At 36.0% G+C, this 110,367-nt stretch overlaps 2 protein-coding genes across 4 annotated transcripts; both read left to right on the top strand.

Moving 5' to 3' along the window:
* Positions 1–17,567: 17,567 nt before the first annotated feature.
* On the top strand, positions 17,568–100,461 carry LOC126754446 (probable nuclear hormone receptor HR3). 3 transcript variants are annotated; one of them, XR_007666295.1, is made up of 10 exons: positions 17,568–21,298; positions 90,439–90,666; positions 90,772–90,937; positions 91,013–91,179; positions 91,993–92,096; positions 92,232–92,378; positions 93,796–94,039; positions 94,116–94,266; positions 94,331–98,446; positions 98,641–100,461. XR_007666295.1 is itself a non-coding variant. In XM_050466410.1 (9 exons), exons 1-9 carry the CDS (start codon positions 19,819–19,821, stop codon positions 94,449–94,451), a joined length of 2,808 nt encoding a protein of 935 aa, XP_050322367.1. In that variant the 5' UTR covers positions 17,568–19,818; the 3' UTR covers positions 94,452–100,461. The 3 variants fall into 3 exon arrangements, 2 of the variants coding, with proteins under 2 accessions (XP_050322367.1, XP_050322368.1); XM_050466410.1 differs by having other exon boundaries at positions 94,331–100,461; XM_050466411.1 differs by lacking the exon at positions 17,568–21,298 and adding an exon at positions 56,004–56,874 and having other exon boundaries at positions 94,331–100,461.
* On the top strand, positions 39,043–54,050 carry LOC126754447 (myb-like protein M). The gene is made up of 2 exons (XM_050466413.1): positions 39,043–39,177; positions 53,157–54,050. The coding sequence occupies exon 2, from the start codon at positions 53,421–53,423 to the stop codon at positions 54,036–54,038; it is 618 nt and encodes a 205-aa protein (XP_050322370.1). The 5' UTR covers positions 39,043–39,177; positions 53,157–53,420; the 3' UTR covers positions 54,039–54,050.
* Positions 100,462–110,367: the final 9,906 nt, after the last annotated feature.

Raw genomic sequence — 110,367 nt, 5'->3', positions numbered from 1 at the left:
TTGGGAATAATTTACATGATACGCGAGTGGCAACGCCAATCACGCCCTCCGCTTTCCCTATATCTATATGTACATAAATATACGTGTGTGTGTGTGCACAAGCTTATCAACATATTTAAGCGATTTATTAGCCGCTTGTTGAGCTTCGGCGCATTGAAGTGAAATTCTGAAATTCTCTCTTACGCGCGCTCTCTTGCATTGGCTATTCTTTCACCGCAAGCCAGCGCAACAACAATGCAGACCACGTGAGGGCTTTTGTGTATTTTCTCTTTGTAATCTTCTGCGTACTTTTTGTTCTTCGTTGCTGCTTTCTTCGCCACACTCTTAGGACAACAAGCAACAGCTATCGCCGCAGCACGAAATAGGCTTGTGAGTATGTGTGTGGCTTGTGGTGTGCGTGTGTGTTTGGGGCTATTTATGAGATTGTTGGGTAATATGTAAACTGAAGCAACCTACCTACCTACAATCGTTGTTCGGCATTCGCTTGTCCGCTGCTTCGTTGCTGACTCTCTGCTTCGCTCGTGCACATTTTTCGCTTTTCGTTATTGTTTTGATTACATTATTCTTAACTGCGGCGAAGTAAGAACGTTCGATGACCTTTTGCTGGAGGAACGTCGCTGTTTGCTCTTTTTTCATACCGTGCCGTTGTTGTTGTTGCTGCTTTTTTCTTGTCGTTAATGCCGTTTGTTTGTTTTGTATGGCTTTGTTGTTCTTATTGTTATTGCCGTTGCTGGTGTGGCTAGCTGCTGGCTGTTGGCCATTGTTGCTGGTTCGGTTTCTCGACTAGCGGTACTTCTTAACTTGTTTTTCGACTTGGTAACGGCCGCTGGTATATTTATCCACATACATGTGTATATGTGTGTGTGTGTGCGTATGTAGATATGAATGCAGATATGTTTGCATTTTATTATTTCCCGCTTGCGCGTTGCCGTCGCCGGCGCGTTTGCGCTGCTGCTTTTTCTTGCCGGCATGGATCGGCAACAGGGAGGCAGCAGCAGCTGTTGCTGTTGGGAATTGATCGTGGCCGCTGCTGCCGTTGCTGCCGCCGTCGCTGCTGGCGTGTATTACGAAATCAATTTCCATATACACACACACACACATATGTACATCACATGCACACATCCGCTCGTTCATTTGATGAAGCTGTGGGAAATAAAGAATCGATTTTAATGTTTCCTCAATGCAATTTGTTTTCAGATTTTTAGCACATTTTTTTTCGAACATATTCCTTTAATTTCGTGAAGCACTTTTTGCTTGGATGGCACTTACATATAATCGCATTTGAATAATCTGCATTAAATAATCGCATTAGCACAAATTAACGGACGAAGAAATGCAAATTACCGTTAAGAAATTTTAAAGAAGTTGATACGGAGCTGACGAAATTAATTTTGCCAATATATGTAACTATATATTTTTCACTGTACTGTGCCAATTTGTACATGAAAATATTGATTGAGTGGAGTCCACTGTGTTCCAATCGGTTCAATACCTCGAGAAACTCAAGAAATATTATTGTGTACTCGGAACCACCATGCAAAAGCGATACTTTGGATCCTTAGCTGTCTTTCCGATAAATAGTTTAACCTTCGGATTATCATCACGTGATCCTATATTTTTTTGTGGAGAAAACTGCAATTTAGACACAGAAAATCAAAGCTAATGAATGAACGCCTTAAAGGTGGAGATTACCGAGCTTGAAAGCTTGCCTTAAGCTCTAAGACGTAATAAACTGAATTTATGCTTATTTTTTTCTAACTCTCACATTACCAAAGCTTTTTGCGCTTTGCTCATCACGGATCCATAACCTTTCTTACTGAGCAAGCTCTCGGCAAAGCAACAAATTCAGACTGTTTTTTACGGATATCTAAACAGGATTTCAGAGAAAAATAGTTACATACATACATGGTCGGTTAGTCAAACTATTATCTTAGATGGATGCTTCCACCAAATGCAACCGATGAAATAAGCAGGAATAAATTCGGTATCTTATGGCAGCCCTATTTTGAGAATACTATAGAAAACGGAGCCAACAATCTGATACGAGGTATTTTTCTTATTTTTTTATAGTAGGGAGAAATATCGAAATCTGGGGTTCGGAACTTTAATCTGCTAAACCTAATATACTCCCAACTCAAGACTCTCCCACGGAACCACCGGTTAAGAATTACTTCGTGGTCGCGCTACAGAATCCATGGTAGGTAGGTAAGGTGGATGTCTGACGACATATTTAAGCTTTTGGGAAGCCCATTGGAAAATATAGCTTATATAGCTTGTAGTTTATATACAGAAAATCCAATATTTTTTTAACTTATTCGCAAGATCTAAATGCCTGTATCGGTGCAGAGAGAAATGTTCCGCAGTTTGAAAATTTTCAGCAATGTTCATCGAAATATTTCTCCAACACACCAATTTTTTTTGAAACCCACATTTTTTTTATATAAAATAGAGCTTCCATACTTTAATTCATATTAATCGCCTTCTAGAATAGATCTAATAAAAACCTATACATACTTATATCAAAATTATAGTTCGTTTTGGAATAACTCAATACATTAAAGAATCTTTACTAACTTGAGGGAGCTGCAATTTGAACCACCTTTTTATATGTTTCAAGTTAATATTTTCGGTATCGGCAATCACATATACATAACTGGGGCAAAAAAAAATGATTTTGAAATACATTGTTTTACTCTCTTAGCAGCACAAAACCACTTGAAAGGTGTTACAGCTGACTATTAGAAGTGCTAATGGCTAAAGCAAGAACACCAGCCACAACCTCACAGCCAACTGCCTTAGCGCGCTGCTGCTGACTTTACTTTGCTGCTGCTAAAGCTGCTGCATGTCAGAATCTCGACTGCAACCAAGCCCGTGTCAGCTTGTTTTGGTTTTTCCTGTGCAACGGCGATCATGTGAACGGGCGAGCAGGAGTTTGGCCTTTCGGCAAATGCGAGCAACACGATCACCGCTGCGAAGATGCGCGAAGACAACGATGGTGTAACGCCGCGACGTTGCGACAAAGAAAGAAAGGCGCTCTACCAATGCGGCTATCGTTTTGATGCCAGTTCGCCTGTACAACTACCAATAAGTTGGCGCTTGTTGTTGTGCTCTTCCATGGCAGTCCCGTCCAGCGCGGCGTAGTGCTGTGCAGTGTGATCGCTTCGTCATATATTCGCGTCAAACAGTTGGAAAGTACCTTTTTAGTGTACAATTGATTGTCCAACAAAGCATCCGTGCACAAAATTTGCGCGAAAAAATCCAAATGATCGAGGGTTAAGTGACGCCCACTCGGTGGAAACAAGTTAGCGCAGGTTGTAGACAAAGTCAGGTGCGAAATATGAGAAAATTTTGTTGCGCATGCGTATTTGACTAATTAGTGAAACACTCGAACAAGCACCAAATCCACCTGTGCGTCAATGTGTTAGTGTGTGCAGTGTGTTTTCATACATATACGCAGCGTGTGTGAGTGTGTGTGTCATGCTATACTTCATATATGTATGTATATGTATGTATGTATATGTGGTGTCAGTTGAAAGAAAAAAGTGATTTGGAAATGAAAACTTAACTGTTGTGAATTTAACTACAAATTTTCTTCATTTTGCACTCTCACCATTGCTTTACGATCTTGTTGCTTGCTTATCATTCGTCATCACGTACAATCGATAAAATAAAATACTGTTATATGTTTAATGTGATGCAACGCTGCGATTTTATATTTTCATACACACACGTATACAGACACATAAATTACATTAAATGCAATTACATAAGCACAAGAAAGTGTCACATAAAATGCACGAAGTTGCACGATCAAATGACCACGATCATAATAGTTATACAAACGGACATTATTTGGAGTGAAAGAAGTGATCACAAATCAAACGACTATAATGCCCAGCACAATCAGAGGTGAGTGGTGTTCATATGTTCATATGTACATATGTACTACATGTGTTGCCTACATAAATAGCATATACATACATATGTATGCATATAAATATTTATAAAATCTAAAAAGAAAAATTTATGATTTTATTTATGTAAAGTAAAAAAATGCGGGGTTGATATATGTATGTATATTTCAAAAACTTTTATCCATTATTAGACTGAAAAATTTTTAAGGAAAACCAATATAACGAAAAGTCTACAAATACAATACGGAATCTGCGAACTTGAAGATCACAGATTGATTGAACGAAACTAATTCTTATATATATTCTCCCCAGTGTCGATTACTCCACATGTAAGTCAGAAAAAGCATTTATTTTTGTTGAAAACGCATTTTATTTAATAAATAAACTAAAAATATACTACCAAAGTACCTCAAAGTAATCCCCCTTGATCTTAATACACTTGTGTCAACGGTTTTTTCCAATCCTCGAAATAGTTGTTACAATCAATTTCCGGAATAGCCTTCAATGCTCATAGCGATTCACGTTTAATGTCTTCAAATGGCTCAAAACGATTTCCCCGGAGAGGTCGTTTAAGCTTTCTGAAAAAAGTTACACGGAGCTGTTGGTTGAAAATTTGGAGAAAAGCTCACGAAGAATCAATGCAGTATGCTGTGATGCGTTGTCGTGGTACAAAAACGAAGAGTTGTCGGCCAATAGTACCGGACTCTTGTTACGAATGGCTTCGCGCAAACGACACATAACACTCAAATAGTATTCCTTGTTTACTGATTGGCAGATCGGAAGGAATTTAGAGTGCACTCGATAATCGAAGAAAACTTTCAACATAACCTTGATTTTTGACCTGCTTTGAGGTGGTTTTTTCGGCTTCGGCTCACCTTTGCTACGTTATTCCGCCGATTGATTGTCTGTTTCCAGCATAGATCCAAAACCCATCGCCAGCAATAATTTATTTCAGGACATCCTAGTAGTCGGAAAGCGTTATTTCACAGACGTTAAGCGATGGTGCTTTCACTTTTCTTAGGCTCAAGTGATTTTTCAAAATGGTTTTCACTAATCCTTCCGAAATTTCAACGTCGCCAGTAAGATCTATCAATGTTTTTCGTTCATTCTCAAGCACAAATTCCTTTAGTTTATTAATATGTCGATCATCCGTTGATCTTGATAGCCGCCTTGGGGGTGATATGTTGTCAACGCGCTCTTCTTTAAATAATTTTACCAAAGAAAAACACTTGCTCGCGCCAAACAATTATCATCGAAGGCCAACATTCCAACATTCTGAACGTTTGGGCACCAGAAACTATATTCCGCAAACAAAATTGAATGGAACTTATTGGTTGAATAATTTCACTCGTCGTAAAAATCATTGAATACACTTCAGAAAGACAATGGAGAACCAAACACCAATGATTATTTTCATGTGCCATTTGACAGTCATACAAATCTAGAAAAAAATAGTTTGACGAAAAAGTTTTCTTGTGAAACTTAAATTAAATAGTTTTACTATAATTTTTTCGCATAATAGTACATTCACCAAATTTCATTACCAATCGCCGACCCATTGACAAATATATCTAAGAAGGTTGCGTGAAAATTTCAAGCTGTCGGTCCAGTTATTTCGGAGAAATATTGCTAACAGACTCTAAAAACCGCGTGTCTATTAAAACACATTTAAAGTTTTGGGAACTTATGGTTCTTTTTAGCCAAGTTGGCTGAGACAAGCAACATTCAAGTCCAATTAAGGTTACTTAATAACGAAAAACGATCTGTTATGAAAACCTTTAGCTTGACCTTGATCGGTCAGTTTGGATATCAGCTATACGCTATAGTGAACCGATCTGAATAGTAAGTTTCGAGAATAAAGTGTTGCTTTGGTAACACCGGTTAACAAAATTTTAACATTTTTAGTCACAAGAAAACGCATGTCAAATTTTGAATGGTACTAGGACCGCTAAATAATACAACAAATTCTTGTTTCATCAAAACATACGTAAACTTTCTTAAAAGAAAAAACATCAGCTATACATATGTATACTTTCACGGACATATTATACTACAAAGCTTTGTATGGCATTATAAGTTTCGCTGATCATATATTAAGCTTTTGGAAATTGCGACTTATGGTTTCAAAATATTTCACTAAATATTTCCAGGTTTTTCCTGAACAATCAATTTTTTCTTCAAAGCTGTCATCCTTCAACTGTTTCACGTATTTGTCGTAGTTATTTTGAACTTGACGGTTCATAACGTGGGTCACTGTCTTCAGTCACTTCATCGTGCTGACTTAGAATAAGTTCTGTAGTAAAATCTTGATTTTACGATCGGTTTGGAGAATTTGGTAAAGGCAGTTCGGCACTTTGTATGATGAGTCTGTTGGTCGAAGACAAGTTTAGAAACTGTGTAGTGTTTGGACTTCACTGTAATGCCTTTTGTATGAGTCAAAAAAACTAACAATCACTTAGATGATCTTTTTGTTCGGTCCAAATTATTGATATAGCAAATAGAACATGGTTGTAGCTTTATTTAGCCCAACTTAATAGAGTGCACCAAAATCATCACAAAGTTCATGTGACAAAAACAGTGTTTACCAGTGTATTTAGTCAATTAATTCTTTTTCACACAAAGACTTGATTTTAATAGATTATTTTGTGCGGCAAGTATATCTTTTAGGGGTCGGATATTGACGGTTCCGTCAAATGAGCAGCTTCTTGGTGAGAAAAGGACGGAGCAAATTTTCAGATCGATATCTCACAAACTGTGAACTAATCTCATAGATGTAAACAGACAGACGAACGACAGAGGGACAAGACTTAATCGACTCTGGTCTTTTTTTTTGTATACATATTTACTGACATAAATATAAGAATAAGAGCAGTCCATCGTCCAAGATATATAGTGATTTTATGGTCATGCCTCTGCCTCTGTTTGAAAAGCGCAATGATTGTTAGTCGAATCCATTAAAGAAGTACGTTCAGGGTAAAAGTAGAACAGAGCTTTCGATCGCGTTGCTTTTTTAATGATGAACTACCATTACATTATAGAACATTTAAATCAAATATATCATTTATTGAACGAGAATGGGAACAGAAGCCTGTCTAAGGGTCCAAAAAATGTAAGGGTATGAATTAAGCCTCTAAAACTCTAAAAAGTATTCATGAAAGATCCTGTGTTTCTATGCCAAAAAATTAAAAATTTACATACATACATAGTAATATTAAAATTCGTATTCGTAAATGCTTGTTCATACATATAAGTATGTATGTATATACACATACGAACATGCAAATTAATTTCCATTAAATATTCCACACGCGTAATGCGTTGAAAATCGTTGTTTACCGTTAATGTATGTTATTAAATTACGAAATTTCCAAACAAGAAGCAATTCAAGAAAAGACAGCAAAAGAAAGCGCGATAAGAACTCACATACCTGACGCCGCGAATTTACAGCTAACGGTTACATATGTATGTATGTACACAGCGCAGCTGCCATTTTAAGTAAGTAAGGTGGGGCCGAACGGGCGAGCTGGCGAGCTGGCGACCAGAGTTGACCCGCTGTCAAATGTTTTCATCATCATTAACACGAATAAGGTTAAAGAGAGAAATGCTGCTACTCTAATCCATCAGCCATTGATGGGGCAACTGCAATTGCAGAAGAATCACGGACGATGCGAAAAAAGCACGAAAGAGGAAGACATAGCAAAAAAATAACAAAAATGGGTAATAAGAAATCTGGAATCTGGAATCTGGCAAAGCAAGGCAAGGCGAGGCTCAACTAAAGGCTAACGAGAAGCAAACAACATTGTGGAGAAAAAGTTCAATTCATATAAGACTCGTTAAGGTGTAGCCACATGCAAGCCTACACGGAGTTAAGTGCATCATCGTTGCAGTTATGTATGCGCTGCCACCGCTGCCGTGTCATCAATCAAATGCATATTGAGTAATGCTGCGCCCAAGTTTTGCTGAAGAATTGGGAATCGCCAAAGAAGCAAAAGCGTACAGAAGAAAAGAAGATTTCGACGATAATAACCGATAGGCGGTGAAGACACGCTCCTCCGGTCAGTACGCAATGCAGCTGCTGCTCGACGCCCAAAGCACGCGTGTGTGTGTGCATTTCCCGTCATATATGTGTGTATGTGTGTGTGTGTGTGTGTGTCGGTATGCAGTTGCCCGAGGTGTATCCCATTTTCGACGCAGAAGAAGACTTACTCGTTTCTGCCATGACAACACAGCCAACAGGAATTTATTCAGCTTTGTTATTGCTAGCGTTGTTGTTATTATTGTTGTTGTTTCATGTACACAGTTGTAATTGAACCGGTCGTTACTAATCTTGCAACACAGTTGCGCAACACAAAAACTCAGAATCAACGGTACTGCGCGCCATGACTCCACTAACGAATAACTGGTTATTTATGGTTGTTGTTATTGCTGCTTAACTGGAGTTGTTAGCTGGTTAGTCGGTTGGTTGGCTGTTGCTTGCTGGATGTGTGGAAAAAAACTGGGGCTTTATTACGGGACTTTTACTACGTTTGAGTGAACAGGTTTGGCGACTACTCGCTGCTGATGACGAAGTCGGAGAAATGCCTGCTGAACATGAAGAACGAAGACTGCGACTATGTATAGTCAGCGCACAGCAGCGGCAGTAAGGCCGATGGCGACATCCGAAGATGGTGAGCAGCAAATGCAGCACAAAAACTCGCCTTTCTATATAGAAGTGTAAGAACGAGCGTTTGGCCAAAGTTGTGCTCGCGCAGAATTTGTCGCTGGCACTTGGGATGTCAGAATGCCATTGAGCAGCAGTTTCGGTGTTGGCAACATCAACAACAGCAGCAACAACAACTAAGTGTGTATGCGCATATTTACAAGCGCTAGAGTGCAAGATGCGGAATGTGCGCCGCGCATGCGTGCAACTGTCTATTCCAATTTGCACGCGACCGCTGTCGATGTGCACTTGTGCGCCACAGACATACATAGATACATTCATTGTTTTTCCGGCAATATTGCAGCTACCTGCGCTTGCAGAGTCACTTATCACTACGGCGCGCATGCATTTTGCGATCTTCTTACCTCGGCTTCGCGCTTGCGCTGTCGTCCTCTGCGCTTAATGGCACATTCTTTGGCAATAACAATATCAATTGAAATCGCAACCCGAGAAACAGCTGGGGATGGCTTTCTAAATGCCTGCAATGATAGCGTTTTAATTTGAGCGGCGGAAATTCCTGTCACAGACAGTTTTCCACATTCATGCACATAATCTGCATTGTTTGTACATACATACATACTTATGTACATATGTATGTTCATGCATGCATATGTGTGTTTTATATTGCGCTGAGAGGGCGTGCATTCTATAGAACATCTTTTATCTTGGAATACAATGCGGTTTCTACTTCAAGTATTGCATAATAAACCCCTGGTTTAGATTCACCAGGTGTGCACCATTGGAATATTTCTTTTATATGAACTGCGGGACACCACAACAGGAGAACGCCGATTAATGACGTCGTTTCAATTATTTAGTTTTTGATTTTACTCAGTTCTAATAGAAATTTCAGCCTTCTTGCGGTTCTTCGCAGCAATAAAAAACCACATAGGTTGTGTTTTGAAATTTTCGAAATGAATGCAAAATATGCCAATTGTAAGATAATCAGGATTTTCTCTAAATTTCAATAATAAATCTGACACATTGAACAATATTTTCTGTCAAAAGTCAACTATAGATACTGGGCTCCCGATATTTTACAAAAGTAGAACGATAGGGATAAAAAACGACGCTATATTTTTTCCTGTTCTTTTCACACTTCTCTTCAATAAGATTTGTTATTTCATCACGGAAAGATATACGAGCCAACATCGAATCGAAATTATTCAAATTTACTATCGGAATTTGGAATCAGTTGCCTCAACTTTAAGAGCGCTACTTCCAATTTATAGTCACCATAATCGTCCTGTCAGATCAACAATTGGGCGTTTAGTGCACAATTTGAATCCGCTGGCACAGTACAAAATGTTCTCGTGCCACTGAGACAAAGAAGTGCCTGTAGTGTCCAGAATGTTGCTGCTGCCGCTAGCGTATCAATTGAGGAGAACCCAAATCAGTCTCTCACACGTCGTTCTCAAGCGTTGGGCAGCTCTGTGTGTGTGTCGTTGTGGTGAAATTTGAGAAAAGATCTTGGCCATCAGAATCGTCGCATTTTCGTGAATTGGGCTGAGCAACAACTCGAAAATGATCCGGATTTTCATCGAAAAATCATCTTCAGTGATGAGGCTCATTTCTGGCTGAATGGTTCCTCAATAAGCAAAATATGCGTTACTGGTCAGCAGCAATCCACACATACTCCATGAGTCACCATTGCATTCCGAAAAAATTACGGTTTGATGCGTTTTATGGGCCGGCGGCGTCAATGGGCCGTACTTCTTCCGCGAAGATCAAGAATGGCACGTTACTGTGAATGGGAATCACTACCGATCAATGATAACCGAATATTTTTGACCCGAATTGGATGGACAATATATGGTTTCAACAGAACGGCGCCACAAGCCACACAGTGAATGTCACAATCGATTTTTTGAAAACCGAGTTTGATGAACTTGTTATCTCACGAAATGGTCCAGTGAGTTGGCCTCCTCGGACCTCGGTCGCCGTCAGACTATTTCTTCTGAGGCTATGGTCTATGCCAACAATCCAGCGACGATTGATGAACTTCGTACGAATACCGAAAGTAAAATTGCAGCAGTTGCGCCAGGAATAAAGAATTTTATTGATATCCCAAACAGTTTTTATTTTATTTATCTCTTATTGAAAAACCCTATACAACCGTTAGGTGAACTAAATATAATACTCTGTGGCGACATATTGCATGAGTACAAAAAGGTATTGAGCCACGTGTACTAAAAAGAAAGAACTATTTTAATATTTTAACTAAAATGGGTATTTACCCATCACGGGGCCTTAATCCCCCCCGAACTACGCCTTTTTAAATTTTCGTGTATTAACATGGTGCGGTCAATGCATAGATAAATAAACATTGAAGAAACACTAACAAAATGTAGTTGGTAAACAATTTCTCATAAGCTCTCAGTGCGACGCACCTAAATTTAAGGGTTGAAAACTCACCATTCAACAATATTATCAACAGCTAGTAGCAACAACGCCGAAACCACCATTACCACCACCACTACGACTGATAGGATTTCCAACTTTTCCTTGCTCGCTGCACTTGGCATTATGCCTACTAACCCTATTTTCCAGCAGCGAGTCCTATTTTCTACACATGGAATTTAGTTCAACATGCTGGCGCTCGTGCCCACCACAATCTTGCTCTCCACAATTTTCCAGGAAACACACGCACACACACAAACATTCATAGATATAACAGTAAAGTGCATACTCGTGCGAGTAAACGAAAACGAAGCAAAATGATAGTCGTATCCGACGAGTAAGGACGAAAGCTCGCTGTATATGTAGGTAACACACATGCACTCGTACATATAACTGTAAATATGTTTCTTGGTTGGTAGGTTAACTTTTTGCCATTCGAGCGAGCGGCAATGCGAGGATGAGGAACTTTGCTGTGAAAATCACAATAAATGCCACCGGAAATTTAATATGAAATTATGAATGAAGAGTAAAACGGAAAACGGTGATTTAGTTAAATTTCAAGAATCGAGTTATAACGGGTTGAAATTAAAAGGGTATAAAAGAACAATGAAAGTTAAAGTAGTTCGCTAGAATTAAATTAAATAAATTGATACAAGAAATAGAATAAATAATTAAAAAAAAATTTATTACAAAGTAACATAAATTTACTTAAATTGAAAAAAAAAAATTAAAATAGTTTATCAACCAAACAAAAAAAAACAAAATAAATCAAAATTGAAATTAGTATTAAAGGGAAAATAAAAACTAAATTAAAAGTAAAATTACAGTTATCAATAAAATTAAAATCATCATAAAGTTAACATGAAAATGGGTTTACTACAGAAATAATAAAATTATATTAAACAATATGAAATGTTATAAAATCACATAAAATTAGTTCAATTAAAAATAATTAATTTAAAAAAAACAAAATTTTAATTAAAATTAAGTTAAAATCCATATTAAAATTAAAATTCAATTTAAAATTATAATTAAAAAATAATAAAACTAACATTACAATTAAAATACAAATAATTCACGAAAAAAACTAAATTTAAATTCAAACAAAAAATTTAAATAAACATAGATAATATAATTAAAAATATATTTAATATTAAATTCAAATCATACACGGTAAAAATAATAAATTACAAAAATAAAAAAAATTAATATATAAAATTTTGTCAAAATAAAAAATATTATAAAATTAAAAATAAATTACAATCAAAATTAAATTAAAATTACAATAAAAATGCAAATAAAAGTTAAAATTAAAATCAATTTTAAATTTAACTTAAAATGAAATTAACAGTAAAATTTAAACTAATATTACAATTAAAATACAAATAATTAAAAAAATTAAGTCAAATTAAAAAATTTAAATTAAACTGTAAATAAAGGCTGAAATTATAATTAATATTAAAACTAATATTAAAATAAAATTATACACATTAAAAAATAATAAATTAGTAAAGTAAAAAAAGATTAAAATATAAAATTATGTCAAAAAAAAACATAAAAAGTTTTGTGTTTTTATTATTATTTTTTATCAAATTATTATTTTTCATGTTATAATAATTAAGATTAATTAATCATTAAAAAAATATATATATTTTATGAAATATTATCTAATGTAAATTAAAGAAAAATACTTAAAATCTACGAAAAAATAGTTTCTCAAACGAAAATTTTTATAAAAATCATAAATTGACAAAGTTTTCACGAAATAAATTTTAAAGTAAAAATGAAACTTGAACTATATTCGGATTGCATCTTTTTCTATCACTTTAAATACATATTGTGTCCTCTCATTAAAGTAACTACAACAGAAAATTACTGAAAACTTAAAAGCACACTTCCAGGCGCACTGGAAGCGCTTTTGTGTGTACAACACAACCGTCCAGTGGCTAAGGGGTGGCGCAGCAAGACACCGCCACTCATATGTGCGCGTGTGTTTGTGCGTCCTTGCTTGCGCGCTGCACTGTGCCACAAGCGAGTATTTTCCTTTTGCTGCAACGCGGCACAACGTTCGTTCGGTCGTGCGCTCGCTGGCCCGCAAAACAGCTGCTGTCCATCGAACGCTTGCAATCACATACATACATGTGTAGTTTCGGGAAGTCGCAAACGAGTTTACAGTTATAATTTGATTTATTAAAAGGCGACTTTAAGTGCTTTATTTTTGCTGTGAATTGTGATATATGTATTATAGTTAATGTGAACTCGCAAAAACCAACTTTTCATTCGCGAAATCTCCACGGCGTAGCGCAGTCAGGAGCGCATTTGCGCACAGCTGTGATTTTTGCTGCCACCGCAACGTACCCTTCCATGGGAACGGCAGGCAGAGCGCAATAAAACCACAAAGAACAACAAAGTGAAGTGCAAATGTTAGCGCGCTAGTGTGTGAGTGTGTGTGTGCGGGCGCGCTTGTGTGACAGTGAACTAAAAATCGATTATCAATACGAATGATGCACCCATTGTTGTTGGAGCGCACTTCGTTCACACCAACGAATACGACGACGGCGACGTCATTGTGCATGGTGAATTGCAGTTGTTGTTGCCATCGCCGCAATTGGCGCCTGCACAGTCCCAACCGCTCGGCCGCCATCCTCCGACGGCGCACTATTGCATACAGCAAGGCGCACAGCAGATGCTTTGCATATCCAACGTCTTGGAGGCTACAATTCCACCAATTCCAATTATTTTGACATATCGGCCCATACCATAGATTGCGAACGCCTCGTGTTTGTGCGTGTGTGTTGCTACTATAATTTACTTAGTTGCTTCGTTTGCGGTACAGAGCGCGCGCATCGTATTGCAATCGCTGGCAGCGCACATTGTTGTTGCAACATTATGTATGCACTGCACCGCCACCCGATGCGTTACCATTCCAGCTGCCGAGCGCTGCGTACAACGGCGAATGCGAACGCGCATATCCTTGTGCAATAGCGAAAATCCAAAGGAAGTGTCGCAGCGACCAGCAGCAATGGCAGCAGTGCAAAAATTCTCGATTGCAATGCAGCAACAGCAACAGTAGCAGCAGCAGCAGCAATAGAAAAGCTCAGTGTGTGAATTGTGAGCAATATTGCTGGGAAAATTCAATGAAAATTGGAAGATTGCAACAGCAGCAGCGGGCGCGGAAGCAGGAGCGGGCGTTGTGCAAATTGGTGCGTGCAAAATATTTATTAAAGACAATGCAAGTGCTTAACACACACACACATGGACATAAATGTGAAGTGAAGTGAATGTTGCAACGCAATTAAAAGGAAAAGTTTGTGTGTAGGTGTGCTGTGAAAATTTAAGGAAGCAAAAGAACAAAAAAGCCAAGCAGAATTGAGTTGTTAGTGTAATTTCGCAAAACTCACGGACTGCAGTCGCATTTTATGTATGAACACTCCCACACACACACGCATAAAGGCAAGCGAAATATTGCCAGCAATTTTCATTAAGCAATTTACTTATAAACTTATTTTAAAATTACTCTAAAAATGCAAAAAAAAATATAGATAAAAAAAAACTAACTACAACAGTGGTCGTCGTAAACTATCGGTAACGGTGCATCGGTGGATTTCGGTGAATCGCTTGCTGCTTCGAGTCGTTGTCGTGGTCGGTGCAGCGTCGTTGTTCTTAAGTGCACTTAAAAGGCTGATTTTTTCTTATTTTGATGTTGTGCTTCTACACTCGTATAGACTCGTTTAAAACAACAAAAAGTAAAAATAAAAACCAATCAAAACAGTAATAAAAAATTAGAAAAACAAAGACAAAAACAGCAAACAAGCAAATGAACAATCGAAAAGAATTCTATCAAGTGACTTTAAATAAAAAAGGAATAAACATTACTGAGAAATCTAAGACTTTTACGACTGACTGACTGACGAGTATTTCAAATCTATACTAAATAAGTTCATAAAACCCGCACGAAATTCACCACGAAAATAATGCATCAAAAATAATGCATGAAAACTAAAACCTTTATTTTAACGGCAAAACTTGAGCACTCAAAAAAACTTTTAAGGAGGATTTTGTGACCGAATTTGAGGTTGATTTAAATTAAATGACAATGTGATGTGGTGTAGTAGAGATTCAAAGTGTTTTTGTGACGACAACATTCATTTAAGGCAAGTTGAAAACGCATTACCTACTCGTTGGCTTTTAGTTAATTTGAAAAATCCAGTAAACTAGCATTTTTATGAGCAAGTGATAAAAGTCATAGAGAAAATTTGCGGAAAAAATAAATTTTTGTTATACAATTTTTTTTAATTTTTTCTGAATTTTTATTTTCATGAGTTAAATATTTCAACTCTGTAATTGAATCTTAATTCCAGTTTCTAACTGTGAGTGCGAGTGTTGTTTTTGAGTACAGGGTGACACGCCTTTTATGACGGTACGCTGTAAAAACTTTATATGGCAAAATAAGCCCTCAGATATTCATATTTATCGACCTCGCGCTTTATTTGAGAAAATAACATCAATTAAAAAGCAAAGATTTTAGACCAAACATTCTTTTTGTTACACTAAAGCATTTCATGAAACATAAACGGGTTTTCCGTTTTTGAAATACCACAAATTGGCTCATTAAATCCATCAAACAGTGTGAGCGCCACCGTGACCATCATCAAACCACATTCACTGTAAATCTCCGTCTTTATTGGCGTAGATACCGGTTACACAGTTATAGCCACTATTTTTCCGATTTGTTCCAGTGTTCGACCATTCGTGGCCAAATGCTACTGAAAGCAGATTGTCAAAATTTGTGTTTAACCAATTCAATTGGATAGCATATAAATGTTAACAGCTATTCAAAACATACATATACATAACATGAGAGCACACTCTGTATATTCGAGTCAAGTCGTACATTCATAGCAGTAACTAGGAAAGCTGAGTTGTTAGTTCTGATTAGATATATGTATGTAAACCGTTTGTAAAAAAAGAAATAATTAAAAAATAATTAAATTATTAATTAATTAATTAAATTTTTAGTTTTGATTAATTTTTAAATTAAATTTTAAATTTTAATTAAATTCCTAATTTTTTATTAAATTATGCCAGGTTGTCAAAATTTTTGTCTAACCAATTTAATTGGACAGCATATACCTAAATGTTAACCGCTATACAAAGTTTGCACCCTGTGTATTTCAGCCAATTCGCACATTCAAGGCAGTAACTGGGAAAACAGAGTTGTTCGTTCTGTTTAGATACAAACCGCTTGTATAGAGGTAGAAAAACAAAAGAAGAAATAATTAAAAAATAATTAAATTTTTAATTAATTAAATTTGTAATTTTTTAAAATTAATTTTTTTTAATTTTTTTAAATTAAATTTTTAATTTTGTTTAATTTCTTAATTTTTTTGATTAAATTTTTAATTTCTTTTAATTTAAATTATTAATTTTAATTATTACTTAATTTTTTTTATTAAATTTTTTTTTTGTTTCAAGAAAGTATGATTAAATTTGTTTTTAGTTTTGTTTTACTTTTCTAAGAGAATTATTAACTTTTTTAATTATTGCTATTATATTTTTTTAATATTATATATTTAATTTAATTTTAATTAAAATATTAATTTTTTTTTATTTTATTGTTTCTAGAAAGCATACTTGAACTTTTTTTTTTAACTTTCTGACTGAATTTTATTTTCGATTTTTTTGTTTGAGATTAAAAAAATTTACATAAATATTCACAATTATATAATTTAAATAGCAGTGGCGCGAGAAATTTCAATGCAAAATAAGTAACGAAACTATAAAACTAAATTCATGTTAATTTATGCCAAAACAGTGAAAAAATTCAATTCGCAATCAACAGCTGTTAATGAAACAGTGTTAAGAGAAGAAAAAAATAATTGTGCAAAATCAAATTTCACTAGTAAAATAAAAGTTTTGAAAAGCAGTAAGTTAAACTGAACATTATTTCATTAAAGCATAATATAACAAACACACCAAAATAAAATATGAATAAATAATAATAAATTAACGAAATAATATTGAAGTAAATAGCAAATACACAAAAATATAACCTAAAAACAAAAATTCAAAACCCCAACTACTCGCAGCTTAAAATTCAAAATCACCATATTTTACGTCAAAATCTCCATATTATACTACAAAAAATCCATATTAATCTTAAAAATCTCTCAGTGTTGCATTGTTACCCAAACTGCCAGCAAAATGAGTGTATAAAACGTGAAATGGAAAAAGTAAAACAAAAATCATTAAAAATAAGCATGTAAATTATACAATTAATTATAGTGGTAAAAAAATAAAAAGCCAATATTTTCATTGGCATTTCAAATAAATATAAGCACATACATATGTATATATAAAAGTTCTTTAAAATAAACAATACACCAAATAAGTATGAAATACACTCTCGTATATACAACTATATATATAAATACATATATACTTACCAGTATACGTATATAATATATACATATAAATATATAAATAAATATTTAAAATTGTGCATATTTCATTCAACTTGTACTGGCATGCAAATGAAAAGACTATACGGCAATTAAAAAATATATTTACATTTAAAATATACATATTAACGCGCTAAAATATACGCATACATACTTACATACAAGTATGTAAGAATCCAAGCAGAAAAATTAAAACTGTAATTTAATGGAAGTTCATAAATAATTACTAACAAAGTGCATATAAACATCCACATACATACATACATACGTTTAAGGTAAAAATACATAATGTGCCCGCAAATAACTGTTCTTATCACCCGCTAATGGAAAAAACAGCATAAAATCCTTGTGCAACATATTAATCAAAAAATGTACCTTTATGCACGCACATGAATACACACATACATATAAAAATTTATATTCACCACAAAAAGTTGCAGTTAAATGGTAAATGAAATATTTAAGTGAAACAAAAACAAAAACAAAAGCGAATATATCAAACTAAAACAGCGCCATTAACAACTGTGTTTTTTATCACATACAAGCACACACACACACATGCATAAAAAATGAAATCCGTGTATAATGTGTACAGATGTGCATAAGTGCTTTCGTGAATGCGTGAACTTCAGTTGTATGCGTTTATCACAAATGTAAAGTCGCATTAGTGGGCATATACACACATACGCATATACTTATGCAGTGTAAAGCTTCTTGTATAATGAATGTAAACAAAAAACTGCAAGGCATGCAGTGAGTGACACAGCCCGTACACTTTGCGCTGACACTTGCACTTGCGCACTCTTGCAGAGATACGCACATGCATACACAAACATGTACGAATAAGTGGAAGTGCGTGAAAAAGTGAGTGAAGACAAAAGAAAATATTTACAATTTTTAAGTTTTTGTGATTTTCGTTACCTAATACGAACTTCTACGGTTTTGAGTGAATTTTCACGTGACATGAAGTGTGCATATGTCAACAAAATATGGAATGCAGCCATTTTTCCACACTCAATAAAACGAATTTATGCATTTAGTACTTAAATTGCGCTGAAAATAAATTGAACTCGTTATATTTAACAGATCTGAGTTAACAGAGGCGCTCACGCAACGCGTAGATTCATTAATGTAATGGTTTTACTCAAAAAAAATCAACAACAATAAATTTACCATTTGAATTATTGCCACCTGAGACTAAAAGAAGTGAAATACGAAGCGTCAGTGAATCGTATATGACAACACGAATCACTCAAGTAGTGCAGGATTTGCAGTTGAGACACTAAATGGAACAGGATGAGAAACATATTTGAATAAAAAGTTCGAAAATTTTTAAAAATTTGAAATTAAATTTTTTTAAATTTAATATTTGAATAACATTTGCTGACTTTTAATTCAGTCAGGTTATAATAAAGAAGTTTAAAATCGCGGAAATCGACGTTAAAATAACTTTGTAATAATATACTTATGTGTATATTGTCAGCAGATACAAATACAATATCAAAATATTAATATATACATACATATGTATGTATATGTGTGCACTCACGATCATTCATGCAAGCGCAGTAGGCATACAAATACAGGGTGCCAACCCTCCCATTGCTAAAAATATACATATGCACATAACAAATACAAATGCAAGAAATAATCATGCGAACATTATGGACCAACAGTAAGAAGAACTTTGTGAATACTGCAAGTTTCATGGCTCACGAAGGACTCACGAGGACTGTGTAAAACGCAGAAAGAAGAAAAATTCCTCGCTAACCCAATTTGCACACTCAATTTAATAGAAAATTTTCATATGAATATCAAAAAACGTTACACTAAATAATACTCACGAAGTAAACGTGAAACAAGCGCTTAGATTAGTCGGAACACCACAAATTGACTGAAAAAAAACGAAATTAACGCACATAAATGCACATAAAATCAATTTCACGCATTGTAATGCAGCATTTTTATGAGAATAGTGAAAAAAGTTGACCCTTGAAATACTCCCGAATTTTAAAGAGCACGAAAAGTCACTCACTGAACAATAAATATACATACATATATACGTAGTAGATTAAAAAAGTAAAGAAAAAAAGAACACCAACTAACGCATTTTAACAAAACGCACAAAACACGGAGGGAATATGCTGCATGCAACCCTGCGCTTAAAGTGGAAGGAAACAAACCACAAAACTAACTAAAATTTAGAATAAAATCAAAGCAATAGCAGCACCACAACAACAGTATACAAGCAACACCAAAAAGACTTTTTAATCGCGAAGTTCAAACCGCGCGCGTCAGTTGAAACCTTCATCCACATACAAAAACCAACCAACAACGCATTTAAATGTTGCCCATCGACTCGACACTCGCAGCCAGCTCTGCCAAAGTGTCGCATAGCTCACCGCCCTATACGCTGCGCTGCCGACCGTCACGCAATGCCAGCAACGTCGTGTTGATCACGCAACAACAGCCGGACAACAACAAGTGTGGCGCCGGACGCACGTCGGACGATGCCGCCAATGTCAGCACCACTTCGGTGCATGTGCACAGTGGCAATGGCAACAATAACCTCCGTGCAACAGGTGTCACGACATTGAGCAATGACAATCCGGGCGGCGGCGGCGGCAATGCCAATAACAGCAGCAGCAGCAGCGTACATTCAGCAACGAGTTTTCGCAACAAAATGCCATCGATCTCAATTATACCGTTGCCGGTTAGCGGCGCAGCGGCCACCATCGCCAGCTGTAGCGGCACAACGACGAGTACGAGTGTGGTGCGCACCGTGACCACCTCGAATAAGGCCACGTCGCCGCCGCCGCTTTTCAATTCACCGCCAAGAAGCAATAACAGCGGCAGCAGTGGCTTGCAGCCGCAACGTCCACTGTTGCAGCACCAGTATCAGCAGACGGACAAGTGCACCATATTGAAATTCGATGTGGTGCGTAAGCCAACTGTCGCTGCGACAGCGGTCGAGCAATTATCGCGTAACGTAATTGCAACGGCGCCGAAAGCGCAAACGACCGCCACTTCAACGGTGACGAGTGGCATGGCGTTTTCGGCCACGAGTGTTGCAAGTCGCCAACAACAGTTGCAGGCATTGCAGCAATCCATTTTCGATCATGAGATGTCCGATGACGCCGAAGCGGATGCGGAAATTGCTGCGCTGCATCAACAGGTGCTGAGTGGCAACACAGCAAGCACTCTGGCTACGGGCAGTCAGCCCATTATCGTAAAGATTGAGCCAGCGCAGTCATTTCACATCGTCGATGAATCGGATACGCGTGTGCTGAGCTTGCCACTCTCGGATGCGGATAAGGTTGGTGCGAGTTGGATTGATCTGAAGGATATTGCCGGCTTGCAGACCACTTCGGCCACACTGGTGGACGTGTGTTTCGATTCACCGCCCGGATTGCTGCCGGTCAGCACGAATACGTCCACTACCACAGCCGAAGCAGTGGTGCAGACGGTCGTTGAGTCGGGCGGCATTAGTCATATACAAGGCGCTAAGAAGCGTCAGTTGGTTGTTAAGCAAATATCGGTGGAGCAACCGGCAACAGCGGCAACTATTATTGAGACTGTAATCACACCTGCTACGGTTGTAACGGCCACGGCTACGGCTACGACATCGACAGCATCCGGAACGTCTACGGTGTCGCGTTTCAATGCGAATGAACGTGCACAACAGCAGCAACAATCACAGCAGCAATCGCAACAACAGCAATTGCAGCAGCAGCAGCAACTTCAGAATAAAGGTACCACGGCAGCGGGTACTGCATTAACACCGTCCTCATCAACTGGACTGAATGTCGGTGGAGCCATGACAGGTTGGTGCTACACAATTATAGTGGATATTTACTAAAATATAATAACTGATGATAATCATATTCATATTTGTTTGAAGTATATCTAAGACTTTGCCTTTAATTCCACCAAAGACACCGCGTTGATATTAAAAAATTTTACTTAACAAAAGTTATTGTGTGGATATGTGGTCGCTTAATGCCGATGCCACTGCCGGTTTTATTTGCTGTTTCAAAGTATCCTTGCCGTCAGCTGATTTCACGGCATTGAAATTCTGTTAGCTTCCCTCTCACTTTGTCCTTGTTTGCTAATCTACAGATTAATATGTAAACTAACTTTCGGAATCGCAAAACCCTGTAACGCCGATGAGCCTGCTGGAAAATTCACTCTTGTTCCAATGTAATCAGATGGAAACAAGTAAAAAATCTGCTGTATTTTGGCTTTCTAGCTCTACATAGCATAATTTCCCTTGAGCTTCGTGATCGATGATCAAAAACTGCCTCTTATGCGGCTGAGTGACTTTTTCCTGGTCGGACCCGTAGAATGTCTAATGCAATATTTCCTCTTAGTGAGGTCCATCTTGATATTCCTGAGTTCTGAGGATTTTAACCGATCACTGTGCATGAGGTCGAAAATTTGACGCCAATTGCCAAGGCTTTAGTAGAAACACATGAACATTTTTTGAAAAGCTCGTGTAATTACTTCGATAAACTGTACGAATTCGCTGGGATCAAAATTTACTGCCTCAACTAATTTGTGATAGGCTCCAAACGTTTTGTTGATATTTGAAGGCAGCGAACGAGAGAGGGGAGATGGAGCAGTTTGTTCTTACCTAGAGTTTTCAGGGAGCTCCAGTGCTCTGCAACAATTTTGTTGCAGATTATTCTCTCAGAGTTCATTACAATCATCCCTACGACCCTGTCTGAGGGTATATTTATCCTTAACCAGGCATCACAAATGATGTCAAATCTCACCTAACTCACTTTGGTTATAACAAACTATTAACTACTGTAACGTAAAATAACATATTGGGTAGTCGAAAAAGTCTTTTCGTATTTCAAATCAAATTTCAACTAATTTTTTTATATTTATAGTGATGTACCATTTTGGTCGACCTCTTTTTGCTGTTTTTCCGCCTGATACATTATTTCATCAGTGTAAAAGTTTTTTAGAAATGTAGAATCAATCGTTCGACCAGGCTGGAGCAGCTCATAGTGGATGATTTCTTTCCAATCGAGGCATCAATTCTGCCTTTGCGACCATTTGTTGAGCTTCACCACGTTTGGACCATGATGTTTTTAGCATATTATTGTCGTATTCGATCCACTTTTCGTCTCCTGTTACCATTCGCTTCAGAAATGGTTCGATTTCATTTCGTTTCAGCAAAAAATAGCAGATATTAATTCGGTCCATTAAATTTTTCACAGACAATTCATGTGGTATCCAAACATCGAGCTTCATTTTGAAGACCGCCGTTTTTAAATGGTTCAAAACCGTTTGATGATGAATGTTAAGTTCCTTAGCGATGTCATGACTGCTTATGTGACGATCCTTGTCAGTATTCTCCTTAATATCATCGACTTTTTCAACGATAGTCGACAGAGCGAATTGCATCTTTCACATCGAAATTATCAGAGCGGAAGCGAGCGAACCATTGTTGTGCTGCAAACTTCACAAATTTCATTGGGGGCTTGCGTGGCATTCTTCCCTTTTTAATTTCACAATATAGCGAATTTCTTCATTATTTTCACTCATTTTTGAACAGCTGTAACTTTTTTCAACTTCTCCGAATTTAATGTTTTTCTGGTTAATGGAAGCTTTCCATAATATAATATGGTATGACGCAATGTGATTGGTAGCAGTGGAGATATAACTGCAACGACATCTATTGACAAAACACGAAAAGTATACCCAATATTTTTCCGTACTTTTGAATATTTACATATGTATACTTGTATAGTAAGTCTCTCTCTTTGCTATTAGAAAAAATTGCAATTTGAGAAGAAAAAGGTTTGGGTCAGATATGGAAGAATTCTTATAAAGTCCCAGAGCACAGTTCAGGCTTATAAGTATTCACACGGTAAATTAAAATTTCGGAGATGGTGTAGACTAGATCGGCCAATCAATTAATAGCTGACGATTGTCGAATGGTAGCTATTTTCGAGTCGCCATTTCTCTGCTCGATATCTTTGCGCGCTGGTTTCTTGTCTAAAAAATTGCATGCAAAAGCAACAACAAAATCATCGAGTTGAATTCGTTGAAGAAAATATGCGAATACTTCGGTGATATAACCGTTATCTTCAATGCTACAAACTTGCATATTTTAGATCAGCTTTCCATTGTAAAGGACTCAAATGGGAAATGAAAATACAAATTTCTTTTCTTCTCTGATTTCAAAAACTTAACACATAAAATCAATTTTAGTAAAATAGTAATTTATCTAGGAAAGAAATCCAAGCGGTTACTAAGATTCTTTGGCGCGGAAAAACTAATTTCTACACACAGAAAGAGTGTGCTGCCCACAAGTTTGAACAACGTATACTTAGTTTGCTCAATTCGCCAATCTGCAACGATTTACAAGTAGATATAGCAAAGAAACAAACCTTAACCAACTCTGTGGTTGTTCAGCCTTGGAACAAATCAGGTGTTAAGGGTCACTTAGTGTGTTTTTGTTACAAAGCGTTGAAGAAAACTCTTATCCTTCTTTAGAATATGTATGTAGATTGATTGCTGTCACAAAACTCATCTACAATATTATTACCAATAACTGTCTAATAACATCTAAACACTACCTATAATCACCTTAAATGTCTAGCTGTAAATATCTAGAACTAGTGGCGAAATTATTTAGTTATTAAAATTGATTCGTGTGGAAAATCGTCTTACCCGTTCGCAAAACCGTACTAACTGTTTAGCGCATTGCGCGAAATATTAGTTTAACGATCACCGAAAAATCAACATAATTAACTTATAAATTGAAACTGTTCTTTTGTTGTTACTTATGTGCGCGTGTTTTTGTAATTGTTGTAATTTAATTGCAAAATCATCATCAGCAGCAACATTAACATGCCATTGGCTGATACACACCCCGCGGCCGCTTGCTCTACAACAACTGCAGGCGAACTGCTGAGCAACGTAACAGTAAGTAATGCCAAGCAATTAACTAGAAAACAACAAAACACACACACAAAAGCGAAATTAAGAAAAAAATAAATAAAAAGAAAAAAACAATAACAAATGAGCGGCAAAATTAGCAAACAGCAGAACGGAGTTTATATGTATGTATATGTGTATGTGTGCGTGATGGAGAAAAAATTAAGAACTGCAATTTCAACCTGTAAAATAACACACGTAATCGCAAAATCCCCAAGAAGATTTCTCCATGTTCTTACACTCACAACACACACGCACACACACAGGTATTGGCTTGCTCGCCTGTATGAAATGTACCGTTGTGCATGTGTGTGTGTGTGTGTTTTGGTATGAGTGCAAACATTTATTGGCTATTCACCTTTGCGTGGTGCGCTTTCAAGTGTCCCACTTTCCACATTGATCCAACTAATACGCGAAGAACCGCAAGCAACAACAGCAATGTGCCAGCAAGCCAGCGACGAGAATGAACGCAGAAAAGAAAACAAATAAAGAACTGCCAGTCAGCCACAGAACCAACACGTTCTGACACACACACCCACACATGCATACATACATAAGAATACGGAAAACATAACTGCGCCAAGAAGCCGCTTCTTCGGCTTCGAGCTGCCACTTCAACTTAGATATAACTTTGGCTTCGTCTTCAGCTTGGTTTTGGTGTTGCGGTTGTTGTGATTGTTGTTGCTGCCGTTTGCAGAGTTCGATTACTGTTTGGACTTGGTGCTGCTGCCGGCAGCTTTGGCTCTGACTGCGGCTCATTGTTGAGGTTCTACAATTTCGCGATGCTCATTCTTACACAATACTCGCCAAGCCGGCCTGCTTTGCCACACTTGGTTGACTTCTCAACATTTTAACCGCAATGCTCGGTGCGCGCTGCTCGCTGTTAACCTGCTTGTGGGCCGCCAGAACATTTGCGCTGCCAGCAGACGAAATGACGAAGCGCGCGCTTAAGCTGAAATTGTAGTCGAAGCCAGCACCGAAGTTGGTCAGAACCAGAATCGCAGACCGCACGAGCAACACCGAGCCACATTACGGTACACCAACACTAACGCATTCATGCATACTGTGTGTGTGTGGCGGTGTACGTGATGGCTGCATGCGCTCGCACAGCGGCAGTTAGCGCTAATAATTTTACCGTAGCACGAACCTTAGCGGTAAAATTTTCTACTACAAACTATACAGTTAGCTCAAAGACAGTGGAATTGCCAATAGACACGTAAAAGCAGACACGAAGAACGCGGCGCAAGACATGCATGGACAGAACGGGAAACAGGCGCAACATAGATATACATATATACATACATACTTGTATATGTTTGTATATGTATGTATAGCTATGCTAAATGTGTGTGTGTGTGTGTAAAAAGAAGACGTTGGCTTAAAAGGCCTGCAGAATTAGGTACGTGTCTACGTTAATAACAGTACATTTGTATATACAAACAGACATAACAACTTACATATATGATGGTGCTCATAGTAAAATGAAGTGGAAAAGTCAGTTCCATATGTTGTTGTCGTGCAAGCCCATTGACTGTCTACCTCACCAGCCCAACTAAGTAACCAATTGGCTGTCTGCCGCTTTAACTACCAACTCGGCTGACACTGTCTTGGTTGCCAAAGAGGCTCGAGATTTTTGTTTTTCGCCTATACTTTGGTCGCACAGTCGGCTGGGCGGGAAGGGCGCGCCGCTAAGGTGGCTTTGTGGCATTGTTATTCGTACGAAGTTTTCGCGTCGCATGAATGGAACTAACTGACAGTTACATGGCTAATCACAGTTACCTAAATGCATATAAACATGCAGGTTCTTTAAAGCTTTTTCTGTGTTATTGCTCACACACACACACACATACACATATGCATGTTTTTGAACATAAATATTAGCATTTGTGCATTACACTTTGTATGCTTCTTGTGCCGAGCTTATTGTCTGTGCGTGTCTAGGTCTTCTTAACTATTGTGTAACTGTGCGTTGCGCATGCGCAACAAAACAGCGCCTTACGGCAATGCAATTAAACAAATACACGCGTATATAAATCCGTACAAATTACTGTAGCTTTTGTATTTGTAAATTTTGAAATAATTGAATGCGAAATTGCAAGTAACGGTATTGCACACGCATTTTAACTAAATGTGAAAATATTTACAATTTACAAGACTGTAGAGGCATTTAAAATATAAATTATTATACTTGGTCTTGAAGTCTTAAATCATTTGAACCACGACCAGGCTCAAGTGTGAGTAGATGCTTAGACCTGGCTTCATCTGTAGCTTAAAATGATTATAATTTGTATTCTCTTCTTTTTATTATCTTCTCCTTTTTATTTATGGCGTAGACACCCCTTAAGTGGTTATAGCCGAGTTTATCACACCTCGCCAGTCGTTCTTTCTTTGCTATTTGGCGCCAATTGGAGATTCCAAATGTAGCCAGGTCCTTTTCCACCTGATTTTTCCAACTGAGTGGAGGTCTTCCTCTACCCACAGTGACGTGGGAGATAAATCGCGAGTCTTTGTTTGCTGACAGGTGATATTTCGTCTTGGAGAAAGAACTATATGTCATCTTACTATTTATAAAACGGATCAGCTTTTATCCGAGTGATGTTTTCAATCTCCTTTATAACTTTACTACAAAAATTTATAAAACTTAATTATTATATTTCCACATAAACCCAGAAACTTGCATAGCCCCAATCTGGCTTTTGCTGTTTATTGAAACCTTATCCCTCTAAGAGTAATGTTTGCTTGGAGCGACAGGTCCGAATCCAATCAACTGTTCGGCCAATTGTTCGCTTCTCTATCCGTATCAGTATTTGTAACTAGAACGGAATACAATTCCAAGTATCCAACTAAACGAACATAAGTGTATAGAACGGCATATCGTAACCACGTGCAGGTCACAAAATTATAGCCAGGAAGGAACCAGCTAATGAACTCGCCCGCTCCGCAACAGCCACCAATATGGTAGGACCCAAAGCTTTCATTGCGGTTGGTTCCCACACCATAAAGGAGCTGCTCCGCTAGGATGAAAGAGTGGATAAGGAAGGGTATATGCAACAACTCCAAGGCATGCGCCATGCCAAGTTGCTAATGGTTGGTTGCAACCTTAAAAAGGTTTAAATATATAATCAACCACCCAAGGGACAAACTCAGGCAACTTGTCGCTTTCTACACCGGCGATTGTAATCTCAAGAAGCACTTCCATATAGTATAACATGGGCCTAGCTTCTTGTGCAATTTGTAGCTTTTGCGACTTGTATTTTGAAACACCAGAACACATGCTAATTGACTGAAGAGCAGTATGTAGGCGCTGAATAAAAGCCCTTGCATCTAAGTTTTCAAATAGGGATCACATCGCCTCAATGTATTCTGAGAAGGAGAGGGCACAATAGACCTTAGGTCGCGGTGCAGTCCTCATTTATTTGTCTAATATAAGCGAACAATCTTTGTGCTTTTGTGATTAGATTACATCTAATATATTCACTGATCTAGACAGTGACTGCCTTTGGTGATTAACAAAACAGCTGTTTTTGACAATAAGAAGTTCATATCGCTTAATATTTGTTAAAAAAAAATTGTCGTGTGGTATTTTGTTATAAAACTCGTCTTTTATTTAACATATTGCATTTAATGGAAATAACGGACGACTGTCGACTGTATCAACTGTCGCAAGCATTAGCTTTCGCAGCCAAAATGTTGCTAAGAGCTTACCAGAGATCGGTGTAAAAATTTGACAATGAGCGTGGCACCGCTTACCTTCTTATTATCTCACACTGTGAATATGGGAAAAATCCGACCACAACCACGGCTACTTGCCATAAAATGTATATAGTAAATCAAGCACCAGTAACCTTATAGGAATAAAACTTAGTAAAAATACTACCCTAAGATTCGCCATTTCACGTCTTAAATTTTTTGATATCAGTACATAACTGTTCAAGTCCTTTACCGAAAATATCGTACAATCTGAGAAAGATATTATTAAAAGTCAAAGCGCACTTGTATGTCTCTTCGCCTTATAGGCGTAGGACAAAGAAGCTGATGCAAGCTCTTTATCAATTCTTCATCGCCGTATTTGAAAAGCTCGGCTGTCAATCCATCAGTCACCGCCGTTTTATTATACTTTGAACTTCTTCATGATCGGGAAATGAAACGTCTACATACTCTATCGTCATCGATTAGGTTATCGAGTTCATTGTCCTCTGAAGTTATGCTTTCACTACCATTCAACAGTCTGGAGAAGTGTATCCTCCTCTTGGGATAAAAATTGGTAAAATCGGGTCGATATTAGTTCTACGAACTTCCGGAAGACTTTATACCGTATGTAGCAGATAATGTCTCTTTTTAATAGCCGTGTGTCCTTATGTCTAAACTAAATAAAATCGGGAGAGTACCTCCGTTCGTTTTTCTAGCAGACTTTATTCCGAATATGTTATACTCGATACAGCGATTTTAAATTTTCCGCCTTATACACATCCACCTGCAGACATCGCAGATCCAAAACAATCTGTTCAAACTAAAGTGAGTATATGAACTACGACATAGTTTAATAAGGTACTATACATACATATGTACATATGTATGTCTGTAGTTCATTCACTGTTGCTATATTTTTATACAATATCTGAAGAAACTTATAGAAAAATGTTTTCTTGGAGAATGTTGCCACCTATTCATACATTTACATAATTCAATTAAACTTAAATTAAATTAATTACCATATGAGTTACAAACATAATAGGCTTAAGAGATCTTACACTTAAAAAATTATTTTGAGTTGGGTAGCCACCTGTCAAAAATTTTTCCTTCAAATAGGTTTCTATACAAAATAAAGGTATAGAATTTAAACTGGTTTTAAAAATAATTATTTTGATCATATGTATGAATATTTTTGAGTTGGGTTGCCACCTGTTAAAAAATTTCATTCTATTATATTTTTACGTTCTGTTTACAAAATAAACGAAATATTAACTGAAACACTTAACTAAGCTGATTTTAAAAATAATTATTTTCAAAATACTTTCGATAAGGGTTGCCAGATGTTTCAAAATTTTTTAATAATTATAGAAGAAAAAACCACAAATTAAGCATATCGCAGCCACTGCACCACTGCACTTTGAATTGTTAACACAGCGCTGGGCGCCTGCGCATACGCCGAAAAGCCAGCAAAGCAACAACAACGAGCCACCAACGAACCAACGCGAATTGGCGCACACAAGCATTTCATAGCCATAATTAGTTGCTGCTACTAAAGTGCAATTGTACCATACGGCGCACGCGTGCTACAGCACTGCACAGCACAGCTTACACACAACCATACACACACACACACAAACAAGCTTATGAATATTTTCATTATTATTCGAACTTTGCAAAATTTCACGATTTTTTGATCGTTTTGCGACCACAAGCGGAGGATTTTCGATTCCATTCGGTTTGATTAGTTCGCTGTAAGGCTAGCAATACACTTGCCAACACACGTACGTGTGTGTGTGTACGCTTATCTGTTGGCTTTTTGCTGGGATTTACAATTCACCTTTGGCCATATTAGCGTTAGAGGTGGCTATTAGCTGCTAGCTGCTGGCTGCTGCTCGCTGCGTTGTGTTGTTGTGCTGCCATTGTGTTGTGTTGTGGCTGTAGCCAATGCTGCTGCTAGTTGTGGCCCTGAACATGGTCGTTGGACTTGGTTTTGGCTTTTAGTCTTTGAACGCAACAGTGTTGCACAATTTCCAAGCGATTACAAAAGTATCTGCACACTATCACTTTTTAGCGTGTTTGCTTTTCGGTGCTGGTTGGTGGTTGTTGTCTATTGTAAATCAGTTATTTTCCTATGCATATATTTGAACGCCGCACATAAGTATATATATTTATTATATGTAATATATGCAGCTATCATGTGATATATGTGTATGTGTGTGTGTTTGTCTTTATTTATTTGTATATGCAAGTCGATTATTATTAATATTATTATATTGGCCGCTCGAAGCGCTTCGAAAGCTACTGACGCTCGCTTCAGCCCAGCAAAGCTGAGCCAATAAACGAAAACGAGCCATCTAAGCGCGCCAAATTGTTGTAATCGCCTGCTGGCTAATTTTGCAAAGGTGTGCGCACAAACACTCACACAGCCGTGTGCATATACATAAGCGCTGTGTGATTGTCCGTGCGCGACGCTTTCGTAATATTTTATATGCAAAATTTATTCAAAAGCTTTTTCAATCTTTCAAATTGTTAGTTAGCTAGTTATTTGTTTATTATTGGCGGTGATTTTTCCAATACGTACATATGTATGTGTACATATTTCAGCAGCATATTAATTTTATTTTCTTGTTTTAGTTTTCAAACTCAACTTTTAGCCACAATTATTTAAATTTTTTAACTTATTTGGCGGACATATTAGTTGTGTTTCATGCATTTCATTTTGCTGTTTCGTCGTTGTTTAACATAATTGTTTCAACTAAAGTGTAGAAAAAAGCATGAAATGGAAACAGCGCCAGCATTGCACAACGTTGCAAAATTAATGCTTGCAAATTTTGCAAAAATGCAGATTACTATATATTTTGCACAAATTCCAAACTGACTTATATACACACACATTTGCACATTTGACCAGAAAATTGATTACTCAATCCATTTTAGCCCGTTCGAACAGGTCTTTAATTGGTTTGTCCGCAAAAAAAATGTTAATTTCAAGGGCAGACGCCTCTCAGATTGCACACATCTTTCCATACATACATACATACATATATATCCTAAAACATTGTTGTAATCGGAGAGATTATTGGGATTGATATTTATGTGACAACACGCCAATACAAAGCGATTTAATTATCTCGCAAGTCAATAGTATGATGTTTTTTATTGCGCTATTTAGTGAAGTTGGCAACATCTTTATCTGATTTATTGATGAACAGTTATTTAAAAAAATTTTATGCGCAAAATTACAACTCCCTTTTCTTAAATTACCATAAAAAATGTTTATTTGGGCAATAATCATATGAGCAATCTGTTAACTGCGCCATATGTCTACGCTCTGTCTGTCGATGAGATCTATCGTTAACTATGAAAAAAAGACAAATTAAAAAATTACTTTCGGCTGTACCGGAGCTAAAGCTAAATAAAAATGTTTCCATTTAAGAACTTCATCGATCACTTTGTATGGCAGCTATTTGCTATAATAATCTGACCTGCGCAATTTCTTCGGAGATTGCAACATTTCTTTGGATAATAACTCATGGCGAATTTCGTGAAGATATCCCTTCAAATGAAAAAGTTGCCCATACTATCACTTAATTCCGCTCTTTCAGTCTGTATGGCAGCTATATGTTATAGTGATCCGATATCGGCGGTTCCGGCAAATGAGCAACTTCTTGGAAAAAAAGAAGCACTTGCGACATTTCAGATCCATATCTTAAAATAAATAAAAATAAAATACAGATAAACTGAAGAGCAGATCGATATTGCTAAATCCTCTCAGCTCGTCACGGCTATCATTTATATACATACAAGTACGTATCTTCTATTGGCAAAAAATAGCAAGACTTTTTAATTTAAATTTCGCGCGAAAACCCATTCGTCGAAATATTTTTTCTAGGTTGGTATAACCATAAGTGACATCTGCGTCAAATATCACATCAAAATGATCATTAGTGTTTACTGTGTGCTTGTCTTCCCGAAGTCGATTTTTACGACGAGGGAAGTTATTCAACCAATAAGTTCCCTTAAATTTTGTGTGCGGAATCAAATTTCTGGCACAGAAAAGTTCTGAAGGTTGAAAAGGCCTCGGTGGTAATTGTTTGTCCCGAACAAGTGTTTATGATTGGTACAATTTATTCAAATGAAAAAAAGGGTCGAGAAAGCGAAACGACTAACCACGTCCAGGACGGCCATCAAAATAAGCTGAACACGTAAATAAAATAAAGGAATTGGTGCTTAAGATTCAACATTTAGTTAATAGTCAGAAATCTTACTGACATCGTTGGAATATCGGAAGAATCAGTGAAAACTATTTTCAAAGATCATTTGAGCCTAAGAAAAGTGAAAGCTGTGAAACAATGCTTTCCGACTACTAGGATGTCATGAAACATATTATTATTGACGATGAGTCTTGGATCTGTGCTTACGATCCAGAAGCAGACGATCGAACGGTTGAATATCGTGTCAAAGGTGAGCGGAGGACGAAAAACCACTCAAAGCAAGACGAAACTCTGACAGTTTTCTTCGATCATCGAGATATGATGCACTCAGAATTCCTTCCAGCCGGCCAAATTGTCAACAAGGAATACTTTTAGAGTGTTATGCGTGGTTTGCGCGAAGCTATTCGTAAAAAGAAGCCGGAATTATGGACCGAAAACTCTCGGTTTTTGCACCACGATAATGCACCAAGAAGAATAAATTGAGAATTTTAAAATTATGAACAAAGTTTTAGTATTTTTTGCGCATTTTTGGGACAACCCAAAACTTTTCATGGCTGAAAACATGTCATAAGTCAGCAAAGGTGTTGAATGTTGGTGCTGTCCCCTTATAGGATATGGGCGAGAAAGATGTAATCATAAGGCTGAAGTGTATAAAGTTTGCATTGACCGACCGCGACTCAGATGATGGTAGTCAGGACTGAAAAAAAATTGTGAAAGCATCTCTGCATTCTTTTCAATCAAAACTCCTTAGAAGTGCTTAGGAACATTATTAATTGCGTCAAATTGCTTCTGAGTAAGAAATATCATCTGGGATCAAATTGAAGATGTTAATTTTCGAAGTTGTCTGGAAGAAGGCAGGGTAGAATTATCGAAGAAATTTCTTGAGGACTGCACATGTTTCGCAAAGCTTAGGTTGAACAATCTCAAATCTCATACCTTAAGATATTCTGTTATAATGAACTCAGGTTGTTTTTTCATTTTGAAGTAATCCGTGTTTAGCAATTGTTGTACCAAAAAGTCGAAATAAGATTTTCATCGCGGAAACCATCATAATTCCTAACATAATATGGAATGGAGTAAAAGAGTAAAATCAATATATTAATATTCTCCTACTTTTTACTGCCAGAATTTTGATGTAATCCATTTGTTTATTTAGTATGTGTCTATAATGATGAAACCTAAAACAATGATCTAAGCCTGAAAACAAAAATAAAAATTTGCTGAATTTTCTCGTTTCTGAATGCTACCCGAAACTTTGATGAGTTTTGGAAGGATAGATGATTGTATGGAAAATAGGAGAAGGAAATGTGATAGAGATCGCACATATATCTACGATAAACCATTTAAGCATATTCGAAAAATGCTATTTTGAGAAAAAATGCTCTTAAAAATACACACAAACGATGGTTTTTGGAGGTGTAGATAATTTTTTCATTTAAGATAGAGCAAATTATCTATGTCTTTTTGGTTACCCAGAGCAATATCAATCCTTCAATTAATAAATGCCGGTGACCTAATCAAATCAAAACCAATCGTAATCCAGGTCGTGTGATAATTACTATAGAGAAATGTTGCAACTCTTTCGATGGAATTTTTACTTGTACATACACACATATGCCGTTGTATATATATGAGTGCACTTGAATAAAAACTTATGAAACAAAATCGAATACAATAAATCATTTTCGTGCTAAAGGTTATCATTAACGATTTTGTACTCACCGAATAGTAACTTCAAATGACATTGTGTATGGTAAATCCCCGAAATATATGTATGTACATATATACATATACATATGTACATATGTATAAAATGCAATCGCTGACAACAGGTTGACAATTCTTCAAAATTTTGCCTTTTGGCCATCTATTGCGGTAGCAAAGGAATAAGCGAAGTAAAGAAGCAGTAAAAACAACAAAACAAATTCGAAATGTGCGAAATGACATGCCATTAAAGTGTGTAAAACATACTTACAAATACATATATACATGTAAATACGCAAGCTAAAGTCCACACAAATGCATTTGCATGCCTCATGTATGTATGTACAAATTTATAGGTATGTATGTATGTACATATGTAAAGGTATGTACATATATATGTACATACAACTAAGTACATAAAGGCAACCACATAAATGCAACTTTGTGTTCGCATGCGTTCGCGTTTGCATCGCATTGTGTCATAAAACTTCTCAAACATACGAACATACATATGTGAATGTATGTGAGTGTGTGTAGGTACGCACACAATGTGCATGCAATTTTTTAACGACTCTATGGCAGCTTAAGCTCAGAGTTATTTGCGAAAGTAAGTATGTGCATTTGTATGTTTGTGTGTCCTCAGTGCACAATTCGCACATTCATAGATTTATGCATATACATATGTACATACATGCATATGCATATGTATATTTTATGCTTTGGCATGCACAAACACAAAGCCATATTTAAAGGTATGTGTGTGTGTGTCTGCGCTTGTGCATGCTTAACGACTTGTCCGCAAATGTAGGGCAATAGGATGGGTCAGTGCAGATGCGTTCGCTGCCAAACGTTTGCGATGGCAATCTATTAAAATTGGTGCAAATCGCATGGCAGGCGCAGTGAGTGCGGCGTAAGAAGCTAAGGCAGATGAAGACAAAATCGCTAAATTCACTTTCAAACGCAGCGCATAGCGAAATAAAAATGGAACAATTTCGGCCGACGTCAACTTGAAGTTTTGAAGGGGCAAGCTGGCGAGCAGGCCTTGCAGATACAAATGCACTCACAAAAATACATATTTATTTATATACATATATGTATATATCAGCATATGTGCGTATATGCTAACCATTGCGCGTAAAGAAGTCACATGTCAAAATGAACTTGGTTAGCATTCTTTGAAGTTTTATACTTATTGTTCATATACAATATACATATGTATGAGTGTTCCATTTATGTTTTCATATGCGTGTATTGATTTTTGTATATGTATGCAGATTTGCCCATAAATTTGTCAATATTTATGACTAGGCATTGAAAGTCTAGAGCCAGAACTTCAATCCACTAAACCTAACCTAATCTTAAATCATATTAGGTACCGGACTACGTGCTTCAGGGGAATGACAAATAATTTACATTCCCTCTATGATTCGATCTGACTAATGGCTAATCTGTTGAAAAATCCCGGTTATGTTATAATTCAGCCTGAAGTTTCGTATAGCTTCACATTTATCAAAGAATGTCACATGAGTATCGTCGAAATTTCGTCCGTCAAATCATCAAGAGTAGTTTTGTTTTTTGGGAAGGGTGAAATTGGGAGCATTGAAAACTACTATGTCCAAGTCTTCTAGATACTTTGTAGAAGTTATAGAGTAAGTACTAACAGCGTAATGGACTCTGCAGAGGTTCCTTCTAAAACAGCTGCATTTGGATGAGTTGGAAATTCAGATTTCCATGTTGACTTTTTTAAGTAGGGTGAAGCATTGAAAGTCGGAGTGCGGAAGTTTAATTCGCTAAACGTATTCATAATTCAAGACTATCCCACGGCTCCAATAGTTTAAGTATTACTCCGTGAGAGAGATTAGACATTATATAAATCTCCTCTATGTTCCGAACTGACGAGCTCCATGCATGACTTCGCACCACGTTCCATAATGTGTGTATAGGGACGACCTGTCAACGGGGTTGTAGCATTGGCACGACATGTGCCCCAGGTGGAAACACCTAACGTAAAGGCAAATAGGAGAGTATTCCCCAGTATAGACCACCCGAACTTAACTTTGCCTACCCCAAGCGCAGCTTTGGCTTCTTGAGCTCGCAGGAATAAGAGAGCTATTTGAGTGCCGCTCTCTTACTTTTACTTATTTCCCCAGATTTTGTATATTCTCAAGTTCCTTATATGTATTTACTATCCAGGTAGTTAAAGATGTGGGTAGTTTCACTACTTTTTGGTTCTTTAGAGAGTTTGCCACCACTGATTGTATGGTTAGCATTTTCGCATTTTTTTGTATTGATCCAGCAGCAGTGGATATCCCATTTTTGCCATTCTTACGTTTTAGAGAGAAAATAGTTGGAAACTCCAGAAAATTAGTATGTTCGTTGAGTGCCCTTAAAACACCTTGCTTATATTTTCGGTAGTTGGGAATACAAAAAAGATACACAAAACAGGATAACGGATTATTTAGATTGCCGTTTCAGCAAAAATTATCTTGAAATATATGCAAGTAAGTGCAAAAAAAATTATTTAAAAATACAAATTATACTTATATTTTCTTAGAGATTAAGCATTCGTTTGGCTAGCTTCGGTTTCCGAAAGACATTAGGAATAAAACAAATTTATTAGGTGTGGAAAATGAGAAGATGTTAAAAATACCCCTAGATATTATATAATCCACATGTTGTCTATGTATCTATGTATGGATGTCCGGCATTAGACTGTGGGTCCACTGTCCTTTGAAAGTAGTTTGCCAACGTTGTGACCTTTTTTGTCACAATTGTTTCTATCTTCTATTTTTTGCAACATATGGGCTTATGAGGGACATAGTCGTGCAACTTCGTCTATCTAGACTTCAGTTATAACCGCGTAGGCGATGTCTACGCCAATAAAGAAAAGATAACAGCCGCATCGCTTTATATGCTTTGGAAAGAGCTTATTAGAGGAAGATACAGGCAGATGTATACAGGCATCTTACTCCCACTACCTCTAAGTCGGTTCGTTTCGGAACGTTTTGACTCTATAGTCTGCTTGGTCTTTCAATTCTATTAGCATGTCTTCTTTTATGAGTTTTGTTAACGTAGTTCATGATCGAACCCAGTTCTTCTAAACCATATTATCACTTTTTATGTAAGTATAACACATATAGTAAGTACATCATCAGTACCAGTATCGGAATACGAGACACCATGTTTTTAATAATAAAATAGCGTCTGATTTCTGATTTTCTTGTGCTTGACCGGCCTCCTCATTCCTACCACGTCCATCCATTTACTACTTGCACTAAAATTCAACTTCACCTATTTAAATTATGTACATACATACATACTTATGTGAGCACTCTAACAAATCGGTGAAACAAAATTTGGTATTCGTGCTTAAGACTAAAGGAATGTTAATCTTGCAGTCAGCCAACTTGCAACCCTGAATATGTACAAGTATACTTTCATGTCTATAGACTCATTACTGTTTGATTCCCCAACTTATATTGGTAGGTATTATACCTTTTTATGCATTATAATCAGCAAAATATATTCGTACATACTTATTTTTTTTTCGTCAAGACTAAATACATAGATACATACATATGTATACATTCATACATACATAAGTATCTATGTATACCCGATGTCATCTAATTATGTTTGGGTTAAATCCATAACTTTTTCAACATATGAATCAAATTCCCTATGTACAAATGTATGTATGTATGTATGTCGTAGACAAACTTACTTATAGGACTACATGCTTCCGCCACCACAGCTTATCGTTCACATACATACATAAATGCATTTATGTACATATGCCTTCCATCAGCATTAAAAGCGCACTTTGCAAACAGCTGTTCCGAAACGCTTTACAGCTTGCATGCTCTTGCGACAGCAAACAAAGAGAGCCATGTAATGAAAGAGCGCACAGTCATGAATGAATGAGAGTAGTAAGCATTACACTAACACCAGCGCACAAGTGCGCTCCGCAAGCTCTCAGCCAACGCGGCAGCGCGCTGCTCCACCACCAACAATACCAACACAACTATTCAAGCAGCGGCCAAGCAACGAATGATCGGCGAAAGCAAAGAGGCAAACATAGCGGCACAGAGACACAAATATCCACTCAACGCAGGCGAACAGGCGAAACTATCAGCAATCGCAATGTTGTGGCGCTGCTCTTGGCTGTGTAGTCACTTGTAAATATTGCCTTTGCTACGTATTTCGGCTGCACAAGCTCTTTTATGTAAATGTACATATGTATGTACATGTATGTGTGCGAGTGTGTATGTAGTTGTTTGTCTGTATGAGTGCGCCCCACCACGTCACCGCATAGCGCAAAGTCGGCAGCGCTATCCCGGTATGCCCGTTGCTTCTCGCGCTTTTCCCGATTGCTGCCGTCGCCAACGTCTGCGCCGCACCACCACTCGTGCACTGTTACTGCTCACTTGTGTGTGTGTGTGGTTGGCATATGCTTATATAGCTTTAGTACCGTTCATTTGCTCAGCAACTACAGCATTGGCTACCGCCTGCCGCCAGCACGCCGCCCCGCGCTCGCTATGCCAACCAAACTATCCAGAGCATTGCGTAGCCAAATGAATTTCGGTGAGTATGTGTGGCTGTGTGTGTGGGTTTGTAGCTCTTCCCGGTTGCTACTTTGGCTGCTTTGGCTCTTCTTTTGCTGCGCTTTTGTTGGCAGCGCAGCCAACACTAGTTGTTGTAAATTAGTTACGTACATTTCGTACATATGAGTATGTGTGTGTGTGTGTATGTTTGTGTTTGTATGTTTGGGCGCTGCGCAGTTGCCGCTACTGCCACTGCCACAACGTTGGCAGCGACTTCATTCGCCGCTCTGTTGTTGGTGGGTCTTTTGCTCGTTGGCGCTTGTTGTTGTAAAGTCCGCGCGCGCGGCAATGTGGAGCGTTGACGATGATGGAATACAACGAACTCGATAACATTTTGAGGCAGTCTTTGGCTACACTTCGCATTGAACGTATCGCGGATATGTTGCGTTGCCTCGCGTTGCGTACAACATCAACAACATCATAATCATCAAAATCTCCACTTGATGTACTCCATTCGATAATTCTACACATTCGACTTTAAAAGAATTTTTTACAATAATTTTCGTTACAATTTCACGTACATGGATACTCTAGGTATTGCAAGCAGAGAAAACAAAAACAAGAATTCACAAAAAATTATTTAATTGCATAGTTTTTAATAAGAAAGTAAATAAAAGTGCAAAGTGTTGTGTTTTCTAGTGACGCTCGGACAGTGTGTGTCCTGTGTGCAACTGCAACTAATAACCGTTATTGCTCTTACACCTCTGTTACGGCATATAATTTAAAAAAAAAAAATCGCCCACGGACTTCGGTACGGATACGCGCTGAACGCCATACACATTAAAGTAACTCTGTGCGCTAACGCGGATGCGTTTTGCAATTGAAAACTTACAAAATCTGTAAATTGTCTTAAAGCGGCAAGCGAACGGTTAGTTGAACGCCTACGGTCGGTCGTTTGGTCGGTCAGTCGGTCGCAGGGTCGTTGGACGGTCGTTGGCTTACAGACGTGGCTCGTCGTTGGTGCCTGCATCCTTGCGTCTACAGCGCCACCCCAACTCTCTCCCTCCCCGCTCCGCACAACCCGCGCTGTTTATGCCGCATACCGCTTGCGCAATGCGCCACCTTGCCGGCTGGTGCATTTAGGCCGGTCGCTCGATGCAGGAGCCTGCAAAGCAGCACTTGCTGTCAGCCAAGCGCCCAGCCGCCCACCGCAACCCAACCAGCGACCAGCTGCCCGGCTTTCCTGCTGCGTCGCGCCTGCAAACAACGCGCACGAAGTCGCCGTCGTTGTTGTCGTAGTCGTAGTCGTGTCGGCACACATCGTTCGCAACGCACCAACACACAGATGCACACGTCAACACACACACACGCGCGCGCGCAGACAAACACTCGTGCAATGCATTCGGACTGCACAAGCTGCATTGCAGCAGTTAGCAGCAGCGGTGGCAACAACAACAACGCAACGTTAGAATAGAAACAGAAACGCTGCAGTGACGGAAGTGACGTAATTTCCGAAACAGGAAGCAGCAACATAGCGCTGCAGTGAGCGAGTGAACGAACAAACGCACAGACAATTTCAATGGCCAACAACAGCAGTGTCGTGCTGCTGCTGCTGGCGAACGTTCAGCAAAAAACTAGGAGGAGGCGAAAAACTGTGAATGGCAAAAATTGAAGAAAAAATGTGCAGATTTTTTAAATAAAAATATGAGTTCAAAACGAAAATGAAAAAATATGCAAAGAAAAATATGAAAAATAATCTAAAATCAAGTAAATAGCCACGCGTGTGCGTCTCCAAAACAAAAAAAAAATAATAATAATTCTGTGCATAAAATATGATTTTTGAAAAAAAAAAATGGAAAGCATATCAGTAAAAACCTACATATTTCTTCTTCTGCGTAAATATTGAAATAAGCAAACACCCATTGAAACCAAAATATTTACATGTGTGCCGAAATCCAAGCGAAAACAAAACAGCATGCAAAGTGCAGTGCTTATCTCAGTGCAAAATTGTGTGAATTTAATCATTAAGAAGACAGTTGAAAAGCCAGCCAGATATTTCGATCCAATGAAGCGCCGCAAAGCCGCTAATGAAGCGCGCTAGTCGAGTACGTTGCATGGCGATGGATATGCGTTTGAGTATTACAGCTGTGTGGTGGTAGTAGTTGGGCGTTGAGCGGAGCAAGCCTATGCATACAACATAAACACACACATACATATGTATGTGTGGCTAGAAAAAAGTTATATAAATAAAAAAGCGAAGCAAAATAAATTTCCCGGGGAGTGAATTATGAAAGAGGTGCCTACTTACCCCCAACCTTCCCACACCCCAGTGCTACCCCTCGTACATGCAAATCGTAATCCAAATTGTCGCAAAATTGCAAACGCGTAGCGAAGGCGAAATTTTCTGGAAAAGACAAAATTTTATTAACAAAAATGCAATGTTTGGCAAAATAGCGAAATTTGGAACAATTTGGACAGCTAACTGTTTATATAAAATATGAAAAACTAGTATTTCTTTTCGGACACAAAATTATATTTTTAGCCGAAATATTGATAAGCTAAAATTCCCCACAAATATTTGTTTTGCGTTACAAAATCTATTGTTTGAGGAAAAATCCTAAAACTGCTTTGGAAAAAATTAAATAATAAGCAAATTTGTTGAAAAAAAATATTTTTTTTCGAAATTGTCTAATTGCAATATTGATATGCGATTGCATATGTAATTTATCTGAGTTTGTCAAAGATGTTGTTGAATTGTCTGTTGGCTGCGTTGTTTCCTAAATCTGTGCCTATGTACATATCGTCACTTAAAATGCAAAATAACGTGAAATCACTTTTCATAAGTTTATATCCGCAGGAAAAGCGATGTAATAGAAACCACCCATATTAAAGTAAAATTTGAGTTTTGGTTATAAAATGGTTATATATTGGTTATATATCGATTATATCTGACAGCGGGAGCTGAATATTTTGTGCTATATATACATAAATATGTATGTAATATGATGTAGTGAATCGTAAGCAATGAAAAACTGAATTTCGATGTTTTTGATGATGCGTTGTTTGCATTTTAGGTGACGATATGTAGATATGCACTTTGTACTAACAAGCTATTAACAAGCTACCATATAAAGACGTGGTTATGAGAAGTAATTTATTTTTGCGTTATTCACATGTAAAGTTTTCATAGTGATTTGTATATTTTCATTTACGCTTAAACATGAAGTTTGTTAGAAATTTTCAATTTATAGAATTCACTTATATTCGCTACAACTCTTTAAGTAGTCAGAAAAAATGCATAGAACAAAAAAAAAACAATAAAATATTTGTAGCACTTCCTTAGTAGTCTATGATAACCATTTGATCAAGTTTTGAATAATAATATTAAATATTATTTTATCAAGTTTTGCATAAAAGTCAATAATAATATTAAATTCAAATCAGCTGCAACTTTAGAAATATTTTTTAGTCACTCATATCTGCTTTCCAAATGTTCGTCAGACATATACATACATATTTTCTTAAAAGCAAAAGTTTTATTTATTTTATTCTAATAACAGAAACTAAATTGAGGTGTCGTCTAAGTCTTGACTATAAGTCTGAATAAGGCTAGAAATTAGCTTGTTATCATAAATCTCCCTAATAAATCAAGTTCTATATTAATTTTCCGAACGCCTTCTGTATATTATTTTAATAGTGTTTTATTCCCTTCTCTTTATTTCTTCAATTATTTAAATATAAATATTTGATTAACAATTGTTCATCCTAAAGGTTTTTATCCGTAGGAATGTTTGGATGTGTCCTAAATTTCTAGAGTTATAAAATGATAAAACAGATATGACGAGAAAAAAGTCTTCAAAACCTTTTAAATTTTAATTGTTTTCAATATTAATTTTTTATTTGATAAAATTAAGAAAACTAAAAAACTAAATTGTTTTGTTGAAAAGATAGACGCAGCAGCGCATGAGCATAGAAGACCACAGTTAGGCCATCATTAGGCACATTGTGTTCCTGGAATAGCCAAATTAAGCCTTATTCAGCGACTCAGTAGATTTGGCAAAATACTTAATTTTTTCCACCCAAGCTGTCCAATGTCTCTTAAGTTAGTGCATTGAGAGCCATGGAATATATCCCGTCTCATCCGGTTCCGTGAACACTACGGTTTTCACTTTTCCAATTTTTTAAAGATGTTTAAAAGTAAAAAAAAATTAGTTGAAAGTCATAAGGGGTTACATAAGTTTCCTCGGGTAAAAAACAGCCTTCTTTCAACAATCTTTTTCTCATATAAAAATGAAATATTTTATTAGAGTTTTTTATTGTTACAAACATAGACTATTAACAAAGGAATTCTGAAATTTTTGAAAAAAAAAAAATATTTTAACCTCGGCCATTGCGACGCCATTTCCGGTGACCCCTCGGAAAAAAGATGCCCCCGCTTTGGCAGGATAATTTTTTACAGGATCAACTAAAGTGAAAAAATACGTGTTTAACTTAATAAAACCTGAACTTAGAATATGGACGAAGTAAAAAAACTAAAAATTTGATTTTTGGCAGAGCTTTTTACAAAAAAATTTAAATTTAAGTGAAAATTACGCTACGTTTGTTTTTCGAATAGTTGTAATCGAAAAAAATCTTTTGTCCAAGCCTTTAAGATTTGTATCTCACAGACCTGTGTAAAATTTCGCGAAGATCTGTTGAGTAGTTCTCAAGAAATCTTGCTAACCGACTTCAAAAACACAGTTTCGAGAAAAACGTTTTTAAAGACGGCTCTTAGCCCAGCTAGCCTCGAGCGCACAAGTTCTCAAGGCTATATCTCCGAAACCATTACTCGGATCACTTCAACTTTGGGATAGTATTCTAGAGGTGTTGTAGACTTTAATAAGACAATAAAAAGTTCGATTTTTTGATATCCGTAAACCTATGTAACCCCTTAAGTTAGAGCATTGAGAGCCGTGGATTAGGATATTCTGTCTCCGTCTGGGCACATTACGCCGAAACCACTTTTCCAATTTTTGAAAGGTGGTTAAGCATAATAAAAAAATTTAATGGGCCGTTGTAGTGTAAAAAAATTAAAAATGTATTTAATAGTAAAAAAATATATCATTTGTTTTCACGATATTAAGATATTCAGTAAAAAATTACAAACATACAGCGATTAAAAGTAGGAATGCTTTTATATACTTTTTTAACATTCTCAATAGTACTTTCTTTGACTGTGACTTTTTTGGTCAATAGCGTTAAGTTTTCCAAGCTTCGCCAAATTCCTTCTTAATCTGAATAGCTCATACAATCTTTAAAAAGTCACAACCATTGTCCTAACATAAATCATATTAAAAAAAAGTAATAAACTCCCTTTTCAAATATATTGTCTTCAATGAAAATAAAATTTTTTTATTTAGTAAGTATTTTTTTCGAAGTTGCATTACTTTATGAATTTCCAACGTAACATAAAATATTCAAATAATCTCTATGACGAGATCTAAAGTATAAACGTAGCAATAATCAATTTTATTAATCGACATCACACAGTTAAGCCGCAATTATTAATTTTTTTCAAAACGAAAATTGTAAAAAGCCACCACCGAATTACATGACCTCTGCAAATGCCTACAAACTCACATAAATACATACAAACATATACACATAAAAACATTATGATATCATACATATGTATGTACATAAATAAATGAAATCCACAATGCACATAAAACCCAAATTTACTAGCATGTATTAGAATATACTTATGTATATATAAAATACATACAAACATCTAAGTATATAGATATGTATATACATATGTATATACAAACATATACATACATAAGTATACTCGTATGTCAAAATGCATGCAGCAGCTATCATCCCCTCATTTGCGAGTGAGTAACTATTTGGCCTACATTTGCAATGAATTCCTGAACAATTAAAAGCGCATCTTTACTCTGCACTAACACGCAGCCATTCGCAGACAGCATGCAATACAGACGTGTATGTTTGCAATATATGTATATATGTATGTGTGTGTGTTTGTATATGAACAGTGCAACGCTTTGTGCCGCAGCAAAGCAGCCAAGCAGCCAAGCAAGGAAATAGGCAAGCGAGCTGAAATAGCCAATATGCGAAGAAACTTGCATAGGACAAATGATTCTCTGCAGCTTTCTATGATTGAGTGCACACACTCACGCATGCACATGCGAACATACATACAAACACACATGCATGCTTTCTTTTCGAGCGAGCAAAGTCTTCAAAAAGCAAAAATCAGAAAAAAACCGAAAAAGCAAACAATAAAAAGAACAACCACCAGCGGCAGCAGATTACAATGCAACGAAGCAAACTATTAAAAGCGCTCCCCTGTCATGTTGTTGTTGCTGTTTCTATTTTATTTTTTATGGGCTTTTGGCTTTTTGTGAACGCTTGTATGGGCGTGTGCGTGTATATGTACATATATGTAAGTGTATTTTGTCAGCAAACATAACTAATTGTAAGCGCTGATAGCAAGCGAACCCAACCGCGCAGCAATCAGTTCCACGCCAAAAACAACAACAGCGTCGCTGTCCAATTTTCGAAAAAGTCAAAAGTTTGGTAAACGTCTACGAAGACCAACAGACAGATTAAACACTACACACAGGCGATAAATACTATGCCCTCAGTATTGAGAGACCATATGGTGTGAGCGCATAAATTTCGGCAAACGGAATATTAGGCTATTATGGGTTGGTACTAGTCCAGTAGTTTAGCTATGTAGTAATGAGGACCGTATAGACTAGCGAAGAGTTTGAGTACGCAGTTGCTTATGTTTTACTATTTTGAAACCAAAAAGCTTTTTAACACCTTGACTAGCTGCTTAAAGACGGAGCCCTCAAAGTCTATACTTTTAAATCGAATTATTGAATTCTTGTACCCTGAACAGCTATAACCGGGAACCGGTCATTCATTCGTTTTGAGTTATCGTTCTGACATTTTGTACATTTATTTTTTAGCCCAAGAAACTGTTCATTTGTCGGAATCGCCGATATCGGACTACTATAGCATATAGCTGCCCTACAAACTGATCGAATAGAATCAAATCTTTGTATGGAAAACTTTTTTATTTGATGAGCTATCTTCACGAAATTTGGCATGTATAATTATTCAAAGCAACGGCACAATCTCCGAAGAAATGTTTTGGATCGGACAACTTTAGCTTATAGCTGCCCTACAAACTGTTGGAAATTCGTTCGTTGTTCAAAGCAACGGTAAAATTTGCGAAGAAATGTTTTGGATCGGTCCACTATCGCATATACATAAGTACATACATATGTAGCTGCCATATACTTCAAGTAATCAAACTCAAGATAAAATTCTTTTTATACTCTTTTATGCAATGGAAATGCAAGCGTGAAGGATATTTTCATTATGTTCCTGGCTACGATACATTTTTTGACTTAAAAGCTCGAATTCGAAACGGTCGCGCTTTCAAAAAATTAAGTTTTTAAACTAGCACACATTTGAAAACTACTTCATAATTAAAGTAAAAACCCTTCCACTTGCCAAAAAATTATACAAAACTTTAATTTTTGACTCAATGACTTATATTTAATTTTGAACTAGTGTGTCTCTAAAAAATTCCATCATTTTCAATACAAGGGCTGAGCAAACACACTCCAATGCACACTCCGCATAGCGCTGCACATACCAAAACTATCCCCAAACTCATTTCATGCTTACACCGCCGCTCTCTCTGTGTGTTTCGTACTGTTCGTAGAACAAAAGCTGTGTAGCCTACCCAGCAGGCAGAATAAGAAACACTTTAGTGCAAGCAAACACACCTACAAACACATGTACATGTGGCGTGTGTGTGTGTGTGTGTGTTGGTGTGTGCGCTCATAGAATAAGCATTTTTTCACAAAGCACAAGAAGAACAAGAGAAAGAAATGGAGAAATGAAATGTTTGTTGTTGTAATAGTAACAGTATACGAGTACCGTACGAACAAACATACCTCTTCTAGCATAGGTCATTGGTCTTTTTCGGCGTCAACGACACGACGGCTAGCCAAGCAATCTAGTGTTCTGTACGACGCTGTCGTCGTCGTCGCCGTCGTCGCTAACGGCGTAGTAGTTGTAGTCATCGTCGTTGTCGTCGTCATCATCATCATATAGCCATTTTCTGACGTCTCCGTCAAAGTTATTTGTGTTGACTACAAACGCGAACAGCAGCAAACTTAGCACAGAGCGGTGCGAAGTGTTTGGTGGCGGAGGAGAGTGTCATGCTGAGCGAGCTTGCGAGCGAGTCGCGAGGAGGCGGTGGATATGAAAACTGTGAATTGGAATTCGGTGAATGTGTGAATGGTTTGTGGGGTGTTAATGGGGTAGTTGGGTGAGCCGAGCGCGGTGCTTGTGTGGTGAACGCCGGGTTTGGGTCGATTGCTTGTGGGCGAATGTTTGCGATTGTTTGCTCAATCCTAGACTGACTGATTGTCTGCCTCGGTTGCATTAACAGCATTGCTCTGACTATTCACGAACTATCGGCATGCTTATCTGTATGCTGATAAACTATATACATATGTATGTATGTATGTACATATGCAACGCTCAGTCATTAGAAATCAAAATCGGAAGCCATGCAAAAGTTTGTTGATATGAGAAGTGTGGGAAAATTATACAATTATGTATATTGTAATATAGTACAATTGTTTTGTTGTTTATAAACTTTATCTGCATTGCCGAATTATTTACTATGCGAAAATTTAGGCATTTTTCTTAAGGTTAGAATCGCTTGCAGAGTTGAAGTCAGTGGTTTAGATGGTTCCAATAGAAGATTGAAAATACCATAGGCATTATTAAGTGTTGTGTCTCGTGAGAGGAAGCTTGATCAACACCAAGAATTGTAAATATGTTTGTACGTCCGTTAAGTTTTGAACAAAACTCTTGTAGAAAACATTTTTGTGGAAAATATGATATTCAAAATGAAAGCAAAAACAGTATTTCGTCTGCTTTACGGTTATGTTCTCCATCGCTATCGGTTTGCAAAGAATTTATTTAATTTGGTACTAAACCCGTCATAATGAGTTTGGCACGAAGTTTCTAATACCTAAAAAAACCGTCGAAGACCCCATAGATCTGTATAGACGCGAACTAGTCGCTCAAAATTTTAGATATCAATCTGAAATTTCACTAACGTCCTTTTCTCGCCAAGAAGCTGCTAATTTTTCGAAACCGCCCATATTAGATCAATATAGCACATAGCTGCCATACAAACTGAACGATCGGAATCAAAAGCATGAATGGAGAGCTTTTTCTTTTGAAAAGATGTCTTCACGAAATTTGCCAAAGATTTTTGTTTAAAGCAATGCCGCAATCTCTGAAGAAATTGTTCAGATCGGACGCGTATAGCAAGTTGGTGGCATACAAACTGACCGAACAAAATGAAATAAAAGATATTTTTATGCCCTTCTATGTTATTAAAAATGTATGTACGTATGTATGCATTGAAATAATTTTCCAAAACTCTGATGACAATGAGCTATTAATATTTGACTTTGCACCGCCAAATCACCGCCTAATTAAACCAACGTGTGTGGCCCGAAACAAACGCATCCAGAAGCTGCACCACAAAATTTCCACCAAATTGCATACATTTCTACAATACAAGGTGTGCATATGTAACGAGGCATGTCGCATGCAATTTACCGGCGAATAACACTGCGATTGCCGTCGGTCCTGCAGTTTGCTGCGCTCTTTTTTCACCTATTTGGGATGTGCTGTTAGGCTTTTTTGGTACTTGTAGGCCGCTTGCTTGCTGCTGCAGACTGTCGCTGTTGGCGGTTGCATTTGCATAAATAATTTCATTCAATTTTTTATGCTGCTCGCCAGTTTTAAGCCTATCTTTCGCGCACACAAACTTACAGAGACATACTTACACACATCTATGCATACATATGTACACACTGACACTCATGCATATGCACTTTGGTGCATGGTTATATTTTTATATTCCACATTATAATCATTCCATTTGCAGTTAGTCGCGCGACGAAGTCAATTTCTCCGACAATTGCTGTTGGCACAATTTCCGAGCAGCGCTGCTGGCAGCAATTAGCAGCGCAGTCGACTGCACTGTTGGCTTCGTTCGTGTCGCGTTAATGTAATGTTATGATTCGTTGGGTCGATTGTTGTTGTTAGTATTGCAACTGTTGTTACTCTTACTGCTGTTGTTGCCGTTGCTGTTAGTGATGATGTTCTAGCGGCTCGCTGTTGTAACTGTAACTTGCTGACGATGGCGTTGCACACACACACACACATATCTATGTTACTTGCAGACATTTAAAGAAATAACTGTTTAGCTCTGCCTCTATGATTATTCAGTTCAGTTGGCTGCCCTAGAGTCGCTTGAATTGCTGTGCGCCGTTCTCCGTACGCTGGCGGCTCAAATCATGGTGACGTATGTATGTATTCCACCCATTCCACGGCACTCCAGCTCCAGCTGGTGGTAGCGTGCCAATCGCACTTACCAACAAGTATGCGCATACATACATATGTATGTACAAATTTTTCTGTAGTATACACACTTAGGTATGTGTGTGTATATGTAAAGTGCTTGTTAGACAACAGTGTAAACATGTTTATATTCGGTTAGATACCGGTATTCTGGCCGCCTTTGGATACCTCACTATGGTTACATATTCGAAACATTTAGTACATACTGTCGTACATATACACCGTTACGTACATACATACATTCATACATATCTATACTTGCGCTATATATACACATTTTTACATATATACGTTTACATATGTATATACAAACACAGTTATATATAAATGAATATGTATGTATGTATGAAACTCAATATCTAGTATGTAAGTGTGTGTGTTTTTTATATGTTTGTATTTGTGCATTTCTTTTTATGCCTGTATCTGTGCTTATGCCCGCGTTTGGCCTGTTGTTTTGCTCTTCTGTGCGCTGTCACCAACGCCGAATGGAGCTTTAGGTCATAGAACTTTTGGGCCCCTGCTGTTGTGCTATGTGCATTGTTGCTGTTTTCCTGTTCTTTTTCTCTGTATATTTCCATTCACGTTGTTTGTGTGTGAGTGTGTGTGTTGGCTTCCTCGTTTTTTTACTGTTGCCGCTGCTGTTGTTGTGTGTGCTTTTTTTGTTGTATGTTGCAGAGATTCCACATTCACACACTGCAGGCATATCAAGCCATTTTTGTTGGGTCAGCAGTGATTCATTGAATTAAATTATTTTGTATACATTTGTATGTGTGTATGTGTGTCTACTTACAGCAAGCTTTAATATTTAATGAAATATCTTTAAATATCTGTAGGAAATAGCGCTCTTAAATTACCAAAAGCCATCAACACCTCTGCTTTAAATGGAAATGGAAATACGCGTATAAATGTGGCTTTTGCTTATTATTTTAATTATGAGCTGTGAGTTAAATTTATTGCATTTCCAGGGGTATGTAAGCAGTGTATTATAGAAGTTGGATTTCCAAAAATATGCATACTTATGTATGTATGTACACATTTTCTTAAAAAGGAGCTTGCAATTGGTTTCTACGAAGATTATTAGACTATATTCTCTCTCTAAACCCTGAAATCTTTTACAAAGTTTATTGGATTTATTGGTTTATTAGTGGGTTAGACCTTATGAACCCCCTCTCGGTGTAAAAATTTTAAATTTTTTCAAAAATAAAGCATTTAAATGGATCACAGTTTCTGAAAATTTTGTTTATGGGCCGACGTTACCATTCACTTGGTAACGCGTTTTCGACAAAAATTAATTACATTAAACTCGCCTTCACTTGAGCAGTAACCAAAGTTAGGGAATAGTTTTAGATCTTGTTATAAAAATAAATTCAGTTTGTTGAAAAAATAATTAAGTACATATTTTTTTTAAATTTTTTAACATTGAACATTTTTTAAAATTATTTTCTAATTTTTTTTAATGTTTTTTATATACATATATTTTTTGATATTTTTAAAATAGATTTTTTAATTATTATTTTTTCTTTATTTATTAAAAGTTTGTTTTTAATAATTTGTTAAAAATATTTTTGTTTTTCATTTGTTTTTATTTTGTATTTTTTTTATTTATGTATATACATAATTAGTTTTATAATTAAAACAAATTTAAAAGAAAATAATTAGGAGCATATTTTTTAATATCATTTTTTAGCATTGAAATTTTTTTTAAAAATATTGTTTTATTTTTTATATTTCTTTTTATACAAATGTAAATTTTTTTGATGTTTTTAAAATATATTTTGTTATTATTTCTCTTTATTTTTTTTACAATTTTTTCCTTTTTTTAATTTTTTTTAATATATTTTTTATAATATTTTTTTTAATATCTATATCTTTTTAATAATTTTATTTTTAATTTATTTTTATTTTTTCTTAATTTTATTTATATTCATACATATGTATATTTTATAAATTTGTATCAAATATGTTTTTTAATACTTTTTATTTTCTTTTTGTAATATTGAAATATTTTTTTTTTGTTTTTTGTTGTATTTTTTTAAAATACATTTATTATTTTTTATTTAATTTTTTTTTAATTCTCTATTTAGATTTTTTTTATTTTGTCTTTAAAAATTTTTTATTGTTAAGTTATTTTATTGAGTTTTTTTATTTTATTTATATATGTATGTCCACATGTACATATATCTAAATATTTTTTTTTTATAAATTTTTCTAAAATATTTTTTTCTATTATTAATATTTTCTGACTTAATTCCAACTCTTAGTTATTGTAATCAAAATCTATAGCAAAATATATATATCAAACAAAAATTCACGTTTTGTGTATACATATATACATATGTATGTATATATGCATGTATGTACATATGTACTGAAGCAATATGCACGTGATACGCGGAAGCACCCACAATCGTTTATTTATCGATTTTTCGCTGCCAAGCAACCCATACATGCACCAAGCCGCACATAAACATTCATAGAAATTCATATACATATATGTATGTATGTATAAACACAAATAAGTGCCGTGTGGATTTATATATTTCTGTACATGAAAGCGTATGTATATATGCATATAAGGGAGTGCGTGTACTCATTATAAATGCATATGCTAACACACCCACAACAAGCGGCAAATGTTTGTTGGCAGTTTTTGATAGTTGAAGCATATAGTAAGGCGATTTGGCCGACTTGAAGCTTGCATGTATGTATGTATATGTAGGTGGATATTTTTATTTTTTTCATAGCTGTAATGCATTCATTCACATGTTATGCATCCACATACATATATCTATGTATATCTATAGATATTTACTTACTCGTGTGTATATACATATGTATGTAACTTTCGTGTACGCCTTCGCTTATCATGCTTTGTACTCAGAGTAAGCGATAGCAACAACAATGCTGGTTGTGCTGTTGGATATACATGTTTTCATATCTATGACATTAATGTGTGCTAGGAACTCCAACAATAAACAAACCGGCTCCAATATTTGCTCATCAATTGATAAAAAAGCAGCATCCCTCAAGCGCATTGAGGCATATAAACAGTGACTGATAACATTGAACTTGTTCTAGCTGGTTTTAGGAATTGCAAAAAACTTATGAGTTTTGTAAATTTGCTAGTCTAGGCTTAAAATCTAGCAGGCTTCGTTCTCTAGAGGCAATGTTTGAACAGCTGGGATAGTTTTTTTTCGATTTACTAAGGCCGAACGAACGCTCGGGGAAGCCAAAAAATCTAATCATGAGCGCTGGGGACTTTTTTTTAATTATGAGACACATTTTTTGTGGAGAAAGGAAATTTGCTACAAACCAAGTTTTGCAATTGAAAGTTATTTTTTCATTGAGTTATAAATATCATAAGAGAAAAATTTTATTTAAAATATTCAAGCTTCAACCATAAATATATTTTAAGCGGGCAGATTAATGAAAACATAAAGGTAGACCATTTTTGAAAGCGTTGAATTTTTTAAAGTAGTTGGAAGCGAGGTTTGCGTTTTTCTATCTTACAAGTATCTATAATAAGAAAAAATAGGAAAGCTGCAAGTCACAGGACCTTCCTTTACAATTAAGAACGCATATTGGAGCGACTTTTTTAGAAAAAAAACATATTGTGTTTTGTTTATCAACACTAATGTATATAGCAGCCTCTAACATCAGTGCTTTAAGCCTCTTGGCACGAAGTTCAATTTCGGCCTGAATAATTGTGAGGCCCACTATATGTATGAGCTCTCAAATATGGAGGTATGCTGAACTGGTTATCCAGATTATACAAAAATACAAGCATATATGTACGTACATATATATATATACATATATACATATGCATCCATAGCTATTCTCATTTCACATGCGTGAACAATCCTTCTCACACGCGTCCATTTTACCTTCAACACTTGACCAGCCAACAGACAATCGCGTACCGTTAACTTCTAGTCAATTTAGCTAAAATGTAAAATATTGCTTGTTATTTTATAAACGAACAATCCATACCCCTTATACACTTTTCGAATAATCCAACCAACAACACTACTAAACAAAATCGCTTGACAAAACCACAAATAATTTTATTGAAAAATTTCTTCATTAACAAAAAGCGACCTCACCAACAAATTGCGGCGTAAAAGTAAATTTATTAATTAAAAACAACAACAACAACGTTTATATATGAATCTCTGGCAACGCAGAACAAAAACCACAAATTGTGTGCAACAACAACAGCAAAAGTGTAATATTTAAAATAAAAAAACGCAACAATAGTAATAAACAACAAATGCAAAAATAAATAAAAAAACAACAACTACAACAACCATAAAAGTTGAAATGGACTCGTCGCCGCAATTGTATAAAATAAATTCCAAATGTCTTCCGGAATAAATTGTCGTGAAATTTTCGTATTTTTGGAAATCTTAATTTGGAACCAAAGGGATCATCAGAAGAAGAGAAATCATAGTCAACAACAACAACAACAACAGCAGCAGCGACACAGCAACAATAATAATGATAGTGACCAGCAACAAAAGCAACAGCAGCAACAACAGCAAAACAACGCAGTGAAAGTGTTAAAGTGTAATACTAATAATCGTACCAACAACAACAACAATAATAATAATAACATACACAAAACCTATAGCAACAATAGCAGCAATAGCAGTAACAACAGCAACAACAGCGGTGTCGTGAGCGGTAGTCAAAGTAGCAGCAGCAACTGTAACAACAAAAACAGCTGCAGCAACAATAACAAAAGCCAAAAAATCACCAATTACACGCATAGTGCTGGTCATCGTCAGCAACAACAACAGCAACAACAAACGCATTTACAATATTTCCAACAGCAGCAGCTGAACAACGCCAAATGTAATAACATCAGCAACCGTAACAACAAAAACAACAGCAATACACATTCGAACCACTTGAAATTGTTGCAAAATCAAATGAAAATCGCACGCAAAGTCTGCACCAGCAGCGGCCAACAGTAACAGCAGCGCGCTTGAAGGGAAAAGAAATTTCACAAAATCCAAAGAGGAAATAAAATTCAGAAATTTCTACAAAAGAAATTCCGCAAACTGCTGCGCGAGTTGGCACTTAGACGCCAAACACAACCACACACACGCAAGTGTTAAAGTGTATGGGTGTGTGTGTGTGCTGCTGAGAGCGGAGCAATCAAAAAAGAAATTCGAAAAAAACTATTAAACGCTTTGTTGTTGGCTTTGAGACGATGTTCAACACAACAAAAGCGCAAAGCTAAATTTAATGATTTTTGTATAAAAAAAGAAACGATTTTTATAAAAAAAAATTTTGATGATTTAAAAAAATATTAATGATTTTATAATTTAATTTACATGCGCGTATAAGTCGACGGACACAAACAACAACAAAAGCAACTACGTATGAGTAGCGTGCAGCGAGTGTTTTGTTGAATGCATAAACTATTGGGGAAAAGCTGATTACGAAACGATTTGAGTTGGCATTTTTTTACCGTTTGTTGGAAATTGTTTGAAAATTGTTTGTTTCAAACAATTCGCTAATTGTTCGAACAAGTGTCTTAGCATAAAAAGAAATAATAGTTAAATATAAAGTTAATAATCTACACACATATATAAACTATATATACAAATACATGCAAGTACATATATATATATATATATATATATAATATATATACAATATATATAAGTTGAAATTGAAGAACCATTACTTAGTAAATAACCAGCAAATAGTACCTTTTCATAAAAAAAAATAAACATTAACAAATATATATACGAAAAGCAGTAAAAGCAACAGCAACAACAACAGCAAAATTAACAACAACGTTTAACTCATATACAAGCATAAAATAATTAAAAAAATTAAATTCGAGCAAAAATTTATAAAATAGCAGAGCAAATAACGGCATCATTTAAAAAACAACAACAAAACTGTGATACTAATATTTCACATTTACATACATACATATATATACATAGCAGTTGAAAACGAAAAAAGGGATAAAGGTTATTAGCAAACGTGTTGGCGAGAGGAAATAGCAAATTGCGTAACTGCAGCCAACAACAACAACAACTTGAAAATTCGACACTCATAAAAAGTTGAAAAAACAACAACATATTTAGCAACAAATCAATAAATAAGCAGCAAAACAGTTTCAAACTTTAAAATAGTAATAAAAACAAGTACCGTAAATCATTACAAATTTATATACACACCCTTACTTATATATGCACATATAGTACATACATATGTCTTAAGTAATAAAGCATTTTGTACACTTGAAAAATCATAAAAGAAAGCATTTTGTTAAAAAAAAATAAACTTTTTCAAAAATCTTGAAAAAACGCTAAAGTACTTGAAGTAATTACGGAACGCTTAGAAATAATTACATTCAAAACTTAACAAAGTAACTAAAATTAAAAAAAATTAAAATAAAATTAATTTTCAAGAATTAAAGAAATTAATTTTCAAAAATTAAGATAATTTAAAAAAAATTTTCAAAGATTAAGAAAATTAAAAAAAAATAATTTACAAAAATTAAGAAAATTAAAAAAATAATTTTCAATAATTAAAAAATAATTAAAAACAAGTTTTAATTTACAAGCATATAACACACAACTCCGAAGTGCAATGGCCCCCCTGGCAAAAAATTAATATAACAATATTACAAATATATTAAACAAACTTATTCAAAGTATACATACATACATAACATAGCATAGCATAGTCATAGCCGTTAAAGTTTTTGTATAAAAGTAGTTGTAAAACAGACGCTGATAAGTAAATAATATAATGCAGCATTTGAAAAAATTATTAAAACTTAATTATTGTTAAATACTTGCTAGTAAAAGTGAACGAAAATTATAAAAAATTTCGTGAAAAAAAACTTCGAAACAATTTTTTTGCAACAAAAAAGCAAATAATTAAGAAAAACATATTATTTGTGGCAAAAATTAACGGTTTTCCTAATTTAAAAAAATAACAACAAAAACAATTGAACGAAATGTGCGCGACTACAATGCCTGCGGCACGTAGACGAGGACGAAAGCTTTTGAGAAACGCAATTTGTTCGAGTGCGAAAATTTCACACGGCGCAAAATTTTCAAATTAAATAATTAAAAGCCAAGTTAATTAATACAATTCCCACAAACAATAAAGGAAAATTAAAAAAAAAGCGCGACAAAAAACTTGCAAAAAAACGGAAGCGGCAACAAGCAACAACAACAACAGAAGAAAACGTGTACATAAAATAACTGAAAAAAATTAAAATAAACTGCATACAAGCAATAACAACAAAAAACAATAAATAAATAATAACAAAATAAAATATAACACACACACACGCAAACAAGCATAAAAGTTGCTTGCAGTTGCCTGTCTGTCTGTCTGTGTGCGCTGCAGCTGGTTGGCAAAAACATTAAAGCTTCGCGCACATACCAACACACCTGCAACAACAATAATAACAACAACAAACGGTTAGTTAGCTTGCGCCAAGCTATTGAAGCTGAAAGTTTCGTAATAACAAAAACAATAAAGCATATAATAATAACAACAACAACTAAACATTACAAGCAAACACATATATACATACTCACGCATACAAACATACATTTGATAGACAGCAAACAAACATTCAACACAACTAAAACGACGTGCAACATTACCAACAGCAACAACAACAATAACAACAAATTACTATAATGTATACGCAACGTATGTTTGACATGTGGAGCAGTGTTACATGCAAGCTGGAAGCACACGCGAACAATTTAGGGCAAAGCAACGTACAATCGCCGGGACACAACAACTCTAGCGGATCAATAAAAGGTAAAAATAAGCAAAACACAATTTCTCACCCAAAAAACATAATAACTATGTACGTAAGATGGAACACTAAAGTACTCGTATTATGTACATATACATATATATGTACTATATATGTTTACAAGTGCAATAAGAAGTAAGCGAAAAGGATAAGGGAAAACAAGCGAAAATAGGTAAAAAAGTAGCAAAGGTTAGAAGTGGCAGGGGCAAGAAGGGTGAGCGACTGTTTGCTGGGAGTAGCGTGCCAAACTGCAATTGGCAGCAGTCAGCGACATAGACCCATACATGCACATGCACCTGTACACTCATATGTATATGGGTATGTGTGTGTGCAAGTGGGTTATAAAGGCTGACAGACTGAAGGAAGTCCACTGAAGGAATTGGGCAAATGAAAGTTATTCGTAAAAACTATAAAACTATCTATGTACATATATATTATTATATATAAGTAAGGTAGCTCCTTACGGATTGGAACCAAATATTACAACTCTGCTTATCATAATTCGGAACAAATTTTCGATTTGTAATGTTATTGTTTGGCAGAGTTGCCAGATTTTTATCTTTTTTTCACATTGTAATATGAAACCGTACAATGGGATTAACAATTAGTAATAATAAAAATAAAAAAATTATAATTAATTACCTTAAATGTAATTAAAAATAATTAATTAATTAATTAGAAAAAATTAAAAATTACAATACAAAAATCTCACAACAGTAAAAATATAAAACTAAAAATGGGTTGCTGAAAAATAATGAAAATAAATAAAAAAAAAAATGAAAAAATAGCAAAATTATTTAATTAAATTTAAAAATAAATATTAACATAATTAAGTGCTCAGAAGAGTTTTCTAATAAAATAACAGGAATGCGCCATGTTAAGCTAATTCTAGGAGGAAACAACCTTGCAATGGTTTAAAGAAATGATCAACCTCACTAGAGACAAATTCCGCCTCCTTGTCGCGCTCAATACAGGGCACTGCAGGGTTAGGAAGCACTTGTCCAACATAGCATAGGCATAGTATCTTGCGCAAACTTCCAGTTTTGCGACATGGAACAGGAAACTCCAGAACACCTGTTTCTAGATGGCCCAGCAATTTATAGAAGCAGGCTCAGGGCCTTAGGTTCTATCTGCGTAGACAAGGATCACATCAGCTCAGTCGCGCCTAACAAGCTCCTGGAATTGTTTAGAATGCTGGACCTTTGTGACCATATGATATATAGTAGAGTGCACAATTGACCATAGGTCGCAGTGCAAAGCCTCAATTTTCTATCCATCTATCTTAATAGCTTATTTTAAAAAGTTAGATTAATATAAAAAATATTAATATTTATTGCAAAATTAAAAAAAAAAACGTTAAAACTACTGAATAAAAAGATCTTTATCTTAAATTTGATCGGTCAATTTATATGAGAGCTATATGTCAAAGTAGTCCGATCCGAACAATTTGTACCATATATTTTCTAGGGTTTCCGACGTTTCTTTACTGGCGTTACCAACTTCGTGGTTAAAAATTAACTTACACTAAAAAAATTAATATTTATTTTTAAATACTAAAAAATTAAGAAAACTAAAAACAAATTTAATTTAAAAAAAATTCGGAAATTATGCAAAAATGCAAAAGAACTAATTTTCAAATACTAAAAAATTAAAAACAAATTAATTTTCAAAAACTAAGAAAATTATAAACAAAATTAGTTTTCAATACGAAAAATTATTAAAACAATATTTAAATTAGCAAAAAAAAAATTTAAAAATTAAGAAAATTAAAAACATTAATTTTCAAATACAAAAAAAATTAAAAAAAAAGTTAGTTTAAAAAATTAAGAAAATTGAAAACAAATTTATTTTTCGATAATCAAAAAAAGTTTAAATTTACAGGCATGTAACAAACAAACCCGAAGAGCAATGGCCTCTGGCAAAAAATTAATATAACAATATTACATATATGTTAAAAAAAAATTTATGGGGTTTCCGACTTTTCTTTATTCGTGCTACCAAATTCGTGGCAAACTTAATGTAACCTGTTCAGGGTATAAAAATGGCAAACAAAAAATGTTTTAGAAATTGAAAATAATCTTAATAATAATTGAAAAAAAATAATAATATAATAAAAAATATAATAACAATAAAACCAAAAAAGTAAAGAAATATGTTAAATTAAATAATTATGACTAAAACATATGATAACTACATGAATAACAATAAAAAATTAAAACTAAACAAACACAAAAATAATTACAATAAATGAAAGTGAAAAAGAAAATTGCAAAGCAAAGTGAGGATGGATGAGTCCTAACTTCCAATTCCAAGACCATAAATTAAATGTACACTTATTTTTTTGTTGTGTTTTTCTTTAACAAATTTAATAATAGTTTTACACAGTGAGCGGTTATGGTTCACTTTTAACTTTCGAAATTACTTTTCACTCAAACTTTTTTCCCACCTTTTCATTAGCCAAATTAAGTGCGAAAGCAAATGAAAGTAAAAGTATAGTACCAGCACACATAACTGTATGTACACTCACATATGTGTGTGTATATAGGTTTATACTTTAAATTATAATAAACATATGAACACTTAATAAGTCAAAAGCTACAAGCAAGTCATTCAGTCAGTCAGTCAAGCGATGGAAGCAAAAGTCAGCAACGATAGCGAAATAATAATTACATTGTCGATGATGTTGCCAAAAACAAAAAAACAACAACAAAAATAAATAATAAAAAAATACAACAAAAGCATTAAATAATAAAAACACAGTAAAAAAAGCCAAAATAAAACGAAAAGGAAAAGGAAAGAGACACAAAAGTGCGAACAATCAAAACACAAGGAAACCGATTGTAGCCAGCAGACGGTAGTGATACAGATACCCAACGCATTTCAGTCACACAAACACACATATGCTTACGTATTTAGTTGATATAATATAATATATTATGTGTGCTGTGCATTTGCCATAGGAAAGCTCTTGCCGCTTTCATATTAACGCACGAAAAAGCTAGCAAACCTGCATATGAATTGTTGTTGTTTGTATATAAGCATTTGTGTGCGCAGCCAACGCCGCATAATGAGAGTGAAAGTCGTCGCTGCCACCACTGCCGCCGTGGCCCACGAATGCTCGACTGCCGCTGTTGTTGTTATTGTTGCCTGTTTATTTTCAGTTTTCGTTGTTCATCGCCGCTGCTGGCTGTTCGTCTGTTGGCTGCTGTTACTGTCTATGCGCTGCTGTTCGGCTGCTCTTTTGGCTCAGTTGAAGGGAAACCCATGAAATCGTAAATGACATTACGACACAACTTTGCTATCTCCCTCCGCAGCTGCGTCACCACCACCGACCGCTGCATTCAATGGACGCTTTCTACATACGTCCGTCCGTCCGTCCAACCGTCCTTTCTTTGCGCTGCGGCCCGCATTGTGTTTGCGGTCGGTCGTTGGTCGCATTGCATATTGGCGCACACACACTCACACACACACCTAGCAGTCTTCATATATGCTACACGTTTGTTTATACTTCGCTGGCATGAAAGTATGAAAGTACGAATGCAAAAGCATGAAGTAATATCATCAGATGACTAACTAAACAAAATAACTCGCCAACTCGCTGCCGCAATGCTGCTGCACTGGTTCATCGGCTCACTGACTTACTTTCGTGCGTTTGGCTGTTTGTGTGTTTGTAAGTCAGCCAACCAACTGACTGACTGAGTGCCTTACATATCCACATTCAGGCTTCATGCTTGTAAGCTTCGGCTGTTATGTGCAAGTGTGTGTGTGAATACTCTGTAATATTAACCACGCAGGTTGTGCGCATTTGAATGCAAGTCTGCAATGTGTGTGCGTGTGTGTGTGGTGATTTGGCGAGTTGACCAAGTGATTGACTAACTGATAGCCGTGTTGATTTTGTTTGAATGCTTGTTGAGTTTATCAGTTGAATAACTTGTTTATTACTTCATAATTCGTTATGCACACCAGACCATATGTAACCGTGAGATTGAGTTCCATTCAAGAATTTAGCTTTTGAATGGTAATTTGAGATTATGTAAAATAATTACTTTTGTAAATATGTGTTAACAGAAGTATGTAAGTATTTAATCTCTACTAAAATTAGACAAATTCAGCGTGAGAACTATTGGAAAAGTTGAGATAATATGTATTGTGACAAAAAAGTACCCAAAAATTAAAAAAAAAACGCAATATATTTAATTATTCATCAATATTTATTTTGCCGCCTTCAAAGTAATCCCCAACCAGATGTAATACGCTTATGCGCGACGATTTTTCCAGTCCTCGAAGCAATTTTCATAGGCACTTTCAGGGTTGACCTTCAGCTCCTTCAGCGAATTTAGTTTTATCTCTTCGATCGACGGAAAATGGGTTCCACGGAGCGTCAATTTCAGTTTGGGGAACAAGAAAAAATCTCACGGAACCAAATCTGGTGAATACGGTAATTGTTCGATGTCATTCATTGCGTTTTTGGCCTTAAATTCGGTCACAATCGTGGCTCGATGCGTTGAGGAAGTGTTCTTGCAGAATTCCTACCGTTTTGGACGGATGTTCTCACGCAAACGCCTCAATATGGTCAAATAGAACTTCTTATTGAAAGTCTGTCCGTCCGGAACAAGTTTATGATGCACCAATACACGAATATTGAAAAAACAATGAGCATCACCTTGATCTTTGGTTTCGGAATTGGTATTTTCCCAACCATTCCGATGATTGTTGACTTGTTTGCCAGTCAAACTCATGAACCCGCATCTCATCTGCAGTTTTAATTCTTTTCATGAATGTGGGATCGAAATTCGCACAAACAAGCATGTCCAAAGAGACTAGTTTACGGTACTCTTTAAAAAAATTCAGCTTCATCGAAACGAGTCGAGCAAGAACGCATTTCATATCCAAAATATCTAAAAAAAATTATTCGAACGGATTCGTGAGAGATGTCAAGCTCTCTTGCCATCTCTCTAACACTTGTGTGAAGATTTTCAGGCATTATATCCTTCACTTTTTTAATATTTTCATCAGTTGAGAGGTCGAAAGTCGTCCAGAACGAGGTACATATGTCTTCAACGATATCTCGACCGTCTGGCTGTTTGGTTAGCTGCCACATAAACTGACTGGTCAAAATCAATATATTTTAATACACTTTTATCTGTTTATGTAGGTGCAGCCTATGTATTTAACACTGCCAACACACCTGAATATAACTGCTTATGTTGAATATACAAACAACTTATAAATTAAAACTAATACAGGACCGCGAACAAATTTGAATTTTGTTGTTAAATATTTTCCGAAACATCATTAAAATATCATTAAAGCGTAAAAATAGTAATCTTGCCTAATTTGAAATCCGCCATCTTCAAATACGTCAATTATATGTTTATGTATTTGTATTGTGTTGTAAGACATATTTTTTACATTTTTTTATACTTTAATTTAAATGACCATCATTTACGAATAAATACACACGCATCAACACAAATATACGCACATACATTATGTATGTATACTTAAATATATAACAAGACACGCTACATTTAGTTACTGTTTAGTAATTTCGGCTAAAATTACAAAACGCCAATATAACCATTAAAGTGTAGGAAAGTGAAAACAAAGCAGAAAAATGAAAGCGACGAAATGTCAGGATGACGTTGATGCTTTAAATTGCATAAATTTTGCAAAAATAGAAACGCCATTAAAACTGATGGTAAAAAATTACCAAATTTCCGTTGTGCATGAATAGTTGCTGCGGGTTAGCAGTTGGTTGTTTCAGGATTGCCAGATCGCACAAAATTAAAAGAAATTTAGTTTTCAGGATTTATGCGTATATACATAAGATAAGATAAATAGATGAGGATTGCATCTTGACCTAAGATCTATATGTACTATACTATACTATCTATATGTTTAAAATGTTAAATATGTGACAAAGTCTGCTATTGAATCGGTTGTTTCCATCCCTAGCTGAACAAGTTTCAAAATTTGTATATTATTCATACACATCAAGTGTTTTATGCTTGGAATCGTAGCTTGATGTATAATATGATACTGAAAGTTAGTTCCCAATTTTTCGACAATTTGGACTAAGTTTTGTTTCATAAATTCTGGGTATAGCATTTGCTTAATTTATATCATTTTAATAAAACACGAATTTCCAGTACTTACGGCAAACATTCAACTACACACCACGATTGACCCGCTTCCGTGCTTAACTGTCGTACGTATGTTTCATTTCCAGCTACTATTCCTTAAGTTTCCTTCACACAAACGATCGCCTAAATAAAATAAATTTGAACTAAATATATTAATCTTGCTTTCATCTGTGAATGAAAGCATTCATCAACCATCACCATCATGAATACAAGGTGCGTTCCAAACTAAACAGGACATTTAGAATCTAGCGCCCCCTAGTGGCGCCTATATGTCGACAGGTGCGTTAGAATTTGCTATCTTTATCATTTGTCCAGTGAAAATTTCATGACATTTCATCTATTGGAAGTGAAATTATTGCGTTTTAAGTGTCATTTGTTTGTGTTATCGGAGCGAAAATGAGCTTCGAACAAAGAGTCAATATTAAATTTTGTTTTAAAATTGCTAAAACTTTTACCGAAACATTTCAATTGATGAAACAAATTTATGGCGATGATTGTCTATCCTGTAGCAGAGTACGTGAGTGGTTTCAACGTTTTCAAGTGATCGTGAGGACATAAATGACGTTCAACATGTGGGCCAATCCGCGATCACCGGAAATTTCATCGAAACTGTGCGTGAATTCATCAAAAATCAGCCGAAATTATCATTGAAATTCATGAAAATGGAATTGAACATCTCCAAAACATCGATTTATCGCATTTTCACCGAACATTTGGGCTTACGAAAGGTGTGTGCACGGTTTGCTACGCACAAATTGAAACAGATTTCATTAAAGTAATGTTAAATCTAGTAATTAATTGGATAAATAAGCAAAATAAAATTGTTTGGCAAAACTGCGGTTTCAAAAAAAAAACACCGATTTTAGACCAATATTTCGGACTTAAACTCTTTATAAAAAAACATATTAATTACTAAAAATTATATTTAAGAAGCACGTCTTAAAATTTGAGACCAATCGGTTTTCGAGTATTGTTGGTCACCGACTTTGAAAACATCATTTTGAGAAAAACGCGTTTAAAGTTTGGTCTTGTACTTCCAAGCACACAGAAACGCATTTTCAAATTTGTGGATACCTTCGAAAATATTCTCCGGAACCATATGATACGATACGATGTGATATGAACGATATTTCTGTCTATATTCTTAAATATGCATATTAAAAAAAAGTAAAAAAAATCGTTTTTTTGAAAATTCTGACTGTATATAACCCCGAAAAAGTCAAATGAGGCCATCCAAAAAATAATTATCAAGAAATACCTGTAAATAAATAAGTGATATAGAATTACAAGTGTTGTAAAACACAATGTCATATATGAGTATTAATATTTCAAAGAGATGACATCTACTTTTATACTCTTTAAAAAACAAAAAAAGTACTAAGCATTAATTTATACATACATACTTATGCACATATTTATATATATGCAAGTATGTGTTTTTGGACTATTGCTTCTTTTATTGTTTATTGTAGTTGGTATTTTGCAGATAATAACTACTTGACTTTTAAATTCACTTAAAACAGAATGTGACTTGCTAGCTGATAACCTAGAAGCAAGCGCAAGCGTTTAAAGGCGTTAGAGGCGCATTCACACAATTCTCATACAAAACAAAAATGCTATTAAAGACTTCACAAATCATTATTTATAGGATTACTAAATTTTTGGATTTGCTGTTTGGGCACTACAAGCAAAAAAACGAACAAACCTGTTTGGGAATATTTCGGTAACTATTTTTAGCCATTTAACGGTTTGTGTATGCTGTAATATTCATAAATGCGCACACAATCAGACACAATAGGTATTATGTAAAAAACTTGTCTGTTGGTTGCTCATTAAAAGGTTAAGCACTCCTTGGCGCTTTGCTTAGGTCTGTGAAACGGGAAAACGAAAGTACCGCTATAGCAGAGAGTGGGGAGGCGTTGTTACTTTCTTGCTGCTCAGTAGAATGGAGAGAGGAGAAATAAAGAAATGTTAGTAATTAGAAGCAAAGCTAACTGTATTTAGTGGCAATAACCTCAGCGTAATCGACACCAACAACGCACACACGCAGCCGCACACAGAGCAGTAACATCAAAACCAACACAGGCAACAGCCACCTCCACTTCTGCCAGCGCTTTTGTTGCCATTAGCTTGCTTTAACTGTATTGTTTGCATACGGATATACGCGCGTATGGCTCAAACCAAATATATTCATGCCTACACCCATGTTCCAGCCAAAGCAACGAAAATTATAAACGCTGATTCTTTGCCGTATTTTCGGGCGTTATTATTATTGTCGGCGATGCGTTTGTCGGCGACCGCTTGTCAGTCAACGCACGCACTCTGCCGCCGCGCCAACGTCCGCCTCCTAATGCGTCTCCTCGCCTAACGCTTCGCCTCTCTACTTTCGCTCGGTTTCCTTATCGTACTCAAAATCGCCACAGCGTCGAACAACAACAGCCGGAAAAAACCACAACGGTAAAAGCTAACAACGGGAATGCACGTAAGCCCTGCACTCACCAGCTAGAGCTAGCAGTTAACCTCTCGTGACCGCCCCCTCCATACCATTCCAAATTCACTTCGTCACCCCTCATTCCACCACACACCACTCGGCAACAGTGCGCGCTCGCATTTTTACAGTTTTCTATGCGTGTTGTGTTGTATTATTGTACAGTGAATTGGTGAAACGCGCTTGCACGCGCAACCATAATCAACACTCACTCCACCTCCGCTTGCTCGCCGCGGTCGCTCGGCGCATGTATTTGCAAGCGTATGTGGTGGTAAAAAGAAAGCCCAAAAAATGCCCATAAATATAAATTTTTGGGAAGAAATTTCTCCAAAAAGCCGAAACGGCGACGCCACCCGCTGCCGCTGCGCCGCCAGCGTTAGACAAAGAGAAATATGTTGACGACGCTGGGCTGTTGGATTGAATAAAGCGCGTACACAAACACACACACACACGCACGCATATGCAATAACAAATTGTCCAAACAAAACGCCGAAAAATCGAAAAAGTTACTGAGCAAACTTCGAAAAGTGCTAGCAACGGCAACATCAACAGCAACGGCCATTGCGACAGCAACGCACTTTTTGACGGCAGTCCCCCACAACAAACATACATACATACATACGGAATAAGTGCAACTGCGGGAGCGGTTGCTGTTATTTCAGGGGGCGAGCCAGCGTGTGAAAAGAAAATAAAAACAAGTTTAGCGTGAAGTGAAATGAAACGCTCTCACTTGCTGCGTAAGTAGAAAAGTAATTGGTCGGCGATCGTAGGTGGTGAGAGTTAGTGCAAGAGCGCGTGAGAGAAAGAGTTGCGGAGAGGAAATAAATTACAATGTGAAAATTTTTTAAATTTTGTTAAGTAAAAAGTGAAAAAAGCGTTCAAGCTTTTTATTTTTAGAAAAGTTTAAGTGATTTTAAAAGCTTTTTAAAACCAATTAAAGAATTTTTTTTGGAAGTATTCAGAACTTGTGCGGTTATAGCCAAGTTTACAACAGTGCGCCAGCCGTTCTTTCTTTTCAAAAGGGGGTCTCTCATCCGAGGCTGTTTTGTTCTTAACATTGGAGGTGTTTTTTACGTGGCGGATCCCAAACCCAGCGCACTGCCCTGGAGAGGTATGTTTTTTCCTTAGCTCGCCTTCAAACGGCTATTGTTTGGCTACCCAGACGATACTTGTTCTAAGACCCGAAGTCGCGAACTGCTTGAGCCAATGTAAAAGCATCGTTTCTGGCCCTTCCAGGTGAATGGCTCTCAAAGAACTTTCCTCACTAGCATGAACTTTTACACTTGGCTCCATCCTCCCTCAGCGAACTTTCCTCACTTAAATAACTGCATATCTTAAAATTGTGCATAACCAACTTTGTTTGTGTTTTTAATTTGAGGAAACGTTATACTATAGAACTACATGATATAATGGTTTATGTGTACACCGGAAAAGACAATTTTTAAGAATAAAAAAAACGTATGCCTCAATTGGTTTACAGTTTATACTGCGGCAGTGACTCCGTCTTTCATCGTGGATGGAACTTAAAAAAAAATCTCACTAGAAAATGTGAACAACGGTCGAAAAAATTCAAAATTGCAAAACGGAAATTAAAACAAACAAAAGGCTTTCCAAATTTTAATTTTTGAGCAGATCAAAAAATTGGTTGGTCAATATGAAAGAAAATATACAGAAATGCACCAAAAATAGTGATCGGATATTTTTTTCCAGTCATCACCCAAGCAATTTTGAAGAATGTGTTTTTGAGTTTTGAGAAAAAGGCGTTGAAAGATAAGCCGCTAGAACTGATTGAACTAAGCGGCGACACTTTAACTCATTATTATTAAGGTATGAAAATATGATTTTTTTTTAATGTCATATTATGTTTGCCTCTTAACAATAACAAAGTGAACTGAAACTATTTCAAACGAAAACAAAATAATATTTAGCATTTCATTTTAAAATTTATTTCAAAGTAAAAAAAATAGCTTACTTACCCACTGTGCGAGCGGGAATGCGTTGAATGCGTGCTTACGTGAGAGCAAAATAGACCACTGTCATAATAATGCCAAAAGGCATTCTGCAGTGCGTACAGCTATTGTATATAACAAAAAAGCATATGCAAACACAATACTTTTTTCCATACATATGTACATATTATATGTGTACGTATGTGTGTACATGTAGATGATTAAATAAAAAATACGTAACTGTGGGCTGATAAGTGCAAACGCACAAACAAACTGGCAATGGCAGTGCTTTCACGCGAGTGCGTAAATTTCTCGCTCTCACCAGCGCCCTATCAACAGTGCGTGTATTTATATGTATAAATGTGTGTGTGTGTGTACGTAAAAGCAGACACACAGTACAAAGCACAAGAGATACGACAATCGGCGAACCACAAGCAAACGAGCGAACATGCGAACGCTTTTAGGCCCCAGAGCGCGTGGCAGCAGTGAGGGGCCGGTCGCGTGTACGCGCAAGACACCGCAATCGTCGTCAACGTCAACATAGTAAAAGTCTAAAATCGACAAAAATTTAATTTCGGCGGTCATTCACCCGAGTGGCGAGCGCATACAATACACACGTACACACATAGCTGTGTATGTATATATGTATGTGTGTAGCTGTGGGTACGTGTGCTTTTGCTTCAACTGTAGGCGACGACGTTGGCGCTACCCGCGCTCCACGCGGTGCGCGCCTAGGAGTCGGCAGCTAGCCCAGCTGCGCTTCACGCGTCGCTCATATTTTGGCAGCGTTCGACATTTATGTCTACGAAATTCACAGTTATATGGCGTTTGCGCTGACTGCGCGACGCGGCGCAGCGTTTGTTGATCGAACAGCTGAGCAACGCACAGCTTTTTGTTTTCTTTTTGTAATTTCATGCCAAATAAATGTATACGCTGGATGAATAATGATTAGAAGCGCAATGAGAAGAAGAGCGTTTGTCGATTGTGCGCGCGCGTTCGTAGCATTCGATTTGCGGGTGACGCGCCGACAGGCTGACACACCGCCAGGCCACTAACCGATAACTCAAAACAAAAATAAAAATAGCAAGTAGATTTGTACATCATAGGCAGGCATACGAAATGGAAATTCAGCGTCCATTCGATTTTATGGGAGGGTAAATAATAATAACGCCTAATAAGAGCGGTGCAAACATGAATTGCGGCGCTCTTCTACGCTTTCTACATCTTCCTCACTTGGATGCCCACACAGCTCGGCGTGTGACGTATCTTCGAACCTGCCAACACTCACTTTTATTCGATTGGCAACAACGGTACTTTATATACATGACATCTCACACCTCAACGCAAGCCATCACTGCCGCTTGAGCTTGTCATGCCCAGCCGTGGTTGGGTAAGGTTGGCGCAGTTGTGAAATTTCAAGCAGATGACGTTGAGCGCACGGTGTAAATGCCCTCTGGGCCACTAATCAACGGATCACGTATTACATCAGCGCTCTGTGCGGAGCATGAGCACACGCGCGTCCGCCAACCGCCAAGCGTTAAGCGCGGATGATGGCATTGTTCCCACGTTTTGAGCGAGTCTGCTCTCACTCACCTCATCACTCAATCGTCAGCGAATTTCTTCATTTCTTTGTATTTATGGCATTTTAATAAGGTTCTTAGCCCGTTTGTGCGCGCACAGGATGGGGGTTTTCTCAAAATTAGTGGGATTAGGCGTTTAGTGAAATTACGAAATGAATTATGGGGTTCAAAAAACTATTTAACAGCTTTTGATTGTTGGCGATTGAGCGGGCTTATTAAGCTTACGTATACAAAATATTTGATCATCGCTATATACACAGCCATACATGTGTGTATGTATGTAGTATAGCAAACCTATTTGCATATATGCAGAATTGTATTTTTGTGGATACATACATATGTACATACATATGTACATACATAGGTACGCGTATCACATGTTCAAATATTGGAAAAATTTATTTTTACTTCACTTTTGCAGTATGAGTAATTTGCCAAGTTCATTGTACTCGCCCAGCGGTGGAAATAGTTGTACAAATATATTTCATTTTTTCCTGTACATACATATACATATGTATGTACATGAGCTTGCCTGTACACTTCCATTAAGCGCATGTGTGTGTATACGCTAGCGCCTGCCCGCATGTACGGCGTTTAAGAGATTTTTATTGATTTATGGATGATTTATTTGAATGCTGCGCTGTGCTTTTATAAGTACATACTTCACTAATCATGTAAAGATTCGTCATTAAGTGTATGTGTATATACACATGCATTTGCATTGCCTTTATGGCTTATTATGCTAAAAGGTATTGTGGCTTACAAGTTGTAGTTGTAGTTGCTGTTAGTTACAATTTCTACACATTTTTCTATTGTTGCGTGTAGTTGAAGCGTTTACTGCCGGCGGGGTCGGCGTAAAGTTCAAATATTAATCTAATATCGTTGGTCATTGGCCTCTGTGATTTGGGAGTATTTGTGCTTCAGCCCAGAATATTCGTTCATTTCCCCAAAATTAAATTTAAATATTCAATATTCAGGAAGTCTTTGCAATTCTTTGTGTTCTTTATTAACGAAATTTTATATAGACATATTTTGGGTACACGATACTATGGCCTTAACTATAAAATTGATTTAAGGATAATAGAACAGAAGTTTGGTAAGACACCTTCCTCCCTTCGTGTATAAGCCTTGAAACTATTAAATTACCCCCTTTTTTGGGTAAAGCTAACCACAAGTGTCTCTACTCAATCGATCATCATTACTGAAAGCTCTTAAGTTGAAATCCAGATATTTCTTACTGAGATTTGTATTGAAGTTGTCAAATACTTGTTTATTTTGTATCAAGCCGGCGCATTTTAAACATATTTCTGATAATAACTGGGAAAAGTAGCGAGTGGGTTACGGATAATTTTTTGTGCTTTGGTCGATGTGCGTCAGTTTCTTACAAGCTCTTATGTCATGAGTTCATGATCCGTCAAAATAGTTTAGAAAATATGTGACATTCCGCTGGATATGAAGTGATCTTTAGCGACTAGTGTATGCATTTAGTGTCAATAATTCGTCTGAATTTCGAGAAATCGATTTTCCTTTCGTTTCGTATATACATACATATGTACACATTTATATTGCCTGTAAATATATTTGAGAATATTCTGCGAAAACTTTAAGTTGCTCTGGCACATAACTTATGTAAGTAGTTACATGGGTTTCCTTGCGTAAAAAACAGCATTTTTTCAACAATTTTTTCTCATATAAAAAATTAAATATTTTATTAGAATTTTTTATTGTTACAAACAAAGACTATTAACAAAGCAATTCGGAAAATTTTGGGAAACAATATTTTAAGCTCGGCTATTGCGACGCCATTTTCGGTGACAGATGCGCCCGTGTTGGCAAGATAACTCTTTGCAGAATCATCTACAGTGCAAAAAACACTAGTTTTAGTTACAACCTTAACTTAGAACTTGGACGAAGGAAAAAAAACAAAAAATTGCATTTTTGGCAGATATTTTTGCAAAAAATTATAATTTCGCGGCAATTTGTTTTTTCATATAGTTGTAATCGACAAAAATCCTTCTCCAAGTCTTAAAGAATTGTATCTCAAAGACTTTTGTAAAAAACCATGAAGATCGGATGTGAGTAGTTCTCGAGAAATCTTGCCAACCGATTTCAAAAACACAGTTTCGAAAAAAACGTGTTTAAAAATGGCGCATTTAGCCTAGCTAGTCTCGAGCCACAAGTTCTCTAGACTGTATCTCCGAAACTATTACTCGCATCAATTCGAAAATTTAAGACAATATCCCAGAGCTGTTGTAGTATTTAATAAGATTTTTTGCAACCTATTAAAATAATCGGCTCTCAAAATTTTTCTAGAGTCAGTTAGAAAAAGTTTTCAAAATGGCTTGACCGATCGACACAAATTTTTTACACGATCTTCATAGATATAAAGTCAGATAATAGTTGAAATTATAAAATTTTTGATAATAATTTCGACTTTTTAAACCACTCGGAAATTTATTTTTTCATAAAGAACGACTTTGGTACATTTTTATCAAACGCAAAATTTTGAAATTTTTTACGACGTACTATATTATTACCTACATATTCATATATAGTAATAATAATTATTTTTGATTTTTGGATTTAAGTTGATTCTAATCAGAAATATCCTTCCCACCGCCTTATAGCCTTTTTTCGGCGACGCGGCCATAACACGTTTTTGAATTGAAGTGTCGCGTTGCTGTGCTATTATTCATATAATAAACTATTCAATATAGCGGAAATTTTATCTACGAATAAAGGGGAAAACGTTTTTGTCGGTATAAGAATCCAAGGGATTGTACATGAGGTTTAATTTTGAATATGTATGTTCATAGAAATAAATTTCATTGGAAAAAATAACGGATTTAAGGCTGCTTTCTCAATGTCTGGTTACAAGCCTTTCTGTCCAGTTAATACAGTTATCCGCTTAATAGATTGTACTTAATTAACATCAACAATGTGCATGATTAATGGAGATGTCCGCTTAATAGAGCGTCCATTTAATAGAGTTTTCACTGTATTCTTCATTTATGAATTGTTTTTACTATCCTATCTTCTAAGTTGGTTCAAATCGGACACAGTGTGCTAAGTTTTACTAAAATCGGTTCAGTAGTTTAGGAGTCCAACGCGGACAAACAACGTGGCACGTAGTTTTTATATATAAATATTGTTATACTTAGTAAATTTACATTTTTTTATTTATTTGCTAAAACTACTAACTCCTAAAAAATAGAAATGCGTTTCTCGAGCTTGCACATGGGTATAACCTTTAATAATAAATACATAGCCCTAAAATCGGATAAAATCATCACCAACTGCCATTAAATAAAGAAATGCTTTGCAAAATATTTCAAACGTGTTTCCTAATAATTATTTATTAACTGGAATTAGAATTTCCTCTTTACTGCTCTAACAGCTCTGGCTTCAAACACTATGAAAATAGGGTTTAAGCAAATTTTAAAAATGCTATTTTACTTCGAAATATGTATGTAATCAGTTCCTTTTTAAAACGACTATGCAATTTTTTTAGAATAGCAATTCGCTTGCCTTGTTTAACGCTAATGAGTATAATTAAATTACAAGCGCACAAAGCGTTTGAAGTCTTACTATATTGCCACAGCGGTATACATATTTACAAACATGCGCATACGCATATTATGGCTCTATATCAATATATACAAAAGTGTGAACAAGTTAAAAATGGAAAAGTCGCTGCTATTGCAAAACTTCGCACGCAATGCACAAAAGCGCAAAACCAGAATCGCATTAACAAATTGAGTGAGCACAAACAAGCACACACACGCATGTCGGAGCAGCTTGCAATAGGCACAGCGCGCAGCTAACACTTGTAAGAGTAAATATTTGTTCACACACACACAAGCTTTATGCGCACTCTTCCATCTATTTGCCACGCATTTTTACTAGTATTTTATCATTTTTTATTTATTTTATTTTTTTTAATTTTTTATTTTTTTTTTAATTTTTTTTTTTTTTTTTTTTTTTTTTGTATTTATTTCCAATTATCTCGCAAGCTCGCGCTGCCAGAATATCCGCAACCGCCCGCTTCGAATATTTCTGGCAACCATCCATCATCGATCTAACTTTATTCGAAAAACTGCAAGCGCGAGTCGCCTTAATGAAGACAGCAGCGATGAACACGCCGAAAAACGCATCGCAATGCAGTCGCATAAATATTTACTTATATGTACATATGTATTTACATGCATTGAAATGTGCGTGCACGCAAAATAACTCGTTGCGCTTACAAATATTTAAACAAATACACATACATATGTACATGCATGCCTACGCGCAAAGTGCTCATACGCCACGGTGGTCAGTGCGTACGATAAGCGCAGACCACCAGCTAACAAGTGTATTTTGAAAACATTTATGCGCACACATACATGCATATATGCATATATCTATTGTTTTTGTCTAATTAAATACATATTTACATATATGTGCATATTACATGTGCTTTCAAAGCATAATTAAAATGTCTTAGCGTGTTTTCTAAGTTTAATAAGTGAAATAAGTTAAAAGCGGCTGATCTTTTTGTTTTGGTTTTCATTAAATATCATTAATATCCGGCTTACTTCGATTTGAAATCAATATTATTTCGTATTTATTGAGCTATTTAACAAGCTCGGAATCATCAGCGACTCTGTATATAAATGATCAGCGCTTAGTGTGGCGAGCTGAGTCGATTTAGAATGCCGGCAGTTCGTCTCTACGTCTCTATATATGCGAACCCTCAGTTTTTGAAAAATCGATCTGAAATTTTGTAGACCTTTTCTTACCAAGTTTATTTGCTTGAAGTATCGATATTGTGCAACTATAGGATACAACTGGCATACAAAGTGAGCGATCAAAATCAAGTCCTTGTATGGAAAACTTTTTAATTTGGCAAGATTTCTTCACAAAACTTGACATAGATTATTATCCCAGAAATAGCTATAAATCACTAAAGAAATTATACAGATCGGATCACTCTAGCATTTAGCTGCCATACAAATTAATCGATCAAAATCAAGTCTATGTATGGAAAACTTTTTTATTTGATAATTTATCTTCATGAAATTTGATACAGAATATTGTCCAAGAAATCGCTACAACCACAAAAAAATTATTCAGATCGGATCACTATAGCGTATAGCTGCCATACAAATTGATCAATCAAAATCAAGTTATAATACGGAAAACTATTTTAGTTTATGCGATATCTTCGTGAAATTTAATATAGCTTATTCTCCAAGTCAGCAGTAGAGCCCCAGAACAAATTGTTCAGATCGGACGACTATAGCATATATGTATCTGTCATATAAACTTTCCAATTAAAATCAAAATAAAGATCATTTTATACACTTCTATGCTATTAAAACTGCACCTGTGACGCGTATTACAGTTTGGGTACAGCCGAAGTTAACGTTTTTTCTTGTTCTACATTCAAAAGCTCGCTTAAAGATTTGTGGATGCTTTGAAGCGACTTAAAACATGTAGCTGGCCGTATACATATATTGTTAAATATATAACAAAGTTTGAAGATGAATGTAAACACATTTTTAAATTGTCTTGCGTTCACAAAACTGTGCGGCTACTCATCCTCCAAAAGTCTTTCCGAACCCAGTTGGAGCTTTCACTTATCAGAAGTTTCCTTTAAAGCTGCAGAAACTATGTTTTAGAAAGCTCCATTGCAGTAGTACAGTTTCATTTATTTCTTCTCTTGACATTTTTAAACCTTACTCTCTAGATACAATATATGTATACATTAATAAAATTTTAAATAAAACATTTTCACAAAAAAAAAAAATGTTAAAGGAAGATAATGAAATATTAAAGAGTGCACCAATTCCACACCTATTTTTCTACGAAAATCCTAATCTATATAGATCTCAGTCTATACACAAACCAATATACATATATACATACAAGGGCCTCTAACACAATTCCAATTTTATTTAATGCTTTAATTCTATTTGTTATTTCATCTTCTTCGTATTTCGCTATAATCTAACGCCATTTTTGTTGCTTTTATCGCCGTTGCAAATAGCTGTTTCTAAATTGCAACGCATCTGCGTATCTTATCTGCGCGAACAACTCACTCGATTGGCCATCCGCCCGCCAGCCCACCGCTTGCTGCTGATCATGTGCGCGCTTTGCCGTTGCGTTGCTTCTTTGAACGGGCGATGGGTCGCTTGACTACACACACACACACAGCTGGCTGCTTGCACACACTTTACGTCGATTAGTTTTGCGTGAATTCGCGTGCGTTCCTAGGTAAAGTGGTGCGTGCATATGTGTGTGAGTGCGTGTGTGGGGGCCCACTGCCCCACCGCCCTAACAACCAGCGCCGTAGCCACACAATGCTACACAGCCACCGCAACGGAACGCATCGCCTTGCATTGCTGAGCCGCTGCGCTATTTGCGTTTGTGTCTGCCGCCTCGTTTTCGCTTCGCTTTGTGTCTGTATTTGCTTTTCGGTGCGCGCACCGACAACAGCCACCACCAACACCAACCACACATGCATGCCGTTGTTTGTGTGTGTGTATGTGTTTGTGGTCGCGTCTGTGTTTGTGTTGCATTTTCTGTTGTGTTCGCCAATTCGCCGATTCGCCTGCCTGCAACTGTGTCATCGGGCCGCCGACCGCCACCCACCGGACCCGTCGTCTGCTTGCTGCCAGCTACCAGCTGCCAGCCAGGCGATGAGTGCGAATGAATGTGATTGTTCGTGTGATTGTTTTGGTGCTTTCGTGCTAGCGACTGTGCATATGTGTGTGTTTGGGTTTGTTTGTAAGTGTGTGTATTGGTTTTAGTATCTTTATTCGCATGCTTGCATTTGCTGCTGGTATTGTTGTTTTCCTCTTGCTGTGGCTGTTGTTGCTGTTGCTGGTATTGGTGCCGGTTTTGGTGTTGGTGCTGCTGCTAGTGCTGGTGTGCGCGCATGCAACTATGAGGCACCGAGTTTAGAGCCAACAAATGAAAATAAGTAGGACAAAGTTGAACACACCAGCCAAGGACGGATATTAGTTAGAAGAAAAACACAAAGCAAAAACAAAACGGCGAAAAAGCAAAACAAAAACAGAAAACAGAAAACTGCAAAAAAATACAAAAACAAAAACAAACGAATGGGGAAAAACTCTAATTTGCGTTGATGTCGCTGCTGATGTTGCTGTTGTTGTTGTCGTTATTGTTATTCTTATTGCTGTTATTGTCGTTGTTGTTGTCTAATGGTTATTGCAATTGTTGTTGGTTAGCGGCGATGTTGCTATTATTGTTGACTGCCTGAGTGGCTCACTGGCTGGCTGACTGACTTCCACTGCAATATGGCAGCAATTGTCGGCTGCCGTTGCCCGTCGCCCGCTACCCGCCGCCAGCGTGTTGTTGTGTTGTAGCTGTGTCGTGTTCTTTGTCGTTTCTATGTTTTTGTTGCCGATGTTTTCAGCGTTATTACATTTTTGTTGTTGCGATTATTATGCGGCTTATTTTTTTCGTTTGTGTGTTTTTCGTTGCTTTTGTTGTTGTTGCTGCTATTTATTCACAGCAATGCACTTCCAACGCGCTTAGGTGGTCGCCATTGCTTTTGTAGGCTGTATGTGTTTACATGCTGTTGTTGTCATATTTTTTTCACACATTGCCATTGTTTTCGTTGTTGTTGTATTTCATTTAGCGTTGCGACTGCAAATACAACTACAACAACAACAGCTCAAGCCACCACAATAACCGCTTTAGTGACTTTATTGGTTTTGTGGGTATACAAACATACATATATGTGTATGTAGTATGTATGTATGTCCGTCCGTATACGCGTCCGCAAGTCCGCACGTCCGTCCGTCCACCTATCAGTCACTCGGTTACTCGGTTTGAATGACTATCTGGCGGCCAGCAAGCAATTTGCACGTTAGGATGTTTTTACAAGCGCGCTCACATACATGTGTGTATGTATATATGTACATATACTCGTATACGCAGAAATTGCATTCAAAGACTTGTGTGTGTGTGTGTGTGTAGTTTTTGGTAGTTGTTTTCGTATATTTTCGGGCGTTTTTTATTTGAATTGCTGAAACCCGTTTTCGGCTTATTCACATACATATATATATTTTTCATCGGTTTTTGTTGTTGGTTTTCTGCGTTTTTTTTTAATCCGTCCGTTCTTGTGTCCGTCGTGTCCGCTTTAAAGCTGCTAAAGTTCTTAACTTTATTGTGGATTCGTTGCATTTTTATTCCTCTTCTTATTTGCAGTGCTTCGCCGTACTTGTTGTTGCTGTTTTTTTTATTCGAAATTACTTTTTTTTTAATGACTGCACACACCGTTGCATTCTATTGCTTTAGCAGTTGCTGCAATTCTCAATTCGTTTTTGTTCGTTCTTTCACACAGCTCAGTCATTGTTTGCCTTTTTTCTCGTCGTTGTTGTTGTTATTTTTGTTGTTCCTCGTTGCAACAATGCGTAACCGCTTGTGGGCATGTTGCAACACACAGCCCCAAGGCTCAGTCTAAAGTTTTGTTCTTAACCAAAAATCACACAAAACAAAAAATAACCCAAAAATAAAAGTAAACAACAACAAAACGAACAACAAGTATTTTAAATCAGCGAAAAAAGCACAAAACCAGATTTATTACACACACCGCAAACGTAACCGCAACCGAAACCGCATTTGAAGTATTCGGAAAACAGCGAAAACTTATATAATTTTAGCAAGCCAAGCGCTAAATGCATAGCGTCAGGGCTATAATTTTCATTTTAGACGATTATCTTTTGGTGATATCTTCTTTGGGATTTCACAACCGTTGTCGGCCGTTCTACAAGAAATTCGATTTCTACCGCTTACAAAGTACTGCTGAAATCGCAATAAATATGTTAAGTGAAGGTTAATCAATTCCACAATTTTTGTATTATATTATTATTTTTTTACTCTTAATGAATTGTTAGTAAATTATGGCATTTATTATGTTTTATGATATGAATATTCAACTTAATGGCGATTTCTACGCGAGTTACGTATCAACTTAGGGGCAAGTAAATTTTTCAATTGCAAAAACTTCTAATTTGTTGGACTATCTGGATTCAATATATACAATTGAAAGCTGGGAATTCTTTGGGAGAGTAGCTGTATGATAATTATTAGCAACAAGCCCTGGCCATATCTAAAACTCTAAAAGCAGCTTTTACATCCTGGATCGATATTTAGATTTTTAAAATTCACAAAAAACATAGCAATACTCTACTTCCTGAATCGAAATTCATAAGTCAGGAAGCAGAGAAGCCGCCTTAAATATTGGGTAATCGAAAAAGTCTCTTCGTATTTTGTCAATAGATGTCGTTGCAGTCGTATATCTCCAATGCTACCTATCATGCCATATCATAAAATGTTGGAAAGGTGAGATTTTAAGCTTCATTTAACCAACAAAAATTAAATTGAAGAAGTTGAAAAAAAGTTACAGCTGTTCAAAAATAAGTGAAAATAATGAGGAAATTCGCTATATTAAACATTTTTTTATACAAAAGGTAAGAATGCCTCGCAAGCCACCAATGAAATTGGTGAAGTTTATGGAGTCGATGCTGTATCAGCTCGCGTAGCACTACAATGGTACGCTAGCTTCCGTTCTGGAAATTTCAGTGTGAAAAATGCACCTCGCTCTGGTCAACCTATCGTTGAGAAAGCGATGAAATTATGGAAAAGATGGACCAAGACCAACAGCCATGATACCGCTAAGGAACTTAACATTCATCATCAAACGGTTATGAACCATTTAAAAAAGGCTGGCTACAAAAAGAAGCTCGATGTTTGGGTACCACATGAATTGTCTTTGAAAAATTTAATGGACCGAATTAACATCTGCGATTCTTTGCTGAAACGAAATGAAATCGAACCATTTCTGAAGCGAATGGTAACAGGAGACGAAAAGTGGATCAAATACGACAATAATGTGCGAAAAAGATCATAGTCCAAGCGTGATGAAGCTCAACAAATGGTCGCAAAGCCAGGAACGACGCCTCGAAAGGTTATGCTGAGTGTTTGATGGGGTTGGAAAGGCATCATCCACTATGAGCAGCTCCAGTCTGGCAGAAGGATTAATTCTACATTTTACGGTCAACAACTGATGAGATTGAAGCAAGCAATCGAAAAAAACGGCCAGAACTGATCAACAGAAAGGAAAGTTTTATATTGATAGAATAATGTGACTAGCGGAAAATTTACAAAAAGTGGTCGACTAAAACCGTACATATTTTGTTTATTATAAATAGAAAAAAAAATAAAAAAGTTGAAGTTTGATTGAAAATACGAAAAGACTTTTTCGACTATCCTATATTTGACTGATAAGATCGAAGCAATAATGTTTTGGCAATAATTTCGATTTTCAAGGCACTTTGAAGTGTAAATTTGTTCACAAAAAATTTTACCAATAGTCTAATTTTAAATATCTTCCAATTTATACCTGTATTCACCTATAGTTAAAGTAAACTTTTTTGTTTTTTAGACTCGAGATAATTTTAAGCAAGAAAATTTTCCTCGCCGCTTTTTTGCGGAAGTTCTCCAGAAGTTCATCAATTAGATCAAGAATATTCAGTACCGGTATCGAGCATTCAAAATCGGTAGAACATTTCCAGTATACGCGGTTTTATAAAAAAAATCCACTTTCTCTAATGTAAATATGTTTACGAAAATTGTAAGTTATCCTAACCAAATTTGCGACAACTTAACATATGAAGCTTGAGATCAAGAAACTTCTAATACCAATTGGATAACACTTAATCATAGTAAAGTCTGCATAAGAAAGATAGAATAGATTGTTGGACTGAGAACTCAAAATTTTTTTCTAATTTGAAGTGATATGCGCTAGTGTAGAATTAAGTTAAACGCAGAAGACGCAAAAAGAATTTATTTCAAAATTAACACGCAAACATAAAATAATTTTGGGCCAATCGCTTCACAGCTAGATGATTAGAAAGGCGGCTATTGTCAAGAATAATTGAAAATCAGCAACAGCGCTGACATTAGCAACGACATGAGTGACAAATGTTTAAGCGCACGCGAGGGAATCGGGAAGATTCGTACACACTGTGGACGAGGCACACGATTATAGATTGTACGTGCTTGCATGCAATGGCACACACGAACATACATACATATGTATATACATAGAATTATTGCTAGAAAAATAAATTCTTTGACGACTTTAAAAGCAGCGCGCAGCTATCGCATTTGCCACATCTGGAAGCGTACGTTGGACCCAATAACACACTGATGCTAATGCCGCTACAAAGCCACATTCATAACTGCATACATACATATATACATATTTATATATCTACTCTCACACACACACACACGCTCAACTATCTGCATTTAACATGTGTCTGTCATCAATGTATTACTTGTGATTAAATATGAGTTATTGTTGTTGCGGAGTTAGAATTACGAAGAAGGAGTTAGACGCAGCTAAACCGAACCGAACCAAACCAGACAGCAAAGTCAAATACCAAAATAGTTGCTGCACACACACATACACACACTCTCATACATGCATGTGAGAACTTCATTAGAAGCTTATACAAGCGCACAACCGATAATGAATAGCGCACAAAAGCTGAATAGAAATTGAATAAAATAGCGGAGAATAGTTGGCGCAGCGCTGCAGCGTCGCCGCCTGCAACCGAATAGAACAGACGCCTGCAATTGTTAGGCGCTGCCGGCGAGCGCCAATGCTGTTAGCGAGAGCAAAACGCGCGCTTTAAGAGCGACGAAGAGCCAATGGAGCCGTTGCTGCCACAAACTAAGGGAGCACACAGCGCCAATATGTGTATGAGGCGCGACAAGTTCTCGCTCAAGCAGACGCCGGCGTGAACGTCAACGGCGCCGTCGATTAAAATGATGTAGTGGAGCCGCTAATGGCCTGCAAGCGCGACGCAACTACGCGCTCTCACGTGTGTGTGTTTGTGTGAGTTTCTGTTGTTGATGTTGCTGCGGTCGCCTACTAGTGTTGGAGCCACATGCAAGCAACTATTCTGTATGGAAGCGCGTATGCATGTGTGTGTGTGTGTTGTTTGCTTGTGTGTGTGTATGTTGTTTGCTTGTACTCACTGTGCTTATGCGCCAGCGACGTGCTAACTGCAAAGTGTTTTCTGCAGTGCAATGACCCCACATCGCGTTGACCCACTTACGAAGCGGCTTTGCGAATACGAATGCGATCCGAAGCGCTCCAAGCGAACGATTCATCAGCGTTGGCTGGCTGCCTGACTGCCTGGCTGCTTGAATGGTTGATTCGCGCTGGTTGCTTTGCTGTTTGCCATACGAGGCGGCTGCGGCTGGCTCTTGGCTGCTCAGTGTTGTTGCTGCTATTGCTTTTATTGTTGCATCGACTAGTCTTCGCTACTCTGCTACTTGCTTGTATGCGGCTGTATGACTTTAGTGCCTGCTGTTGTTCTTGTTTTTGTTGTTATTATCACTGTAACTGCCGCTACTGCTGCTGGCGGCGGTGCTTGTGCCGTGTCGCTTGTGCAATCGTTCGCGCCTATCGCCGCACTCGCCGCGCGCGCGCACCGTCACTTCGCATTTGTCTTCGCTGTTGAATTGGTGTATTTGTTTTTGCATTATTGTTGTTGCTGGTTTTGTTTTATTTTCGCATTTCAGCGCTGCAGCGTTGCACCGGCCCACAGACCCGCTTTATCCTCAAAATGCAATAAAACGACGACAACGCCAACAATAACAACACAACACGGCAAAACAACAAATGCCTCTGACATGTTATATGTAAGCCATCAAAAGAACAACAATGTACTGTGGCATGCATTCGTTGCACCTTCCGAGCGACGTCGCATCGCTTGCGTGCCAATGCGTGCGTGTGTTTACACGCTCTCATATATGTGTGTGTATGTGTTATTTTTGTTGTTTACATTGCTTTTTATTGCTCGTTGTCGTCGCATACAAATTTCTGTTGGCAAATTCTGTTATTGGAATGCAGCTGCAACAACAAAAGCAACGACAACAACAGCAGAGGCAGAGGCACTGACAAAGGCAACAAATTTTGGCCTGTGCTCACTGCCAAAAAATACGCAAACTTAATAACAATAATAAAGCGCAAAAAATGCCGAAAACAAATATTTTTTTATTTTTACAGTTTAACTGGCAGGCGACTTCTTGGAAGTTTCCACGTTCGCGTTGCATTTAATTTTACGAGGCATAAATTAACAATGATAAAAACTATATGGACACATATACATACATACATATGTATGAGTGTGTATTTGCTTATATGTACATATACATAAGTATGTATGTAGGTATGTATGGTTTACAGTTAATATTTGTGACAAGTGCAAAGTTTACTTTTTCAATATATTGATTATCTTCTGGATGCCAAAGTAGTCAACTTGTAAGCTATAAACAATAAATACTTGCTTTTTTGAGTGTCTCAATTACACCATATTAAGTAATAAGTGGAATTTTAACTGCTTGTTTATTTTTATAGCATTACAAGCTTCGAATGGTGTCTAATAGTTATATATACACCTGATCAAATTTGACCCGGACTAAAAAAACCCCTGAATTTTGAAGTATCTTAAGTAGAATTACAACTATTTATTTATTTTTGTGGCAAGCTCGGAATAGTTCCTAATAGTTATATATGTATGTATGTATATACCTGATCAAATTTGACCCGGACTGAAAATCCTTCATTTTCATGTATCTTAAGTTGAATTCTAAATATTTGTGTATTGTAACATTGGAACCTTCGAATGGTGCCTAATAGTTAAGTAGAGGTGTACATACACACAACTAATCAAATTTGAACCAGACTGAAAAAATCCACACTTTCATGTATCTTAATACAAATGTTTCCAAATAAGCTTATTTGAGCCATGGAAATGTGTAGGCCAATTTTGCATACATTTGTTAAAAGCCGAGACTGGGATGGTCTACGGTGTCTTCAACGAGTTTTGGTACATTGAGTTTTATCTCATTTTTGGAGCATCATTGTTGGACAGTTTCGATGTCATGTTCTTAAACCAATTCGTAAAATCCGGGTCAAACTGCTAATAAATATATATTTAAGTGACTCGCGTGCTATATCCTCAGAGAAGTGTTTTTTTATACCCTGAACAGGGCAAATTAAGTTTACCACGAAGCCTGTAACGATGTGATGAGCTGAGTCGATTTAGACATGTTCATCTGCCTGTTCGTATGTAGGTATATACATATATACAGGAATTAACCCCGATTTGGGGTAGTCGAAAAAGTATTTTCGTATGTTGTCAATAGATGTCTTTGCAGTCGTATATCTCGAGTGTTACCAATCACAATATTAATCTGAAATTTCGCTCCCGCCTTTTTCTCTCTCAAACGCAGATTTATCCGAAAAGCCGATAGCGGATACTATAACTCATAGCTGCCTTACAAACTGACCGATCAAACTCAAGTTCTTGTATGGAAACATTTTTAATTTGTCAAGATAAATTTAGGAAATTTGACATAGATTATTGTACAAGATAACACTACAGTCACCTAAAATATTGCTTAGGTCGAAAACTATAGCATAAAGTTGCCTTACAAACTGACCGACCGAAATAAAGATAAAGTACTTTCAATAACACTTAAAGAAATGCATCTCTGTAGGGTATTATAGCTTCGTTGCAGTCGAAGTTAACATCCTTTTTGTTTCTATTTTTCTTTTATCAGCAATATTTTTTTCCACATTTTTCATAATTAAGTGTTATTGGTTAATATTGCACTTGGCAATCATTGGCGCACGTCATGCGAATAATGCATGTTTAAAAAACGCACAAAAATGTAGAAAAACCCAAAGTAATAATAAAAGCGTTTTTTAATAGTTTTATTTTTATAATTTCCTATTTTCATTTCATTTTACTTTTGCCTTTGTGACGCCCAGTCACAGGTGGGGAGCACTTGAATTTGTCAAATGCAAGCGATTTGATTGCCGCACACACGCATGCATACATATGTATATTATTATTAAATAAATGCACACAAATATACATACAAGCAAAACTAAATGCAAAACTGCATGCACATGCTTACATACATATGTATATACATACACACAAATGTCTACGATTTTTTATTTCGTCGAAATTCGCGTTTGCGTTTTTTGTTTCGCTTTAATTCATTTTTTCGCGTCTATTTTAGTTTGTTTTTGTTATTGTTTTTATTATTTATACGAGAAGGTGACTCGCGCTGGCTTTGCCTCCTCCACTTGGCTTAACCCCTCGCTAGCACTAGCGGCGATTAAGACGCCAACTGCACGCTACGCCGACAAGATAAGCGTTTCTGCAAAAAAACACGCACACATGCACAAAAACACTCACAAGAATGCGCTGCACATACTATACACATTTTGTATTCTTTTTCGCATGCAAACAATTCGTAAGACTGTGAAGCTGCAAGAGATCAGCTTTTTACAAAATTATTTATACGCCACTTACATACAACACCCACACGTACACAGATTACATTTATTTACATAATAATTTCTGAAATGACGGAAAACAAGCCGATGGCATACACATACATACATTTATTCATACAGCCTCGACTGAAGTACTGGGAATTTAGTCAATTTCAGAAATATGTTTTTTAGACACATACATTTGTATGTATGTATTTTGAATAATTGGCACCTCCTTAGAAACTCGGCGAGGTCATCGCTTGGTCAAAATACTTCTTCAAAACAGAAATATCCTTTGTTCTTCAGATTTCAGTGCTACTAACAAAAAAAAACAGTTAAATGGTTCCTGTTAGACTAAATCAGAGTCCGTTCATATTTAAAAGGAATATTTAAATAGCTCGGCCGGCAATCCATAGGCCCCGCCGCTTTGTTGCTCTTTAGAAGGGTAAATGCTATTCGAACTTTCTTCATGGTCGGGCAATGGAACGTCCGCTACATCGTCATCGATTGGAGAGTCGGATTCACCATCTTCTGGTGTTCTGTTTTCACTGCCATTCAACAGGAGAAGTGTTGCCTACATAATTTTGATAAACTCTGGGCATCAGTCACTAGATCACATCTGGGGATTCTACAAGAGTATGCTCCGCTCTTGAAATCTTCTTTTAGGTGCATTACCACTGTCGGTCAGCTTTCATACTCACGATTTTCGACCTCTCTTTTTTTTGTTTGCAAGTGCGCCTCGCTTTCCTCTTCACCTCTTGGTATCTATATATTCCATCCCACACGTATTGTGGTCAATTGTAACGCGGGGTAGGCAATCGGTTTTCTCCGTCTTATCTTTTGCCTTTCCCGAAAACCAATGGTTTCGTTTATAACTGTACTTACGGAGCTTGAAATGATGTCCATTATACCGAGTTGCTGATGAGTGCCGTCAGTGAGCTGGAGTGCAAGTCGAGTAGAAAATCGTTCGACTGACTGTTGTGATTGCAGCTTCTCGACGACTAACCTTGCTTCTGTTTGTTGATCTTGGCTGCAACAAGATAGTGGTCCGAGTCAATGTTAGGACCTCGGAGCGTACGTACATCTAAAACACTGGAGACGTGTCTTCCGTCTGTCAGAACATGATCGATCTGGTTGCTGAGCTTTTGATCCGGAAACAGTCAGGTAGTTGATGAATTTTTCTTTGCTGGAGTTTAGTACTACAGATAACCATATTTCGGGCACCGGCGAGTCGATCAGCCTCAACCCACTAGGGGATGTTTCATCGTGGAGGCTGAATTTACCGACCGTTGTGCCAAAGATACATTCTTTGCCCACCCTGGCGTTAAAGTCGGCAGTCATGATTTCGACATCAGAGCAGGGGCAGCTCTCATAGGTGCGCATCTTTGGTCCCATCGTCCTTCTGAATCAGTTCATTATTAAATGCGTTTTCTTGGAAAAAACATTTTTAAAATTTGTTTGAATTATTACATTAAGGCAAATGATCCTTCCACTATTAAACTTTCTCTGGATGTTGTTTACATAGATGATACATGCAGTGAAGAAGAGAGAGGGAAGTTGCTGAAAAATTTCTCTTGAGCTTGCTGAGACAACAATTTTTTGCAGATTTTTACTCGTACAATTCGCTACTATCAATGTCGCGTCCCGATTTGCTCTGTACAGTCCCGTCTCCATACAATGGTTTACTAGTTTTAGATCTTTCTTTTAAAAATACCGCCATTTTGACAATTTTAGTTTTTTTTTCCGACCTTAAGGACGATATTGTGTCGTATAGAATATTCTTAGGTTTCATCCACGGAGAAAGCAGTGGGAGTGCTTTTTTTACGCCGTCGGAGATCGCAATTGGTACGTCTTAACTTTTTCACTAATTTACGATGATTATATGTAGTAGTGATCTGAACCCAATAGTAGAGGTTTATACATTTTGGGTAACGATTTCTTCCTCAAGACGAAGTCACAGATTTCGCTTTTAAAACTTACGGTTAATTTTTAAAACAAATTTGAATTGAAAAAAAAAATAAATATCTAGTTTTAAATAATATTGCTATAATTTGTGTATTTCAATTAAATTTAAGAAAGTTCTATTTGATTTAAAGCATTAGTAACAAAATAATTCCAAACGTATTTGAGTTGGAAAACATTGCTTTTCAACAAACCGCAAAACTTGTAATAAACCCGCAGTTCCATAAAAATCAAATCTATATTGGCACATATAACAATAAAAACACATAAAAGATCAATGAGCTGATAATTCTTGCAAATCGCAATTATCAATTTTATCTTTACTTACTTTTCTTGCAATATTCGTTTAACCCAAGCGACTTTAATGTGCGCTTGCAAGCATCAAATCGTAATTAAAAGAATATAAAATTGTTAAAAAAAAATGCAATAAACAATTACAGCATAACGCGCTGCTGAGACAAGCTGCTGCTTGTCAAGCTGGCGCAGTCAACCCCCAGCGATAGCCTAATCACTTGCAGCGCAACAACACAAAAGCTACAACAACAGAAAGCTCACATTTTCCGAACTGCAACTATGAATGAATGTAATTCACACAAATCTTCAGTTATGCTCAAGCACACAGCCGCACACAAGGCGCAAGAAAACTTTAAAGAGTTGCAGAAAACGCAAAAATATTTAAAATTATGCTTTGAAGAGTGTGAATTTAAGAGCAAAAAATAAGAGCGCATAGATTAGCAAACAAATAGCAAAGCTCACAGCGCTGCTTAACAGAGAGCGCCGAAAGCGAAAAGCTCCGAAAGCTCACATAATATTCTATAGCCATTTGTTTGTTCATTCATTTCGTTTCATATGGTTTCGAAATATTTATGTGCGCGCCAAACGGCGTTCGAGCACCGAGCGTCTTGCCTGCACAGCACATTTCAACTACAACAACAACAATGGCAACAACAGCAAGAACAATATCAACACTATCCAATACAATACAATACAATACAATATATTTGATGTGTGTTATAAATCCAAAGAAAGTTCATTGACATCTCGAATACTTGTCATTTCACAAATAAACACTAAACACACATTTCTATGTAAATACCTCTATGCGCATACATATGGATGCATGTATGTATGTATAGGTATGTTGTATGCAAACATTAGGTTCCGTTCTGTGCGTGACAAGCTGCCGCTCGCCCCTTGATGAGGTGTAGTGAGTAATACACTCGGTTTTATTACATTGTCGAGGCGTCAGCGGCAAGACGCTTCTGCTTAGGGGTGGCATAGGTCATAAAGAGGCAGCAAAGCAAATCAAAGTAAATAAATCATAAAAAAAAGTTTAGAATATGTATGCCTGATAAAGCGCTTCGATCCTGCTCGTAGCTTAGGCACCCGGCTGCCCTTTTGACAGTGTTCTATTGTTGTTGTTGCTGCTTTGATAATTCTTCGATAGTCTTGTCTTTGCTTTAATGTCTACATTTATGCTTTAATTACTCGGTTTAGGCATGCTAATATTGCTCGCGCTTATACTCATACTCGTACATACGCAATATGTATGTATGTATGTATATAGTATGTACATAGGTGCAAAGACTTATGTTGTTGCTGCTGTTGTATTGCTATTTTTAAGCTGTCGCCGCACATTAGTGTTTGCAAAGTGACTTTTTTTTATCATTATTTCTAATGTTTTGCGGCAAAAAGTTTTAAAGCTTTGACATAGTTTTTCATTGCGAAAACACAACAAAGAACATGCGAGCAGAGGAAGTAGTGTGGCTTCGGTTTCTGCTTTAATTACCTGCATCAACAAGTTAAGTGTCGTTTGGGCCACTTTACATTTGTTTTGGATACGATCCATCGATTCTATTGAGTATAAAATATTTTGAATACAAGTGTACGGTTAAAATATTTCGAAAAGCCAGTTAAATTTGTCTAAATAAATCATATAAACACTGTTGTAACGAAAATTTTTAGACTTGCATAAGCAAAAATTTATATAATAGCAAAATTTAGTGGGTTAAAATGTTCTTAAAAAAGTATGTCAAATGTGTGTTTGTAAATATATGGAAATCAAAAAAGTTAATAAAAAAAATATTAGCGATGCTGGCTAATTTTATAGACAATCTTACTGTGTGTGCCAATTGATTATTTTAAATTTAATAGGTGTTGTCTTGAACAATAAGCCATACTAAATTTCGTGAAGACGTCTTGTCAAATAAAAATACAAGATCTTATTTCTGATCGGTAAATCCAAATGGCAGCTATAGGCTAAAGTTATTCTATCTGAACAATTTGTTCGGAGATTATATCATTTTTATCATATTTGCCAAATTTCGTGTAGAAATCTCATTAAATTTAGAAGTTGTCCATACAAGAATTTATTTTGATCGCTCAGTTTCCATGGCAGCTATCTGCTAGACTAGTCCGATATCAAGAGTTTCGACAAACGAGTAGCTTGTTTAGAATAAAAACAAATTGTGCAAAATTTAAGATTGATATCTCAAAAACTGAGGAACCAGTTCGCGTATGTACAGCGACATACGGACAGGAAGGACATGACTAAATCGACTCAACGAGTCACGCTGATTATTTATATAACTATGATAGAGTCTCCGACATTGTCTTTTGGGCATTAGAAAATTTGTGGTTAACTCTATTCAGAGTATTACGATATTGATACAATTGTAATATTGGGTAGTCGGAAAAGTCTTTTCGTATTTCTAATGAAACTTCGTTTTACTTCTTTATATTTTAATGAACTTTAATGGACCAAATACCTACCATTTTAGTCGACCACTTTTTGTCATTTTTTCACTAGAGTCATTATTCCATCAGTGTAAAACTTTTCTGGTTTTCGGCGAATAAATGCGACAAGTAATTTTCACAGACTGCTCTTAAAGCCAACTTTACTCCATTGAGGGAGTTCTGCATTGACCGAAACAAATAGTAGTCCGATGGTGCACGGTCAGGGCTGTATGGTGGATGCGTCAAAACTTCCCAGCCAAGCTCACCCAGTTTTTGCCGAGTCATCAAAGATATGTGTAATCTAGCATTATCCTGATGGAAGACGAAGCCCTTTCTGTTGATCAGTTCTGGCCATTTTTTCGATTGCTTGCTTCAATCACATCAGTTGATGACAGAAAAATGTAGAATCAATCGCTCGACCAGGCTGGAGCAGCTCATAGTGAGCACCAAACACTCGGCTTTGCGGCCATTTGTTGAGCTTCACCACGGTTAGACCATGATCTGTTCCATAATTTCATTGACTTTTTCAACCGTAGGTCGAGCAGAGCGAGGCGCAACTGATACAGCATCATCTCCGTAAACTTCACCATTTTATACAATCTCTATCTTTTTATACAAAAATTCTTGTGTCGTCATACAGCTCATCGTTCCATCGAATGCGATATTCGCCGTGGACAACGCGCAAAGGACCATAAAAGCAAAACTTTTCTCTCGAAAACTCACAACGTCGATTCATCAGTTGTTGTCATCGTCCGAGCCTCTGCACCATATTGCAGGACGGGAATTCAGAGTGACTTATAGAGTTTGGTTTTTTATCGTCGAGAGAGGAATTTACTTCTCAATTGCCTACTCAGTCCGAGGTAGCGAATTACTTCAGCTGTAACTTTTTTTCAACTTTCCCAATATACACCAAAAATTTTTACAATTATTGCTTATTTGATCTACCCTTAGAAGAAAATGCAAATGTTTTTTGATAGCTACATCGGAATTGCATTATTTTCTAAAAATATTGGAACAGCGACTGTTTTCCACGGATGTGGTTATCAGTGACCGGTCAGAGAATTACTCGTAATATCATATTAAGCGCTGCTAGTTTAATATTATTTCTGAGCGTCTGTAACTCCAGCGAGTTCTGAGCAAAGCGTTGTAATTGCTTGATTTATATGAACTGTACTAATGATTCTCAAACAGAGATAACCAAACTTTTTTACATAATCGGAAATATCGTTTATCAACTGTCATATAAAAACTCTAAATTTTAAAAATTTACAAACTATCATCAACTCATAAATGTTTTTTTTTCTCTTTCTGTTACAGCTCAAATTGAAATAATTCCATGCAAAGTCTGTGGCGACAAGTCATCTGGCGTACATTATGGCGTTATAACATGTGAAGGTTGTAAAGGTTTTTTTCGCCGGTCACAAAGTTCTGTAGTGAATTATCAGTGTCCTCGCAATAAACAATGTGTTGTCGACCGTGTCAATCGCAATCGGTGTCAATACTGTAGACTGCAAAAGTGCCTACAATTGGGAATGAGTCGTGATGGTGAGTGTGGCACGCCACATAAATTAAAACAACAACTATGCTTATTAATAATTTTTCTTGCAAATTTATAAAAATTATAATGAATGCGACGTTAATGTTTTGCAGCTGTAAAATTCGGTAGAATGTCGAAGAAACAGCGTGAGAAAGTGGAGGAAGAGGTGAAGTTTCACAAGGCGCAGTTGCGAGCACAGAGTGACGCGGCGCCGGATAGCTCAGTTTTCGACACACAAACACCTTCGAGTAGCGATCAGCTGCACCATAATTACAATGGGTAAGTTCAGGCTTGATTTTATAGGAATATATTTGCGTAGTTGATACTCACGCGCTGACGTTTCTCTCTTTACAGCTATGGCGGCTACTCCAGCAATGAAGTGAGCAGTCCCTACGGTTATGGCTACTCGACATCGGTAACACCGCAACAGACGATGGCCTATGATATATCTGCGGATTACGTCGACAGCACCACGTATGAGCCGCGTGGCACGATAATGGATCCGGACTTCGTCAGTCATGGTAGGAGACTAAAATCACAAAAACTCGTGCCAATTCCCATAGACGAATCAGCATTTAATATTCGTATAACCACTTACCACACGCATTACCACTACTACTACTACTTACTACCACTACTACTACTACTACTACTACTCATCTTAGTCATCATTGAAGTTATCGTTAAACGTTATCCAGTTCAATTGTCAAGTTCATGCCGTGAGCCCATCGCGTTTTCAAGTTGTACACTTTATGTCCATTCAATTATTGTCGAATCAAATCTATTTTCGTTTGTTTGCTATAATTTCTTTTTGTCAGCGCCTAGGTTTTGAAGTGAGTGTGAGTGTGGGATGTAAGTAACGCCGCTGCTACATGCGTACATATGCATATGAGTATACATACATATATACCGCAGCCATGGACTGTAATTACAAGCGAAATGCATCTACTTCCGTTTTTGTTGTTGTTAAGTAAAGTAAATCATAATTCGCCTTAGTGGGTTGGGCGCGTCGTAGTGGGGCGCGTAGCTTCAAAATTCCAAAATTCATCCAAATTTATCTGCACACATTCATTTTCTATAACACATTGGCATACAATCATTCATTCTTAGTTGTGGGGCACGTACATTTCATTTGGGGTGGGCAGTCTCAAATATTTGTTATTGTAATATATTTCGTTAAATCGCTGCATCAAATATTCGCTGTTGTCTACCAAAAAAAATCAAATTTAAGAAAAAAAATAAAAAAAAAAAACAAAAACAAATATTCGAAATTCTGGTAAATATTTTGATTGTATATTCCTTGTTGCATTGCTTCTCCTCCCCCCACCAACCAGCTGATGGCGACATCAATGATGTTCTTATAAAAACCTTAGCCGAGGCACACGCCAACACAAGCACCAAACTCGAAGCCGTACACGATATGTTCCGGAAGTCTCAGGTAAAACCGATGATATTTGCACTCGCTCGCCCGCCGAAATTGAACTCTCACTAATTGTTTGTTGTATTTGTGGTTTGTTTTACTTTCATTTCGGTTAAATGTGTTTAAAATTATGATTTCGCTTGCGCTCATAAGGATATTTCGAGGATACTCTACTACAAGAATCTGGGCCAGGAGGAGCTGTGGCTAGACTGCGCTGAAAAGCTAACACAAATGATACAAAACATAATCGAATTTGCGAAACTGATACCCGGATTTATGCGATTAAGTCAGGATGATCAGGTGAGCAAACTAACCAGAAAAAAAATTTATAATATATATTAGGCAATTTAGTAGATGCTTAACATATGATCAAATTTGAGCCGGACTGGTCCATTTAATATGCACACGCTAAATGGGTCGCTAAGATGTTTACCATATGATCAAATTTAACCCGGACGGGTCCATTTAAATTGCTAACCGGATCGCGCAAAATATTAATTTCCTGTGAATTCTGCCAAAAGTTTGTTTGGTGATTTTCACCATGGAAAAAATTGTACACCGAAAGCTTGAAATTTTGTGTTTTCAAAGGAGTCACGGCTAGGAAATCGTTGAAAATGTTGCATAAGTGTTTCGGAAAATCTAATTTATCACGAACATAGTTATTGGAGTGGCATAAGACATTCAGTGAAGGTCTTGAAGTCATCGAAAACTTACTGAAGACACTGAAAACTATGCCAACCAAGGCGTATAACAAGTATATTGAGAACTAGTTTTAGCGTTAGCGTGCTTATATTCGCTGAGGAGAATATTTTAAATACGATAACGAAATTTTATTTTATTAAAATACGTAAATTTTTTGGCGGTCCGGGTCAAATTTGATCATATGGTGAAAAGTGAAAATTTCAAGTAAATTAATTGGTGATATGATACGATGTGATGTCGCATGTTGTAGCGTTTGCAATATGCTCTGACTCAAGCGATTCAAAAGTATGCAGAATTTGAGGTGATGAAAATTTTATTTAACTATATTGATAAGATGTGATACAATGTCATATGATGTGATGTGGCGATGTGACATTTTTAAGTAATGAGAGTTCGAAGTAATTTTAGTTTTGTTCTAGCATGCATAATTTGAGGTGATTGAAATTGTTTTTAGACTATATTGATATGATTTGACTTAATGCCATGTGAAAGGGTGATGTAATATTTTTAAATAATAAGATTTCGAAGTAATTCGAAGTAATTAAATTAATATGCCTGCAGTCAATCAGAATTGGCTTAAATTTGACTTAACAGCTCGAATACTTGTATATTTTCAATGTGATGTTAACAAGTGACACAATGTAATCAGATCAGTAGCTAGGTGATTGCTAAAAAAATAGAATAGAATCAATATAATTAACTTATATAAAATTAAATGTTCAAATCAAGAATTTAAATCTAATTTTATGATATGTGATGTGGTGATATGATGTGATAATGCGAAGTGATTTCCATGATATAATGCGTGATATTTAAAAACTCGTTGCTGTCAAACTTCTTGCGCAAAATATTAGCATAAATGAACAACTAAAGTTTTAGTTTTCAATGATAATGCTTAATTTTGATCACTAGTATATAAATGTGATGTAATGACGAAATTTCAAATAATATGACGTGTTTTATTAAAATTATGTAAATATAAAATATTTTTTTTCTTCTTCCGCCATCCTTTCAGATTCTGCTACTGAAAACTGGATCATTCGAACTGGCCATCGTGCGAATGTCGCGATTGCTCGATCTCTCACAGAATGCGGTACTCTATGGTGATGTGATGCTGCCGCAGGAAGCGTTCTACACATCCGATTCGGACGAAATGCGTCTGGTATCGCGAATCTTTCAAACGGCTAAATCAATAGCCGAACTGAAACTGACTGAAACGGAGTTGGCGCTGTATCAAAGTTTAGTGCTGCTCTGGCCAGGTAAAACCAACAACCATAATTCACAATATAGCGAGAGAATATACTCATGTCAATGAAATATAATATGTGTTTACAGAACGAAATGGCGTGCGCGGTAATACAGAAATCCAGAGGCTTTTCAATTTAAGCATGAATGCAATAAGCCAGGAGGTTAAAGCGAACCATGCGCCCTTAAAGGGCGATGTGACTGTTTTAGATACATTGTTAAACAATATACCGAATTTCCGGTAAGCCGAATAAAATATATATAATTTGTTTCTATATACAATATTCATTTTGTATGCTTTGCAGCGATATCTCCATAATGCATATGGAAGCACTGAGCAAATTTAAGCAACAACACCCGAACGTCGTCTTTCCGGCGCTATACAAAGAACTGTTCTCAATAGATTCGCCGCAGGATCTCACATAACATCAAGAAAACTATGTGGAGACTACGAACGCAATCGATGCACCGGACACCCTAGATGCGTTAACGTAGAAACAAAGAATTACCCGATGACTGTTGGCAGAGTTGGCGATGAGGAAGGAGATGCGGACTTGAAAGCGATGACGATGACGGTGTCGGTGACGGTGATGGCAAGTAGTGCATGCAATGCATGAAACTGATTGCTGCTGCAATGACTTTACGTTAGAACAAGCTGTAACAACAACAACAAACACATACGAAACCAACAACAACACAAGCAATTTTATTGAAACAACAGCCAACTGCAAGCAGACAGTCAGATGACCAACAAGCGTCCGAAGTTCTGTTTAACGGAACTTAAAGTGACAACAACAAACAATGTATTCTCAGTTTATTCACTGTTAAAATATAGCGTAACAAAAACAAAAACAAAAACACACTAAACAAGCAAAAGAAATAGTAAATCATAGTGCAGAACAAAAGAAACAAAAGGTTTATATAACTAATTAATTCAAGCCACACATAATAAGCAGTAACAAACAATAACAAAAACAAAACAAAAAACCAAGAAAAAATTAAGCAAATATTAAGCAGCAAATTAAGTTTAAGGATATTTATACAGAATTTAAATAGTAACAGAAAAAATACATATACATATATACATAGACAAACCAAAATGCCGAATGCACACACACATACAAACACACACGAATTCATAAGCAAACCACACAAACCACAATCACACCTCTCAACATTTGCATACAAAAGAAAAGAGAAAAAGTAAAAATAAACGCAAAATAAAACGCAATAACTACAAGATACCGTACATTATATCACATTGTTATAACAAAAGAAAAAATAAAACTAAATACTAATTATTCAGAATCATTCTAAGTAAAACGCGCAGCAGAAACACAGGAAAATTAAAGCAGCATTTAAGCCACAAAAATAGGCGAACATAAAGTAAGACAAATAAAACAAAACTACGGATACATACTAACAGTTATAGTCACACACACACACACACAAATACACAACTTCACTTTCACCTAGAAACAAGAAGAAAATCTCGAAAAACTAAACTTTCAACTTCAAAAACTAAAATACAAAAACGTTGCCAATCTAACGCAAACTTATTCAGCCCTTAACAAAAAAACAAAAGCAAAAAAGCTAAACGAAAACTCTATATACTACGTAGTTGATGCCTGGCGCAATCGGCGAAACCCAAGCAAACGCAAACAATTTATTTCGTTCAACTCGAACCAGCACAAATTTTTCCAAAAGATATAAAAAAAAAATATTAATTAAAATTAGAAGGTATATAACTTGCGAATATTATTGAAAAGACTTTTGCAAATCGACAAGCATACACACACACACATACATCATTAAAAGCAAACGAGTGCTCACGGCCGAAAACCTAACCTTTGCATTGATTGTTGAAAAAAATAGTGAAAAAAGTTGAAAAGTGGCAGATTTTCGTAATACATCTCGTAAGCAAGCATATTTTATAGACCGACTGTCAGCACAGTGCAAAAATATGTGTGAGCTATTTTTAGGCGCCATTTTAGTTGCAGCACTGCTAATTAACAGCCTTGCTGTAAACTCATGCATATGCTTTAACATTTTCTGTTGAAATGTTATTGATACCAATTGCTTTTTTATTCGTTATTGTTATGTTTTAGTTTTCTGTAAAATTTTGTTTAACTAGTTAATATCTTAATTTGCTATTTTCAACACCTTTACTACAGAATTCTAAAGAATGTTAATTAACATTCTCAGCTTTTGCATAGGCTCATCCGTAAATGTTAATAACATGCTGTTGTGCTACATAAGCAAATGCGCTGCAATGCAAGGTTTTTTTTATTTGTTGACTTGTGTTGTTTTTGTATACCTCCTGCCGAGGATAATGCTTTTAATAGGAAGAGAAGTACGCAAAGAGATCCACCTACAATCATATATAGGAGATATGAGGCTCTTTGCACATATACATATATCCATACACATAAATGAGAATTTATTTTGCTGTAGCTTTGAAATTTAGAGAAAATTTAAATATTAAAGTTTTTTTGCTGAATTTCCCTGCTGTTGCTGTTGTGCTGCATGCTCACGATCGTTCCCACATCAGTCGGATCCATATAAGCGGAACGAAGCCGGATTTTTATCGGACCAAAGTCGGTCCTCGAAATTTTCTGAGAAGGTTAACTACCTGTACCTCTAAAAGGCATCAACGACCGACTCGGTGTATATAATTAGTACTTTTCTGAAAATTTCCAAGAGAAATTTATCATTTCAATACAAGACTGTACAAATTTTAAGGGTACATCTAGGTGAATGCGATTTTTGGGAATTAGAAATCGATTAGATCAAAAAATTGGAAGGTCATTTTATGTAGACCACGCGGTAACATATGATAGTGATCGAGTCATCTGCCTCCAAGTAATTTCTCAAGCAAATTTGAATGAAGTATTTCTGAGAAAAACGAGTTTAAAAATAAGCTCAGCTTCAGAACGCAAGAACGTTAAGACTAGATAATGAAAAAAAAACAACCATAACAATCCATCGATCCATAATAATCGATCTTTAGTGGCCAGTTTAAAGCAGAGCAAAGCTGTAAAAGGAATAATTGCTGGGTAGTTATTTTTTTAAATTTTAATCGCGGGAGCCTCGCTAATAGTATATAATGAAGAGCTTGAGCGTTATTTAAAGGTTGTGGCTCTCACTATTTCTATCTCCTCCTCCTTTTGTTTTTGAAAACAACTACAAAGTTGACAGAGTGAGAGTTGTTTCTGCAAAGCTGAAAGCACCGGCATCGCCCAATTGTGTTCATAAGTATAGTTCACGTCTTTGTCTATCGAACGAGCAAAACGTATATATATATATTTATATAGATATTCCGATTTGATATACAAAGTTTATTTTAATTTTGTAATACGTTTTATGAAAATTACAAAAAAAAATAGCTGAGATATTTTACACCAGCTTATAGTGTTCAAAAAACTAGTGAAAAAACGCATAAATTTGTATTCGCTGTTTTATACTATATTTTGTTTAAGCATATACATACATATGTGCATTGTCAGTGTGTACGTGTAGTATGTAAATTTTAAGCGTTCTACTTACATAGTTTTACATTTTAATTACGTTTTTATTGTTTTCATTCTTATAATTATTTCAATTTGTTTTTTATTTTTTTTTAAATGCTGCGCGTCAAAGGTATTTATGGCGGCGTTCAGCAATTTGCTATATACGAAAATGAGATATACGATTTTACACCACATTTGTGTTCAGCCGGCGTAGAGCTTTGCAGGAGCACTTTTGCAGACACAGCTTACTTCTTTTTACTTTTGTTGAAAATATTTTTGCTTTGACTTGAGCGTCTCACTCTTAACACGAAAGTAGTTTGCGGAATGTACTTATCGTATATATTTGTTTTATTTTTTTTTAATTATAATATAATTTTTTTTGGGTGAGATATCTTCGCGTTACTAGCAGTTTGAATACTTTGTATATTCCATTATTGTGCAGAACGACTTCGTTTATGCTTTTAATCTGGCCTTATTGTTTAAAGTCTGCTTACGTTTAGATTGAAAACGATTCTAAAAACCTTTCACAGTTCGAAATAGCTTTCATAGTCTAAACAAGCTTATTATACAAAAGTTTTAAGCGATTTTTTAAAGCTTTTACTTGTCAAATTAGCTTTCATAGGTAGGACAAGCTTTTTGCACCAAAGTAAGCTTTAAATTTTTAAGAGGCTTTTACAGTTCACACAAGTTTTGGAACAAAAATAAGCCTTTTATACGTAAGGGAACTTCAAAAGTAAGCTTTACATTTTTAAGAGCTTTCACAGTTCCAACAAGCTTTTGAAATGAAAAAAAGCCTGAAATTTAAAAATGTTTCACTTGTTAATTTGGCTTTCACAAGCTTTTGATACAAACGTGCAAAGCGCTTTTTAAAAGCTTTCATTTGTTAAGTTAGTTTTCACTTTTAGCACAAAAGTAAGCTTTAAAATTACAGGAAGCTTTTTCAAATTAGTTTTCATTTTGAACAAATTTTTGAAATAAAAATAAGCATAAAAAGCTTTCACTTGTCAATTCAACTTTCAAAGTTCGGACAAGCTTTTTACACGAACATCCAAAGCGGTTTTTAAGAGCTTTCATTTGTTAAGTTAGTTTCAAGTTTAAACATAAAGGTAAGCTTTAAAGTTTCGAGAAGCTTTTTTGAGAAGGTTTTTCGAAATAGCTTTGAATTAGAACAAATTTATTACACAAAAATAAGCCTTACAATTTAAAAAGCTTTTACTTGTCAATTCAGCTGTCATAGTTCGGGCAAGCTTTTCACGCTTATGTCCACAAGGGTTCTAAGAGCTTTCATTTGTTAAGTTATTATTCACTTTTAACACAAAAGTAAACTCTAAAATTTAAAAAAAGCTTTTTCTAATTTTTAGTTTTTGCCACAAAAATAACCCTAACATTTTAGAAAGGTTCCACTTATCAATTCAGCTTTCATAGTTCAGACAAGCTTTTCACACGAATGTTCAACACGGTTTTTAAGAACTTTAATTAGTTAACTGAGCTTTCACAAGATATTCTTCTAATGGATTATGTTTGTTACTAACTAACTTTATGCTTTCTATTTGCATACTCGTATACATAGAATAACATTGGAATTAAAAGACCCAGAAAGAGCCTTTATAAAGTTGAGCCGACGGCTGATTAGCTTTTTTGTTACGAAGTACGAGTTGTCACTAAAAAAATTTAAAATTTTCCTTTAATCGATTTCGTCGTAGATTTGAGACGCGTTTTCATACTGAAGTTGACTTCATATTTAGGAGACTTAAAGCGATATTTAGGAGACACTCCAACAGCAGCATGCATCTACCGTTAGGCCACACTCGTACCACACACACCCACACATACACATACGCATATTTCTATGCACTTTTCAGTAGCCCAAAAGCAAACGGAAAATCATAACCTAACCTCTCCTCACCATCATTACCACTACCAATAACAACAACCATAAGCAATTAGTGCAGTATCATAGACGAAGAGATACGAGAATTCGTTGTAAGCAAAAAGAAAAAATATATACATATATAAATAAATAAAGAAACCAACAAAAAAAACAACACTTGGAGGACGGTGATAATTAGTGTGTCTTAAACAAAAAAAAAATTATACATAAATTCTTTTCTATTTTTTATTAATACATATTACATAATATAATTGCGATTATGATGACTTTACTTACGATTGATTTTTGAGCCGATTCCGAGAAGCGTAACTAAATTAAAGATAAAATTCAAAAGCAAACTGATAAAATTAATGAAATTGTATGAAAGAGCGCATTGAGAAAACAAAAACAAAATAAAATTTCGTTTTATGTTTTTTGCCTTAAAAATTAGTTGGAAACACAATGATATACTAAAACATAAATGCATTATATATATACAAGTATATATATATATATATATAAATGAATAAAAAGCGAATACACGTACATTTATGCAATACGAGTACACACACATACAAGCAACACACATGCATATATACACAGGATACATACTTATATACAAGCGAAGAGTGTGGAAAGTGGCAAAGAATTAGTAATATGCAGAAGAAATGAAAATGAAAATGAAAAGGAAATATTTACATACATGTGTATAAAACAAAATCTAACGTTATACATACATACATATAAATTATATTACTGTTAAACGTAAACTGTAAGTTTTTATTGCAACTAGTGAAATGGTTAATTTTTTTTTATTATTATTATTATAATATTACTATTATTATTATTAATATTATGATTATTATCAACATTATTATTAATTAAAATTAGTTAATATTTATACATATATATATCTACATATATATATATACATACTCTAAAGCGGTAAAATAAAAAGTATGTTATTTAAGTAGCGGAACTACGGTACACATGTCGAAAATAATTGCATACATATTATGGTAAAAAGTAGTAAAAAATAATTACAAAAAAAAAAAAATACAGTAATAAAAAACAATTAATTGAATGCATGATTTGACTTTTTATTACCAGCAATGCAGTGAAAACGGTTAAGAAAACAAAAACAAAATACATTAAAAACAAGCAAAAATTAATTTAAAAAAATAAAATGCCTTTGTGTTTGATATTTCCTTTTAGCTGCAAATACATACATACATACTTACATAGTGCATACAACAGACTAAAAACTCTCATTTACCCAAAGCAAACCCAAACCATTAGCGCATTTCCTTTATGAAATAAAAAAAAAATAAAAATAAAAATAAATAAATAACAAAAAACAACAACAAAACACATTTATTTATATGAAAATAATAATCATTTTTTTATTAAAAATACTACCAATAGCATTTAACTATTACAGCAATAATGCTAAAGTTGTCAAAGCAAAAGCAAAAAAAGCAAAGAGTAAGCAACAAAAACAAAAACAAATAATGTTGTTGTGTGAGGTACAGTGGGCCTGTATAGAATACATGTTATTTATATATATACATACATACATGCATATACATATACACATGTGTTAGTATATAACATGCTATGTATGTATGTATGTATACATATATGTATATAGAAAACAAAAACAAAAAGAATAAAAAAAACAATAAAAGAATACATATATATGACATATACATATATATATACATATATTATACAATTTTGTTGGTCTTTGATATAATTGATAAATAATTGAAATAAAGCAAAAAAAGTATATATATATATATATGAATGATGAGAAATCGATGCATTAAAGCTAATTTTTAATTCATAACTTAAATATACAATTATAACTTAAGTAATAAGTGTGAGTGGAATGTTTACACCTCTTACATATGACATGTTAACACACACATACATACATATAAACAGTTATACATACATGCGAAACATACATACATAGCAACATACGCAAGCACACGTTTATTAACGAATCCACACACACACAAGCAAGCATACACACACACGCATACATACATACATGTACTACATGCATTTGCATTCAGTTTCAACTAGATCAATTCATTTATGTTTGTAAATTGTTTTTTAATTTTTATTAGATAAATCGATTTATATTATACTCCATAGGCATAATAAACATTAACATAAAAGAAAATAAATCAATTCAATCTTAATAAATATATCTGAATTATAAAGAATGGGTGAAATGTGGTCTTTCATTTCTAACGGTTTATTAACTCATAATGGATATTCTGTATTGCAATCGTGCTTCTTCTTCTTTATTGGCGTAGATACCGCTTACCCGGTTATAGCCGAGTTTACAACAGCGCGCCAGTCGTTATTCCTTTTCGCTGTTTGGCGCCAGTTGGAGATTCCAAGTGTAGCCAGATCATTCTCCAACTGGTCTTTCCAACGAAGTGCAAATCTTCCTCTTCCTCTGCTTCCCCTGGCGGTTACTGCGTCGAATACTCTCAGATCTGGAGTTTTTTCAACCATTCGGACGACATGACCTAGCCAGCGTAGCCGTAGTCAATGTCGTCGTATATCTAATACAGCTCTTCGTTTCACCAAATGCAGTATTTGTCGTGGCCAATGAGCAAAGGACTATACATCTTCCGCAGAACCTTTCCCCCGAAAACTTGTAACGGCGACTCATCAGATGTTGTCATTGTCTATGCCTCTGCACCATATAACAAGACGAGGATGATGAGAGACTTGTAGAGTTTGATCTTTGTTCGTCGAAAGAGGATTTTAATAATCAATTACTCAGTCCAACAGGTGCTACGTTGGCAAGAGTTATTCTGCGTTGAATTTTGAGGCTGACGTTGTTGTTGGATCCAAGATAAACAACAAGATAGTCTATTTGTTTGATGACAAAATATATACGTCAGCAGTTGTACACTCTTGTAGAAGATTATTCCCTAATCAGATCTACAACTCGAATTATTTTCTCCAGGAGTAAATTGAAGCAGTCGCATGATAGGGAGTCACATTGTCTGAAATCCCGTTTGGTATCGAACAGCTCGGAGAGGTCCTTCCTCTTTAATATTGCTCAACGTCAGTTTACACAAACGTATTAGTTTTTCAGAAAATTTCGGGGTGTCAAAAGCAGCTTTGAAATCGACTAAGAGGTGTTGTGTGTCGATCTTCTTTTCCTTAACACGTGGGGATCACTGTAATAAATATGCTGTCAGCGAATGCTCAAGGGAAAGCTTCTAACTCGTAGTTGGAAAATACATAATTGATTTATAAATTATAATATAACTATTTTAAGTTATCGATAAATGAAGAAATATTTTGAATTTTATTTATCTGCATTTTATAACTATTTCATTGGAACAATAAAGACGCAGCTTTATACATATACTAATAAGCATTTATTTTTATACAAACTTTCGGATTAAAATTTCAAAATTAGCAACTGAATAAATTTTATTCAATCAGAATAAAATAAATCATAACAAATTGTTCAAGCATTTTTAAATTTTTTTATCTAACAAGTGTTCCTGTTAGAAATGAACTCAATTTATCTTATAAGCTACTTGCTCTAAATATGGCACATAGCCCCAATTAAGACCAATTACCTTTTCTCCAAATTATTTTGTTCACATTACCCCCTCTTTCTAACTTTATATTTACCAAAGCGTTTATATACCCACTAATAATGATCCCAAAAGTAAGTATATTTTTTGTAAGTTCTCCAAAGTTTAGTACCTCGAGCAAAACCGTGAAAATAGTCAAAAAAAATTACTAATGACCAAGAAGCCTTGCTCTTGACTGCTTTCAGTTGCAGACAAAGTTTTTGTGAATTGTTTTCACTTCACTTACCCTTTTAGGCAGAGACATTGATAAACTTTAAATTGCACCCCGTCCGTTCGTTGAACAGCGAAAATAATGTAAAGTTTATCAACTATGAATTGAACAAAAACAGATGAGGAAAGTCGATGAGATGGTAGCACAAAAATTAAAGAATGACTGCGATCATTAGCAAAAACTTCTATTTCGAGCAACAAAGTCGAGGAATACATACATACATACTTGTATAAAGGAGAGGTTTATAGCACGCAAAAGATATGGGTGTAAATATATGTATTATACAAGTATGCATACATACGTACAAAAAAATCAATTTTATTTCAGCATTCACATAGATATCAATTTGATCAATCTTCTTGCACGGCGCGCTAACTATAAAGCCGATTTGGAGGTGTCCGCATTAAATTAATATTAGATGGCACATTACAGATATATACCATACAATACAAATCTTTATTAAAGCCTTAAAAATAGGTTTCTAGTCAATACAAGCAAGCTAAGTAATGCTCTTATTATAAGCCTCGGGTAGATAGCCTCCATTGCCCTCAGCGAATTTTGGTTTTTTCGGCTTCGTCTCAGTTTTGGAAGCCCTTCGCTACATTGTTGGGCAGTTTCGATCTGATTTCATAAACCCACGTCTTGACACCATGAACTTCAAGCTTCTCCATTGCGACATGTACTCGACGTTGTTTTGTAAAAGATTTCAAAATGCGTCGATCCATAAGAGATGTTCAGATCCTCTGTTATCTTTCTAATGCCAATACAACGATTTTCCAGTGCTATTTCTACAACTTTTTCGTTCTTATCGTCATTAACAGAAGTGGATGGACGACACGCATGAGGTAAGTTTTCGATGACTTCACGAGACTCATTGCATGCTTTGGCCACCGAAATACTTATGTTCATGACAAATTGGATTACCCAAAACACTTCTGCACTATTTTCAATGATTCCGTAGCCGTGGTTATATTGGAAACAAACATTTCAACCAAACTCGTTACCAATTTTTTTCCGATAAAAATCGCTATGCAAACTCTTCGCGTCTTAACCAGATAATTGAGAATGGATATTAAACTTAATCCGAAAAAAAGGAAAAATATTATCGATGCGGTTTGTGCATGCAGTTAATATGGACCAACCCGGATCAAGTTTGATCAGATGTTTTAAGTATGAATTTGGGACCAACAAGTACTTTTGAGGATCTATTACAGCGGCAATGATAGAAATCATCCGTCCGGGACGATGCTATCATGCCGATTTCTGAGAACGGCGTCGATCCTGTTTCGCTGACTTTGAATAGCCATCTCTGTCCAGTTTTGCTAAGCAAGATATCGTTCCTATTGTAATATAGACATTGGTACACTTTTGTCTGTAATATTGTGATCTTGTCGTACACGAGGGTACGAAGATAAGTGTTTGGCTGATCTGAAGATGTATCTACCCATTTTGGTTCCAGTCAATCAGAACGGGGCTATAACAATTTTATAATTTGAAATAAATATTGCTATTATTATATAAGACACTTTGATAGTTTTTAGCACTTATTGGATACTTTCAAAATATTTGAAGTTGAGGGTTCTCTAAAGATTTTCGAGGTCTGTGGATCCTGTGGATCAATGGAGTTGGCGCGGGAATATACTGTCCACAGTTAGGCATAAGGCAACCTTTTTAAGTTACGTTTAAGTATCATATTTCAAGCAGAGGTCTTTGTTATTGTGAAGGCCGCGGAACTGGCCTCTAATGCACCTGCAGGCAATTCAAGAGTCAACATCTACGTAGACAGCCAAGCAGCAATCAAGGTAGTAACCTCGTATCGCGCATCGGCCAGAAGTGTCTTGGAAAGCAGGGCAGCAGTGGAAAGTGTTGCCAGAAGTAAGCAACTTCACCTCTACTGGGTGCCCGGCCACTAAAGCATCGAGGGCAATGAAATAATGTACGAGAGTGCCAAGAGTGGAGATTACCAAAAACGTGATCATATTGGGAAACCCATGCATTGTATATGACGATCTCGACAGAAGCATGGTAAATAGGATCACAACCCGATGGAACGAGCTACTTGGTGGAAAACTGCAAAAGCATGTACAAAACAGTACATCGGAAGTACACAAAATTCCTATAATAGTTAGAAGAGACTGTAGGAACGTAATCGGAATACTATTTGGCCACTGTCTGTTGGCGGCACACGTCCGCCAAATGGGGCTGACAGATCGAGAAGATTGCAAAAAATATTTAGAGCAGGGCACCAGCGAAACAATGAAGCATTTCTTGTGCACTTGTCCCTACAATATGATACACTGGAGGAGGTATCGATAGTGAGGCCGCAGAATATGTTAAAATTCATGTCAAGCGCAGGCCTTCTAAAGGATGACTACTTCTCTTGGATCGAGGAACTGAACTCCATCAGGTATCGCAAAGGACCAAAACTGGGCTATACTTGGCTCATTGGCCTACCAGTTTAACCTAACCTAACCTTTCGGATCCTTTATAGTAATTTGGAATTATTTTGAGTACTCAGTAACCACTAATATGAATAAGGTACTAAAGGTCCTTAATCAAGGTATCATGTCTTCAATATAAATGTATATATATATATACATATATAAGTTATTGCTATAATTTCATAAATATAATAACTTTTTCTATTAACAAATATTCAACAACACAATCTACAACCCAGACCTCAATCTTCAAAACATAATAATAAGTCAATATCATATTACTCACATTAAAAGGAATGCAATTTATTTTCTGCACTATCAATAACCAGATGCCGATAAAATCCTTTCACACACGCCAACTTATGCCTTAATTGATTGCATGTGCGGTAGAGTGGGGTCCGGATCAGCTGCTCCATAAAAAGTCAGCCTGATATTTTTCCCAGTTTGAGTTTATTTTTTAATGATGTCAGTAAACCACAAGCGAGCGAAGCAATAAAAAATGCGTACTCGTAAAAATGCGCGCAGAGCAGGAGTAAACCGCCGGCAGATGAATGGCAGTAAGCCAAGTCGAGCCAACGAGACACCAACAACCCACCCAATGGCAAGTGCTGGACGCCAATGGCGAGAGTAACCAAATGCCAACGGTCAAAGCAACATCCGTTCGAATAAAATATGCTGAATATTTGAAAATGCTGGAAATGTACAACAGTAACCAATAAACCAATAAATAAACACAACAACGCTAGCGCCAAAAGAAATGTTATGGAAACAATAACGGTTGTTTTACGAGAAAATCTCGTACACAAACGCACTACCAAAAGGATTTATGAAACCAAATTCGATATTTGGTCCTCGACTTCAGTTGTAGTGAAATTTATGGTGAGGCAGCGGACTGGTCGACTGACTGACTGACTGACTGCGGCCATGTTGCATGTTTTGCATTTTTGGCGTAATATTTTATTTGGTTTGTTGGTTGTTGCGGCATAACTCCAATAAACCGCCATTTCTAAATAAGCCGCACGCATTTGCAAATCACAATAAACAGCAAACTAGTTTCGGTTTGAAAACGGTAATCAGCATTGAGCAGCTGCTGCCGCATTGGAGCGCAATGGTCGCTGTGGCAGGTGTGTGTAAGTGCTTCATGCAGATTGCAATGCCGTTTTTTGTCATTTACCGATTATAAATTTCGCCTCGCTGTCCCATCCCCTCTGCACAACTGTATTGTTGTTTGTTTAACTGTAATGTTTTGATTGCATTATTTTCCCAAGCTGAGTGATTATTTCTAGTGTTATGTAATGCCACAAATGGCAGTGGTGAAGCGACAAACCAGTACCCGTGCCGCAAGAGTCGCAAGTGTCGTGGTTGCGTTGCTTCTCGTCGTTTCTTGGTTGCTTGCTTGCTTGCTTGCTCCGTCAGTGCACCTTTTGATCACTGCATTAACAGTTTATAAACCATTTCCGGTATGTCGTGCAACGCGCAGCCGGATGGTGCAGGATGTGCTGTCTTGTTTTTCACTTGTGTATTCTGTTTATGGTTTTTGTTGTTTGTTGTTTCGCGCAGTTACTTTGATGAATGTGGCACAAGGTGCTGCACGTGAGGAAGTCGCAAAAGCATATGTAGACCAAATACGTTGAATTTATGGCAACGAACTGTGACAGCCAAATCGCAGTGAGATAACTTCATTTAGTTTTTGTTCGAATCAAAACTTATATTTGAAACGTGCTTGAATGCAGCGTTCATTTGTATGTACGACACATTCGAAAGGCAAACTGTTTTCCGGTTTTTATGAGGGTGTTTACTTTTGCACTTTTAGCGTTGAACACTTTTAGCTGGATGGAAAATATGGTAGAGCTGGGAATAAATATAAAAAATATACAAATAAGTAAGTTTTTCAAAGAAAAGCCATTAATAGCTGAAATCCAAAATTGGTGAAATAAAATAATCAAGTGAAATACAATTTCGCGGGAAATATTTAATTATACTGTGATTTTCCCCACGTTATTTGAGTAACAACGACGTTTTTGAAAAGAATTAAAAATCAAAAGTAAGCAAGAGCAAAGTAACCGAACTTTTTATACTTTCACAATTTGCAAGGATTCAAGCCGGGGATAAAATCTTTCAGGTGTTGGCAACACTTTATATAAAAAAATGTGGCATAAGAAGTCGGAATTTATTACTTATACCTTATAAACTTATATTTTAGGCCTTTGGCATAATTGCATTTAGCTTTGATCTGTGATATTTAAGCGAAAATCAACCTAATTAACTCAAATTAGATGTATGTGATATGCCAAGCTAGTTGAATTCGTGGACCAGTCTCACACATCTTCACATCAGTAAACGAAATTATATCGTACTATTCGTTTACTTCAGTTTACATAATGATCTACTGCTGTGAGCAAAAAATTGTAAGACTTTTTCTTAACTTGAAAACTGTTAATTTATTCTTCAAAATCTATGTCTTCTCCCTCACAGTAATCCCCTTTGGTCACAATACACTTTTGCCAACGTTTTTTCCAATCCTCGAACCAATTCTTAAAGTCGATATCCGGACTAGCCTTCAATGCGCCTAGCGTTTCAAGTTTAATGTCTTCAATTGACTTCCCCGGAGTGGTCGTTTGAGTTTGCTGGATAGCCAGAAGTCCCACGGAGCACGATATTGCGAAATGTAGCGAAAAATTCACGAAGAATCAATGTAGTATGCGATGATGCAATATCGTGATGCAAAAACCAAAAGATGGCGGCCTCTTTTACGAATAGCTTCGCGCAAACGAAGCATAACACTCAATTAGTATTCCTTGTTGATGGGATAGGCCGGTCGAAAGAAATTTGTAGTGCTCCACAGCTCGATAATCGAAGAAAATTGTCAACACATCGAGGTTTTGATCTGCTTTGACGTTGTTTTTCAGCTTCGTCTCACTTTTGCTACGATATTCGGCCGATTGATCATCTGTTTCCAAGTCGTAAGCATAGGTCCAAGACTCAACGGCAAAAATACGTTTCATGATATCCTGGTAGACGAAAAGCATTGTTTCACAGACGGTAACTCGACTCTGTATTCCGAAAAAATTTAATGAGTTGGAACCAATCGTGCTTTCACTTTCTAGGCCCAAATGATCTTTTGAAATAGTTTTCACTGACCCTTCCGATATTCCAACATTGCCAGCAAAATTTCTGACTGTCAGTTCTCAAGCACCAATTGACGTGTTAACCATTAGTTGATATTGGTGGCCGTGCTGAACTTGGTTCGAGGTGTTCTCGACCCTCTTTGAATAATTCGCACCAATCAAAAACACTTGCTCGCGACAAGCAATTACCACAGAAGGCCAACATTCTAAACGTTTCGGCACTAGACATTTTATTCCGCACATAATATTTAATAATCTTTTTTCTTGAATAATTTCACTCATCGTAAAAATCGACGAATGTACTACTTGATGTACTTTAGGAAGACAAGCGTATAATGAGCACTAATGATTATTTTGATGGGACATTTGGCACAGATGTCACTGGCAGTCTTACCAACCTAGAAAAAAATATTTCGACGAATATGTTTCTCGAGAAATTTAAATTAAAAATCTAACTATTTTTTGCTCACGTATTATGTTTCCGTTTTAAGACTAACCCGAGACAAAGGCTAGTATTGACCCGATTTACTCATTTTTTAGCAACATGACATATTATTAACCAAAAAGGTGTTCTCGCTATTTCATTGAGGTAACCTACATATTTACTTTTTTGGCAGAAGAACACATTATTACCAAGAATAGAGGTTCTCCAAGTTTAATTGTTATATCTCACAGATTTACCAATATTTTCGCCAAAATATCACACATAGCCCCTCAAATCAAGGTATTCGGCATCTAGGGGGCTTGATAAGTTTTGAGACGAATTTTACAATTTCCAGGCTTGATATGTCATAACTTGAGAACATTGTTTAGGAAAAGTTGTGAAGTAAGTGAGATTGTAGTCCTTTCCTCCCATTAATATGTCAGAAAATTTTGTATGTGAAGTGGCCGTGATTATCCTCCAATTTCATGTTTACACTGTTTGAGGAAGCAGAGATGGTTCTCAGTCAATCAATCTCAATCTTGGTCAGTTGTTCTTCCTTTGTATTGTTGTTTCAGTAATCAAAACTCTATAAATTTAATTTCGACTGAAATACTCAATGTATTTTACAGTTCTTTACACTGTTTGATATTAACTGACAATAATAGACTTCGTTATAAAATTATATTTGTTGGATTTTTCGATTTCACCTCATTCGAGTTATAGCTCACCGGCATTGCATTCAGATAAACTACATCACCTCAAAATTGTAATTCACACTTAATTATCGACGAATTACTAAAAAGTTTTGGAAAAAAAATTAAAAATTTGGGGAAAGGTTAATAATTTATGCTACTTTTTACAATAATTATAAAATTATTTTATCTTTATGCTTTTACATTTTTTGGGTATTTAAACAATTTTCATAAATATACATTACTTAATACTTCTCTTTTTGTTAAATTTTTCACACTGCACAGAAACAATCTCCTCAAACCAAATTGAAATACTGGCAATATTTTAAACACCTTTTTTCAAAAAAATCTCTGAAAATTCAATACATTTCAACTTTATCATACTTTATCAACTTTGGAACACAATAATACCAAATATATGTCGCTGAA

This window comes from Bactrocera neohumeralis, chromosome 4 (genome assembly GCF_024586455.1).
Source record: "Bactrocera neohumeralis isolate Rockhampton chromosome 4, APGP_CSIRO_Bneo_wtdbg2-racon-allhic-juicebox.fasta_v2, whole genome shotgun sequence".
NCBI lineage: Eukaryota > Metazoa > Arthropoda > Insecta > Diptera > Tephritidae > Bactrocera > Bactrocera neohumeralis.
Note: the sequence above shows the minus strand (reverse complement) of the source record. Positions and strands in the feature narration are given on the sequence as shown.

Coding starts and splice junctions, on each gene's coding strand:
- LOC126754446 (XM_050466410.1), top strand. CDS start 19,819: ATGTTGCCCATCGACTCGACACTCGCAGCCAGCTCTGCCAAAGTGTCG. Junction 90,667..90,771: donor ATTGGGAATGAGTCGTGATG/GTGAGTGTGGCA, acceptor AATGTTTTGCAG/CTGTAAAATTCGGTAGAATG. Junction 92,379..93,795: donor GATTAAGTCAGGATGATCAG/GTGAGCAAACTA, acceptor CCATCCTTTCAG/ATTCTGCTACTGAAAACTGG.
- LOC126754447 (XM_050466413.1), top strand. CDS start 53,421: ATGTCTTCCGGAATAAATTGTCGTGAAATTTTCGTATTTTTGGAAATC.